Source organism: Hyperolius riggenbachi, chromosome 7 (assembly GCF_040937935.1).
Source record: "Hyperolius riggenbachi isolate aHypRig1 chromosome 7, aHypRig1.pri, whole genome shotgun sequence".
NCBI classification, from domain to species: Eukaryota; Metazoa; Chordata; class Amphibia; order Anura; family Hyperoliidae; genus Hyperolius; species Hyperolius riggenbachi.
The window spans coordinates 20321546-20465724 of NC_090652.1; the positions used below are offsets into that span (position 1 = coordinate 20321546).

A 144179-nucleotide genomic window follows, 5' to 3' on the forward strand; every position below is an offset into this window, starting at 1 on the left:
AAGTAAGTAAAAACATGGGGTGTATTGTAATACAGAAAAATGTATATACCAAATATAAACGCACTGGCTCAAAATTCAGACTTGGTAGACAAAGTAATTACAGTGACAAATGTTACATGATGAATAAAACATATAACACATTTCAGGGAAAGATTAGTTAGGCTCTTGTAGGCTTGTTAGCCTGCTCCTGGCTGATAGTTATTGCTAAAATAGCACCCCTCAACAGCTCTTTTGAGAGCTAATGTTCTCCTACCTAACTACTGTGGCACCTAAAGACAAAAAAAGACAAACATTTATATAGCGCTTTTCTCCTGGCGGACTCAAAGCGCCAGAGCTGCAGCCACTAGAACGCGCTCTATAGGCAGTAGCAGTGTTAGGGAGACTTGCCTAAGGCCTCCTACTGAATAGGTGCTGGCTTACTGATCAGGCAGAGCCGAGATTTGAACCCTGGTCACCCATGTCAGAGGCAGAGCCCTTAACCATTACACTATCCAGCCACCTACTTACCTATACGGGGACACCTACCTATGCCTACCAACCTACCTATACTAGGGCACCTACCTATGCCTACCTACCTATACTGGGACACCTACCTATGCCTACCTACCTATACTGGGACTCCTACCTATGCCTAGCTAACTACTGGGGCATCTACCTATGCCTATCTACCTATACTAGGACACCTACCTATGCCTAGCTAACTACTGGAGCACCTTCCTATGCCCATCTACCTATACTGGGGCATCTACCTATGCCTACCTACCTATACTGGGACTCCTACCTATGTCTAGCTAACTACTGGGACACCTACCTATGCCTATCTACCTATACTTGGACTACTACCTATGCCTAGCTAACTACTGGGGCACCTACCTATGCCTACCTACCTATACTGGGACACCTACCTATGCCTACCTACCTATACTGTGACTCCTACCTATGCCTAGCTAACTACTGGGGCACCTACCTATGCCTATCTACCTATACTGGGACACCTACCTATGCCTACCTACCTATACTGTGACTCCTACCTATGCCTAGCTAACTACTGGGACACCTACCTATGCCTACCTACCTATACTGGGACTCCTACCTATGCCTAGTTAACTACTGGGGCACCTACCTATGCCTATCTACCTATACTGGGACACCTACCTATGCCTACCTAACGATACTGGGGCTCCTACCTATGCCTACCTACATACAAGAAGATAATAAGGTGGTTGCTTCATTGTGGACAGACCAATTTGATCAGCTGGACAGTCACTGTTGTTCTATCATTGAGCTACCACAGCCCGGCGACCATATGGGCTTGAACACCTCCATGGCCTGCACTCACGCCATGGTGCGCACCAGTCCAGCAAGGCCGTCACTACACAAATAGCTGTTTGCGGTGCGTTACACAGTGAGTTTGGTGTGTCAGTGTGAAGCAGTACTCTAATTACACTCCCTGATTGATGTATACACATGCGAGGTGTTTGAAAGCACTTTAGGCCTGCAATTTAGCATTTAATGTGATTTCTGCCCTTAAAACGCTGCTTTGCGTCAAATCCAGATTTTTCCCCTTGACTTTTGGCGTCTATCCCACCCATCCATGCCCCCCCTCCAGGTGTTAGACCCCTTGAAACATCTTTTCCGTCACTTTTTTGGCCAGCATAAATGTTTCTAGTTTTCAAAGTTCGCATCCCCATTGAAGTCTATTGCGATTCGCGAAAGTTCACGCGAACCAAACCTTTTGTGGAAGTTCGCGAAGAGAAAATCGGTGGTTCGGGCCATCTCTAATAGGTAGCTGCCCCCAGTATAGGTTAGCTAGATAGGTATCAGCAATATAGGTTAGATAGGTAGCTGCCCCCAGTATAGGTTAGATAGGTAGGTACCCCCAGTATAGGTTAGATAGGTAGGTACCCCCAGTATAGGTTAGATAGGTAGGTACCCCCAGTATAGGCTAGATAGGTAGCTGCCCCCAGTATCGGCTAGATAGGTAGGTACCCTCCTCCCCCCCCCATCATGGAGGAAGGAGTCAGCTGTGGGGAGAGCGACCCGACATCTCCCTCCCTTCCTTTCCCGGGCCGCCCTCTGTGCTCCCCCTCCGATGCAGAGTAAAGCGCAGCAAGGAGCAACAATGTAGAAAGCAACTCACCTGCCTGTGTTGCAATCGCTGGTCACTATCCGCTGGTCTCCTCCTCTGCATACCCACTTATACACACTATACTTCCTGCTAAATAGGTACCCCCAAACAGGAAGTCTAGTGTGTATAAGCGGCTATGCAGAGGAGGAGACCAGCGGCTAGTGAACGGCGATTAGAACTCAGGCAGGTGAGTTGCTCTCTACATTGCTTCCTGTTGCTCTCTACATTGCTTCCTGCTGAGGGGGAGCACGGAGGGTGGTCCCGGAGAGGAAGGGAGGGAGAGGTCGGGCCGCTCTCCCCACAGCTGCAGCTTCCCCTCCATCACTGCGCCCTCCCCACCTCCCTCAGGGCGGCTGCACGGCCCTACAATACAGGCCTGATCCTGAATCTATGGAAGGAGTTAATAAGCCAGAGGTAGAGAATATAACCTTGTGAGACAATCATAACCATAAAGAAAAAGTAACATTAATAAGCAGATATAAGATGGAACTGTGCCCCATTGTAGAATGGAATCTCCACTTTCACACATATCATACTTGATCAGATAATGACTCAGATACTTCCAGCTAGTTGTTATGCCTGGTACATACACACCATGCAATTTCCCGTCAGATAGACGGGTCCAAACGATGATTTCTGACAGGTCCTATCTGATCTGATTTCTGATCATTTTTCTGATGCATTTTTTGTAGAAGTTTTTGGAAAGTTTAATTGGAAAAACGATCTGAAATCAGATCGGATCTGTTGGAAATTATCAATTCGATCCGTCTATCTGAAGGAAATTGCATGGTGTGACCCAGGCATAACACCTATAGGATATAGTCTTCCCAGTGAGTAAATCCTGGTACACACTTTCAATTATGATTGGCCAATCACTAACTAACCTTACCAACATGCACTATGGGAGCCAACAGATATTGGATTAAATGAGCAGATAGTGTAGGTAAACAATCACACTACATATAGCTAGGTTCACACTTGGGGTCTGTTAACGTATCTGTGGCTCTGTTTTTCAGGCCGGATCAAAACTGGAGCCACAGATACCAGTGTTAAAGATAGCAGTTCGCTTCACCCATAAAAAAACTGATCTGTCTGCATTCAGGGGACCTGTTTTTAAAAACTGAACGGACGGTCCGGATTTCCAACATTTTCAAGGACCCCCACTAGCTGGAGGGAGAGCGGGGATGGGGGACCCAGGTGAGGGGGGGAACGACCGCCCTCCCCGCTGCCGTTTCCATGTACTGGAAACGTCCCCTGTGGCTTTACCATAGCCTCCGTTTTGTTTAGAAAAAAAGGATCAGTTTAAAGGGGAACTGAAGAGAGAGGTATATGGAGGCTGTCATGTTTATTTCCTTTTAGACAATACCAGTTGCCTGTCAGTCCTGCTGATCCTCTGCCTCTAATACTATTAGCCATAGCCCCTGAACAAGCATGCAGCAGATCAGGTGTTTCAGTGGTTCAGACTTATAAGTCTGATCTGACAAGACTAGCTGCATGCTTGTTTCTGGTTTTAATCAGATACTACTGCAGAGAAATAGACCAGCAGGGCTGCCAGGCAACTGGTATTGATTAAAAGGAAATAAACATGACAGCCTCCATATACCTCTCTCTTCAGTTCCCCTTTAAAACTGATTTGATCCTGAACGGACAAGTGTGGACCTAGCCATAGGTGGTATAACTGGTCAGTTATTGGCCAATCATAATTGAAAGTGTGTACCAGGCTACTAAACATGTCAAATGTTCCATCGTTTTGCCAGGATTGGCCTGCTTGGTGGTAGTAGTTTTCAGATCATCAAATCTTTATATTTGTGATCTGTGTATATAACTTTCTATTTGGCTACTAATTACCATAGTTTCTGTGTACAGATCACAAATATGATTTGATGATCTGAAAACTACTAACACCAAGCTGGCCAATCATGAATCCACAGTTATGGTTACTAATGCACTTAAGGGGCCCATACACTGGTCGATTTCAGCCATTGATCGATCGATTCTATAGAATCGATTGTTCCGGGTTCGGCGACAGCCGCTGACAGGCTGGGAACGCGATTCTCCGCGTTCCCAGCCGCTATATCACCCTCTATGTTGCTATAGCATATAACATATACGCTTTTGCTGCATAGAGGGTGATATAGCGACTGGGAACGCGGAGAATCACTCGCGTTCCCAGCCTGTCAGCGGCTGTCGCCGAACCTGGAAGTAGCCACCGGCGGGGACAGGAGGATCGGAGCGAGGCTGCGAGGGCACCATACAGCTTCAGGGGGCTGAGGGATGCCCCAGGTGAGTAAAAATCATTTTTTATTTTTGACTTAAGTATCCCTTTAAGCAACTCCTTTTCTTATGATACACTGCTCCTGAGGAAGTGGTTATCTTTAACCACGACACGTGTGGAGCGTCTGGCCCTCATCTGAATGCTGCTATCAAGTCCAGGACCCTCCAGTATCGGTATATGTATGCTACAACCCCATAAATAACTTTTGACTTGCATTACTGATCCCTTTATGCACTGTTCATGCACTTTTACCTGAACACTCATGTTCTTTGAGCATTATATCTATCCTTATTTCTTAGCACTTTGGTCACTATAGGGCTTATTACTGTAGCATGTCATTTTCAGGTCTTGACCCGGGTCTGGGATTGCCTTACATTGGGCTCAAACATTGAACCCAATTTTTGACAATTTAAGCAGTTACAGGGCTGATTGTTTACATAGGTGGTGAGACACTTCTTATTGATCATTGGTCCGCAATTGATGTATTGTGGTGAGTTGCTGCTTGTTAGCGGTAACTTTTTAAATTATTTTATGTGTTCTTTGCATGGTGTCCAATAAAGATTGTTTACATTTGGAATGGTGGTGCAGCCTGTATTTACAAGACCTATTTTTTCTTTTTTATGGTTAAGATATGATGCTTTTTGTCCTGGTAGCTGCACACCAGTACTATTGAGGAGTGCGGATTATTTCTATTGCATATCAATCCCAGTCACACAGTGACCAATTGGGCAAAGTTTGAGAACCCTTCCATTAACTGTGTAAGAATGGCTGCAGTTTACATTTTCCCAGTGAATGTTGTATTTGTCTCCGTCCACTTTTTGGTTATGAGAATAAAAAGTATCCTATATGTTATTCCAGGTAATGTACTATGTGTGTGCCAAATATCATTCAAATTCCTTCAGCCATTTTTGCTTGATCAAGTAACAAACATCCGCACTTCCCCTTTTATAATATTAGTAGGATATGCTGCATTTTATATATGAACTGCATTTTCTATATGGGCTAATGTGCTTCATTTTCTGTATGGGCTAATGTGCTGCAATTCATATATAGGCTGCTGTTTCTATATGGGTTAACCTGCTTATTTTCTATATGGGCTAACATGCTGCATTTTATTAATGGACTGCATTTTGTATATGGGCCAATGTGCTGCATTTTATATATGGACTGCATTTTCCATATGGGCTAACGTGCTGCATTTTCCATATGGGCTAACGTGCTGCATTTTCTATTTGGGCTAACGTGCTGCATTTTCTATTTGGGCTAACGTGCTGCATTTTCTATATGGGCTAAAGTGCTGCATTTTCTACATGGGCTAACGTGCTGCATTTTATTAAGCACCTTAGCGGTATGGACGAGCTCAACTCGTCCATTACCGCCAGAGGGTGCCGCTCAGGCCCTGCTGGGCCGATTTGAATCAAATAAAAAGCACTTTGCCAGCCGCGTGTGCTGCCCGATCGCCGCCGCTCTGCGGCGATCCGCCGCGAGCAGCGGCGAAAGAGGGTCCCCCCAGCCGCCCGAGCCCTGCGCAGCCGGAACAAATAGTTCCGGCTAGCGCTAAGGGCTGGATCGGAGGCGGCTGACGTCAGGCCGTCGGCTGACGTCCATGACGTCACTCCGCTCGTCGCCATGGCGACGAGGAAAGCCAAACAAGGAAGACTGCTCATTGCAGCCTTCCTTGTTAATTCTGATCGCCGGAGGCGATCGGAATTATGCTCCAGGAGCGCCCTCTAGTGGGCTTTCATGCAGCCAACTTTCAGTTGGCTGCATGAAATAGGTTTTTTTTAATTTAAAAAAAACCCTCCCGCAGCCGCCCTGGTGATCTTAATAGAACGCCAGGGTGGTTAATGGACTGCATTTTCTACATCGGCTAACAAGCTGCATTTTCTACATCGGCTAACAAGCTGCATTTTCTATATGGGCTAAACATGCTGCATTTTCCATATGGGCCAATGTGATGCATTTTTTATATGGACTGCATTCGGAGCAGTGCTTTTCAGCGCTGCTAGATTTGGGCGCAGCCGGCGCCACCATAGACTATTATAGGAATCACATCACACAGCGCTCAGTGAGTAACGTTGGGGCCGTCAAAAGACGGAGCTGAAGTTGCTTAAAAAACACAATAATTCGGCCTCCAGCAATCGCTGGAAGCCAAATTATATCATCCCCCCCCCTATCCATGGCGGCCTGGAGGGGGAATAGTAATTAACATGGCCCAGACTTGTGCAGAAGCAGGATCAGCCATGTACTGGCTGTGTCCTGCGCCCAAGTCTACCGGCGCAGATTTCACATGTATGCACTGCATTTTCTATACTGGCTAACGTGCTGCATTTTCTGATATGTGAGATGGGCCCCTGTATTGGGGGAGGGGGGTGGTTAGAAGCTGTGCCCCCACAGCTCTGGAACCCCCTGCAGTCACTGGGGCTGCTCCCTGTGGTTACACCTCTGGTGAACAGTGTGTCCTTTAGCCTTTGCCATAAACAAACACTAGTAACAGAGTATGGTATAGATATTGTGGGGACTGCTTGAGTGTCCTGAACAGAACTGCACAACACTTATAAAGCATATACAGTATATTAGAATCTTGCTGCTTAAATACATTGTTCAAGTAGTCTGAAATGTGTGTCCAGGTGCCCCAAATGTTCCTGGCATTCCCTTCAGCCATTGCACACTTTAGATCAGCATTGTCTGACAGTTATCTTCTATTGTTCTTCCTACACCTCCAGCTCACCCCTTTTCCCTTTCCCTTTCCGTACAACTGAACAGGCTGCTCAGCAGATAGCCCGCTAGCCTGTATGTACAGAAATCATTCCTAAATTACCACAAAACAAGTGCGCTTACCAGATTCTATCAGACCTTAATTACAGGGTCTGAAACAGGGCATCATACGACCAGCGGCCAGTATCTTCCCAGCTGGTCTTCTAATTACTGGGCTAAGATGTCCACGCTCACTCAAATAGTAGTACCCACGGTGGTTGCATGCAAAGAATATATGAGAACTCATCTAAGCGTATCTCTCTTAAAAGCATTTATTTCAGTAAAACACCCAATAAAGCATTTATTTCAATAAAACTCTACCCGACCGGTTTCACTGTTAAGTTTCATCAGGGGCTAAAAGAGCAAACGGCTGAAACGGCATATTTATACCTTCTAAAACTCATGCCGGTCGGGTGAGGCGGACATTTGGCTGAACGGCGTCCTGTGAGTTTATATGCTGTATATCGTTTTGGGTCCCTGTCACAAAGGCCCTGATGTGAGTGATTGTTAATGTTTTTTATTGAAAGTTTTATTGAAATAAATGCTTTTAAGAGAGATACGCTTAGATGAGTTCTCATATATTCTTTGCATGCAACCACCGTGGGTACTACTATTTGAGTAGTGTGGACATCTTAGCCCAGTAATTAGAAGACTAGCTGGGAAGATACTGGCCGCTGGTCGTATGATGCCCTGTTTCAGACCCTGTAATTAAGGTCTGATAGAATCTGGTAAGCGCACTTGTTTTGTGGTGCAATATTGGTGGAGGAATTTTGAGACTAGCGCTGAAGTTATACATCTTATTTATTGGAAGGACACTGAACTGGAGTGTTTTGAACTGTGGTAGCTTATCTCAATGAGAATGTTCTAACTGTTCAGAGTTTATTTATATGATTGCGCTGATATAGTTTATATATTCCTAAATTACCACCTTGAACTAATGTTTTTATGTGAATGGAGTAATTCATATTTTAAAATCAATCAACATTTATAACAGTATTTAACAGTATTTATAAATTAAATGTACTGTTTCCATAACTCCACAGGCCTTTGTCGAATAAGTTCTTGATCGGTGGGATCAAGGAGGATTGAGAAGACTCTGAACTCTCCAGAGGCTTCCCACTACTGAGGTAAGTATTCAATTATCTTTTTTCGCTTCAGGTACCCTTGAAAGGATACATGAGGTGACATGATGAGATACAGTGACTTGCAAAAGTATTTGGCCCCCTTGAAGTTTTCCACATTTTGTCACATTACTGCCACAAACATGAATCAATTTTATTGGAATTTCACATGAAAGACCAATACAAAGTACTGTACACGTGAGAAGTGGAATGAAAATCATATATGATTCCAAACATTTTTTACAAAAAAATAACTGCAAAGTGGGGTGCGGGTGTAATTATTCAGCCCCTTTTGGTCTGAGTGCAGTCAGTTGCCCATAGACATTGCCTGATGAGTGCTAATGACTAAATAGAGTGCACCTGTGTGTAATCTAATGTCAGTACAAATACAGCTGCTCTGTGACGGCCTTAGAGGTTGTCTAAGAGCATATTGGGAGCAACAACACCATGAAGTCCAAAGAACACACCAGGCAGGTCAGGGATAAAGTTATTGAGAAATTTAAAGCAGGCTTAGGCTACAAAATGTTTTCCTATGCCTTGAACATCCCACGGAGCACTGTTCAAGCGATCATTCAGAAATGGAAGGCGTATGGCACAACTGTAAACCTACCAAGACAAGGCCGTCCACCTAAACTCACAGGCCAAACAAGGAGAGCGCTGATCAGAAATGCAATCAAGAGGCCCATGGTGACTCTAGACGAGCTGCAGAGATCTACAGCTCAGGTGGGGGAATCTGTCCATAGGACAACTATTAGTCGTGCATTGCACAAAGTTGGCCTTTATGGAAGAGTGGCAAGAAGAAAGCCATTGTTAACAGAAAGCATAAGAAGTCCCGTTTGCAGTTTGCCACAAGCCATGTAGGGGACACAACAAACATGTGGAAGAAGGTGCTCTGGTCAAATGAGACCCAAATGGAACTTTTTCTCCAAAATGCAAAACGCTATGTGTGGCGGAAAACTAACACTGCACATCACTCAGAACACACCATCCCCACTGTCAAATATGATGGTGGCAGCATCATGCTCGGGGGGGGTGCTTCTCTTCAGCAGGGGCAGGGAAGCTGGTCAGAGTTGATGGGAAGATGGATGGAGCCAAATACAGGGAAATCATGGAAGAAAACCTCTTGGAGACTGCAAAAGACTTGAGACTGGGGCGGAGGTTCAGCTTCCAGCAGGAAAACGACCCTAAACATAAAGCCAGGGCAACAATGGAATGGTTTAAAACAAAACATATCCATGTGTTAGAATGGCCCAGTCAAAGTCCAGATCTAAATCCAATCGAGAATCTGTAGCAAGATCTGAAAACTGCTGTTCACAAACGCTGTCCATCTAATCTGACTGAGCTGGAGCTGTTTTGCAAAGAAGAATGGGCAAGGATTTCAGTCTATAGATGTGCAAAGCTGGTAGAGACATATCCTAAAAGACTGGTAGTTGTAATTGCAGCAAAAGGTGGTTCTACAAAGTATTGACTCAGGGGGGCTGAATAATTATGCACACCCCACTTTGCAGTTATTTATTTGTAAAAAATGTTTGGAATCATGTATGATTTTCATTCCACTTCTCACGTGTACACCACTTTGTAATGGTCTTTCATGTGGAATTCCAATAAAATGTATTCATGTTTGTGGCAGTAATGTGGCAAAATGTGGAAAGCTTCAAGGGGGCCAAATACTTTTGCAAGCCACTGTAGACATGTCTATGTACAGCGCCAAACATACAAATAACTATGCTGTGTTCCTTTTTTTCTTTCCCTGCCTGAAAGAGTTAAACATCAGGAATGCAAGTGACTGGCTTGGGACTGGATGGGACCACAGCGTAACCCTCAGTGATAAGGAATTACAGCCATAATACAGAAAATGGCTTCTGAGAGCAGAAAATAGATTAAAAAGGGTCAACAGTTCATAGACTTTAGCTCTGGCATACTTCAATGAAGGGTTATTGAGCAGAGACAATGAAACAGTAAAAACTTAAAAAGTAGATTTAAATATAAAATAAAACTTCTGCCGCTGAGGGAGTGATCAGATACTCACTTTGCCCATGCGCTGCAGCTACAAACTTCTTCTTGTTCTTGTGTTCCATCTCACATTAAGAGTGCTTCCTAGGGGACGCTCTTGCTGTGAGATGGAACACAAGAACAGGAAGAAGATTGTAGCTGCAGCGCATGGAGCATGGCCAAAGTGAGTATCTAATGACTGCTGAGCAGCTGCTGCTGCGTCCCCCCTGATCCTGACTACCTATACAGAGGCATCTAATACTGACTATCTATACAGAGGCATCTATTACTGACTATCTATACAGAGGCATCTATTACTGACTATCTATACTGAGGCATCTAATCCTGGCTATCTATACAGAGGCATCTAATCCTGACTATCTATACAGCGGCATCTAATCCTGACTATCTATACAGCGGCATCTAATACTGACTATCTATATAGCGGCATCTAATACTGACTACCTATACAGAGGCATCTAATACTGACTATCTATACAGCGGCATCTAATACTGACTATTTATACAGAGGCATCTAATCCTGACTATCTATACCACGCGGGCCAAATTTGGCCCGCAGCGCCAGAAAACTTGGCCCGTAAGTGCTTTCCTGATTTTACATTGATTTTGGCCCGTGGCCATGCTCCCGGCTCCGCCCCCTCCCACAGTAAGTTTGCAATGCCCTCCTTCCTTGTATGAGTGATAGAGCGTGATTACGCTCAAACACTCGCTTGCTCCGCCTAACTAATGACATGAGGGGTTTTACTTCCTGGCCGCCGCTCCATTACCTCCTGGAGTCGGCGACCCGTCCTGCACAGAAGTCCGCTCCCCTGATGCTCTTCGCATGCCCGGCGCCATGGCATGCAGCAGTGATGTGAACACAGCAGGGTGGCTCCCCCAGTAACATCGCGTATACAGGAAGTACTTCCTGTATACGCGCCTTCTATGTCGGAGCCGCTCTGCTGTGTTCACATCACTGCTGCATGCCATGGCGCTGGGCATGCGAAGAGCATCAGGGGAGTGGACTTCTGTGCAGGACGGACCGCCGACTCCAGGAGGTAATGGAGCGGCGGCCAGGGAAAAAGGGGCGGCAGGCTGGCTACCTGCAGGGGACAGCTACCTATCTAATCTATACTGGGGGACAGCTACCTAATCTATACAGGGGGAAAGCTACCTATCTAATCTATACTGTGTACAGCTGCCTATCTAATCTATACTGGGGGACAGCTACCTATCTAATCTATACTGGGGGACAGCTACCTATCTAATCTATACTGGGGGACAGCTACCTATCTAATCTATACTGGGGGACAGCTACCTATCTAACCTATACTAGGGGGCAGCTACCTAGCTAATCTATACTGGGGGACAGCTACCTATCTAATCTATACTGGGGGACAGCTACCTACCTAATCTATACAGGGGGAAAGCTACCTATCTAATCTATACTGGGGGACAGCTACCTATCTAATCTATACTGGGGGACAGCTACCTATCTAATCTATACTGTGTACAGCTGCTTATCTAATCTATACTGGGGGACAGCTACCTATCTAATCTATACTGTGTACAGCTGCCTATCTAATCTATACTGGGGGACAGCTACCTATCTAATCTATACTGGGGGACAGCTACCTATCTAATCTATACTGGGGGACAGCTACCTATCTAATCTATACTGGGGGACAGCTACCTATCTAATCTATACTGGGGGACAGCTACCTATCTAATCTATACTGGGGGACAGCTACCTATCTAATCTATACAGGGGACAGCTACCTATCTACTCTATACTGGGGACAGCTACCTATCTAATCTATACTGGGGGACAGCTACCTATCTAATCTATACTGGGGGACAGCTGCCTATCTAATCTATACTGGGGGACAGCTACCTATCTAATCTATACTGGGGGACAGCTACCTATCTAATCTATACTGGGGGACAGCTACCTATCTAATCTATACTGGGGGACAGCTACCTATCTAATCTATACTGGGGGACAGCTACCTATCTAATCTATACTGGGGGACAGCTGCCTATCTAATCTATACTGGGGGACAGCTACCTATCTAATCTATACAGGGGACAGCTACCTATCTAATCTATACTGGGGGACAGCTACCTATCTAATCTATACTGGGGGACAGCTGCCTATCTAATCTATACTGGGGGACAGCTACCTATCTAATCTATACTGGGGGACAGCTACCTATCTAATCTATGCTGGGGGACAGCTGCCTATCTAATCTATACTAGGGGACAGCTACCTATCTAATCTATACTGGGGGACAGCTACCTAATCTATACAGGGGGAAAGCTACCTATCTAATCTATACTGTGTACAGCTGCCTATCTAATCTATACTGGGGGACAGCTACCTATCTAATCTATACTGGGGGACAGCTACCTATCTAATCTATACTGGGGGACAGCTACCTATCTAATCTATACTGGGGGACAGCTACCTATCTAATCTATACTGGGGGACAGCTACCTATCTAATCTATACTGGGGGACAGCTACCTATCTAATCTATACAGGGGACAGCTACCTATCTACTCTATACTGGGGACAGCTACCTATCTAATCTATACTGGGGGACAGCTACCTATCTAATCTATACTGGGGGACAGCTGCCTATCTAATCTATACTGGGGACAGCTACCTATCTAATCTATACAGGGGACAGCTACCTATCTAATCTATACTGGGGGACAGCTACCTATCTAATCTATACTGGGGGACAGTTACCTATCTAATCTATACTGGGGGACAGCTACCTATCTAATCTATACTGGGGGACAGCTACCTATCTAATCTATACTGGGGGACAGCTACCTATCTAATCTATACTGGGGACAGCTGCCTATCTAATCTATACTGGCGACAGCTGCCTATCTAATCTATACTGGGGGACAGCTGCCTATCTATCTAATCTATACTGGGGACAGCTGCCTATCTAATCTATACTGGGGACAGCTACCTATCTAATCTATACTGGGGGACAGCTGCCTATCTAATCTATACAGGGGACAGATACCTATCTAATCTATACTGGGGACAGCTACCTATCTAATCTATACTGGGGACAGCTACCTATCTAATGCTGGATACACACCATGAGTTTCCGCGTCGCACGCGGCCGTCGATACGCGTGGATTCGATTATTTCCGAACGAATTTCGATGATTTTTAGGTCGAATGCCATGTAAAGTATGGCAAATCGACCTAACGATCCATCGAAGCTTGAATCGGACATGTCGGAAATAATCGAATCGATGCGTATCGACGGCCGCATCGAACGCGGAAACGCATGGTGTGTATCCAGCATAACCTATACAGGGGGCAGCTGCCTATCTAATCTATACTGGGGACAGCTACCTAGCTAATCTATACTGGGGACAGCTACCTATCTAATCTGTACAGGGGACAGCTGCCTATCTAGTCTATACAGGGGACAACTGCCTATCTAATCTATACTGGGGACAGCTACCTATCTAGTCTGTACAGGGGACAGCTGCCTATCTAGTCTATACAGGGGACAACTGCCTATCTAATCTATACTGGGGACAGCTACCTATCTAGTCTGTACAGGGGACAGCTGCCTATCTAATCTATACTGGGGACAGCTACCTATCTAATCTATACTGGAGGCAGCTACCTAGCTAATCTATGCTGGGGACAGCTGCCTATGTAATCTATACAGGGGACGGCTGCCTATCTAATCTATACTGGGGGACAGCTACCTAGCTAATCTATACAGGGGACAGCTGCCTATCTAATCTATACTGGGGGACAGCTACCTAGCTAATCTATACTGGGGACAGCTACCTATCTAATCTATAAATGGGACAGCTGCCTATCTAATCTATACAGGGGACATCTGCCTATCTAATCTATACTGGGGACAGCTACCTATCGAATCTACTGGGGACAGCTACCTATCTAATCTATAAAGGGGACAGCTGCCTATCTAATCTATACTGGGGACAGCTACCTATCTAATCTATACAGGGGACAGCTGCCTATCTAATCTATACAGGGGACAGCTGCCTATCTAATCTATACAGGGGACAGCCGCCTATCTAATCTATACAGGGGACAGCCGCCTATCTAATCTATACAGGGGACAGCTGCCTATCTAATCTATACTGGAGGCAGCTACCTAGCTAACTTATACTGGGGACAGCTGCATATGTAATCTATACAGGGGACAACTGCCTATCTAATCTATACTGGGGGACAGCTACCTAGCTAATCTATACTGGGGACAGCTACCTATCTAATCTATACAGGGGACAGCTACCTATCTAATCTATACTGGGGACAGCTGCCTATCTAATCTATACAGGGGACAGCTGCCTATCTAATCTATACAGGGGACAGCTGCCTATCTAATCTATACAGGGGACAGCTGCCTATCTTAATCTATACTGGAGGCAGCTACCTAGCTAATCTATGCTGGGGACAGCTGCCTATGTAATCTATACAGGGGACGGCTGCCTATCTAATCTATACTGGGGGACAGCTACCTAGCTAATCTATACTGGGGACAGCTACCTATCTAATCTATAAATGGGACAGCTGCCTATCTAATCTATACTGGGGACATCTGCCTATCTAATCTATACTGGGGACAGCTACCTATCTAATCTACTGGGGACAGCTACCTATCTAATCTATACAGGGGTCAGCTGCCTATCTAATCTATAAAGGGGACAGCTGCCTATCTAATCTATAAAGGGGACAGCTGCCTATCTAATCTATACTGGGGACATCTGCCTATCTAATCTATACTGGGGACAGCTACCTATCTAATCTACTGGGGACAGCTACCTATCTAATCTATACAGGGGTCAGCTGCCTATCTAATCTATAAAGGGGACAGCTGCCTATCTAATCTATAAAGGGGACAGCTGCCTATCTAATCTATACTGGGGACAGCTACCTATTTAATCTATACAGGGGGCAGCTACCTATCTAATCTATATTGGGGACAGCTACCTATCTAATCTATACAGGGGACAGCTGCCTATCTAATCTATAAAGGGGACAGCTGCCTATCTAATCTATACAAGGGACATCTGCCTATCTAATCTATACTGGGGACAGCTACCTATCTAATTTATACAGGGGACAGCTACCTATCTAATCTATACAGGGGACAGCTACCTATCTAATCTATACATGGGGCAGCTACCTATCTAATCTATACAGGGGAGAGCTGCCTATCTAATCTATACAGGGGACAGCTGCCTATCTAATCTATACGGGGGGACAGCTGCCTATCTAATCTATACGGGGGGACAGCTACCTAATCTATACAGGCGACAGCTACCTATCTAATCTGTACTGGGGACAGCTACCTATCTAATCTATACAGGGGACAGCTGCCTATCTAATCTATACTGGGGGCAGCTACCTAGCTAATCTATACTGGGGGCAGCTACCTAGCTAATCTATACTGGGGACAGCTGCCTATCTAATCTATACAGGGGACAGCTGCCTATCTAATCTATACTGGGGAACAGCTACCTATCTAATCTATACAGGGGACAGCTGCTTATCTAATCTATACAGGGGACAGCTACCTATCTAATCTACTGGGGACAGCTGCCTATCTAATCTATACAGGAGTCAGCTGCCTATCTAATCTATACAGGGGACAGCTACCTATCTAATCTATACAGGGGACAGCTGCCTATCTAATTTATACAGAGGACAGCTACCTATCTAATCTATACAGGGGACAGCTGCCTATCTAATCTATACAGGGGACCGCTGCCTATCTAATTTATACAGAGGACAGCTACCTAGCTAATCTATACTGGGGACAGCTACCTATCTAGTCTGTACAGGGGACAGCTGCCTATCTAATGTATACAGGGGACAGCTACCTATCTAATCTATACTGGGGGGAAGCTACCTAGCTAATCTATACAGGGGACAGCTATCTATCTAATCTATACAGGGGACAGCTACCTATCTAACCTATACAGAGGTCAGCTACCTATCTAATCTATACTGGGGACAGCTGCCTATCTAACCTATACAGGGGGCAGCTACCTATCTAATCTATACTGGGGACAGCTACCTATCTAATCTATACTGGGGACAGCTACCTAGCTAACTTATACTGGGGAAACCTACCTAGCTAATCTATACTGGACACACCTACCTATCTTATCTATACTGGGGAAACCTACCTAGCTAATCTATACTGGAGGTTCTACCTACCTAGCTAATCTGTATTGGGGACAACTACCTAGATATCCTATACTGGGTGCACCTATGCGTGACTAACCTATACTGAGTGCACCTATACTGAGCCACCTACCTGACTAACCCATACTGGGGGCACCTACTTAGCTAACCTATACTGGGGGCACCTATATCTACCTGAACTGGGAGTACTTACCTGGCTAACCAATACATGGGGCACCTATGCCTGAATAAACTATACTGGGGGCACCTATACCTGGCTTCCTATACACTCCAGCTGTACCTGGCTACCTACCTATACTGAGGGTGTTTTTTTTTTCTTTTTGTTTCACCATAGCTATAACATGCGGTACACTGTCAGGTTTGTGCGATCATTACAAATGGGAAAGGGGGGGGGGGGGGGTAAATATGACTGTTGGCCCTCGACCTGGTCTAAGTTTTAAATTTCCGCCCTCCGTCTATTTGAGTTTGACACTCCTGATCTATACAGAGGCATCTAATCCTGACTATCTATACAGAGGCATCTAATCCTGACTTTCTATACAGAGGCATCTAATCCGGACTATCTATACAGAGGCATCTAATCCTGGCTACCTATACAGAGGCATCTAATACTGATTATCTAAACAGAGGCATCGAATCCTGGCTACCTATATAGAGGCATCTAATCCGGACTACCTATACAGAGGCATCTAATCCTGGCTACCTATACAGAGGCATCTAATCCTGGCTACCTATACAGAGGCATCTAATCCTGACTACCTATACAGAGGCATCTAATCCTGGCTACCTATACAGAGTCCTGACTTTCTATACAGAGGCATCTAATCCTGACTACCTATACAGAGGCATCAAATCCTAGCTACCTATACAGAGCCATCTAATCTGGGCTATTTGTACAGAAGCATCTAATCCTGGCTATTTATAAAGAGGCATCTAATCCTGACTATCTATACAGAGCCATCTAATCCTTGCTACCTATACAGAGCCATCTAATCCTTGCTACCTATACAGAGGCATCTAATCCTGACTATACAGAGGCATCTAATCCTGGCTACCTATACAGAGGCATCTAATCTGGGCTATTTGTACAGAAGCATCTAATCCTGGCTACTTATAAAGAGGCATCTAATCCTGACTATCTATACAGAGCCATCTAATACTTGCTACCTATACAGAGCCATCTAATCCTGGCTACCTATACAGAGGCATCTAATCCTGACTATACAGAGGCATCTAATCCTGGCTACCTATACAGAGGCATCTAATCCAGACTATCTATACAGAGGCATCTAATCCGGACTATCTATACAGAGGCATCTAATCCTGACTATATATATAGAAGCATCTAATCCTGGCTACCTATACAGAGGCATCTAATCCTGGCTATCTATACAGAGGCATCTAATCCTGGCTATCTATACAGAGCCATCTAATACTTGCTACCTATACAGAGCCATCTAATCCTGGCTACCTATACAGAGGCATCTAATCCTGACTATACAGAGGCATCTAATCCTGGCTACCTATACAGAGGCATCTAATCCAGACTACCTATACAGAGGCATCTAATCCTGACTATATATATAGAAGCATCTAATCCTGGCTACCTATACAGAGGCATCTAATCCTGACTATACAGAGGCATCTAATCCTGGCTACCTATACAGAGACATCTAATCCAGACTATCTATACAGAGGCATCTAATCCTGACTACCTATACAGAGGCATCTAATCCTGGCTACCTATACAGAGGCATCTAATCCTAGCTCCCTATACTGAGGCATCTAATCCTGGCTACCTATACAGAGGCACCTAATCCTGACGATCTATACAGAGGCATCTAATCCTAGCTCCCTATACAGAGGCATCTAATCTGGACTCCCTATACAGTGGCATCTAATCCTGGCTACCTATACAGAGGCATCTAATCCTGACTATCTATACAGAGGCATCTAATCCTGGCTACCTATACAGAGGCATCTAATCCTGACTATCTATACAGAGGCATCTAATCCTAGCTCCCTATACAGAGGCATCTAATCCTTGCTACCTATACAAAGGCACCTAATCCTGACTATATATACAGAGGCATCTAATCCTGGCTACCTATACAGAGGCATCTAATCCGGACTATCTATACAGAGGCATCTAATCCTGGCTACCTATACAGAGGCATCTAATCCTGACTACCTATACAGAGACATCTAATCCTGGCTACCTATACAGAGGCATCTAATCCGGACTATCTATACAGAGGCATATAATCCTGGCTATCTATACTGGGGCATCTAATCCTGACTATCTATACTGAGGCATCTAATCCTGGCTATCTATACTGGGGCATCTAATCCTGACTATCTATACTGAGGCATCTAATCCTGGCTACCTATACAGAGGCATCTAATCCTGACTATCTATACTGAGGCATCTAATCCTGGCTATCTATACTGGGGCATCTAATCCTGACTATCTATACTGAGGCATCTAATCCTGAATATCTATACAGAGGCATCTAATCCGGACTATCTATACAGAGGCATCTAATCCTGACTATCTATACAGAGGCATCTAATCCTGGCTACCTATACAGAGGCATCTAATACTGATTATCTAAACAGAGGCATCGAATCCTGGCTACCTATATAGAGGCATCTAATCCGGACTATCTATACAGAGGCATCTAATCTGGGCTATTTGTACAGAAGCATCTAATCCTGGCTACTTATAAAGAGGCATCTAATCCTGACTATCTATACAGAGGCATCTAATCCTGACTACCTATACAGAGGCATCTAATCCTGGCTATCTATACAGAGACATCTAATCCGGACTCCCTATACAGAGCCATCTAATCCTTGCTACCTATACAGAGGCATCTAATCCTAGCTCCCTATACAGAGGCATCTAATCCTTGCTACCTATACAGAGCCATCTAATCCTGGCTACCTATACAGAGGCATCTAATCCTGACTATCTATACAGAGGCATCTAATCCTGGCTACCTATACAGAGGCATCTAATCCTAGCTCCCTATACAGAGGCATCTAATCTGGACTCCCTATACAGAGGCATCTAATCCTGACTATACAGAGGCATCTAATCTCGGCTACCTATACAGAGCCATCTAATCCTGGCTACCTATACAGAGCCATCTAATCCTGGCTACCTATACAGAGGCATCTAATCCTTGCTACCTATACAGAGACATCTAATCCTGGCTACCTATACAGAGGCATCTAATCCTGACTATACAGAGACATCTAATCTTGGCTATCTATACAGAGGCATCTAATCCTGGCTACCTATACAGAGGCATCTAATCCTGGCTACCTATACAGAGGCATCTAATCCAGACTATCTATACAGAGGCAGAGGACTGTCTATACAGAGCGGTTGTCCAGCGGATGGGTGAGCGACTTCTGCTTTACAACGGTAGCTTCATTTGTCTCTGGGCCGCAATGTCTTGTGCTTACACATGCTGCATCGCTTGCTTTTGTACACGCTTCATGGTGGCATATTCCATACTCAGTTCTGATTCAACAACTGCGATTGAGTTGTGATCTGGACACCACAAGTTTTTGCACCGTGTGCCACCAACCCTAGTAACGCCTCTGATACCAGGCATGGGCAAACTTGGCCCTCCAGCTGTTAAGGGAACTTCAAATCCCACAATGCATTGCAGAAGTGTGCCAGACACAGTCATGACTCATAAAGGCAAATGCATTGTGGGACTTGTAGTTCCTTAACAGCTGGAGAGCCAAGTTTGCCCATGCCTGATCTATACAGAGGCATCTAATCCTGACTATATATACTGAGGTACCTATTGCTAACTATCTATACAGAAGCATCTAATCCTGGCTACCTGTGCAGAGGCATCTAATCTGGGCTATCTGTACAGAGGCATCTAATCCTGGCTACCTATACAGAGGCATCTAATCCTGACTATCTATACAGAGGCATCTAATCCTTATCCTGGCTACCTATACAGAGGCATCTAATCCAGACTATCTATACTGAGGCATCTAATCCTGGCTACCTATACAGAGGCATCTAATCCAGACTATATATACAGAGGCATCTAATCCAGACTATCTATACTGAGGCATCTAATCCTGGCTATCTATACTGAGGCATCTAATCCTGACTACCTATACAGAGGCATCTAATCCTGACTATATATACAGAGGCATCTAATCCAGACTATCTATACAGAGGCATCTAATCCTGACTATCTATACAGAGGCATCTAATCCTGGCTATCTATACTGAGGCATCTAATCCTGACTACCTATACAGAGGCATCTAATCCTGACTATATATACAGAGGCATCTAATCCAGACTATCTATACAGAGGCATCTAATCCTGACTATATATACAGAGGCATCTAATCCAGACTATCTATACTGAGGCATCTAATCCTGACTATCTATACAGAGGCATCTAATCCTGACTACCTATACAGAGGCATCTAATCCGGACTACCTATACAGAGGCATCTAATCCTGGCTACCTATACAGAGACATCTAATCCGGACTACCTATACAGAGGCATCTAATCCTGACTACCTATACAGAAGCATCTAATTCTGACTATCTATACAGTGGCATCTAATCCTGGCTACCTATACAGAGGCATCTAATCCTGGCTACCTATACAAAGGCACCTAATCCTGACTATCTATACAGAGACATCTAATCCGGACTCCCTATAGAGAGGCATCTAATCTTGGCTACCTATCCAGAGGCATCTAATCCTGACTACCTATACAGAAGCATCTAATCCTGAATATCTATACAGAGGCATCTAATCCTGGCTACCTATACAGAGGCACCTAATCCTGACTACCTATACAGAGGCACCTAATCCTGGCTACCTATACAGAGGCATCTAATCCTGGCTACCTATACAGAGGCATCTAATCCTAGCTCCCTATTGTCGGGCGTTTTGTCAATGTTTGTATAACTTGTTTAAAAATAAATATAAAATCAAAAATGTAAATGTAATGCTCCTGGGAAAATAGGAGGAGCTAAAATACAAACATACGCCTAACTGTGTGAGCTTGTTTTCCGAGGTTTTACAGTACTGGTTTAAACATGCAAATAAATGTGGACCAATTTATAAAAATATCAATTTAATATCGAATAAATATTACAATATCAAAACAATATAATATTGCACTTTTGATATAAAACAAAACTCATAAGGTCATTCTTATAATAAGCAATGAGCTGGATAATAATTTCAGTAAAACATCAAAATGTTATTATACTTATTCACCAATACAAAAGGCTTAAACCAATTAGCAGTCAACTCAAATACAGTGCAGAGTTATGACTCATCAAATATGGCCGTCGGCCCTGTTACTCAATTTACCACAGGGTCTCTGGAGACAAAATGGATGAATTGAACGACAACAAAATGGCTGTTATCAAAATCAAAATGGCTGCTATCAAAAACAAAATGGTGGCTATCAAAAACAAAATGGTGGCTATCAAAAATCAAAATTGCGCAGTCCAAAATCAAAAATGCGCTATCCAAAATAAACTGGCTGATGTCAGCTATACCATTCAATATAACAAATTTAGGATGACTCAGTGGATCTGACGACTGGGCGTTGCCCCACAATCGCTATGCAATCAACTATAAATGACAGGAATTTTCCCACTGTCTATACTTTAACCTCCGCTGGCCTGTGATACTACACAGAGCAAGCGGGTAAAATACATATAATTTTGGAATAAGATATCTATTGAGTCGTCCTAAATTTGGCTAGGTGTGGCTTGCACATGCTGCGGCAAAGTATCAAAATATCTAGAGGAGGTAGCTTGAAAGGTCAAGTTTTTTTATCCAAGACTGAGTTAAACAGCCAGTTATCAATGAACATATGGTAGAACTTAGGTGAGTTGTTTCCAACTTGCAACTTTGGAAAAGCTCACCCCTTTTTAAAATATCAACCAATGAAATTCAATCAATACATCATATGTTCAGATATTCTGCGCTGTAATAAGCCGTCTAACTAACAAGAAAATCAGAACTGGGTTCAAGTATAGTCACCAAGATGGCCTCTGGGCGTGTTCCTCTTAGGCGTGGCTGTGTTCAGATGGCATGAATCCTCTATGTCCTGGTCTGCTCAGATCTCCTGATGGTCTGATCCTCCTTCATTGAATGACCCCTCTCATCTTATTCCCCTCACTACCTCTGGTCCTGCCCAGGAGATTAAATCTTCTAGCCTATCACTGGGCAGTGGGAGTGACCAATGGGAGCTTTCTGTGACTAATCTTTAACCCCAGTGTAATACTGGCTTTCACCCTTTGTAGGTGCTGTTGGCTAACTAATCACAGACTTACTGGGATATTTGGCAAACTAAAAACAAAAATCATGTTTTATTATAACCCAACAGTGAATAAATCAATGTTATAATTCCTCTATGGATAGCTGACCTTGCTGGAATCACTGGTTATTATTTATTATACAGTGACCTTTTCTACCATATTTAAGATAGATTGGATTTGATCCAAGAATCATTGGCATGCTTAAAACCACCATGGACCTCTCCTTTATAACATATTGTGCTTGTTAGCAGAGTTTTATATCTCTAACATCATTGTTTAATATACAACACTGGTAACCATATAACATTTCTATACCATTCTGGATATATTCATTCAGGGAATCTTTATATTAACACGTATACATTTTCAATAACATTTTCATATTGTTACTGGTTTGCCCAGCTATAAGAAAAATAAAGGTATTTCCTAAGCCTTGTGTTTGTGTCTGGACTTTGGAAACACAAATATTGCATAGAAACCTTGCATGGGTTTTGGTTTCACATTCAATGTAGCCAGGTTTGAGCCATTGTATACAGAAACTGGTTCATTTACCGACAAAAGCTAGTTAAGGCCTGGTCTGTCTCTTTCATTGTTCTAAGACTCCTCTTGTTTGCTGTCTTGTCAAGTGTTTTGGCCATGCAAGATAACTGTGTTACCTATTGCAAATAGCACCTCAGCTGACTGCCTGTTGTTCAACATCTGACCTTCCTTTAGAGACACATACAAGTCAGCTTTGTAGGGCAATATTACATCACCATGTTAAAATAATCTATACATTTCTAAATAATCAATGCACCTATATTAATCAAAATCACCATACATTAGAAAGTCTTTGTCTTCTGTAACCTAAGAGAAGGAAATTATTAGGTCTATGTGTATCTGATCATACACAGTTCAGTTTATTGGAAAAATGATATCCCGCCATATGGAAATCTCGACACATCCCCCTTTTCTTTTGGAATGTTCCAGGGTGTGACCATTTCAAAAGAACAACAAGGATTATTAAACGTTTTACGTTTTCTTCATTCCTGTGGGAACGCGTTGTGAATAACCTTTGTTTTGTACTGGTAATCCAAGTATGAAAGGGAAAAATGGACTTTAAACATTGTCTTCATCACATTGAAGTTCATGTTTCACGCTTCAAGACAAATAGACTTGGCAAATGATACTCCGGCTGCAAACAAACAGGTTTCTTCTTGCTGCAAAGGTAGCAAACAGCGACTGTAACAGCGATGAACTGCTTTGGCCTTTGGTTCAAACAAAAGGATTTTCCGGATCTGCTTCAAGATTTGAATAACTCACTCCTGTGAGTATCTGGTGTGGAACAGGTATCAGACTTGCATCTCCATCAAATGGACCTCGGATACATCAGCTCGTCATTCAACGACACATCGCGGGTTTAGGCTCATCTGGACCCTCTAGGATAGGAACATCTATCTGGTCATGATGAACTCCGCTGTATCCGGTAACATCACGGATGCTGGATCTGGCACCACACTTGGCTCGGCATTCTTCCCCAAGATTAGGACTGCGTAAAGGATGGCAATCGTCAGGTGGGACATCTTTGCGCCGGATTGGAATCTTTGTGTCCATATGGATTCTAGTGGAGATTAACACATCATTAGGTATACCTGTCAGGAGAAAAATAATTTATTAGCATACATTTCCAGATTGCTCAATTCTCCGTAGCTGTGAGCTAGGGTGACATATACGCAACTGATTAATATGCACCCATTTTTCAACAAAATCATCCCCCTTAGGGATCTTAACCTTATACACTACAGGGGACAACTTATCGGTGATTGGATATGGACCTTTCCATGAAGGGAGGAATTTCTTTTCCTTTACCTGGTCTCTGGCAAAATTATACAGATACACCTTATCGTCAACCTGATACTCCTTTTGTGTAGTTTTGAGGTCATAGTACGTTTTTGTACTGACTGCGGCTTTTTCGATGTTTCTTTGAGCAAATGCAAAGGCATGCTGGAGGTGCTTCCGTAAGTTCTCCACATATTGATGTGCAGTAGTTGCATTCATCAAGTTGTGATCTGTGGTTTTGTAAAGCAAATGCTGGGGTAACACCATCTTTCTACCTGTGAGCATCTCAAATGGCGAAAGTTTGGTTGCTGCGCTTGGAGTAGCTCTAATAGCCATAAGAACTAGTGGCAGCTTGACATCCCAGTCTTTACCTGATTCGCTAACAAATTTTTTCAGGATATTTACAATAGATTGATTGTAACGCTCCACTCCACCACTAGAGGCTGGTCGGTAAGCTATGTGTAGCTTCCGTTTTATCCCTAGGATTTCCCACATTTTGGTCATTACTTCACTGGTGAAGTGACTTCCGCGATCGGATTCGATGCGCTGTGGAAGACCAAATCGGGAAAATATGTGGTTAATGAGCAGTGATGCGCACACACTGGAACTGCATGTTTTACTCGGTAGACATTCTACCCATTTAGTGAACAGACATGTTACGGTTAACATATACCGGTTTCCTTTTGAGGACGTTGTTACTGGACCAATGAAATCGATCTGGATGTCTGACCATGGCATAGCTATGCCTCTTTTCATCAGCGGTGCCCTGTGAGTGGGACCTTGTGGCTGGAATTGAGGGCATATCAAGCACCCTTGACAATATGTCCTGACATCCTGTAACATGTGTGGCCAGTAAGCGTAGTCTCTTAATAACTCATACGTTATTTTCTCTCCTCGATGACCAGCTGTCGGGGCATCATGAGCATGTTGCAACATCAAACCCCGATATGCTGCGGGTACTACCCATTGTGTAATACCATTTTTCGAGGTTCGTATTAGCAATCCATCCTGTAATGAAAATTGTGACACACCTTTCATCAGAATGCGTAATTCTTCGTTGTCACTGCAGTCTTCCACGGTGATGGGATAATCATGTGGACTTCCAATATGTTTATAAAACAAACCAATAATGGGATCCCCCTTTTGGCTCGCAATGAGATCCTCATTAGGAGAATCTTGACTCCACATTGCTACACTGGGTTGAGACTCCTTTTGGGCCTGCCCCCTAGTAGTGACATTTACTTCGATAGTTCCCATGAGGTCATTGATATCGAAGATTTCACCATCAATGGCTGCTTTCTTAGCGAGGGAATCTGCTAAATCGTTCCCATCTTTATCAGCGCCAGGATGTTTCGAATGACCCCTTACCTTTTTCCAGTAAATGGTAAGACCGTGGGTATTAACCAGTTCATCAATTTTACAAAACAATTTACCATGTTTGACTGGCTTTTTGTTACTCCTTGTCATGCTAGTCCTTTTCCAACTGGGAAAATATTCCACAAAACTGTTCCGAACATACTCAGAATCTGTTATCAAAACAAATTCCTTAAGGTCATGTTCGATAGCCATTTGTATAGCTTTATACACGGCAGCGAGTTCTGCGACCTGGCTACTTTTGGGACCAATTTTGTATCCCGCAGATATCTCTGGAAATATGTTATTCCATATGATACCGATACCTGCAACCAGCATCTTTTCATCTCCTTCTGTGTGAAAAGAACAGCCGTCAACATATGCACATGGTAGTGATTTGCAGTACTCCTCTTCATAGGATTTATATGGAGATAGAGATTGCTCTTCCAGAAAATCGTTTTCTGGTGGCTCATCTTTATGTTCCACATGAGTACAATCATGGAGTTCAGCTAATCCTTGAGCAACTGGATTTTTAGTATCCTGTTTATATTTGATTTCCAGTGGCCATCCCATTAGGGACATTGTCCATGCCGTTATCCTACTGTTTGACAGGTTACCTTCTTTTATTTGGTTACTTTGCAAATATTGTAGTGATTGGTGTGCAGTTTCTACAATGATCTTTTCCCCTTGAATAAAACTTCTGAAATATTGCAAAGCCCACACAGTTGCTAATAATGCCTTCTCACAATTATTAAATTTGATTTCAACTGGTGATAGTGATTTGCTGGCATAAGCAATTATTTTATTCAGTCTTTCTTGCTTTTGGAAAAGAACTGCACTTACACTCTTGTCGGTAAAACCTGTTTCAACATAGAAGGGTTTACCACCTTCTGGATAAGCAAGGCATGGGGCCTGTATGAGTTTTGTTTTAAGCTCAGATACAGCTTGTTCATGGCACTCATTCCATTCCCATTGTACTCCTTTCTTTAGCAGCTGCAATAGCGGCTTTGTAATCTCAGCATAGTTATCTATGAACTTGCGAGAATAATTCATCATCCCCAGGAATGATCTCAGTTCCTTGAGATTTGTAGGGGACCTCGTATTTTTGATTGCTTCCACTTTCTTTTTCTGTGGATTGATTCCTTCTGCAGTAATTTCATGTCCTAGGAAATTTACCTTAGATCGGCACCATTGAGCTTTCTGTAGGGAAAGTTTAATACCTGCTTCTCTTAGTTGATTTAATACATATCTCAACTCTGAAATATGTTCCTCAAAGACTGTACTTTTGATAAGGATATCATCGACATAAGTTAGTGTACCTCGTTCTGCTGCATCAGGCATTGCTTTGTGCATAAACACAGCAAATTCGTGGCCTGCGTTGATGTATCCGAAAGGCGTCCGGGTCCACGCAAATTGTCTATTACCGAATGTGAACGCCAGTTTGTATTGATCCCTTTCATCCACTTTAATTGTCCAATATCCTTGTGCGCAGTCAAGGGCTGTGAATATTTTAGACCCTTGGATTTGCGCCAAGCATTGGTCAATGTATGGTACAGGCCAACCCGACATGTAGACACGTTTGTTTAACTGTCTCAAGTCTGAGCATAGACGGAACTGACCATTCGGTTTGAGAACTCCGAGTACTGGATGATTGAAGGAACTGTGTACTGGGCGGATAATACCTTTCTTTTCCAGGTTCTTAACAATTTCCGATAATGACTCGTAGGCTGCTAGCGGAAGTCGATATTGTTTGATAAACACAGGGGGTGCATCTGGATCAGTCAGGATTCTCGTAACATGCAGGTTAGTCTCCCCACAGTCATAAGAGTCCTTGGCAAACATCTCCTGGAAATCCCAGAATAGTTGCCTTAGCTGCTGTCGTTCTGATTCATTAGAACATCCATCAGCTATAGAGAGTTGTTCTTCCACCCGTTCATGAAATTCTGGGAAAATCTCAGGTTGACCTACCTCATAAGCTTCTTCAAGCCTATTAGTTAGGTCGTTTGGGGTGTAACATGCTTGATCCTTACCCTGCTGGAGTGTTTGATACTCACTTTCATTGATCTCATGGTTAAAAATCAATGATGTTTCCTCGACATGACATGTACCTTCCTCAGGACTGAAAGGATAAACAGAGTGTATGCTGAACAATCCTTCAGGTGTTGAGAAATATTGTTGGTCCACTATTTGTTCTTCTGTCAAATATTCATCAGGTATTAATCCAATGACTTCATTTTGGAATCCAAAAGTATAATATTCTGAGTCAATGGCTAAGCCGATCATTGTATCCTCCTGTAACGTGATACTATGAGGGCTCATGTTTTGCATGACCATATATAATGGTTCCTGATGAATATTTATTAGGGGAATTGGTTTTACCTTCAACCCCAATTGTTGCATCCGATTGGATAAACAAATCAATGCGTCTGCATTTCTCATCTTTTGCCCCTTCTTTACTTGAATGGGTAAAAGAAATGATTTGCAACCTTCAGGGATTTTTACTTTTTCAGCGACAGTGATATCCACTGCATATGGTATCCGCTGTCCCCATCTCAGTGCTTGTTCTCTATCCTGGAATTCCTCTGGGTTTCCGGATAATTTGGACCACAGAACATCATTAACCAGATCAACCTGTATGGCAAATCGGTGAATAATGTCGTTTCCTAAGTACATTTGGTACTGTGGTTCCTTTAACACACTGAAGACGTGTTTTGCAGATTTGTTTCCTAGAGACACAGATAAGATGCATTTTGCAATTACATTATGACTCTGGTTATCGTTATCCAGATCGTGGATCCATTCCTGTGTAGAGATAAATTTGATTACCTGAGGGTCGGTAACCTGCTTCAACAGTCCTAGGCTTATGTAGCTGGCCTCAGATTTGAGGTCCAACTTGGCATATTTTACCCGAGCAATATCATCTACCTGCACGGGAACCAGCACAGTATCATTGATTTTCTCGATTTCAACCAATGCCTGTGTATGCTTGGTTATGCCTGCCACTTCCTGGTTTCCCCCTTTAAAGGAAATAGTTAACACATCCTCTTCAAGGACTATCTTTTCAATCTTATCCTTTCGGATATTTATGATGTGAAAAGCAGTGTTAGCATTTTCCTCGGGTTTACCGTTTTTCAGGATCGTGACTTCTGGTATCTGACTGTTCCGGAAATGGATTTCAACAGAGTTAGGCCTTTCCTCAATCGTATGGCAGCTGCGTTGCGACTGTGCATTGCTGGAGCGCTCAAAATCAATTGGAGTATTGACTTGAGCCCATATTGCTTCATTTATGAAGTCAATTATGGAATTTAGTCGTTTGAGCAGATCGATTCCAATGATCAATCTATCATATGGAAGATCAACAATCAAAGTCGGATGTTTAATGATCTTTTTACCGATCTTATATGTCAGCCAGGATGTGCCTTTTACTTGTAAACTATTACCACCAACGCTTATTAGCGCACCGTCAAAGGCTTTTAATCTTGGCTTCCTTTGTGATGAATCCAAGATCTGCTGGTAATAGTTAAAAGAGAGAATAGTAACCTGGGAACCGGTATCCAGTAAACCTGGGATCGGTCCGATACATCCATCTTGTAGATGGGTATCGATAAAATACCGGCCATCTACCTGTTCAAGATTGCAAAGAAAATTGGAATGTTTTTCCATTTGTTGCTTCAGAGAATGATTTCTCTGCAGTGCCAGGGTATTAGGCACTTGTTCCTCCTGATTCTGCCTGCAAGGCATTTGGGTTCCCATGGATTCTACCAATGGGACAATCTGAACAGAGGGTACTTCACGCTCTGGCTCAAATGACATAATATCACACATTTGTGGTGAAATATCAAGCACATTAGACTTCCCTTCCTCGACCTGGGGTAGGTCGGTACATTGCACATCATTTTCATTAACCGTATTGAGTACTGCCATATCCATCTCCGTGCAGTGATTTATCTCAGTTTCCTTTAGTTGGCAGAGCTGGGCCCTGCCTTCCCAGCTAAAAAATCCTCATGCTGTCTTCCTGCAGATCCCTGAGCCAACTTACCCATCATGTCACTGAGTTTGTTCACTTGATCAACAAGCTGATCAAACCTATTAGGTCGGCGAGGGTTCTGGTTCCTGGGATCATATCTGTTCCCTGCGGGTGATCCACTCCTAGGTGAGTTAGGTGGTGATCTACCCCTAGGTGAATTAGGTGGGTGCTGTCTCCTTTCCCACTGCTGCCTGGGTCGGTTATCCCATTGTCTATATCTTTGGGGACGTCTGTACCCCTGGGGTTCTCTATATCCCTGGTAACCTCTATACCTTTGACTACCCTGGTTTCCTTGGTAACCCTGGTATCCTTGATACCTGCGATTGAACCGAGGACGGTAGACCTGGTTCTCAGAACCTGAGCTATCCCTATCTGACCCTTTAGGATTTTGTGGTCTGTTTTGATTAGGGTTTTGTTGCTGTCTTTGGCCCTGCTGGATAGGTACTTTTGCAGGAGGTATTTTCTTCTGCTGGGATTCAAGGTTTAGGTCCGCTTTCACTTTGGTTTCTTCTACTCTGTGCTCTGGGTACTTTCTGGTGTTCCTCCCGCTTACGTTGGAACTCCCACTGATGTTGAACAGCAGTGTCGCTGAGGTAACCATTTTCTCTAGGGAGTTTCCGAAGTCTAACTCATTGGCCATGCTTAACTTTATTTGGGTAGGCAATGCATCATAATATGCCTGTTTAAAATCAAGAGACTCCCAGTTAGGATTCCGATATGCCAAACTGTAAGAGTTTTTTAGCACAGAAAGGAATTCTCGGGGGCTCTGATCGGGTCGACAAGTAAGTCGATACACATCTCGTTTTGCTTCTGAGATAGTGCGATACGGCCCAAACTCCAGCTTCACTTCGTGTGAAACTGCTTGCCATCTAATGATACCTCGCTCCTTAAATGAGGTGAAATAGTGGCGGTATCTGTCATCAAAAACCCATGGGAGAAATCTGATTTTGTCTGCTTCAGACAGATTTAAAGAGTCCATAGTGGATTCATACAACTCCATGTGGGATGCTATTTGCGCTGAACCCTTTTTAGTGAACTTTGGCACAGCGGTGTTTAAGAATTTTATGATGCTGGCCGAGCTCTGTTTTTCTTGGGGGTACTGATTATTTCCCCTATTTGACTCCCCCCTATACGTACCTTTCCCCCTTCTTGGGATAGGGCTGGATTCTCGCTTTCTCTCATCAGCCTCCAATTCATCTGAATCAATATCAGCAAGGGAGTCGTGACCTTTATGGGAATCATCATGCCTAGGGGCCCTCATTTGCATATCTCTCTCTGGAGAGGAATCCAAATGTTGATCTTTAGGGACCCTTGTACTGTCATCGATTATGGTATTCATAGTCTTACATACCGTCTCCATACGATCCAACATGCCTTGCCATTTTAGGTCATATGGAGTGAGTATTGGCGGGCAAGGGCTGGATGATCTATCGAGTCTACCTGCCTGTTGGATTTTGAAGTACTGCTGTTGTAGTTCTTCAAAATCCTGTTTAAGTCTGCGATGCGCTTCACGATTCCGTTCGGCGTCTCTTTCCAGACTTTTGATCGCTACCTCCCTGTCTGAAATATTAATCATTAATTGGTCTCTATCAGCCCTTATAATTTGAAGATCTGATTCCACATCCCGTAACTGGGAGTTCAATGATTGGACGTCTCCCTCTGTTCCTTGCAATTGGGATCTCAATTGTACAATCTCTTTTTTTCTAGACTGTGCAAGGATATCTACCTCTAATAACCCATATAGAACAGAGGGTAGGGCGCCTAACAACCTCTTCTTCAGTTCGGAATCCGAGGTTATTGTGGTCATACATGAAAGATAATGATCCACCAGACCCTTAGATTGAAATATATGATCAGCTTCCTGTTTCATACTTTTCCTCATTCTGCTTATCCATTCATCTACTTCCTCATTATATTTCAGTTGTATAAATATAAATTCCACAATTTTTCGGAACGTCTGTTCCAAATGCAGTTCTGAATCACTACCTGTAGCACTCATGATTCAATAGCCAATGCAATAAAACCAGCTCAATAAAACGTTTTTACACTGTTTAAACCAGTAATGGAAAGTAAACGGATCTCGCTGGGGCCTCCAATTCTTATGTCGGGCGTTTTGTCAATGTTTGTATAACTTGTTTAAAAATAAATATAAAATCAAAAATGTAAATGTAATGCTCCTGGGAAAATAGGAGGAGCTAAAATACAAACATACGCCTAACTGTGTGAGCTTGTTTTCCGAGGTTTTACAGTACTGGTTTAAACATGCAAATAAATGTGGACCAATTTATAAAAATATCAATTTAATATCGAATAAATATTACAATATCAAAACAATATAATATTGCACTTTTGATATAAAACAAAACTCATAAGGTCATTCTTATAATAAGCAATGAGCTGGATAATAATTTCAGTAAAACATCAAAATGTTATTATACTTATTCACCAATACAAAAGGCTTAAACCAATTAGCAGTCAACTCAAATACAGTGCAGAGTTATGACTCATCAAATATGGCCGTCGGCCCTGTTACTCAATTTACCACAGGGTCTCTGGAGACAAAATGGATGAATTGAACGACAACAAAATGGCTGTTATCAAAATCAAAATGGCTGCTATCAAAAACAAAATGGTGGCTATCAAAAACAAAATGGTGGCTATCAAAAATCAAAATTGCGCAGTCCAAAATCAAAAATGCGCTATCCAAAATAAACTGGCTGATGTCAGCTATACCATTCAATATAACAAATTTAGGATGACTCAGTGGATCTGACGACTGGGCGTTGCCCCACAATCGCTATGCAATCAACTATAAATGACAGGAATTTTCCCACTGTCTATACTTTAACCTCCGCTGGCCTGTGATACTACACAGAGCAAGCGGGTAAAATACATATAATTTTGGAATAAGATATCTATTGAGTCGTCCTAAATTTGGCTAGGTGTGGCTTGCACATGCTGCGGCAAAGTATCAAAATATCTAGAGGAGGTAGCTTGAAAGGTCAAGTTTTTTTATCCAAGACTGAGTTAAACAGCCAGTTATCAATGAACATATGGTAGAACTTAGGTGAGTTGTTTCCAACTTGCAACTTTGGAAAAGCTCACCCCTTTTTAAAATATCAACCAATGAAATTCAATCAATACATCATATGTTCAGATATTCTGCGCTGTAATAAGCCGTCTAACTAACAAGAAAATCAGAACTGGGTTCAAGTATAGTCACCAAGATGGCCTCTGGGCGTGTTCCTCTTAGGCGTGGCTGTGTTCAGATGGCATGAATCCTCTATGTCCTGGTCTGCTCAGATCTCCTGATGGTCTGATCCTCCTTCATTGAATGACCCCTCTCATCTTATTCCCCTCACTACCTCTGGTCCTGCCCAGGAGATTAAATCTTCTAGCCTATCACTGGGCAGTGGGAGTGACCAATGGGAGCTTTCTGTGACTAATCTTTAACCCCAGTGTAATACTGGCTTTCACCCTTTGTAGGTGCTGTTGGCTAACTAATCACAGACTTACTGGGATATTTGGCAAACTAAAAACAAAAATCATGTTTTATTATAACCCAACAGTGAATAAATCAATGTTATAATTCCTCTATGGATAGCTGACCTTGCTGGAATCACTGGTTATTATTTATTATACAGTGACCTTTTCTACCATATTTAAGATAGATTGGATTTGATCCAAGAATCATTGGCATGCTTAAAACCACCATGGACCTCTCCTTTATAACATATTGTGCTTGTTAGCAGAGTTTTATATCTCTAACATCATTGTTTAATATACAACACTGGTAACCATATAACATTTCTATACCATTCTGGATATATTCATTCAGGGAATCTTTATATTAACACGTATACATTTTCAATAACATTTTCATATTGTTACTGGTTTGCCCAGCTATAAGAAAAATAAAGGTATTTCCTAAGCCTTGTGTTTGTGTCTGGACTTTGGAAACACAAATATTGCATAGAAACCTTGCATGGGTTTTGGTTTCACATTCAATGTAGCCAGGTTTGAGCCATTGTATACAGAAACTGGTTCATTTACCGACAAAAGCTAGTTAAGGCCTGGTCTGTCTCTTTCATTGTTCTAAGACTCCTCTTGTTTGCTGTCTTGTCAAGTGTTTTGGCCATGCAAGATAACTGTGTTACCTATTGCAAATAGCACCTCAGCTGACTGCCTGTTGTTCAACATCTGACCTTCCTTTAGAGACACATACAAGTCAGCTTTGTAGGGCAATATTACATCACCATGTTAAAATAATCTATACATTTCTAAATAATCAATGCACCTATATTAATCAAAATCACCATACATTAGAAAGTCTTTGTCTTCTGTAACCTAAGAGAAGGAAATTATTAGGTCTATGTGTATCTGATCATACACAGTTCAGTTTATTGGAAAAATGATATCCCGCCATATGGAAATCTCGACACTATACAGAGGCATCTAATCCTTGCTACCTATACAGAGGCATCTAATCCGCACTCCCTATACAGAGGCATCTAATCCTAGCTACCTATACAGAGGCATCTAATCCTAGCTCCCTATACAGAGGCATCTAATCCTTGCTACCTATACAGAGCCATCTAATCCTTGCTACCTATACAGAGGCATCTAATCCGGACTACCTATACAGAGCCATCTAATCCTAGCTACCTATACAGAGGCATCTAATCCTAGCTCCCTATACAGAGGCATCTAATCCTTGCTACCTATACAGAGCCATCTAATCCTGGCTACCTATACAGAGGCACCGAATCCAGACTATCTATACAGAGGCATCTAATCCTGGCTACCTATACAGAGGCACCGAATCCAGACTATCTATACAGAGGCATCTATTACTGACTATCTATACTGAGGCATCTAATCCTTGCTACCTATACAGAGCCATCTAATCCTTGCTACCTATACAGAGGCATCTAATCCGGACTACCTATACAGAGCCATCTAATCCTAGCTACCTATACAGAGGCATCTAATCCTAGCTCCCTATACAGAGGCATTGTTACAATCTGCATCTGCTGGTAGATTCCTGTATGTACTACCTCTGCTTCACCAGCAGATGTCACCAGCCTCTATGAATTTACAACCTGAACTTTCCTCTGCCCACCAGCAGAGGGTGGACTCTCTGGATATCTCTCCACGGACAGGGAGGAGGCCTGGACTATCACATGGCCTTTCAGCATGGTATTTAGGCCACACCTGAACACTCAGAACTTGCTAGCTCTTTGTTCCTGATCCTAGCCATCCTGCCCTGAGTTCCCTGTTCCTGGTGTTAGTTCCTTGATTCCCTGCTGTATTGATCTCCCGTGTTTTGACCTTGTGCCTTGTATACCGACTACTCTTTGCCTAGCGATTACTGTACTGTTTGATCTCCTGTGTATGACCTTGCTTGCCTGACTATCCGTGTGTCTCCTCCTCGATTGTTATCCTGCATATATATATATCTATTGTGCTTATTATTTGGATCCAGGGTCCGTGTGCACACAGTTCTATACACTGGACCTACTCTGCATAACTCGCTTATGCAGAGAGGTCCTTGTATAAACCCTGATTTTCATACCTTTCTGTATGCTTATTGTTGTATCTACCTGTATTATTGGTTGCAGTGCATGTATGTGTATAGAATACATTGCCTGCTAGTCTATGCTGATTGTTTTCATGCATGAGGTTAATGCACAGCATTATTCTATTTAATAATAAATTCTTATTATTCATTTAATCCTGGTTTGTCAGTCTTTTCCTAAACCGTGACATCTCTGCCTGGTTGCGGGTTTGTGCGTTGTTTCTGTTTGCTCCAGGTGCAGCGCACAAACTCCATGCAAATCGTAACAGAAGAGCTAGCCAGAACAATTTGTCACTGGGAAAAGGTCTGAGATCCTGTTTCTCCAGCCATGATTGACATGGATTTAAAGCACCTGTCTGAATATGCTATTCTAGCAAGAGACAAAAGGAAACTTTGCTATTATACGTTTGCAGACGATTCATATGAGGATCTGCAGCAGTTGATTTCATGGGTTCAGTCTGTGAGTAATGAAAGAACCTTTCCTTATGATTTAAAAGACTTTTTGTCGGTTTTGCATGAATGTTGTTCTGAAGCCCAACAAAATTCAGTTGCTTATTCCACAATACATGTTCCGGGTAATTTATCAGGCCCCATTAATTGTCCTGCTGCCCCTTTGAATCAAGCCAAATCCTGGCCAGTAATTAACCAGATTCAATCAATTAAGCCCACTCATGATCCTGCTACTTCCATTAATACTGGAATCTCATTTGTTTCAGCTATGGAAGTTGACTGGACTATTCAGCACAATAACTTCTACTCCTTGCTAGCAGAGGAAGACCAATATGAGTGTTATAAGGAATTGTCAGCATATTCCCGTGAAGAGTTAATGCAAATTGTTATGCATGTTAAATCTTTTATGCAGCAGGGCAACTCTGCAGAATCTGAGATGCAAGCATTGTTGCAGATTCTGCAAACCCTAATTGCAGTAAGAGATCCTTCTACCTCCTGGACTCAAGTTAGATCCCTGCCTGTCTATTGCAATAACTCCTCCTCAGTAATAAACCAAACCAAGCCAATTAAAACTAATCATATTCCTGTCACTTCCAAACAGACAGTTCAGTCCTGCAATTATGCTCAGGGTAATCTGCAAGCTCCCATTAAGAGTGATTGGGATCCCCCATTCAGTAGATGGGAAATTAATGCACTGAATGATGAATTAAAGTATGATTGGGAATCATTTAATGAATTCTATTCCACAAAAGAAAAGACATTTTTGGATGCATGTATAAAATCTGCAACTTCTCTGATGAACCTGAATGTCTGCAAGTCTGACCGTATACTTCCCTTGATTGATGAATGGAAAAAGATTTTGCATAAAAAAGACCCTTCTGAGTTTTCTGGTAGTCAGTTTGTGCAGCATTCAGCAGCCAATGTTAACCCTGTCAGTTCCAGCAATAAGTTTACCAGCTTTGATCCAGTATTCCATCCTGAACAGATTGATCAGATGTTTGGTTACCTTAAGAGTGACTGGGATCGATTTCTTGAGTTCTATCTAGAAAAAGGGGATTCATATACATTTGCATGCATGCGGGCTGTCCAGTCTATGGTTGTTCACAAGACTTGTAAATATGAATCAGGTTCTGGTTTAGTAATCGCTTGGCAAAGAATTTTGTCTCATTCTTATGATTTTCAGAGCACACCACCTGTTAATTCTGCCCCAGGCATCAAAGGAAAGACATGCTCTCTGTCCTCAGTAACCTGTTCCATGGACTTGGAATTGCCTGTATCCAAAAATCATAAAAAAACTGCTCCTTTACAAACTGCGATTAGATCCACTCCATGGTCATTCCAGCTACCTACATCATACCTGCCCTGTTCTTCTGCACATCAGGACTTTGCTAAGCTCACCCCTACTTCTAGACTGAGTCAAAAATCTTAAGTTTAAACGGAAATATTTTCCTACAGCCTCCATCCTTCCAGTTACCACCGCAAAGACTCCAACAGCTATGTTGCCGTTTTCCGCAGATCTACAAACTGTATCTTTACCGAAACATAATCCATCTTCACTCCAGCCTGCTGTTCCTGTTATGTCAGTTACCTCAGCCCTGCCTGTGCCAGTCTCCTCAGCCCTGCCTGTGCCAGTCTCCTCAGCCCTGCCTGTGCCAGTCTCCTCAGCCCTGCCTGTGCCAGTCTCCTCAGCCCTGCCTGTGCCAGTCTCCTCAGCCCTGCCTGTGCCAGTCTCCTCAGCCCTGCCTGTGTCTGTCAGCTCAGCAGTACCAGTGTCCGTCAGTCCAATGTTTTCCCTTTCAGAAGATTTGGCAGTGTCCTTGTCGGTCGGCCTGGCAGTGTCCCTGTTGGTCAGTTTGGCAGTGACCCAGTCAGACAGCTTGGCAGAACCTCTGTCAGTTGGTCCGGCAGTGGGTCCTCCAGACGTCTCAGCAAGTCTCCTGCCAGCCGCTCCGGCAAAGTCTCAGTCTGCTGTTCCAGCAGAATCATACTCCACAGCTCAGCCAAAGGCCCAGCCAGGTGCTCGATCAGTTGGTCTGCAGGTTGCTCGATCTGAGGTTCAGCTAATTGCTCTGCCAAAGGTCTTGTCAGCTATGCAGCCAGTGGTCCAGCCAGTCGCTCAGCCAAAGGTCCAGCTTTCTCGAGTCTCTGCTGATGCCCTTTGCCCTTCAGCTTCTGCTAGAGCACAGACTTATGCTGAAGTTCAACCCGCACAGATGTCTGACACTCAGGCACCACAGACCTCTGTTACTGCCCTGTTTCCACAGACTCCTGCTGAGATCATGCTTCCTCAATGTTCTGCTGAAAGAGGGCTCCCACAGTCTTCTGCTGAGGCTAAGCGCACACTCATCTCTGCTGATGGCTCGTCCTCAAAGACATTTTCTGGTACTCAATTCCCACAGATCCCTCCAGATACCCTGCATTTACAAACTGTTATCCAGTCTGCTGCTTTGCCTGCTCTATTGGAAAATGACTTTCAGTTTATCCATCCTGATGGCCTCCAGTCCGCTGTTCCTGCTCCTGATAACCTACAGTCTGCAGTTCCTGCTCCTGTGGCCTCCAAGTCTGCAGTTCCTGCTCCTGTGGCCTCCAAGTGTGCAGTTCCTGCTCCTGTGGCCTCCAAGTCTGCAGTTCCTGCTCCTGTTGCCTCCAAGTCTGCAGTACCTGCTCCTGTTGCCTCCAAGTCTGCAGTACCTGCTCCTGTTGCCTCCAAGTCTGCAGTACCTGCTCCTGTTGCCTCCAAGTCTGCAGTTCCTGCTCCTGTTGCCTCCAAGTCTGCAGTTCTTGCTCCTGTTGCCTCCAAGTCTGCAGTTCCTGCTCCTGTTGCCTCCAAGTCTGCAGTTCCTGCTCCTGTTGCCTCCAAGTCTGCAGTTCCTGCTCCTGTTGCCTCCAAGTCTGCAGTTCCTGCTCCTGTTGCCTCCAAGTCTGCAGTTCCTGCTCCTGTTGCCTCCAAGTCTGCAGTTCCTGCTCCTGTTGCCTCCAAGTCTGCAGTTCCTGCTCCTGTTGCCTCCAAGTCTGCAGTTCCTGCTCCTGTTGCCTCCAAGTCTGCAGTTCCTGCTCCTGTTGCCTCCAAGTCTGCAGTTCCTGCTCCTGTTGCCTCCAAGTCTGCAGTTCCTGCTCCTGTTGCCTCCAAGTCTGCAGTTCCTGCTCCTGTTGCCTCCAAGTCTGCAGTTCCTGCTCCTGTTGCCTCCAAGTCAGCAGTTCCTGCTCCTGTTGCCTCCAAGTCAGCAGTTCCTGCTCCTGTTGCCTCCAAGTCAGCAGTTCCTGCTCCTGTTGCCTCCAAGTCTGCAGTTCCTGCTCCTGTTGCCTCCAAGTCTGCAGTTCCTGCTCCTGTTGCCTCCAAGTCTGCAGTTCCTGCTCCTGTTGCCTCCAAGTCTGCAGTTCCTGCCGAGGCCCTCCCGTCTGTTGCTCCTGCCGAGGCCCTCCCGTCTGCTGCTCCTGCCGATGCCCTCCCGTCTGCTGCTCCTGCTGATGCCCTCCCGTCTGCTGCTCCTGCTGATGCCCTCCCGTCTGCTGCTCCTGCTGATGCCTCTCCTGATGAGATCCTGTCTGGTGCCTCTCCTGGTGGTATCCTGCTCTTCCTCCTGTTCATGGCCATTATGCATCCCTTCCTGATGGCATCCAGTTTTCTGTTTTATTTGATGACCTCAGATGCCTTGCTCCTATGGATGTCCAAGCTATGGCTCTTCCTGGTGTCCTTCAGTTTTCTGTGTCACCCAAAGGTCTTCAGAGTGACTTGCAACATGTCCTATTGCCTCTGGGTCCTTTTGTCCAGTCAGCCTGGTAATACCCGGGTTGTGGCCTCATTTACTGACCAATTTATGGCCTGCCTCTTTGCCAGTATTTTCTGGGACCCAGGTGGGCATAAGTCCAAATGGAGCATCCGGAGGCTGCTCCTTGAGGGGGGGGGGGGGGGGGGTAATGTTACAATCTGCATCTGCTGGTAGATTCCTGTATGTACTACCTCTGCTTCACCAGCAGATGTCACCAGCCTCTATGGATTTACAACCTGAACTTTCCTCTGCCCACCAGCAGAGGGTGGACTCTCTGGATATCTCTCCACGGACAGGGTGGAGGCCTGGACTATCACATGGCCTTTCAGCATGGTATTTAGGCCACACCTGAACACTCAGAACTTGCTAGCTCTTTGTTCCTGATCCTAGCCATCCTGACCTGAGTTCCCTGTTCCTGGTGTTAGTTCCTTGATTCCCTGCTGTATTGATCTCCCGTGTTTTGACCTTGTGCCTTGTATACCGACTACTCTTTGCCTAGCGATTACTGTACTGTTTGATCTCCTGTGTATGACCTTGCTTGCCTGACTATCCGTGTGTCTCCTCCTCGATTGTTATCCTGTATATATATATATATATATATATATATATATATATATATATATATATATATATATATATATATATATATATATATATATATATATATATATATATATATATATATATATATATATATATATATATATATATATATTGTGCTTATTATTTGGATCCAGGGTCCGTGTGCACACAGTTCTATACACTGGACCTACTCTGCATAACTCGCTTATGCAGAGAGGTCCTTGTATAAACCCTGATTTTCATACCTTTCTGTATGCTTATTGTTTGTATCTACCTGTATTATTGGTTGCAGTGCATGTATGTGTATAGAATACATTGCCTGCTAGTCTATGCTGATTGTTTTCATGCATGAGGTTAATGCACAGCATTATTCTATTATTTAATAATAAATTCTTATTATTCATTTAATCCTGGTTTGTCAGTCTTTTCCTAAACCGTGACATCTCTGCCTGGTTGCGGGATTGTGCGTTGTTTCTGTTTGCTCCAGGTGCAGCGCACAAACTCCATGCAAATCGTAACAGGCATCTAATCCTTGCTACCTATACAGAGCCATCTAATCCTGGCTACCTATACAGAGGCACCGAATCCAGACTATCTATACAGAGGCATCTATTACTGACTACCTATACAGAGGCATCTAATCCTGGCTACCTATACAGAGGCATCTAATCCTGGCTCCCTATACAGAGGCATCTAATCCTTGCTACCTATACAGAGGCATCTAATCCTTGCTACCTTTACAGAGGCATCTAATCCGGACTCCCCATACAGAGGCATCTAATCCTAGCTACCTATACAGAGGCATCTAATCCTAGCTTCCTATACAGAGGCATCTAATCCTTGCTACCTATACAGAGCCATCTAATCCTTGCTACCTATACAGAGGCATCTAATCCGGACTACCTATACAGAGCCATCTAATCCTGGCTCCCTATACAGAGGCATCTAATCCTAGCTCCCTATACAGAGGCATCTAATCCTAGCTCCCTATACAGGGGCATCTAATCCTTGCTACCTATACAGAGCCATCTAATCCTGGCTACCTATACAGAGGCACCGAATCCAGACTATCTATACAGAGGCATCTATTACTGACTATCTATACAGAGGCATCTATTACTGACTATCTATACAGAGGCATCTATTACTGACTATCTATACAGAGGCATCTAATCCAGACTATCTATACTGAAGCATCTAATCCAGACTATCTATACAGAGGCATCTAATCCTGGCTACCTATAGAGGCATCTAATCCTGGCTACCTATACAGAGGCATCTAATCCTGGCTACCTATACAGAGGCATCTAATCCTGGCTACCTATACAGAGGCACCTAATCCTGGCTACCTATACAGAGGCACCTAATCCTGGCTACCTATACAGAGGCACCTAATCCTGGCTACCTATACAGAGGCACCTAATCCTGGCTACCTATACAGAGGCATCTAATCCTGACTACCTATACAGAGGCATCTAATCCTGGCTACCTATACAGAGGCATCTAATCCAGACTATCTATACAGAGGCATCTAATCCTGGCTACCTATACAGAGGCATCTAATCCTGGCTACCTATACAGAGGCATCTAATCCTGGCTACCTATACAGAGGCACCTAATCCTGGCTACCTATACAGAGGCACCTAATCCTGGCTACCTATACAGAGGCATCTAATCCTGGCTACCTATACAGAGGCATCTAATCCTGGCTACCTATACAGAGGCATCTAATCCTGACTACCTATACAGAGGCATCTAATCCTGGCTACCTATACAGAGGCATCTAATCCAGACTATCTATACAGAGGCAGAGGACTATCTATACAGAGCGGTTGTCCAGCGGATGGGTGAGCGACTTCTGCTTTACAACGGTAGCTTCATTTGTCTCTGGGCCGCAATGTCTTGTGCTTACACATGCTGCATCGCTTGCTTTTGTACACGCTTCATGGTGGCATATTCCATACTCAGTTCTGATTCAACAACTGCGATTGAGTTGTGATCTGGACACCACAAGTTTTCGCACCGGGTGCCACCAACCCTAGTAACGCCTCTTATACCAGGCATGGGCAAACTTGGCCCTCCAGCTGTTAAGGGAACTTCAAATCCCACAATGCATTGCAGAAGTGTGCCAGACACAGTCATGACTCATAAAGGCAACTGCATTGTGGGACTTGTAGTTCCTTAACAGCTGGAGGGCCAAGTTTGCCCATGCCTGATCTATACAGAGGCATCTAATCCTAACTATATATACTGAGGTACCTATTGCTAACTATCTATACAGAAGCATCTAATCCTGGCTATGTATACTGAGGTACCTATTCCTAAGGGCCCATTTCCACTATCGCGAATTCACATGTGTTTGCCGCAAGCCAATTCGCATAGCCAATACAAGTGGATGGGACTGTTTCCACTTGTCAGGATTTCTGAGCATTTTCGTCCGCGTCAAAAATTTGCGTGGCAAAGCCATCAGAATTTGCATACCGCTATACGGGTGTATGCGAATTTCCATGCAAAATCGCACGCAAATTCACATGAAATCAATTGAAAAGCACACAGGCACTGCCATGGGTAAATTCGCATACAGCGTCATTCATGCGAATTTGCATTAAAATTTGCATACAACCGCATGCGAATTTTTTCACACCGCACAAGTGGAAATGGGCCTGACTATTTATACAGAGGCATCTAATCCTGACTATCTATACTGAGGCATCTAATCCTGGCTACCTATACAGAGGCACCTAATCCTGACTATCTATACAGAGGCATCTAATCCTGGCTACCTATACAGAGGCACCTAATCCTGACTATCTATACAGAGGCATCTAATCCTGGCTACCTATACTGAGGCACCTATCCCTGGCTATCTATACAGAGGCATCTAATCCTGGCTACCTATACAGAGGCACCTAATCCTGGCTACCTATACAGAGGCACCTAATCCTGGCTACCTATACAGAGGCATCTAATCCTGACTATCTATACTGAGGCATCTAATCCTGGCTACCTATACAGAGGCACCTAATCCTGACTATCTATACTGAGGCATCTAATCCTGACTACCTATACAGAGGCATCTAATCCTGACTTCCTATACAGAGGCATCTAATCCTGGCTATCTATACTGAGGCATCTAATCCTGGCTATCTATACTGAGGCATCTAATCCTGACTATCTATACTGAGGCACCTATCCCTGGCTATCTATACTGAGGCATCTAATCCTGGCTATCTATACTGAGGCATCTAATCCTGACTATCTATACAGAGGCATCTAATCCTGACTATCTATACTGAGGCACCCATCCCTGACTATCTATACAGAGGCATCCAATCCTGGCTACCTATACAGAGGCATCCAATCCTGGCTACCTATACAGAGGCACCTAATCCTGACTATCTATACAGAGGCATCTAATCCTGACTATCTATACTGAGGCATCTAATCCTGGCTATCTATACTGAGGCACCCATCCCTGGCTATCTATACTGAGGCATCTAATCCTGACTATCTATACAGAGGCATCTAATCCTGGCTACCTATACAGAGGCATCCAATCCTGGCTACCTATACAGAGGCATCCAATCCTGGCTACCTATACAGAGGCATCTAATCCTGGCTACCTATACAGAGGCATCTAATCCTGGCTACCTATACAGAGGCATCTAATCCTGGCTACCTATACAGAGGCATCTAATCCTGGCTACCTATACAGAGGCATCTAATCCTGGCTACCTATACAGAGGCATCTAATCCTGGCTATCTATACTGAGACATCTAATCCTGACTATCTATACAGAGGCATCTAATCCTGGCTATCTATACTGAGGCATCTAATCCTGGCTATCTATACTAAGTTACCTATTCCTGACTAGCTATACAGAGGCATCTAATCCTAGCTATGTATACGGAGGCACCCATTCCTGACTATCTATACAGAGGCATCTAATCCTGGCTATGTATACTGAGTTACCTATTCTTGGCTACCTATACAGAGGCATCTAATCCTGGCTACCTATACAGAGGCGTTTCCTTCCGGGTACCACGTGACAATGACGTCCATGCCACCTGCATCAGCGTGTAGCTGCATATGGAGGTCCACCGTGTGTCATCCACCCAGTGCTCACAGCGGATGGGTAAGAGACTTCTGCTTTACAACAATAGCTCTGTTTGTCTCTGGGCCGCAATGTCTTGTGCTTACACATGCTGCATCGCTTGCTTTTGTACACGCTTCATGGTGGCATATACCATACTCAAGAGTTCTAACTGATTCAACAACTGCGATTGAGTTGTGATCTGGACACTCTGCTGGAATAGTGTGGACACTGCTGGAATTATTGCGTTGGGAATTGTTTGAGGAATTAAAGTATCAGTTTAAGGCGCAAAGCATCATTGTTTTTGCATCATGAATTGTGCTTGATGCTATTAACATTCAAATGAATATCTGGGGATTGCGACCAAGGATACCTGCTCTCTGAACTGTTGCTCAAACCTAGTAGGTGAAGTCCAGCGGACCATTCCTGGCACTGCCATGGCATGCAGGTCCCAAGGTAGTGACCAAAAATAACAATACAGGACGACTTCCGAGGCCCTGCTGTATGACACTGATAGACTGTACTACCTTTAACGAGAATCTGTTATGGAGGGCAAGTCTGCCATCCATTCAAGTGAAAGGTATGCACTGATTGCAAACAGCTGTTTGTGTAGTGACGGCCGTGCTGGACTGGTGCGCACCATGACAAGAGTGCAGGTGATGGTGGCTTTCCAGCCCATATGGTCGCGGGGCTGAGGTAGCTGTAATGACAGAACAGTGACTGTCCAGCTGATCAAATTTGGTCTGTCCACAATGAAGCAACGACCTTATTGTCGTTGGTGTGCCACCCCTCGAGACACTCCTATAGCTGGCGGTCATTGCTTCATTGTGATATGCAAGCCCCTTCACCGCGGCAAGGTAATGAGCACGAAGGGGAATGGGCACATGTTCATGCCTTTTGTTTTTTTGTTGCAGCTGCAGTGCAGCCAGAAAAATTAGGCAGGCATGAACACGCACCAGAAAAAGTATTCCAGCGGCCGCTGCTAGCAGCAGCCTTAAAAATTCAGGAATCCGCCTGGAGTCCTGGACCCTGTTGGTGGTGGCGGAGAAGGCAGTCAAGCGGCCTGTGGGCAGAGGTGCTGTGGGGGGAGTGACTTAGTCTTGGGGCAGGCAGTCACACGGCGTGCAGGCAGAGATGCTGTGTGTGGGGACTGACTTAGTCTTCGGGCGGACAGTAGTGCTCCAGCATCCATGCCTCATTCATTTTGATAAAGGTGAGGTACTGAACACCTTTGTGACTTAGGTGACTTCTCTTCTCAGTGACAATGCCTCCAGCTGCGCTGAAGGTCCTTTCTGACAGAATGCTTGAGGCAGGGCAAGACAGAAGTTGGATGGCAAATTGGGACAGCTCTGGCCACAGGCCGAGCCTGTGCACCCAGTAGTCCAAGGGTTCTCCGCTGCTCACAGTGTCTACATCCACACCTAAGGCCAGGTAGTCGGCTACCTTCCGGTCCAGGCGTTGGTGGAGGGTGGATCCGGAAGGGCTAAGGCAAGGCGTTGGACTAAAGAATGTCCGCATGTCCAACATCACCATGAGATCGCTGGAGCGCCCTGTCCTTGCCTGCGTGGACATGGGAGGAGGATTACTGGCAGTGGTACCCTTATTGCGTTGTGCTGTGACATCACCCTTAAAGGGACTCCGAGCAGTGCAGAAACTATGGAAAGATGCATATCATTTTAAAGCTCTCTTTCTTCTCTTTCCAATGATATACAAACCACCGCTCTACACCTTTTAGTTTTCGCTATTTTCGCGATCGAAATTTCCGTGGCCGCGACTTTGATTGCGAAAATAGAGAAAAGTAAAAGGCGTAGGGTGACGATTTAGGTGTCGCCAGAAAGAGGAGAAAGAGAGCTTTAAAATGATATCCATCTTTCCATAGTTACATTGTATTACACAGGGCGACTTTTTCTCAAAGTCAGCAGCTCCATTCAGCAGAAAAAGTCGCCCTGTGTAATACAATGTAACTATGGAAAGATGGATATCATTTTAAAGCTCTCTTTCTCCTCTTTCTGGCGACACCTAAATTGTCACCCTACGCCTTTTAGTTTTCTCTATTTTCGTGATCGAAGTCGCGGCCGCGGCAATTTCGAGCGCGAAAATGGCGAAAACTAAAAGGCGTAGGGTGGCGGTTTATATATCATTGGAAAGAGGAGAAAGAGAGCTTTAAAATGATATGCATCTTTCCATAGTTTATGCACTGCTCGGAGTCCCTTGTAAAGCATAGTTGCCAGCTTGTTCTGCATGTGCTGCATCCTTTCTGCCTTCAGGTGAGTTGGTAACATGTCCGCCACTTTGTGCCTGTACCGAGGGTCTAGTAGTGTGGCCACCCAGTACAGCTCATTCCCCTTGAGGTTTTTTTATACGGGGGTCCATCAATAGGCTGGACAGCATGAAAGACGCCATCTGCACAAAGTTGGATCCAGACGTACTATCCATCTCCTCTTGCTCTTCCTCAGTTACATCAGGTAAGTCCTCCTCCTCCTGGAACCTTGCAGAGGGACAGAGGAGAGAGAGTTGTGTGAAACGTCACCCCGGGATACCGTAGAAGTGGTAACACCTTTGGACTTATATAAAGTCCTCCTCCTCCCCCCAGCCACGAACAATACCACGGGAACGTCGAGCAGCACAAGCCCCCTGCGACTCCTGCTGCGGTTGTTCTTCTGCCGACACCTCCTCCTCCTCCAAAGAAACACCTTCCTCATCATCCGAGTCTGACTCCACAACCCCCTGTGGACGGTTGAAGCCTATGACAGCTGATCACGGGGATTGGCTGGAGGGGGGGGGGGGGGGGTTACAGTATAAGAAAATAAACACTTATTTTTATTTAAAAAAACACACAAATAAATAAACATTCATTGGGGGGGGGGGCGATCAAACAACACCAACAGAAAGATCTGTTGGTAGGGAGAAAAAAAGAGGGGGGGGGGGATCACTTGTGTGTTGTGTCGAGTGGCCCTGCAGCTTGGCCTTAAAGCTGCAGTGGACAATTTAATGCAAAATGGCCTGGTCTTTAGTGGGGTTTAACACTGAGGTCCTCAAGTGGTTAACAATATGTCTGTGAAAGCGGAGAGTAGACCAACTGCAGATTTATTGCAGACTTTGTATCAGATGTAACAAATGTTTGTTTTTTCTTTAAAGGTTATTTTGCTGCTGCTTATCTTTTACAGCATTTGGTAAATTCTGAGTTCAAGTCTGCTTTAAGTATTACCTCCTGGTGGTGGGGCCCGACTTGTTAGATGTTCTCAGCTTGGGGCAGCATGTTGGCGTAGTGGTTAGCGCTCTCGCCTTGCAGTGCTGAGTCCCGAGTTCAAATCCCAGCCAGGTCAACATCTGCAAGGAGTTTGTATCTTCTCCTTGTGTCTGTGTGGGTTTTCTCTGCGCACTCCGGTTTCGTCCCACATCCCAAAAACATACAGATAAGTTAATTGTCTTCCCTCTAAATTGGGCGTAGACTACGATACATACACTACACAATATATACATAGACCTAGTTACCAGGCAGCAGCAGCAAGCGGTTACCAGGCAGCAGCAGCAGCAAGCAGTTACCAGGCAGCAGCAAGCAGCTACCAGGCAGCAGCAGCAAGCAGTTGTGAGAGTTTGAGAGGCATTTCACTGCTTATCTACTGACATAATGTTACAGAGGTAAAGCAAACCTTGTCATGTATGAGCGATCTCGCATAATTGAGAAGCCCGTTGTATGTGCTGAGTGTGGGAAATGTTAGAGGTAAAGCAAAACTTGTCATACATGAGCGATCTCACATAATTGAGAAGCCTGTTGTATGTGCTGAGTGTGGGAAATGTTATGGCCCATACTCACGGGCTACAATTGTCGCCGCAACACGCGTGTTGCAGCGACAGGTCGCCCGTGAGTATGGGCCGTCGCACAGGCGCGCACCCCGAACTGTCGCCCGTCGCTGAAGTCGGCAGGCGATTGAAAGTTTCAATCGCCTGGCGACAGTCGCCGCCGCACCTCCGCCGCAACTGTCGCTAGTCCGCGTGAGTACGCGGACTAGCGACAGCAACCTCCATTGAGGTATGCGGAGCTTCCGGCGGGGGGAGGAGGAACGTCGGCGACAGCTTCCGTCGCGCTGCTGGTCCCTCTTCCGCATGTGTACGCGGAGGGACCTGGCGAGGAGCTGTCACCGGCCTGTCGCCCACACGCTCACGTGTGCTGGCGACAGGCCACTTTTGCTGCCCGTGAGTATGGGCCATTAGAGGTAAAGCAAACCTTGTTATGCATGAGCGATCTCGCATAATTGAGAAGCCCTATTTATGTCATGAGTGTGGGAAATGTTTGAGGTAAAGCAAACCTAGTCATACATGAGAGAGAGCACATATACCAGGCTTCTCAATTGTGTGCGGAGTGTGGGAAATGTTTCAGAGGTAAAGCAAATCTTGTCATATATGAGTGATCTTAAACGATTGAAAAGCTCTATTTATGTGATGAGTGAGGGAAATGTTTTGGAGGTAAAGAAAATCTTGTCATATATGAGAGATCTCACAATGACAGACATGACACTCGACTCATACTCATTGCAAATTTCTAACAAGTGGAGATTTATGCCAAAATATTTCCAACACTCATCACATAAATAGAGATTTCAATAGTGTGAGCTCACACATGTATAAGGTTTGCTTTACCTCCAAAACCTTTCCCACACTCGGCACATAAACTCTCAGTAGTGTGTGATCATTCAGGTATGACAGTTTGTGTAACCCCTAAAACATTTCCCACACTCATGACATAAATATGGTGTCTCAATTGTGTGACATCTCACATGTATGACAAGGTGTGCTTAACCTCTAAAGCAAACCTTGTCTTACACAAGAGATCTCACACAATTGAGAAGCCTGCTGTATGTGCTGAGTGTGTGGGAAATGTTTTTGAGATAAAGCAACCCTTGCCCATACATGAGTGATCTTACACCACTGAGTGTCCCTATTTATGTCCTGAGTGTTGGAAATATGTCAGAGAAAAAGCAAACCTTGTCATACATGAGTGATCTTAAACTTTTGAAAACCTCTATTTATGTGATGAGTTATAGAAATGTTTTGGAGGTAAAGAAATATCATATATGATGGATATCACAATGACGGGCACGATACTCTACCCATGCTCAAATCAAATGTCTGATAAGCAGAGAGTTATGCCCAAAACATTTCCCACACTCGGCACATAAATAGAGCTTTTCAGTAGTGTGTGCGCTCTCTTATTTGACAAGGTTTGCTTTACCTCTAAAACATTTCCCACACTCAGCACATAAACAGGGCCTCTCAGTAGTATACGATCACTCAGGTATGACAAGGTTTGCTTAACCTCTAAAACATTTCCCACACTCGGCACATAAATAGGGCCTTTCAGCAGTGTGAGATACTTGTATATGACAAGATTTGCTTTACCTTCAGAACATTCCCACACAGCATAATATGTGATCATGTCAGAGATAGCCTGATAGCAAGTGGTACAGGATAATGAGAATGCACATAGGGGCTTCTAAGTAGTGTGAGAGCAGCAGCTCGCCAGCAGCCTAGCGCTGTACTGAGCAGCAATTCCATCAACTTAGTCACATTTCTGGAACAGTAACCCATCACCACTCCTGTCCTGAAATAGTGCTTTTACATATAAAGTCACCCAATCAGTGTAACCCCTTACCTCCCAGCACAGCTATTCCAACCCCTCTGCACACTTTTCATGTAGATATTTGTTCAGTGCAGACACGTCTGATGAACAATTCTCCAGTTGATTAACCACTTTACCCCCGCGCGTACGTATTTCTCCGCCCCTTTTTCCATCCTTTAAAAACCAGGGACGGATAAACACGTACTTTCCGCGTTCCCGACGCTGCCCGCGCTCCCGCTCGTAAACACGCCGCCCGCCGCTAGTAAACACGCCGCCGCCCGCTCGCCCAGAGATCAATGAACGGGAAAATCCATTCCCGTTCGTTGATCTAAGCCCCGCAATGATCAGCTGCTCTCCTATGGGCAGCGCGATCATTGTGAGAAAAAACTCACGTGTCCAGCCTCCTTATTCTTCCTCCAAGCTTCCGGAAGGAAGCTTGGAGGTCGCATTAAAACAAAAAGTTACTGTGGCCATCTTGTGGCCAAATAGTAAACTACACCCTACACATTTTTCACATACAAATAAATGACTTTTACACATAAAATTAACTCATTACCTCCCACACTCCCCATTTTTTTTTTTTTGTAATTAAAAAAAAATTAAAAAATTTACAATTAAAAAAAATACATAAATAGTTACCTTAGGGACTGAACTTTTTAAATATTTATGTCAAGAGGGTATAACACTGTTACTTTATAAACTATGGGCTTGTAATTAGGGATGGACGCAAAACTGAAAAAAATGCACCTTTATTTCCAAATAAAATATTGGCGCCAAACATTGTGATAGGGACATAATTTAAATGGTTTTATAACCGGGACAAAAGGGCAAATACGTTTCATGGGTTTTAATTACAGTAGCATGCATTATTTAAAAACTATAATGGCCGCAAACTGAAAAATAATTATTTTTTTCCCCACATTTTTCCTATTTTCCCATTAAAACACATTTAGAAAAAAATAATTCTTGGCATAATGTCCCACCTAAAGAAAGCCTAATTGGTGGCGAAAAAAACAAGATATAGTTCATTTAATTGCGATAAGTAATAATAAAGTTATAGACGAATGAATGGAAGGAGCGCTGAAAGGTGAAAATTGCTCTGGTGCTCAGGGGGTAAAACCCCTCAGTGGTGAAGTGGTTAACATCTATATGTCTTTTTGTTTCCCCCAGGCTGTGTATAAGAGAGATGACCCTGAACCTCTCGGGAAGGATTGGCACATTGGGTCACATGCAGCATCGGGAGCAGTACAGAGAATGCAGCAGCCTGGTGCCTGGAGATCTGGTATGTTTCCACTGCGTACCGCTCTGCATTAGTGGGAGAGAGGTATGGGGGGGGGGGATAGTGTCACACTAAGACCCCCGATTACTGGAATGCATAAGCAACCAGTATTACACATATCCGGCCTCAGGCAATCCCCACCTGTACAGCATAATAGAGGCTCTGCTGTATCTGTATAAGCAGAGTATCCGCTTTTAGTGCTATATTACACCATCTGTGTTCCCATCCGAATAGCAGATTCCTTAGCAAAATAGAAATTGCGGCAGATATTTTTCACCAGAGCATTTCTTTTATTTAAATCCAAATCGTGCCTTTGCTGCATTTTTCCATGTTTCAGCTCATTTAGAATTAGGGGAACAAAAATTTCAAACACAAAAAAATAAAATAAAAAAGCATGCTAATGCAATTGTGATTTTGGTGTAAAAGGGCCCTTACTGTGTATACTGGAGGTGTCAAGCCAGTATTCGAATACAAGGCAAATGCATATTATTGATCTGAGATACTATACTAAACTATTATTGCCTGAAACGGTTGATTGATTTGGAAGGATCGGTGTACAGAGACGCTGCTTGGCACCTGGGGGAGCAGCCTGCTTCACTCTTTACAGAGGAGGATAAAGCCCTGTGCACACGAGGCATGTCCCCGAAGCTGTGCAGATATGTTGCTAGCCTGTGCTCTGTTGCTATGTGGGGGGGAGGGCCAATAGAGAAGCTCTTGAATGACATCATATGACAGCCAGGTGAGTCGGTAGCACAATGCTTTTGACCAGTGATCGGCTGAAATGATTTACTGCACTGATCACTGGAGGGGATGCGGAGGCCACTAGCCTGTTTGCTTAGACCAACATAAATTATCTTGGGTGACCAAATCTGAAGTGAGTGTAGCTTAAGGCTGCATTGTATACAACCTGTCCTACTTCCCTATATAGCTGCAGTGAGAAATGGGACTGGTTGCTATGGCAGCACAAATACTTCCCACATGAGGTGCTGGGCTACCTCTCTCTCTCTCTCCCTCTCTCTCCCCCCCTCTCTCTCTCTCCTTCTCTCTCTCTCTCTCTCTCTCTCTCTCTCTCTCTCTCTCTCTCTCTCTCTCTCTCTCTCTCAGCGCTATGACCAGGGAAGGGGGAGGCACTATCCTCTGGGTGCAGAGCCCTGAGTGCATTTCCCCCTCCGCCCGGCTGTATACAGAGTATATGGAGTGAGTTGGGATTGTTACCTGTCTGTCTGCTGGGACCCCTCTTCATCCTGTTGCGCAGTCACAATGTCCCCTCTCTATGGCATCCTCTCATTATGTGCGCCACTGGTGGAGTACAAAAAGGGGATGCTGTGACTGTGCGACAGAGTGTAGAGGGTAGGGGTGATCAATTAAATGCAAATATTTCTAAGTTTATGTAAATATATGCAGCTTCAAAATGGACCAATCAGTTTAAACCTGGATTTAAAATGATTGGTCCATTTTCAAACTGCATATATTTGCATAACAATTAGCATCAACTTGGAAATATTTGCATCTCATTGATCATCCCTAGCTGGAGGGAACCTAGCAGCACCCAGAGAGCTAACTGTTCCGGATTGCTCCACATATTCTGCATATGGGGGGGCTGCCTAATACTGGGGATACATCTGACTATACTGGGGAGGGGGCTACCTAATGCTGGAGCACAGCGGACTATACTAGTCTCTAGTGCTGGATAACATTCTCAGCCCTGAACTGAAGCTGATGCCCACTAGAAATGATCAATGAGATGCAAATAACACAAGTTGATTTTTATGTTCATTTCTAAACAAATCTCTGCAGCCTGAAAATGGAACACGCACACCTCAACTACCCACCACAACCCCCCACACACCTACACACACCTACACACACCTACACACACCTACACACACCTACACACACACACACACACACACACACACCCTACACACCCTACACACCCTACACACACACACACACACACACACACACACACACACACACACACACACCCTACATACACACACCCTACATACCCTACACACACACACACACACACACACACCCTACACACCCTACACACACACCCTACATACCCTACACACACACACACACACACACCCTACACACCCTACACACACACCCTACATACCCTACACACACACACACACACACACCCCCTACAGACACACACCCTACATACACACACCCTACACACACACACCCTACATACCCTACACACACACACTCACACCCTACACACACACACACTACACACACACCACACACACACCACACACACACCTACACACACACGCTACACACACACACCTACACACACACCCTACACACCACACCACACACACACCTACACACACACACACACCCTACATACACACACCCGACACACACACCCTGCATACACACACCCTACACACACACACCCTACATACCCTACACACACACACTCACACCCTACACACACACACCCTACACACACACCACACACACACCCTACACACCACACTACACACACACACCTACACACCACACACACTTACACACACCCTACACACACACACACACCTACACACACACCCTACACACCTACACACACACACACTACACACCTACACACACACTACACACACACACACACACACCTACACACACACACACACACACACACACACCCTACACACACACCACACACACACCCTACACACCACACTACACACACACACCTACACACCACACACACTTACACACACACACACACACCCTACACACACACACACACACACCCTACACACCTACACACACACACACTACACACCTACACACACACTACACACACCCACACACCTACACACACCCACACACACACACACACACCTACACACACACACACACACACACCCTACACACACACCACACACACACCCTACACACCACACTACACACACACACCTACACACCACACACACTTACACACACACACACCCTACACACACACACACACACACACCCTACACACACACACCTACACACACACCCTACACACCTACACACACACACACACACTACACACCTACACACACACTACACACACCCACACACCCACCCACACACCCACACACCTACACACACACACACACACACACCCTACATACCCTACACACACCCTACATACCCTACACACACACACACACACACACCCTACATACACACACCCGACACACACACCCTACATACACACACCCTACACACACACCCTACTTACCCTACACACACCACACACACACCTACACACACACCCTACACACCTACACACACACACACACACACGCTACACACACACCTACACACACACCCTACACACACACACCACACACACACCCTACACACCACACTACACACACACACACCTACACACCACACACACCTACACACACACACACCCTACACACACACACACACACACACACACACACACCCTACACACACACACCTACACACACACCCTACACACCTACACACACACACACACACTACACACCTACACACACCCTACACACACACACACCCTACACACACACACACCCTACACACACACACACACACACACACACCCTACACACACACACACACACACACACACACCCTACACACACACGCTACACACACCCTACACACCTACACACACTCACCACACACACCCTACACACCACACCACACCACACACACACACCTACACACCACACACAGCCTACACACACACACACACACACACACACACACACCCCAGCACAGGATCACACAGCTCCGGCATAGCAGCCTAGTGGAGAGCAGAGAAATGGTAGCAGCACAGGATCACACAGCTCCGGCATAGCAGCCTAGTGGAGAGCAGAGAAATGGTAGCAGCACAGGATCACACAGCTCCAGCATAGCAGCCTAGTGGAGAGCAAAGAAATAGTAGCAGCACAGGATCAATCACAGCTCCGGCATAGCAGCCTAGTGGAGAGCAGAGAAATGGTAGCAGCACAGGATCACACAGCTCCGGCATAGCAGCCTAGTGGAGAGCAAAGAAATAGTAGCAGCACAGGATCAATCACAGCTCCGGCATAGCAGCCTAGTGGAGAGCAGAGAAATGGTAGCAGCACAGGATCACACAGCTCCAGCATAGCAGCCTAGTGGAGAGCAGAGAAATGGCAGCAGCACAGGATCACACAGCTCCGGCATAGCAGCCTAGTGGAGAGCAGAGAACTAGCAGCACAGGATCACACAGCTCCGGCATAGCAGCTTAGTGGAGAGCAGAGAAATGGTAGCAGCACAGGATCAATCACAGCTCCGGCATAGCAGCCTAGTGGAGAGCAGAGAAATGGTAGCAGCACAGGATCACACAGCTCCGGCATAGCAGCCTAGTGGAGAGCAGAGAAATGGTAGCAGCACTGGATCAGTCACAGCTCCGACATAGCAGCCTAGTGGAGAGCAGAGAAATGGCAGCAGCACAGGATCACACAGCTCCGGCATAGCAGCCTAGGGGAGAGCAGAGAAATGGTAGCAGCACAGGATCAATCACAGCTCCGGCATAGCAGCCTAGTGGAGAGCAGAGAAATGGTAGCAGCACAGGATCACACAGCTCCGACATAGCAGCCTAGTAGAGAGCAGAGAAATGGTAGCAGCACAGGATCACACAGCTCCAGCATAGCAGCCTAGTGGGGAGCAGAGAAATGGTAGCAGCACAGGATCACACAGCTCCGGCATAGCAGCTTAGTGGAGAGCAGAGAAATGGTAGCAGCACAGGATCACACAGCTCCGGCATAGCAGCCTAGTGGAGAGCAGAGAAATGGTAGCAGCACAGGATCACACAGCTCCGGCATAGCAGCCTAGTGGAGAGCAGAGAAATAGTAGCAGCACAGGGTCAGTCACAGCTCCAGCATAGCAGCCTAGTGGAGAGCAGAGAAATGGCAGCAGCACAGGATCACACAGCTCCGGCATAGCAGCCTAGTGGAGAGCAGAGAAATAGTAGCAGCACAGGGTCAGTCACAGCTCCAGCATAGCAGCCTAGTGGAAAGCAGAGAAATGGTAGCAGCACAGGATCACACAGCTCTGGCATAGCAGCCTAGTGGAGAGCAGAGAAATTGCAGCAGCACAGGGTCAGTCACAGCTCCGGCAAAGCAGCCTAGTGGAGAGCAGAGAAATAGTAGCAGCACAGGGTCACACAGCTCCGGCATAGCAGCCTAGTGGAGAGCAGAGAAATGGTAGCAGCAGCACAGGATCACACAGCTCCGGCATAGCAGCCTAGTGGAGAGCAGAGAAATGGTAGCAGCACAGGATCACACAGCTCCGGCATAGCAGCTTAGTGGAGAGCAGAGAAATGGCAGCAGCACAGGGTCACACAGCTCCGGCATAGCAGCCTAGTGGAGAGCAGAGAAATGGTAGCAGCACAGGATCACACAGCTCCAGCATAGCAGCCTAGTGGAGAGCAGAGAAATAGTAGCAGCACAGGATCTCACAGCTCCGGCATAGCAGCCTAGTGGAGAGCAGAGAAATGGTAGCAGCACAGGATCACACAGCTCCGGCATAGCAGCCTAGGGGAGAGCAGAGAAATGGTAGCAGCACAGGATCACACAGCTCCGACATAGCAGCCTAGTAGAGAGCAGAGAAATGGTAGCAGCACAGGATCACACAGCTCCAGCATAGCAGCCTAGTGGGGAGCAGAGAAATGGTTGCAGCACAGGATCACACAGCTCCGGCATAGCAGCTTAGTGGAGAGCAGAGAAATGGTAGCAGCACAGGATCACACAGCTCCGGCATAGCAGCCTAGTGGAGAGCAGAGAAATGGTAGCAGCACAGGATCACACAGCTCCGGCATAGCAGCCTAGTGGAGAGCAGAGAAATAGTAGCAGCACTGGATCAGTCACAGCTCCGACATAGCAGCCTAGTGGAGAGCAGAGAAATGGCAGCAGCACAGGATCACACAGCTCCGGCATAGCAGCCTAGGGGAGAGCAGAGAAATGGTAGCAGCACAGGATCAATCACAGCTCCGGCATAGCAGCCTAGTGGAGAGCAGAGAAATGGTAGCAGCACAGGATCACACAGCTCCGACATAGCAGCCTAGTAGAGAGCAGAGAAATGGTAGCAGCACAGGATCACACAGCTCCAGCATAGCAGCCTAGTGGGGAGCAGAGAAATGGTAGCAGCACAGGATCACACAGCTCCGGCATAGCAGCTTAGTGGAGAGCAGAGAAATGGTAGCAGCACAGGATCACACAGCTCCGGCATAGCAGCCTAGTGGAGAGCAGAGAAATGGTAGCAGCACAGGATCACACAGCTCTGGCATAGCAGCCTAGTGGAGAGCAGAGAAATAGTAGCAGCACAGGGTCAGTCACAGCTCCAGCATAGCAGCCTAGTGGAGAGCAGAGAAATGGCAGCAGCACAGGATCACACAGCTCCGGCATAGCAGCCTAGTGGAAAGCAGAGAAATGGTAGCAGCACAGGATCACACAGCTCTGGCATAGCAGCCTAGTGGAGAGCAGAGAAATGGCAGCAGCACAGGGTCAGTCACAGCTCCGGCAAAGCAGCCTAGTGGAGAGCAGAGAAATAGTAGCAGCACAGGATCACACAGCTCCGGCATAGCAGCCTAGTGGAGAGCAGAGAAATGGTAGCAGCACAGGATCACACAGCTCCGGCATAGCAGCTTAGTGGAGAGCAGAGAAATGGCAGCAGCACAGGGTCACACAGCTCCGGCATAGCAGCCTAGTGGAGAGCAGAGAAATGGTAGCAGCACAGGATCACACAGCTCCGGCATAGCAGCCTAGTGGAGAGCAGAGAAATAGTAGCAGCACAGGATCAGTCACAGCTCCGGCATAGCAGCCTAGTGGGGAGCAGAGAAATGGTAGCAGCACTGGATCAGTCACAGCTCCGGCATAGCAGCCTAGTGGGGAGCAGAGAAATGGCAGCAGCACTGGATCACACAGCTCCGGCATAGCAGCCTAGTGGAGAGCAGAGAAATGGTAGCAGCACAGGATCACACAGCTCCGACATAGCAGCCTAGTGGAGAGCAGAGAAATGGTAGCAGCACTGGATCAGTCACAGCTCCGGCATAGCAGCCTAGTGGAGAGCAGAGAAATGGTAGCAGCACAGGGTCACACAGCTCCAGCATAGCAGCCTAGTGGAGAGCAGAGAAATAGTAGCAGCACAGGATCTCACAGCTCCGGCATAGCAGCCTAGTGGAGAGCAGAGAAATGGTAGCAGCACAGGATCTCACAGCTCCGGCATAGCAGCCTAGTGGAGAGCAGAGAAATGGTAGCAGCACTGGATCTCACAGCTCCGGCATAGCAGCCTAGTGGAGAGCAGAGAAATGGTAGCAGCACTGGATCTCACAGCTCCGGCATAGCAGCCTAGTGGAGAGCAGAGAAATGGCCGCAGCACCGGATCACACAGCTCCAGCATAGCAGCTTAGTGGAGAGCAGAGAAATGGTAGCAGCACAGGATCACACAGCTCCGGCATAGCAGCCTAGTGGGGAGCAGAGAAATAGTAGCAGCACAGGATCAATCACAGCTCCGGCATAGCAGCCTAGTGGAGAGCAGAGAAATGGCAGCAGCACAGGATCACACAGCTCCGGCATAGCAGCCTAGTGGAGAGCAGAGAACTAGCAGCACAGGATCACACAGCTCCGGCATAGCAGCTTAGTGGAGAGCAGAGAAATGGTAGCAGCACAGGATCAATCACAGCTCCGGCATATCAGCCTAGTGGAGAGCAGAGAAATGGTAGCAGCACAGGATCACACAGCTCCGGCATAGCAGCCTAGTGGAGAGCAGAGAAATGGTAGCAGCACTGGATCAGTCACAGCTCCAACATAGCAGCCTAGTGGAGAGCAGAGAAATGGTAGCAGCACAGGATCACACAGCTCCGGCATAGCAGCCTAGGGGAGAGCAGAGAAATGGTAGCAGCACAGGATCAATCACAGCTCCGGCATAGCAGCTTAGTGGAGAGCAGAGAAATAGTAGTAGCACAGGATCACACAGCTCCGGCATAGCAGCCTAGTGGAGAGCAGAGAAATGGTAGCAGCACAGGATCACACAGCTCCTGCATAGCAGCCTAGTGGAGAGCAGAGAAATGGTAGCAGCACAGGATCAGTCACAGCTCCGGCATAGCAGCCTAGTGGAGAGCAGAGAAATGGTAGCAGCACAGGGTCACACAGCTCCAGCATAGCAGCCTAGTGGAGAGCAGAGAAATAGTAGCAGCACAGGATCACACAGCTCCGGCATAGCAGCCTAGTGGAGAGCAGAGAAATGGCAGCAGCACAGGATCACACAGCTCCAGCATAGCAGCTTAGTGGAGAGCAGAGAAATGGTAGCAGCACAGGATCACACAGCTCCGGCATAGCAGCCTAGTGGAGAGCAGAGAAATGGCAGCAGCACAGGATCACACAGCTCCAGCATAGCAGCTTAGTGGAGAGCAGAGAAATGGTAGCAGCACAGGATCACACAGCTCCGGCATAGCAGCCTAGTGGAGAGCAGAGAAATGGCAGCAGCACAGGATCACACAGCTCCAGCATAGCAGCTTAGTGGAGAGCAGAGAAATGGTAGCAGCACAGGATCACACAGCTCCGGCATAGCAGCCTAGTGGAGAGCAGAGAAATGGCAGCAGCACAGGGTCACACAGCTCCGACATAGCAGCCTAGTGGAGAGCAGAGAAATGGCAGCAGCACTGGATCAGTCACAGCTCCGACATAGCAGCCTATTGGAAAGCAGAGAAATGGCAGCAGCACAGGGTCAGTCACAGCTCCGACATAGCAGCTTAGTGGAGAGCAGAGAAATGGTAGCAGCACAGGATCACACAGCTCCGGCATAGCAGCCTAGTGGAGAGCAGAGAAATGGCAGCAGCACAGGGTCACACAGCTCCGACATAGCAGCCTAGTGGAGAGCAGAGAAATGGCAGCAGCACTGGATCAGTCACAGCTCCGACATAGCAGCCTATTGGAAGGCAGAGAAATGGCAGCAGCACTGGATCAGTCACAGCTCCGACATAGCAGCCTAGTGGGGAGCAGAGAAATGGCAGCAGCACTGGATCAGTCACAGCTCCGGCATAGCAGCCTAGTGGAGAGCAGAGAAATGGTAGCAGCACAGGATCACACAGCTCCTGCATAGCAGCCTAGTGGAGAGCAGAGAAATGGTAGCAGCACAGGATCAGTCACAGCTCCGGCATAGCAGCCTAGTGGAGAGCAGAGAAATGGTAGCAGCACAGGGTCACACAGCTCCGGCATAGCAGCCTAGTGGAGAGCAGAGAAATGGCAGCAGCACAGGATCACACAGCTCCAGCATAGCAGCTTAGTGGAGAGCAGAGAAATGGTAGCAGCACAGGATCACACAGCTCCGGCATAGCAGCCTAGTGGAGAGCAGAGAAATGGCAGCAGCACAGGATCACACAGCTCCGGCATAGCAGCCTAGCGGGGAGCAGAGAAATGGTAGCAGCACAGGGTCACACAGCTCCGGCATAGCAGCCTAGTGGGGAGCAGAGAAATGGTAGCAGCACAGGATCACACAGCTCCGGCATAGCAGCCTAGTGGAGAGCAGAGAAATGGTAGCAGCACTGGATCAGTCACAGCTCCGGCATAGCAGCCTACTGGAGAGCAGAGAAATGGTAGCAGCACTGGATCACACAGCTCCGGCATAGCAGCCTAGTGGAGAGCAGAGAAATGGTAGCAGCACAGGATCACACAGCTCCGACATAGCAGCCTAGTGGGGAGCAGAGAAATGGTAGCAGCACTGGATCACACAGCTCCTGCATAGCAGCCTAGTGGAGAGCAGAGAAATGGCAGCAGCACAGGATCACACAGCTCCGGCATAGCAGCCTAGTGGAGAGCAGAGAAATGGCAGCAGCACAGGATCACACAGCTCCTGCATAGCAGCCTAGTGGAGAGCAGAGAAATGGCAGAAAATATCAGTGTGAAAAGCAGTCTGTTTCTTACTGAAAAAGCATGGCAAAGTTTTTTTCCCACAATTGTGTTTGCAATTCTTGTTCAGGGAGTGATGATCACTCCCTGAATCAGAATTGTGGCAAAATAGCTGTGATCTTATAAGGAAAAAAGGGGCATGACTAAAGGAATTTAGAAAAAAAAAACCTTCTAGCACTACGCACCAGTAGTAAGGACTCTTTCACACCAGAGCCCTCTTTTGGCGTTTTAACGCAAAGTCTATACTTTGCGTTAACCAAGGTAAAAGGAAAGTCCATAGACTTTCCTTTTACCTTTCACACCCGACGCTGCGTTTCGATATGTTGCGGTACGACGCGTCCCGGCGCATTTTATCGTCGGGAATCGGCGTTTCCCCTTCGGGTTAATTAACTACTACCGGCGCTACTCAGCGTCGCACCGGAGTTTCCCGACGACACGCCGCAACGCGCGCAGGAGCCGTTCTCCTGCACGCTTTCAGTGTGTAACCGGCCTAAACATGATTCCCCCCATACTGCATGAAGCACTTATACTACTCGACACTGATCAAATAAGAGCATTTCTTCTCTTTTGCTTATCTCTTCTTCTCCTCATAACACACGCTCTTTTTTTCCGTCGATTGGTTTAAAAACAATATATTATAGTCCCTCTTTAAAGAGGAACTGTAACGGCAAAACGTCCCCTGGGGGGTACTCACCTCGGGTGGGGGAAGCCTCCGGATCCTAATGAGGCTTCCCACGCCGTCCTCTGTCCCACGGGGGTCTCGCTGCAGCCCTCCGTGCAGCGGTGACGCAATATTTACCTTCCCGGCTCCTGCGCAAGGCCCTCTGGTGGCTGTCGGCTCCGAAGTAGGCGGAAATACCCGATCGCCGTCGGGCCTGCTCTACTGCGCAGGCGCAAGTCTCCGCCACCTGCGCAGTAGAGCGGACCCGGCGGAGATCGGGTATTTCCGTCTATTTCCGAGCCGAAAGCAGCCACAGCGCCCCCGCTGGAGCCAGCAAAGGTAAATATTGAAGTCACAGTCGGGCCTGTCGCCGGCTGTTCGGAGGGCTGCAGCGAGACCCCCGTGGGACAGAGGACGGGGGAAGCCTCATTAGGATCCGGAGGCTTCCCCCACCCGAGGTGAGTACCCCCCAGGGGATCTTTTTGAAGTTACAGAGTCTCTTTAAGGCTATTTTCACACTTTTCTGGTTTTCAGGGTGCACAACACAACCTGCAACACTTTCTGTTCCTGTGAGGAGTGGGTGGCTTTCCCAAGTGGAGTGCTGCATGCACTGGCTTCCCCCCCCCACCCTGGGGAAAAGTTGCGGAGAGCATGTGGGGCGTTACGTGTGCTGTTCCCTCCCCCTCCACCCCCCCACCTGGGGTGAATTTGTGGTTGACGTTCCCAGGCAGTGGGAGTGCTTAGGGCACTGCCTGTAGTGTTTCCCTTTTCAGAGGCCTGGAGCGCCCTCCAGGTAAGGTAGCTCCCAAGTCACATAGCAAGCATGTTTTCCAGAGTTTGGGTAACGCTGGAGGGGTTGGGAGAGGGCATGAGACAGCCTGCACACACAGTGCACTGCCAACATGTAATTGCCTTTGTAGGAAGACGTAGTGTTGTCGGGTTCAGCCCTTGCTATTTCTGGTACTGGAGATGATCGCACATCCTGTCTGAGGGGCAGAGAAAGCTGCTCCCTGCCTCCCTGCACGCTGGATGAGATAATGAGGTCACGAAAGTGAAAGTGGGCCAGTGCGGCCCACAGGAGTGGCAGTTTTTGAGGCTTGATCCACTCAGCCCCCCGGATCAAGTAGCCTACCCTTTTTTTTTTTTATTGAGCCCACCTCGGGCTCTTTTTAACCACTTCACCCCAAAGGGCTTTTTACCCTAACGGACGAGCGATTTTTCACCTTTCAATACTCATCCCTTTCATTTGCCAATAGCTTAATCACTACTAATCACAATGAAATGATCTATACCTTGTTTTTTTCACCACCAATTGGGCTTTTTGGGGTTGATATTTGTTTTCAGTAATTACTTTATTTTCTATGCAATTTAAAGGGAAAAACAAGGAAAAAAATGAAAAATACACTATTTCTCCAATTTCATCCCCTATAGTTTTAACCACTTCCGGATTCTCGGTGCGTATATATACGCCCCTGAATCCTGAAGTGTATTCCATGGAAACGGCCGCTCGTATGTCTCCGTGAACACCCTGCGAGCCGATCGGCGGCTCGCAGGGTAAATGTAAACACACGGGGAAGACCTTCCCCGGTGTTTACATGTATAAGGCGCTGCTGCGCAGCAGCGCCGTAGAGGAGATCGGTGATCCCCGGCCTCTGATTGGCCGGGGATCGCCGGCATCTGATAGGCTAAAGCCTATCCCATCAGGCGCAGGACGGAAATCCGTCCTGCGCCGCTCACAGGGGGAGGGAGAGGGAGGGAAGGGGAAGGAGGCCAGGAAGCGATGCGGAGGGGGGCTTTGAAGAGGCCCCCCCCCCCGCAAGCGCAAGCAGCCGGCGGCGATCAGACCCCCCCCAGCAGGACATCCCCCTAGTGGGGAAAAATGGGGGGGAAGTCTGATCGGCCTGGCTGCTATCTGATCTGTGCTGTGGGCTGGAGAGCCCACGCAGCACAGATCAGCACAAAATTTAATGGTATAGAAGTGGTTAATATAAACACTGCTACTGTGCATAACACCCAGACATTTTATCTGTCTATTTGTCCTGGTTATCACAAGATTTTATGTCCCTAGTACAAAGTATGGTGACAATATAGTTTTTGGGAAATAAAGGGTTTTTTTTGCACAATTTTAATGTGCATGGAATGCATGGAATGCACACGCAGGGCGGCAGCAGCACTTGTAGACTTATAAAAACGTCCTGCTAGAGCCTCTTAATGGCTCCAGGACATTTTTATAAGTCAGCTTGTCATTAAGTGGTTAAAATGGACCTGTTCTCTTGCACAGAACAGATGGAAAATAGAAATGCACGCTATATACAGTGTTTAGAGAGTTTAGCCTGTCTAATTACCACTCATCTGTGACTAAGCACAAGTTGCAATTTGATCTCTCAGCTGTGTCAGCTCAGGAATCTCCTCTGCCATGGCAGAGCAGCTAATTGATGCACAGGATGTTCACAATATGTTTGCTTCCATGAAAGCAGGCAGTAGACACATAGCTGATTTATTGCAGGATTTGTATTCTGCTGTAGGGATGGCCCTGCTTTGGAGAACTGATGGAGAAGCATGTGATCAGTTTGATGAGCTGATAGATTTGTAAGGTTCTGATTTGCTGGTCCTGATCATGTGTTAAACCAGGAAGTCATCACAGCAAATCAGAACCTTACAATCTATCAGCTGATCAAACTGATCACATGCTTCTCCATGAGTTCTCCTAAGCAGGACCATCCCTAATCTGCTGTAACAAATATTTTTTTCTTTAAAGTTTACTATGCTGTTGCTTACCTTTTTAGAGCAGAGAGGACGTTCTGAGTTCAGGTCTGCTTTAAGCAGTACCAATTGACTGGCTATGCTTTGCTTCTTATACTTTTAGCCATAGACCCTGAACAAGCATGCGGCAGATCAGGCGTTTCTGACATTGTCAGATCTGACAAGATTAGCAGCATGCTTGTTTCTGGTGTTATTCAGACACTACTGCAGCCTAGTAAATCAGCAGGGCTGCCAGGCAACTGGTGTTGCTTAAAAGGAAATAAATATAGAAGCCTCCATATCCCTCTCGCTTCAGTTGTTCTTTAACCTCCTTAGCGGTAACCCCGTGTGTGACACGGGGTAAGCCGCCGGAGGGTGCCGCTCAGGCCCTGCTGGGCCGATTTACATAATTTTTTTTTTTTTGCTGGACGCAGCTAGCACTTTGCTAACTGCGCCAGCACACTGATCGCCGCTGGCCTGCGTCCTTAGTGCCAGGCAGCGCCGAGGGGTGGATCGGGACTCCCAATGACGTCCTGACGTCGGTGACGTCATCCCGCCCCGTCGCCATGGTGACGGGGGAAGCCCTCCAGGAAATCCCGTTCTTTGAACGAGATTTCCTGATCGGAGATCGCCGAAGGCGATCGAAGCGGGCGGGGGGATGCCGCTGAGCAGCGGCTATCATGTAGCGGGCCCTGGGCTCGCTACATGATTTAAAAAAAATTAAAAAAACTGCTGCGCTGCACCCTGGCGGAATTTTTCATACCGCCAGGGGGGTTAAAGCATCTTGAAAACAAGCATTAATAAGGGCTCAGACACACTATATAAGCGCTTTTCTGAGCGCTTGTGATTGATCAGCGCTTTAAAAAAAAAATCGCTCCCATTCATTTGCATAAAAATCACTGCGATCGCATACGTTTTTACATGTCCGCGATTGTATGTGATCGCAGTCTTATTTATGTGATTTTGCTGCAAGTGAAAGGGAGCGAGTTTTTTTTTAATGTATTTTTTTTTTTTGCGCTCAAAGCGCTGATCAAATGCAAACGCTCAGAAAAGCGCTGAAGTGGCGGATTGTCTTTGATGCAGATATGTTGGTGTTGAAAAGGCCTCTGTTTCCGCTCTTCCTGTTAGGAGGCATGCGTACACCTCCACGCTCTTTGTATTGCGGATACCCTTTTCGTTTGCGTTCCATACATTTAATAGGATAATAATAGGGAGCCATATTTCCTACACATATACTGCCTTTGAGGGTTTTTTTATATAATGTACTGAATATTTTACTCAGTACTGTGTAATTGTATGTAAGTACCGTAACAAGGTGTATGCACGTTATTCACTTGAAACTTGAGTTTCCTTCACAGCACTTTTCATTGTTGATTCTTAAAGCACTATCACAAAAAAAGTGTAAAATCCATTTTTCTCCTATGTTGCTGTTAGAAATTTGCCAGATCTGACAGGTTTTTGGCTAATCCATCTCATCATGGGGGATTCTCAGTATTTAATTTATTCTTTACTAATGCACTCCCTGGAAAGGATCTATATAAAGATCCCGGCTGCCCCCACCCACCTGTTTACACACTGTTTTGGCAGTTGGACTGAGCAACTGCCAGTCACTAAGCACTTTTTAAAAATAAAGAAAATCCAGAGAATCCCCCATGAGGAGATGGGCTAATCCAAAACCTGTCAGCTCTGTCAGTTTTCTAACATATGAGAAAAGTAATTTATAGCACATTTTACCTTGGGTGAAATGTGCTTTTTATGTCTTTTCATGCATTTCAAATTTTACTTTTTTTTGTGTGATTATTGTTGTTATGTAGGAATGTACAGATTTAGGAAGGGTGTTTGATGTAAACACTACTTGTTTTAAGATGTTTTCTCTGGTGTTTTTTTTTTGTTTTGTTTTTAATAGTCTAGCTATTTGTACAAGGCAAAGTTACCCCCTAAGAGTGGTTTTGTATTGAGTCTTTTTCTGAGCTTATGAGGAAAGATTGTTAGGTCTTTATTGCTGCATTCTCATTGGGTCACTGCTCATGATTGGCATTCAGTAATGACACTACCATAAATGAGGGGAAATATCTTCAACTGGGACACAGGTAACAATAAAAACTGACTGCTACTGTATCTCGTCCAACAGAGTGTAGGTGGTGCAGAGTAGTGTGCAGGTGTTAGAAGGGGGCGGAGTGTAGGATGTGGGCAGGACCAGGATTCCAGCACTAGAGGCGGATATTTCAAAGTGCCCTCAATATTAGTTGGCCTTCCCAGTATAGATAGCCAGATGTTGCACCCAATATTGGGTAGCCTCCCCCCACCCAGTATAGCCAGATATGCACCCAAGTATGAGGTAGGTTCCCATCCACCAGTAGAGATAGGCAGATCCGCCCCTAATACTGGTGGCACACCTGACTATCTAATACTGGGGATGGGATGCTAACTAATATCAGGTAGCCATTCCTCCCACCCTGCTCTTGCCCAATGAAAAGTCCCGAGTGGAACATGCTAGAGAAATGTATCACCTATCGGCTCCAAGATCTCTTCTCAGCCGCATCCCTTCTCTGACTCCTACGTCAGGGAGTAAAGTGTAGGACATATTCTGTATAATGTAGGAGGGTGTATGGAGCATACAATTCAGGGAGTGAAGTGTAGATTGTGCCATGTTCAGTGTAAGGTGGAGGGTATATGGTGTGTAGAATTATGGCACATAAGATTTAGGATGGAGTGTATAGAATTTGAGATGTAGAGTCTGGCCTGTAGTATGTACAGTGTAGGATGCAGGGATTTGTGGTACTGAATGTGAGGTGTAGAGTCTGGCCTGTAGTATGTACAGTGTAGGATGCAGGGATTTGCGGTACTGAATGTAAAGAATATGAGGTGTAGAGTCTGGCCTGCAGTATGTACAGTGTAGGATGCAGGGATTTGTGGTACTGAATGTAATGAATGTGAGGTGTAGAGTCTGGCCTGCAGTATGTACAGTGTAGGATGCAGGGATTTGCGGTACTGAATGTAAAGAATGTGAGGTGTAGAGTCTGGCCTGTAGTATGTACAGTGTAGGATGCAGGGATTTGTGGTACTGAATGTGAGGTGTAGAGTCTGGCCTGCAGTATGTACAGTGTAGGATGCAGGGATTTGTGGTACTGAATGTGAGGTGTAGAGTCTGGCCTGCAGTATGTACAGTGTAGGATGCAGGGATTTGTGGTACTGAATGTAAAGAATGTAAGGTGTAGAGTCTGGCCTGCAGTAAGTACAGTGTAGGATGCAGGGATTTGTGGTACTGAATGTAAAGAATGTGAGGTGTAGAGTCTGGCCTGTAGTATGTACAGTGTAGGATGCAGGGATTTGTGGTACTTAATGTAAAGAATGTGAGGTGTAGAGTCTGGCCTGCAGTATGTACAGTGTAGGATGCAGGGATTTGTGGTACTGAATGTAAAGAATGTGAGGTGTAGAGTCTGGCCTGCAGTATGTACAGTGTAGGATGCAGGGATTTGTGGTACTGAATGTAATGAATGTGAGGTGTAGAGTCTGGCCTGCAGTATGTACAGTGTAGGATGCAGGGATTTGCGGTACTGAATGTAAAGAATGTGAGGTGTAGAGTCTGGCCTGCAGTATGTACAGTGTAGGATGCAGGGATTTGCAGTACTGAATGTAAAGAATGTGAGGTGTAGAGTCTGGCCTGCAGTATGTACAGTGTAGGATGCAGGGATTTGTGGTACTGAATGTAAAGAATGTGAGGTGTAGAGTCTGGCCTGCAGTATGTACAGTGTAGGATGCAGGGATTTGTGGTACTGAATGTAAAGAATGTGAGGTGTAGAGTCTGGTCTGCAGTATGTACAGTGTAGGATGCAGGGATTTGAGGTACTGAATGTAAAGAATGTGAGGTGTAGAGTCTGGCCTGCAGTATGTACAGTGTAGGATGCAGGGATTTGCGGTACTGAATGTAAAGAATGTGAGGTGTAGAGTCTGGCCTGCAGTATGTACAGTGTAGGATGCAGGGATTTGCAGTACTGAATGTAAAGAATGTGAGGTGTAGAGTCTGGCCTGCAGTATGTACAGTGTAGGATGCAGGGATTTGCGGTACTGAATGTAAAGAATGTGAGGTGTAGAGTCTGGCCTGCAGTATGTACAGTGTAGGATGCAGGGATTTGTGGTACTGAATGTAAAGAATGTGAGGTGTAGAGTCTGGCCTGCAGTATGTACAGTGTAGGATGCAGGGATTTGTGGTACTGAATGTAAAGAATGTGAGGTGTAGAGTCTGGCCTGCAGTATGTACAGTGTAGGATGCAGGGATTTGCAGTACTGAATGTAAAGAATGTGAGGTGTAGAGTCTGGCCTGCAGTATGTACAGTGTAGGATGCAGGGATTTGTGGTACTGAATGTAAAGAATGTGAGGTGTAGAGTCTGGCCTGCAGTATGTACAGTGTAGGATGCAGGGATTTGTGGTACTGAATGTAAAGAATGTGAGGTGTAGAGTCTGGCCTGCAGTATGTACAGTGTAGGATGCAGGGATTTGTGGTACTGAATGTAAAGAATGTGAGGTGTAGAGTCTGGCCTGCAGTATGTACAGTGTAGGATGCAGGGATTTGCAGTACTGAATGTAAAGAATGTGAGGTGTAGAGTCTGGCCTGCAGTATGTACAGTGTAGGATGCAGGGATTTGCGGTACTGAATGTAAAGAATGTGAGGTGTAGAGTCTGGCCTGCAGTATGTACAGTGTAGGATGCAGGGATTTGTGGTACTGAATGTAAAGAATGTGAGGTGTAGAGTCTGGCCTGCAGTATGTACAGTGTAGGATGCAGGGATTTGTGGTACTGAATGTAAAGAATGTGAGGTGTAGAGTCTGGCCTGCAGTATGTACAGTGTAGGATGCAGGGATTTGCGGTACTGAATGTAAAGAATGTGAGGTGTAGAGTCTGGCCTGCAGTATGTACAGTGTAGGATGCAGGGATTTGTGGTACTGAATGTAAAGAATGTGAGGTGTAGCGTCTGGCCTGTAGTATGTACAGTGTAGGATGCAGGGATTTGTGGTACTGAATGTAAAGAATGTGAGGTGTAGAGTCTGGCCTGCAGTATGTACAGTGTAGGATGCAGGGATTTGCGGTACTGAATGTAAAGAATGTGAGGTGTAGAGTCTGGCCTGCAGTATGTACAGTGTAGGATGCAGGGATTTGCGGTACTGAATGTAAAGAATGTGAGGTGTCGAGTCTGGCCTGCAGTATGTACAGTGTAGGATGCAGGGATTTGCAGTACTGAATGTAAAGAATGTGAGGTGTAGAGTCTGGCCTGCAGTATGTACAGTGTAGGATGCAGGGATTTGTGGTACTGAATGTAAAGAATGTGAGGTGTAGAGTCTGGCCTGCAGTATGTACAGTGTAGGATGCAGGGATTTGTGGTACTGAATGTAAAGAATGTGAGGTGTAGAGTCTGGCCTGCAGTATGTACAGTGTAGGATGCAGGGATTTGTGGTACTGAATGTAAAGAATGTGAGGTGTAGAGTCTGGTCTGCAGTATGTACAGTGTAGGATGCAGGGATTTGAGGTACTGAATGTGGGGTGTAGCGTCTGGCCTGCAGTATGTACAGTGTAGGATGCAGGGATTTGCGGTACTGAATGTAAAGAATGTGAGGTGTAGAGTCTGGCCTGCAGTATGTACAGTGTAGGATGCAGGGATTTGCGGTACTGAATGTAAAGAATGTGAGGTGTAGAGTCTGGCCTGCAGTATGTACAGTGTAGGATGCAGGGATTTGCGGTACTGAATGTAAAGAATGTGAGGTGTAGAGTCTGGCCTGCAGTATGTACAGTGTAGGATGCAGGGATTTGTGGTACTGAATGTAAAGAATGTGAGGTGTAGAGTCTGGTCTGCAGTATGTACAGTGTAGGATGCAGGGATTTGTGGTAAAGAATGTGAGGTGTAGAGTCTGGCCTGTAGTATGTACAGTGTAGGATGCAGGGATTTGCGGTACTGAATGTAAAGAATGTGAGGTGTAGAGTCTGGCCTGCAGTATGTACAGTGTAGGATGCAGAGATTTGTGGTACTGAATGTAATGAATGTGAGGTGTAGAGTCTGGCCTGCAGTATGTACAGTGTAGGATGCAGGGATTTGTGGTAAAGAATGTGAGGTGTAGAGTCTGGCCTGCAGTATGTACAGTGTAGGATGCAGAGATTTGTGGTACTGAATGTAAAGAATGTGAGGTGTAGAGTCTGGCCTGCAGTATGTACAGTGTAGGATGCAGGGATTTGTGGTACTGAATGTAAAGAATGTGAGGTGTAGAGTCTGGTCTGCAGTATGTACAGTGTAGGATGCAGGGATTTGTGGTAAAGAATGTGAGGTGTAGAGTCTGGCCTGTAGTATGTACAGTGTAGGATGCAGGGATTTGCGGTACTGAATGTAAAGAATGTGAGGTGTAGAGTCTGGCCTGCAGTATGTACAGTGTAGGATGCAGAGATTTGTGGTACTGAATGTAATGAATGTGAGGTGTAGAGTCTGGCCTGCAGTATGTACAGTGTAGGATGCAGGGATTTGTGGTAAAGAATGTGAGGTGTAGAATCTGGCCTGCAGTATGTACAGTGTAGGATGCAGGGATTTGAGGTACTGAATGTGGGGTGTAGCGTCTGGCCTGCAGTATGTACAGTGTAGGATGCAGGGATTTGTGGTACTGAATGTGGGGTGTAGCGTCTGGCCTGCAGTATGTACAGTGTAGGATGCAGGGATTTGCGGTACTGAATGTAAAGAATGTGAGGTGTAGAGTCTGGCCTGTAGTATGTACAGTGTAGGATGCAGGGATTTGAGGTACTGAATGTGGGGTGTAGCGTCTGGCCTGCAGTATGTACAGTGTAGGATGCAGGGATTTGCGGTACTGAATGTAAAGAATGTGAGGTGTAGAGTCTGGCCTGTAGTATGTACAGTGTAGGATGCAGGGATTTGCGGTACTGAATGTGGGGTGTAGCGTCTGGCCTGCAGTATGTACAGTGTAGGATGCAGGGATTTGCGGTACTGAATGTAAAGAATGTGAGGTGTAGAGTCTGGCCTGTAGTATGTACAGTGTAGGATGCAGGGATTTGAGGTACTGAATGTGGGGTGTAGCGTCTGGCCTGCAGTATGTACAGTGTAGGATGCAGGGATTTGTGGTAAAGAATGTGAGGTGTAGAGTCTGGCCTGTAGTATGTACAGTGTAGGATGCAGGGATTTGCGGTACTGAATGTAAAGAATGTGAGGTGTAGAGTCTGGCCTGCAGTATGTACAGTGTAGGATGCAGAGATTTGTGGTACTGAATGTAATGAATGTGAGGTGTAGAGTCTGGCCTGCAGTATGTACAGTGTAGGATGCAGGGATTTGAGGTACTGAATGTGGGGTGTAGCGTCTGGCCTGCAGTATGTACAGTGTAGGATGCAGGGATTTGAGGTACTGAATGTGGGGTGTAGCGTCTGGCCTGCAGTATGTACAGTGTAGGATGCAGGGATTTGCGGTACTGAATGTAAAGAATGTGAGGTGTAGAGTCTGGCCTGTAGTATGTACAGTGTAGGATGCAGGGATTTGCGGTACTGAATGTAAAGAATGTGAGGTGTAGAGTCTGGCCTGCAGTATGTACAGTGTAGGATGCAGGGATTTGTGGTACTGAATGTAAAGAATGTGAGGTGTAGAGTCTGGCCTGCAGTATGTACAGTGTAGGATGCAGGGATTTGCGGTACTGAATGTGAGGTGTAGAGTCTGGCCTGCAGTATGTACAGTGTAGGATGCAGGGATTTGCGGTACTGAATGTAAACCATGTGAGGTGTAGAGTCTGGCCTGCAGTATGTACAGTGTAGGATGCAGGGATTTGCGGTACTGAATGTGAGGTGTAGAGTCTGGCCTGCAGTATGTACAGTGTAGGATGCAGGGATTTGCGGTACTGAATGTGAGGTGTAGAGTCTGGCCTGCAGTATGTACAGTGTAGGATGCAGGGATTTGCGGTACTGAATGTGAGGTGTAGAGTCTGGCCTGCAGTATGTACAGTGTAGGATGCAGGGATTTGCGGTACTGAATGTAAAGAATGTAAGGTGTAGAGTCTGGCCTGCAGTAAGTACAGTGTGGGATGCAGGGATTTGTGGTACTGAATGTAAAGAATGTGAGGTGTAGAGTCTGGCCTGCAGTATGTACAGTGTAGGATGCAGGGATTTGCGGTACTGAATGTAAAGTATGTGAGGTGTAGAGTCTGGCCTGCAGTAAGTACAGTGTGGGATGCAGGGATTTGCGGTACTGAATGTAATGAATGTGAGGTGTAGAGTCTGGCCTGCAGTATGTACAGTGTAGGATGCAGGGATTTGTGGTACTGAATGTAATGAATGTGAGGTGTAGAGTCTGGCCTGTAGTATGTACAGTGTAGGATGCAGGGATTTGCGGTACTGAATGTAAAGAATGTGAGGTGTAGAGTCTGGCCTGCAGTATGTACAGTGTAGGATGCAGAGATTTGTGGTACTGAATGTAAAGAATGTGAGGTGTAGAGTCTGGCCTGCAGTATGTACAGTGTAGGATGCAGGGATTTGTGGTACTGAATGTGAGGTGTAGAGTCTGGCCTGCAGTATGTACAGTGTAGGATGCAGGGATTTGTGGTACTGAATGTAAAGAATGTGAGGTGTAGAGTCTGGCCTGCAGTATGTACAGTGTAGGATGCAGGGATTTGCGGTACTGAATGTAAAGAATGTGAGGTGTAGAGTCTGGCCTGCAGTATGTACAGTGTAGGATGCAGGGATTTGTGGTACTGAATGTAAAGAATGTGGGGTGTAGCGTCTGGCCTGCAGTATGTACAGTGTAGGATGCAGGGATTTGTGGTACTGAATGTAAAGAATGTGAGGTGTAGAGTCTGGCCTGCAGTATGTACAGTGTAGGATGCAGGGATTTGTGGTACTGAATGTGAGGTGTAGAGTCTGGCCTGCAGTATGTACAGTGTAGGATGCAGGGATTTGTGGTACTGAATGTGAGGTGTAGAGTCTGGCCTGCAGTATGTACAGTGTAGGATGCAGGGATTTGTGGTACTGAATGTAATGAATGTGAGGTGTAGAGTCTGGCCTGCAATATGTACAGTGTAGGATGCAGGGATTTGCGGTACTGAATGTAAAGAATGTGAGGTGTAGAGTCTGGCCTGCAGTATGTACAGTGTAGGATGCAGGGATTTGTGGTACTGAATGTAAAGAATGTGAGGTGTAGAGTCTGGCCTGCAGTATGTACAGTGTAGGATGCAGGGATTTGTGGTACTGAATGTAAAGAATGTGAGGTGTAGAGTCTGGCCTGCAGTATGTACAGTGTAGGATGCAGGGATTTGCGGTACTGAATGTAAAGAATGTGAGGTGTAGAGTCTGGCCTGTAGTATGTACAGTGTAGGATGCAGGGATTTGCGGTACTGAATGTAAAGAATGTGAGGTGTAGAGTCTGGCCTGCAGTATGTACAGTGTAGGATGCAGGGATTTGTGGTACTGAATGTAAAGAATGTGAGGTGTAGAATCTGGCCTGCAGTATGTACAGTGTAGGATGCAGGGATTTGTAGTACTGAATGTAAAGAATGTGAGGTGTAGAGTCTGGCCTGCAGTATGTACAGTGTAGGATGCAGGGATTTGTGGTACTGAATGTAAAGAATGTGGGGTGTAGAGTCTGGCCTGCAGTATGTACAGTGTAGGATGCAGGGATTTGCGGTACTGAATGTAAAGAATGTGAGGTGTAGAGTCTGGCCTGCAGTATGTACAGTGTAGGATGCAGGGATTTGAGGTACTGAATGTGGGGTGTAGCGTCTGGCCTGCAGTATGTACAGTGTAGGATGCAGGGATTTGAGGTACTGAATGTGAGGTGTAGAATCTGGCCTGCAGTATGTACAGTGTAGGATGCAGGGATTTGTGGTACTGAATGTAAAGAATGTGAGGTGTAGAGTCTGGCCTGTAGTATGTACAGTGTAGGATGCAGGGATTTGTGGTACTGAATGTAAAGAATGTGAGGTGTAGAGTCTGGCCTGCAGTATGTACAGTGTAGGATGCAGGGATTTGCGGTACTGAATGTAAAGAATGTGAGGTGTAGAGTCTGGCCTGCAGTATGTACAGTGTAGGATGCAGGGATTTGTGGTACTGAATGTAAAGAATGTGAGGTGTAGAGTCTGGCCTGCAGTATGTACAGTGTAGGATGCAGGGATTTGTGGTACTGAATGTGAGGTGTAGAGTCTGGCCTGCAGTATGTACAGTGTAGGATGCAGGGATTTGAGGTACTGAATGTGAGGTGTAGAATCTGGCCTGCAGTATGTACAGTGTAGGATGCAGGGATTTGAGGTACTGAATGTGGGGTGTAGCGTCTGGCCTGCAGTATGTACAGTGTAGGATGCAGGGATTTGCGGTACTGAATGTAAAGAATGTGAGGTGTAGAATCTTGCCTGCAGTATGTACAGTGTAGGATGCAGGGATTTGTGGTACTGAATGTAGAGTGTAAAGTGTAGGATGCCAGGACAGAGATGTTATATGGGTGTGGAATGTAGAGGTCCGTGTGTAAGGCTGGTTTGGTGTATAGAGTGGAGTGTAGGTTGTAGTGTGCAGGGAGTAGAATACAGTTGGGGACAGGAAGGTGACATGTTCCTGACTGCTTGTCTGCTATATCCTCCTCCTTCATGTCCTCTCGTTTCCTAAAACTTAATATGAGTAAAACGGAACTAATAATTTTTCCACCGTCTCTGGCCACCTCTCTGCCTGAAGTAACTATAAATGTTAATAACACTCCCATAACTTCAGTTCCCAAAGCTCGGTGCTTGGGGGTAATATTCAACTCTTCTCTCTCTTTTATTCCTCATCTTAACTCCATAACCAGCTCCTGCCATCTCCAACTCACAAATATATCTCGCATCCGTCCCTTTCTCACTCAAGACGCAACCAAAATGTTAATACATGCTCTAATATCTCCCCTGGACTACTGCAACGTACTACTTTGTGGACTACCTTCTAACAGACTGGCCCCACTCCAGTCGGTACTGAACTCAGCTGCTCGTCTCATTCATCTCTCCTCTCGCTCTTCCTCTGCTGCTCCTCTCTGTCAAGCTCTTCACTGGCTGCCAATTAACCAGAGGATCCAGTTCAAACTCCTTCCTAACCCTAACCTACAAAGCTCTCCACAATCTCTCTCCCCAGTACATATCATCACTCGTTTCCAGATACAAACCCAATCACAATCTCAGATCTGCACACGATCTTCTGTTGTCCTCCTCTAGAATCACCTCCTCACATTTCCGCTTATAAGATTTTGCACGAGCTTCACCCCTTCTCTGGAATCCCCTCCCGCAACACATCCGTCACTCGCCAACCTTTGTTATTTTTAAACGCTCTCTAAAAACTCATTTGTTCCGACAAGCATATGCGCTACCTTAAGCCACTTCCCTTTGTCCTAAGACCAAATTGCACCCCTACTAGGTATCCTAAAACACGCTGCCTTTATATATTTTATTGTATACTACCCCTCCTCTTGTTCCCCCCATTCCCTTTAGATTGTAAGCTCACAAGGGCAGGGCTCTCTCCCCCTTTTGTGTCTTGGAAATCATTATACATTTTATTCATCATGTTACTTTTATCACTGTCATAACCACTTCTGTATTTTGTATTCTGTATGCTGTATAATTTTTTGTATTTTGTCACTAATTATGTATCTTGTATATTAGTGTACACCATTGTCTGTATTATGTACCCCATGTTTGTTTCTTATTTTGTACAGCGCCACGGAATATGTTGGCGCTTTATAAATCAATAATAATAATAATACTGTGAGGGTTGGGTAGGTATGTCACTGGTAATTAGAAAAGGTCAAATGCAAGGTATAGGGATAGCTGAGGGTAGAGAGACATCGTGTAGGAAGTGGTCAGGGGAGGGAATGTGAAGGGACAGCTGAGGACTACTGGGGAGTAGGGATGGGGAATGAGATGACCTGGAAGGGCGCTTTATGCCAAATTTCTGCAATTTTCCCTTTACTGTTGTTAGTAGTGCCGATGTTGTGTTTTGTGTCAGCCACTTACCCTGCTAATTATGAACTACCAGCTCACCAAGGTAAGTGTATTACTTATAACACAGCTAGTACAGAACTTTTAAGCAGGGGTCATGCTTGAAAAACGCTGCAACGTTTTGCCCCATACCAAAAATGCATGCGGAAACGCATGTAAAGAGTCTATGGTACAGCTGCATTTTTTTTTTCCAGAGGTGTCTGCAATTGTGCATAGTGGTTAAAAAATAAAATTCCCCTTAAAGGGAAGGTTCAGGGAGGGGATTAAAAAAAATAAAAATAAATTTCCACTTACCTGGGGCTTCCTCCAGCCCGTGGCAGGCAGGAGGTGCCCTCACCGCCGCTCCGCAGGCTCCCGGTGGTCTCCGGTGCCCGACCTGGCCGGCTGCCAGGTCGGGCTCTTCTGCGCTCCATTTCCTGGGACTTCTGTGTCCCACGCCGGCGCGCTGACGTCATCGGACGTCCGCCGGGCTGTACTGCGCATGCGCAGTAGTTCTGCGCATGCGCAGTACAGCCCGGCGGACGTCCGATGACGTCAGCGCGTCGGCGTGGGACGCAGAAGTCCCAGGAAATGGAGCGCAGAAGAACCCGACCTGGCAGCCGGCCTGGCCAGGTCGGGTCGGGCACCGGAGACCACCGGGAGCCTGCGGAGCGGCGGCGAGGGCACCTCCTGCCTGCCACGGGCTGGAGGAAGCCCCAGGTAAGTGGAAATTTATTTTTATTTTTTTAATCCCCTCCCTGAACCTTCCCTTTAACCTTCCCAGCGTTCAATTTCCCCAGGATTTCTGTGCAAACAGTGATAACATTTATTTTTAAAACTTTTTTTTTCCTGTAACTTGCCAAAATGTGTCAAGCAATGGTCTAGTATGCAGTGCAGGAGAGTATTGATGTGTATGCATGTTTATACTGTTCACAGCATGTTTTTTTGAACGGACATTTCTGTCCATACCGCTAGGGAGGTTAAGGCATGCTTTGAGGTGAGAAGGATATGGAGGCTGCCATATGTATTTCTTTGTAAACAATGCCAGTTGCCTGGCAGACCTGTTGATCTTCTGGCATAAGTAGTGCGAGTCAAAGTCCTGGAACAAGAATATGGCTAATTCAGTATAACCTGAGTCTGCCGAGTCCTAGTACCTAATCTGCTGCATGCTTGTTCAGAGTCTATGGCTAAAGTATCAGACACAGAATCAGGAAGTCTGCAAGGCAACTGGCATTGTTTTAAAAGGAAATCAATGTGGCAGTCTCCATAACCCTCTCACCTCGGGTTCCCTTTAAAACGCACTCCAAAATGCTTGTGGGGAATTGTCTATGATTTCCGCAGATGCAAGTGTGATCCCTTCTTTACTGCAGCTAATAAATCAAGCCTGAACACCAGGAACTCACTGACAGCACACTTTGTTGCTGGGGAAGGAATCTGAGTGAGGAGTCAGGACACGGCAGAAGCTTTACAGGATCTTCTCAAAAAATTAGCATATTGTGATAAAGTTCATTATTTTCTGTAATGTACTGATAAACATTAGACTTTCATATATTTTAGATTCAAATACACACAACTGAAGTAGTTCAAGCCTTTTATTGTTTTAATATTGATGATTTTGGAATACAGCTCATGAAGACCCAAAATTCCTATCTCAAAAAATTAGCATATTTCATCCGACCAATAAAAGAAAAGTGTTTTTAAAACAAAAAAAGTCAACCTTCAAATAATTGTGTTCAGTTATGCACTCAATACTTGGTCGGGAATCCTTTTGCAGAAATGACTGCTTCAATGCGGCGTGGCATGGAGACAATCAGCCTGTAGCACTGCTTAGGTGTTATGGAGGCCCAGGATGCTTCGATAGCGGTCTTAAGCTCATCCAGAGTGTTGGGTCTTGCGTCTCTCAACTTTCTCTTCACAATATCCCACAGATTCTCTATGGGGTTCAGGTCAGAAGAGTTGGCAGGCCAATTGAGCACAGTAATACCATGGTCAGTAAACCATTTACCAGTGGTTTTGGCACTGTGAGCAGGTGCCAGGTCGTGCTAAAAAAATAAATCTTCATCTCCATAAAGCTTTTCAGCAGATGGAAGCATGAAGTGCTCCAAAATCTCCTGATAGCTAGCTGCATTGACCCTGCCCTTGATAAAACACAGTGGACTAACACCAGCAGCTGACATGGCACCCCAGACCATCACTGACTGTGGGTACTTGACACTGGACTTCAGGCATTTTGGCATTTCCCTCTCCCCAGTCTTCCTCCAGACTCTGGCACCTTGATTTCTGAATGACATGTAAAAGTTACTTTCATCCGAAAAAAGTACTTTGGACCACTGAGCAACAGTCCAGTGCTGCTTCTCTGTAGCCCAGGTCAGGCGCTTCTGCCGCTGTTTCTGGTTCAAAAGTGGGTTCATGCTTCCATCTGCTGAAAAGCTTTATGGAGATGAAGATTTCATTTTTCAGCACGACCTGGCACCCGCTCACAGTGCCACAACCACTGGTAAATGGTTTACTGACCATGGTATTACTGTGCTCAATTGGCCTGCCAACTCTCCTGACCTGAACCCCATAGAGAATCTGTGGGATATTGTGAAGAGAAAGTTGAGAGACACAAGACCCAACACTCTGGATGAGCTTAAGGCCACTATCGAAGCATCCTGGGCCTCCATAACACCTGAGCAGTGCCACAGGCTGATTGCCTCCATGCCACGCCGCATTGAAGCAGTCATTTCTGCATAAGTATTCCCGATCAAGTATTGAGTGCATAACTGAACATAATTATTTGAAGGTTGACTTTTTTTGTTTTAAAAACACTTTTCTTTTATTGGTCGGATGAAATATGCTAATTTTTTGAGATAGGAATTTGGGGTTTTCATGAGCTGTATGCCAAAATCATCAATAGTAAAACAATAAAAGGCTTGAACTACTTCAGTTGTGTGTATTTGAATCTAAAATATATGAAAGTCTAATGTTTATCAGTACATTACAGAAAATAATGAACTTTATCACAATATGCTAATTTTTTGAGAAGATCCTGTAGAGCTTCTAGAAAGCACTAGTTCGCACGGACATTCGAACCACACGGTTCTTGTGAAAGTATTATACACACTGCAATTACAATTGAAGTAAGGAGACTTGAAGGAGTAAATGTGAGTTTATTGCTAGCTGTATCATTGAACATTATTTCCCAGATCTCAGAAACAAAGTGCAGTTTATGAAATCCTGCAGTTACTGACTATTACAGTCATTACTATGCAGCCATCCATCAAGGCTGAAGGTGATGGGGAGCAGTTTGCTCAGAGATGGGGATTATCAGGAGGATCCAAAATACTGCAAACATTCTTTTTACATTCTAGGTGTCTGTTCCTCCTTTTTGTTCATTTTCCTTTCATGGCATTCCAGCTAATTTCTTACAAGCAAAGCGTTGTACAATTACAGTACAGAGTTCAGCTCCTGCCATTATAGCCAAAGATGGATCCTCCACAAGGCAAGCCTAAGCAGCTGCCTAGGGCCTGGAGAGAGTCTAGGGGCTTGGTGGATGTTAGCCCCCAGCAAAGCTTACTAAAAAAGCCAGGTGATCATCAGCAGGAGGCAAAAAAAAATGCTATCTCGTCTAGCTAGGACTCCAGTTCATCGTAATCCTTTTCTGATTATAGTGGATCCAATTAATGCTATACTTATACCATAAGGTTGAATAATAACCATGCCAAATTATCAGCTGTAAAACATTCGTTTTTTTTTTTTTCTTTATTACTCATTTAACCTTTTCGGGACCGGCCACCTACCCCCCCTTAAGGACCAGTCATTTTGCGCGGGAAGGGGGTGCGCGCGTTTGGGGGGGTCAGGCGGCCGGATCCCGTGTGTGGCTGGCTAGAGTGGTGTCCCCCATGGTGGCCTGTGCCTCCCCCTTCTGCCCGCAGCCTTCACTTACCTTCCAGGCTCCAGCAATGAGCCGCACGGGACCCTCTTCTCCGGCCGGCATCTCCGTTCTGTCTGACGAGCAGTTCCGGGTCGCGGCTTGATGACGTCAGATGAAGCGGAGATGCCGGCCAGAGCGGAGGGGGCGCCGATCGTCGCTGGAACGGCAGGGAGGTGAGTGGATCCTCTTCTTTCCCCCCCTGCCGCCGCAGCTGTCAAACAGATCACTACGATCCGACGGCGATCGTAGTGATCGTGTGATCAGCAGCCATACGCGATGGCTGCTGATCACTCGGGGGAGATGTCGGCTGTCATATGACAGCTTAATCTCCCCCTCCGGGTGCGCACGATCCCGTCGGGAGCGGAAATTGCGGGCCGGCGTAGATCCTACGCCGCATCAGGCTAGAACAGCCACAAGTGCGGCGTAGGATCTCATTCACATGGTCCCGAAAAGGTTAAGTGACTCTGACTTGGTCCTGAGCAGCACAAGCAGAGCCTGAGAAAATAAACTCCACGTTCAGACGTTATCTTCATTGAAAACTACATCACAAAATCTATTTTTGTTCCAGAGATAAGCTCAGGAGAGCAATATGCAAATTAGAACTAACACTGTCAGGAGGAAGTACCTCCCCTTTTTAAGCCTCTCAACTAGTTAAATCAATCGATTGGCTTGCACTGATCAATAGGGAAGTTCAGCACACCCTACGCTTAGGCTTTGTTTACGTTATATAACCGCCAGAGCTGTCGCAAGCGCTGAGCAATTTTTATAGGGTTTTTTTGAAGCGTTTTTCTAAGTGCTTTCTGAGCGATTTTTTTTTTTTACTTCCTGACGAAGTGAACTATGACCCGGAAATTAATAAATGGAATGTATTCCTGAAAGTGCTCGGGAAATCGCAATTCGAACAGTTTGCAAGCACTTTGCGAGTCAATAGAAAGTATAGGGAAATCGCAAACGCTCAGAAAATGGTACAGGAGCCGCATTTGCGACTGGATAGAAAGGTTATTGCTTATGTGAGAACACTCACATAAGCGACTGTTGCACAGCGATTTAAAAAAATCTGCTATTGCTTAAAAAAAAAAAAAAAAAAAAAAAAAAGCGAAGTCGCTCGTAGTGTGAACAAGTCCTTAGATTTTGTTGTTGTTGTATTACGTCTCTGGAACTACTGAGAATGCCACAGTACGTAATCTGTGATGATGCAGTTTATCACATGACTCAAAGTTTCTATTATCTTGGTGAGCCTCAAGGTTTCTTTATCTCCAACTCTGATGCAGCAGCTATAAAAAAAGATATCCCAGTCCTGTTATTTTAAACATAAGTAGCAGAACTCAAGAATGGTGCCCTGCAGCAGCTTGCCGATAGGAGTCTGTTTAGTCCCCTCCAGGGCGCTAGAGGTCACTGTCGCATAACAGACTGCTCATTCATAATAAGAGAGCCTATCTGTTGTCCAAAAAGAAGGCCCTCTAGTGCCTGGAGAAAGTAGCAGCTGACTGTTTTTATCATCAAGGCTTGCTGCTGCTGCTGCATCCTTTTCTCTGCAGTTCCACCGTTTTAGGCTTTTAACCACTTAAGTACCAGCGGTCTCTGCCCCCTTAAGGACCAGAGACCGCTGGTACCAGAAATGGCAAAACACCAACAAATCGCCGCAAATACCCGCTGCAACTGCCGTCCACGCCGCATGCTACGAACCTCAGGCCACCCACGCTGCAGTCTCTATGATGGCAGAGTGTTATGAGCCGGTCAGGAGCCGCTTTCGTTGGCTCCTGACCCTGTCTATCAATGTAAGCCAATGGGAGTTGCTTACGCTGATAGACAGGGCCAGAAGCCAATGAGATCTGCCCCTGTCCAGCTCACAGAGCTCTGCCTTCATAGAGATGGCAGGGTGAGTGAGCTGCGGCGGGGAGACAGCAGGAATGCGTGGCGGTGGTGAGTTGAAATCTACACCCTGGCAGCCAGATCAGCATCAAAACAGTGCGTAGATTTCAACTAGCGATGTCCTAAAGTAGTTAAAATAAGCAGCAAAAACCAAAGTTGTGGTCAGTCCAGTTATCGCATTATTTCTATCAAAACCACATTTTCAAAAACAGAACATAACGCCAACAGATTAAAGATTCCATATAGATTAAAATGGAAGAGTCTGACTTCCCTAGTTACAATTCCCTCTCATTCTGGAATTCCATTAACCACCCTGGCGTTCTATTAAGATCGCCAGGGCGGCTGCGGGAGGGTTTTTTTGAAATAAAAAAAAACTATTTCATGCAGCCAACTGAAAGTTGGCTGCATGAAAGTCCACTAGAGGGCGCTCCGGAGGCGTTCTTCTGATCGCCTCTGGCGGCCAAAAGTAACACGGAAGGCCGCAATGAGCGGCCTTCCGTGTTTTGCTTACTTCGTCGCCATGGCGACGAGCGGAGTGACGTCATGGACGTCAGCCGAAGTCCTGACGTCAGCCGCCTCCGATCCAGCCCTTAGCGCTGGCCGGAACTATTTGTTCCGGCTGCGCAGGGCTGAGGCGGCTGGGGGGACCCTCTTTCGCCACTGCTCGCAGCGGATCGCCGCAGAGCGGCGGCGATCAGGCAGCACACGCGGCTGGCAAAGTGCCGGCTGCGTGTGCTGCTCTTTATTTCATCAAAATCGGCCCAGCAGGGCCTGAGCGGCACCCTCTGGCGGTAATGGACGAGCTGAGCTCGTCCATACCGCTAAGGTGGTTAATTATTTTAACACATAAGATCCAACAAAGCCATGATTAGTATCTAATCTGTAGAATTCCGTTGTAACTATGCGACTGGTCAATTACTTGTAAAATCAAGTTTATAACAGGGAAGATTGCCATCATTTGTATAGAGAAGTCACTCCCATTTACAAAAAATGAAAAAAAAACAAACAAAAAACCTTAAAGAAAACCTGTACTGAAAAAAAGTTCCCCTGGGGGGTACTCCCCTCAGTAGGGGGAAGCCTCTGCACCCTATCGAGGCTTCCCTCGTCCTCCTGTGTCCCACTGCAGTGCCAAATCCGACAGCCTGTGCAATATTTACCTTTCCGGGCTCCAGCGGGGGTGCTGTTGTGGCTCTTCTACCGGAGACAGGCAAAAATAGCCGATCTCCGTCGGGTCCGCTCTACTGCGCAGGTGCAGGATACTAGCGCCTGCGCAGTACAGCGGTCCATCGGAGATCGGCTATTTTCGCCTATCTCCGTGGGAAGAACGGATACTGCGCCTGCGCTGGAGCCACGGCGGTAAATATTTACATCGCCGCCGCTCCAGGAGGATTTTCTCTGCCGCCGTGGGACCGAGGAGGACGGGGGAAGCCTCAATAGGATCCGGAGGCTTCCCCCACCCGAGGTGAGTGCCCTCCAGGGGAGTTTTTTTTTCATTACAGATTTTCTTTAAAGGGAACCTGAAGTGAGAGGAATATGGAGGCTGCCATATTTATTTCCTTAGGTGTTGCCCGGCAGTCCTGCTGATCCCTTTGGCTGCAGTAATGTCTGAATCACACACCTGAAACAAGCATGCGGCTAATCTTGTCTGATTTTTCTCAGAAACACCTGATCTGCTGCATGCTTGTTCAGGGTCTATGGGTTAAAGTATTAGAGACAGAGGATCAGCAGAAAGCCATGAAACTGGTATTGCCTAAAAGAAAATAAATATGGCAGCCTCCCATATACCATCTAGCTTCAGCTTAAGTGAGATATACTGGCTGTGAGACCAATGCTAATACATCTGTAATTTGCACTGGTATGTTAGACATAACAGATTTTCATAGCAGCTGTACCATCACCCGGGTTGTGGGGGGTGAAAGGACAGTAGGACGGCAGTCACAGAAATGACACTGCATGTAAAACTACCATTTCAACTCTGTCATAGTGAAAGTACAAATTGTTTTATGCTATAGTTCTACAGATATCTCTGGTGATAGTTTCAGACAACAGAATACAGGGTGCATAGCTGCTGAATGAGCAGGTCAGAAAAGTGTTCCCCCTACACTAGTTTTACCTGGACATCATGTCATTTTGTTTCCATAAACCCCATGAGCAGAGAGAGGAGCCTAAGCAGGGTTGTAGTTTCATAATGCATCACTTCTGCTCAGTAGTAAATATGCAAAATATTCCCTAATGTCCCTGTACGCTAGACACAAGTCCAGAGTGGCTGATGTGAAGTGTACCTGTTATTTTACACAATCATTCTAATCCAACTTGCAAACAAAAGCTGTTTCAGGCTAAATTGGCCTTCATCAGTGCAAGGGATGGATTACAACAGATACAACTTGGAACCCAGTCTTTAAAGTGCCCCCGAGGTGAGTTATATGGAGGCTGCCATATGTATTTCCTTTTAAAGGGACCCTGAACAATTTTAAAAATGACAATTTCCACTTACCTGGGGCTTCCTCCAGCCCACCATAGGCCGCGGGGTCCCCCTGCATCCTCCTGGCTCCTCTTGCGGTCCTGCTGGCAGCTCAGTTATTCAGCAACTTCCTCCTGAAAGTCGCCAGTCTTCTTCCTGGCCGGCACAGGTCATCAAGTCGCCCGGCGTGAGAGTCCTGTGCATGTGTGGTTCAGAATTAGAGAGCTGCGCATGCGCAGGAATCTCACGCCGGCCAACTTGGTGACGCGTGCTCGGCCAGGAAGAAGACTGGCGACTTTCAGGAGGAAGTCGCTGATTTATGGAGCCGCCAGTGGGACTGGGAGAGGAGCCAGGAAGACGTTGGGGGACCTCAGGGGCCTATGGTGGGCTGGAGGAAGCCCCATGTAAGTGAAAAATCATCATTTTTAAACCTGTTCAGGTTCCCTTTAAGCAATGCCAGTTGCCTGGCACCCCTGCTGATCCTCTGCCTCTAATACTTTTTAGCAAATCTGGTGTTTGACAATATTGTACAATCTGACAAGATTAGCTCCATGCTGGTTTCTGGTGTTATTCAGACACTATTGAAGCCAAATAGACCAGCAGGGCCGCCGGCAACTGGTATTGTTTGACCTGGATGCTGCCAGATTTATTTCCTGTTATTCTCACCTCGATTTCACTTTAAAGAGACTCCGTAACAAAAATTGCATCCTGTTTTTTATCATCCTACAAGTTCCAAAAGCTATTCTAATGTGTTCTGGCTTACTGCAGCACTTTATACTATCACTGTCTCTGTAATAAATCAATGTATCTTTCCCATGTCAGACTTGTCGGCCTGTGTCTGGAAGGCTGCCAAGTTCTTCAGTGTTGTGGTTCTGCTATGAATTCCCCCTTCCAGGCCCCTCTCTGCACACTGTGTGTTATTTAGATTAGAGCAGCTTCTCTCTTCTCTCTTATCTTTTACAAGCTGGATAAATCGTCCTCTGAGCTGGCTGGGCTTTCACATACTGAGGAATTACAAACAAGGGCAGAGCTGTTTGCAGGAAGAAAAGAGCAGCCTGAAACTTCAGTGCATGGGGGAAAGAAACACATAAATGATCTCTTGAGATTCAAAAGGAATGCTGTATACAGCCTGCTTGTGTATGGAAGTATTTTTCTATGTGTGGACATACTGTACATCAACCTACTTCCTGTTTTGGTGGCCATTTTGTTTGTTTACAAACAAACGTTTTAAAACTGTTTTTAACCACTTTTAATGCGGCGAGGAGCGGCGAAATTGTGACAGAGGGTAATAGGAGATGTCCCCTAACGCACTGGTATGTTTACTTTGAAGCGATTTTAACAATACAGATTCTCTTTAAGCACTGCATAGTCTTCAAACAGCCTTAGAAGTTGGCCTTCATCACTGCGAGTACTGCCAGCTGATTGGTTGAGGCTGCTGGTTACTGGAGTTCCAGATAACTAGGATAGCTGTATATGCTTGGTAAAGAGGTTTTTAGTCTCTTACAAAATCCCCAATAAATGAAGTCATTTGGCTGCTGGCAATAGCCGGTTTCTGAATTACGTGTTCAGAAATTGCGACAACTCCGAATGACATTAACACCAGAAGTTTCAGCGGGCACAGGGTGAGGCGTCTTTCCATATCACCCTGCTCCGAAAGTTGGCCCTGGCCATTTTCAATGTACTCTAAAATCCTAGTACTTGTGGTACGCCATGACTTTACTCTGCGTCTCCTAAATAGTCCCATATTTTACAATCTCATGCTTAGGGGGCCAGCCAGGGGTTGTCATTTTTTTTTAACCATAAATGCCCATACCAAATGCAGGCAACAACTAGCAATGCCGCTAAAACTACATATAAGTTCAATTCCCGCATGCAGGTGTGCTTTAACATAATGCTTTTATATTGAATGTTATTACCAGCCCTTTAGAATATTCTCTCTGTGTGATGAGACATTAACTTGTTACCTCTCGTACAGCTTGTATTGTATCAGCTGGGAACCATATTTACTGCAAATCACGGGGGACGTTAAAAAAACAAAACGTAAACAACCAGAGCAGCAGCAGGGAAAAATAGCCCGGCTGCATACAAATATACTGCATATGTATTTCAACTGATGCAAAAACAAAAAATAGTAATAATTCAGCCTTCAGGATAGGCAGAAAATAAAACGTTAGATAATTAGGAGCAAAGCAAGTACCGTTAATTACGATAGAAAAAAAATATATTGTTTTTGAAAATCCTCAGAATGCCGTAATCTGTGCGAATGGCAGCATTGTCTATAAATAGAATTTTACTTTTGTAGAAAACAAGTCATTTTTCTTGTGTCTGCAGGTCGCCTGTTGTAAGTGTTTTTTCTATAAAAGTGAAACGGTCGGACGCAATCGATGGCCACAGTAAAGAGTCGCTGGGAGTCTCCGGTCGGTCATGGTAGGCACTTTTTCTGTGCAGAAATTCCAGCCGTGGTTTGACAACAGTGCCACGCCCAGCAGCGGGAAGAGGGCGGAGCCAGCGACTGCCGCGCAGCATCTACAGAGCCATGAAGTTGACGAACTACAGGAGTTTGCGGCGGTTGCTCTGAGGTAGGAATGTGCTCCTCAGCTCCAGAACGTTGTTGCGGTTTTCTCCGGAGACCTGAAAGACCTAAAGAGGAAGGGGAGAAGTCAGATGATATTTTAAAATATTACCATTATTTTTAATATTAGATGTACATGAACTAATGTAAAGCACTTGCTTAAAATCGTCGGTGTTTTCTGCAATGCGATAACGCGCATAACGCTTCCCAATGTGCAATCGCAGTGCACTGGTAGCATTGTGCGATTTTCTGCGGTGGGGGAAAAGCCTGACACTATTGCTTTGTCTGCAATGGGGAAATAGCAAGCGTTGTGCGATACAGTCAGCTGTTCTCAGCTGGCTGCCGGCCAAGAATGTGGATTCAGCCGTGAGAAAATGCTGCCATTTTCCTGCGGCCTCAAGTGTGACCATTCCCTTAGTTTTCCATGTAACTCCAAGCCTGGGACCCACTTGCAGCGTTTTTGTTTTGAAAACCACACTCTCATTCACTTGAATGAGAGTCGTGGCACAGTTGGCGGAAAGGATTTTTTGAAAACAAAAACGCTGCAAGTGGGTGCCAGGCCTTAGGCTTTGCTTATAGTGGTGTGATGCAAAAGCTGCATTGTAGCGTGGAATGTCACCCTTCAAAGCAACACCTATGAGACATTCAAAGTGCAAAAGATACTATTGGGTAAGGTCCTTTATATCGTGAAGGATCAAAACACAGTCCTTTTTAAGGGCAGTCCACCTTGCCCACCATGACTAATGTATTGCTTTAGAGAAGGACTCATATAGTTAATGCAATCTCAAGATCACCGGAAATTCCTTATAAAAAAGCTTTATTGACACATATACAAAACGGGTTCCCACGCTTCAGTGTCTTCTTCGCAGTTGGGAAGGTTTTGTGTACGCCTGGTATGTTCAGGCGCCCCCAGTATATTATTATTTGATTCCTATTTGGTTTTCCTCGTCTGATTGAGCCATACAGAGCTGGGTATCTTGGCCTGATGAAGGGCATATTTATTGTTATAAAAGCCCGAAACGAACGTGTGTCGTTGCCTTGAATAATACAAATACCCATAAAGCTACAATCATTTTCCAAGTCAAATTAGATATCGTTCCTATTTTTGGCTCTATGAGGACCCACTGTTTGATATTCAAGAACTGCATTTTTATACATTTTCTATTTTTGGATATACCTGTTTTGTATATGTGTCAATAAAGCTTTTTTTATAAGGAATTTCCGGTGATCTTGAGATTGCATCAATTATAGGAGTCCTTCTCTAAAGCAATACATTAGACATTCAAGTGCGTCAGACTTTTCCATTGCGTTGCATTCCTACTTTTACAGGGAAAGAAACGCAACACTCGCTGTCCACCGAGCAGAACGCTTGTTCATCTTTCTAATATGTGAACATCTGAACTTCACAGTTGAAAAACTCAAAGCTAACCCATTGTTCTATCCAATGGAAAAATGATTCTTGATGAAGGTAAAGGATGCATTGTTGCTGTATACTCTGAAGACCACTTGTGTGTTATATTTTACTTTGAAATGTTATCAGATCTGATTGCTATAAATATTGTAATCACATCTATACTTAAGATTCTTAATATTGTGTTTATAATTACAGTATAAAAATACATTAATACACAGTATACAGACTGGAATCATTCTCTTCATTTCATAGAGGAATAATATCAATTAAATTATCCGTTTAGGTCTTCTGTGGGTACCATGAGGATTACCTCGCCGCCTCTGGGAGAGTTATGCTACGTACAGACATGCGATAACGATCGTTCGTAAGCAACGACGAACGATCAATTAAGGAGAGAAATGAAAAGGTCGTTAGTAAAGAGGTGTTGAAAGTGGGAAACGATCAGATCGTTTCCGAACGAACGATGCGGAAGTGACGAACGTATGATACAGCGCATCTAGTATGCTAAACGTTATTCAGATCAATGAACCCGGAACGAACGTCATTGTTAATGGCCAGTAGGAAAGAGGAAGTTGCGTACATATATATATATATAATATATAGTATATACACACACAGGGAGAGAGAGATATAGATAGATATATCTCTATCTATGTCAACATATATCTATATATCTCTATACATCTATCTACATCTATATATATATATATATATATATATATCTATATACATCTCTCTGTCTCTCTCTCTCTCTCTGTCTGCGCATGTACGGTACTTAACGAACGATCGTTTTTGTAACGATCAGCATACACACGTACTTTTGCTAACGATCGTCGTTACAAAAAATCCGCCAGGACGGATTTCCAGTTTGCAACGACTTCAGTCGCTGATCGTTACCCTTAACGATCGTTAGCGGTTATTTTGTAACGATCGTCGTTATAAACGATCGTTAGTCGTTCGTTACCAACGACTTTAGTCGCATGTCTGTATGCCCCTTCTGGATGAATAATGAGATGCAAATTTCTCCTTGCATTCAATTTTCATGTAAACTATATGCAGCTTGACATTAAACCAGTCAGAATAATTTCCTGTCAATTTGTATTGGTCCAAGTTCAAGCTGCATAACATGTACATGAAATTTGAATGCAAGGAGAAATTCTCATTGATCATCCCCTAGACTGCAGTGTTCCCTAACCCTGTCCTCAATGCCCACCAACAGTGCATGTTTTGTGGAAAGCCGCAGAGGTAGTTAATCAGCTCTGCTGAGACACTAATTACCCCACCTGTGCATGTTTGTGGTTTCCTGCAGTGCATTGCAGGAGTCTGACAGCCACAATCATGACTCATTAAGGCAACTGCATTGTGGGACTTGTAGTTCCTTAACAGCTGGTGAGCCAAGTTTGCAGATCACTACTCTAGAGCAGGGCTTTTCAACCCTGTCCTCAAGTACCACTGCGGCCTAGTGCACACCAGAGCGGTTCGGTTGCGTTTTTAGGAACACTTGCGGCGGAGGAAACGCTTGGATAATGTATTTCAATGGGCTGGTGCACACCAGAGCGGGTCACTTTTAGCTGAAACGCAAACTCCCGGACTGCAGCATTTTTGGGATTTCGGAGGCGTTTCTGCCTCCAATGTTAACTATAGGAAAAAACGCTTGATAAAACGCCAGATCAGAGCGGTTTTCCAGGCGTTTTAGTTACAGTAGCTGTTCAGTACAGCTTTACTGTAACAATATCTGTAATCTGCTACACGAAACCGCAAAACGCTTCATAATAAGAAAAAACGCTAGCATTTTGCGGATCTGCTAGCGGTTTTTGGTGTGCACTAGGCCTACCAATGCATGTTTTGCAGAAAACCACACACACATTCACAGGTGAGGTAATTAGTGTCTCAGCAGAGCTGATTAACTACCTCTATGGATTTCCACGAAACATGCACTGTTGGTGGTACTTGAGGACAGGGTTGAAAAGCCCTGCTCTGTGACTGATTCAGCAGGATGCTATGTAGCCCTCTTTGGGACAATACAATCCCTCCAGGTATGCATAATTAATCTATACGCACCCCCAGAATCCCCCCTACCCCCCCTTAGAGAGATCCTGAAATTACTAGACGAATACCCTAACACCTCAGTTATCTGGGCAGGTGACTTTAACATAGCCTTAAACGCTACACTAGATAGATCACATGCCACACCATCCTTAAGGGCTCGTTTCCACCATAGCGAATCCGCATGCGGCGTCGACATGCGGATTCGCTTGGTACATTGAAGTGGCCGGGGCTGTTTCCATATGTGCGGCGATCGGGAGCGATTTGGCGGCGGGCCAAATCTGCACGACGGGACCCACAGAATTCGCCTGCGTCGGGAATCCATGCGAATCGCCGCTAATGTATTTAATAGGAAAAACGCATGCGTTTTTTACATGCGTTTTTACCCGCGATTCGCGTGCAATTTCGCACCTTTTCAATGTTATTTTGCCCTGGCAGAGTCACGGTTAATTTCGCATGGCACCGTGCCATGCGAAATCGCATGCGAAATCGCGGGTAAAAACGCATGCGGAAACGCATTCGCATGCGTTTTTACAAGCGTCGGGATGCCGGCGAAATCGCGTCACAACAGTGGAAACGGACCCTAAAACAGAAGCAACAATCTACACTACTAAATAAACTCCTAACCTCAGCTCACCTCATAGACATATAGAGAGAATACAATCCCCTTGCGCGAGGTTATACCTTTTACTCCCCCTCTCACCACACCTACTCCAGAATAGACATGATACTTTTGTCAGCCCCTCTAATACCTAACTTAACCTTCTCGAGACATGTCATTAGCGCATGGTTGGATCACGATATTGTTTGGACAGCCTGCGCCTCTCTTACCACCCCCTTAACTCGCCCCCCATGGAGATAAAACGAAAGCCTACTGGCGGATGGTGAAACAGTACTTGATCTAGAAGAGCGTCTCAGTGAATATTTCATAATTAATGATACCACTGATATCAGACCAGATATACTATGGCTAGCTCACAAACCCACAATAAGAGGACAGATAATCAAAATAGCCTCTCAAAGTAAAAAATCTATAACTGAAAAACAACGTACTCTAGAACACAAACTAACTCAACTACGCTTAGCTCATGCACTCCAACCCTCTAGATATCTCCAGAATCAAATAGAGACCACTCAATCGCAAATAAATATCATACTATCAAACCGCACTGAGAAAGCGATTCGTTGGACGAGATCAAAAATATACGCTCAATACAATAAGCCAAGCACATGGCTTGCCAGAAAATTACGCCAGACCCAATCCCTTAATAAAGTTCACCAAATTAGAACTAAATCAGGAGCAGTCACCTCTGACCCATTAAAAATACACAAAGAATTTGCAGAATACTACCAATCCCTATATGCGGCTAAGGAAAATAATGACCCATTAACTCACCCCTCTGAATTTTTAAATGACCTAAGAACCCCATACCTCCGCCCGGAAAAAGCTCTAGCTCTAAATTTGCCAATTTCAGAACTGGAAGTCCAAATAGCTATTAAACACCTGAAACAAGGTAAGGCTCCTGGGCCAGATGGCTTCTCGGCCATATACTATAAAAAATTTAAGAAAATTCTAACCCCCTATCTTGTCAAACTATTCAATGCCACCCTGGACGGCAAACCGCTTGCCCCCGAATTTTTACAATCCACTATTGCAGTGATCCCTAAGCCGAAAAGGGACCCTCTGGATATTAAAAATTACAGGCCTATCTCATTACTCAACCTAGACTATAAGCTATTCACATCAATTCTAGTCTTGAGATTGAATAGAGTGTTGGGCCCACTAATCGACAGAGACCAAGTGGGGTTCATCCCACAACGACAGGCCTCTGACAATGTCAGAAAGGTCGTGGACCTTCTCCATGTCGCTGCCTCCAATAAGCTTCCTTTGGCTCTGGTCTCGCTCGACATGGAGAAGGCCTTTGACACAATCGACTGGCCATATATGCTACAGGCTCTCCAAAAAGCGGGTATAGGAGGCTCCTTCCTTCAGGCCATTCAAACCCTGTACTCCACCCCCTCAGCCCAACTAAAGCTCCCCTCCAACATACCAACCACAATTCCCATTCAAAGAGGGACGCGACAAGGCTGTCCCCTATCGCCTGCCATCTTCGCTCTGACTATAGAACCGCTGGCAGCCAAGATACGAGCCACAACCGACATCCAAGGTATATCAGTCGCTGGAACGGAATATAAAGCCAATCTGTTCGCAGACGACCTGCTCCTTACTTTGACATCTCCTCATACATCCTTGCCTAACTTAATTGACCTAATGAAAAGATTTGGCAAGGTCTCTGGCCTCTCCCTTAACATTACCAAATCTGAAGTGCTTTTTGCCAATTTAACCAAAACACAGGCTACTGCTATTACTTCCACCCTAGGCCTCTCACTCCAAAACAAATATATTACCTACCTTGGAGTTAAAATTTCTACCAACCCCAAAGAACTTTTCAACCTAAATTATAAACCAATGCTGGCCTCACTAAAGCAAGATCTACTAAAGTGGAATTCGCCCACCTTATCCTGGACTGGCAGAATCCAGGCGATCAGAATGACCCTGCTCCCCCGTCTACTTTACCTGTTCAGAACACTACCAGTCCTAGTTACCAAAACCTCCCTCAAAGATTTGCAACTCTCCATTTTCAAGTTTATAACAAACAATAAACGAGCTAGGATAAACCAAAAAATAATGTATATGAACAGAGACAGAGGTGGAATGGGAGTACCAGATCTATTTAGTTACTATCGAGCCTCGCAGATAGCACAAATAGCCCAGATACACGCTGATCACAACCCTCCCCTATGGGCCGAAATAGAAAATGGCCTACTACAACCAGTCACATTTCCTGCTCTCCAATGGTCGCCACGCATATCCCCAACCAGATACCAAAAAATCTCCCCACTAACAGCACACTCTTTAACGATCTGGAATAGACTTAAACTCCAAAAAGGATTGCAGTCAGAGATCCCCCTCCAGATGCCTCTGATAGGCAACCCTAACTTCCCTCCTGGTCTAGAGCAAGGGGCATTCAAATGGTGGACAGAAAAAGGGTATGTTGCTGTCAAAAACTTCTTAGTAAACGACAAATCACCCACTTGGGAGCAATTTAAAAACACTACCTCTTTCCCACCCTCTGAATACTTCCACGCTATACAAATCTTCCACTTTATAAAATCAACATGCCCCAAAAACACAATATTCCCCCCCAGGACCACCTATGAAGCCTGGTGTGCTCTACATTCTTTAGAAGGAGGCCTTATTTCATATATCTACTCCCAGCTCTCACAACCAGTAGAACTCACAAAAACCCGTACAATGCTACAATGGGAGAGAGATTTAGGTATCACGCTAACCCTTAAACGCTGGTCCAAATGCTGCTTAACCCTCACAAAAGGCAGCAACTATTTCTCTCATATTGAGACCAACTACAAAATATTACACAGAACCTATATAACCCCCACCAAAATGCATGCAATCTCACAGACTAACACCCATCTATGTTTCAGAGGGTGTGGCTTGCCAGGGACTATTGATCATATATGGTGGTTCTGCCCCATTGTAAAAAGATACTGGGTCCAAGTTACTTCTATCCTAAGCACAGCCCTAGAAAGATCTCTCTCACCAGATCCCCTACTCCTACTATTGGGAGACAAACCCCCTGGTTGGAGTTTTCCCCAACATAGGCTCTCTCAGCATATAGCCAAGGCCGCAAGAATGCACATAGCACGCCAATGGAGGCAACCAACACTGTCAATGGACCTTACAGATCATATTATTAGCGATATCCTAATTTCAGAACGGACCTTAGCTATAATCAATGACAATACAGATGCCTTTACCAGAATCTGGCAGCCCTGGCTTTCTTGCTCCCACACGTTGGGTCTTCGATCCTGTGCCCTTTCTTTCTGAGTATCACTCTGCAACACCGCAGAAAGACCTGTATATACCCCCAAATACAACTGTAAACCAAACGACTGTCTGTAACCAACCGTGTTTATCTGCGTACCAATATCAATGCTTCGACTAAAATGTACCACTACTTTTCTATCCTGTTTATGTAATGTAATGCCCTATGTTAAGGGCTTTTTGAACTGCGATTTTGCAATCATTTATATATTTCAATAAAAACTTTTGAAACTAAAAGCCCTGCTCTAGAGCATGTACAGCTGTACCGATATCTCACTAAAAGATCTGTGGTGCCAGATCATCTCATGCGAGCACACAGCTCCTCTCTTGATCCTACCCACTGTCCCAGCAAGCCCCAAGGTGTCCTCATCCTTCCTCTATAGTATCCCAGGGTGTCTGTAAAGAGTTGTCACTATAACAATAGTACATAGATCTTAGACCAGGCAAAGCTGTAGATCAGTGTTTCTCAAACCTGTCCTCATGACTCCCCCACGGTGCATGTTTTACAGGCAACCTCACCTATACACAGGTGGGGTGATCAGTGTCTCCGCTAGGTGGGTTCCATGTAGCTGAGACACTAATTGTGCCACCTGTGCATAGGTGAGGTTGTCTGTAAAACATGCACCATTGGAGAGTCACAGAGAATGATCAACCTCTATCCTTCCTGGTGACACTAGAGGCTCATACACACATCAGACTATAGTCTTTGGAAAATGAAAGATCACAGACCAATCTTACCACCCTTCATGTAGTATGAGAGTCATACTCTACACAGTCTTTTCTATGGAGCTGAACTCCCCATCAGATGGAAATATTTGCAAGATGCTGCACACAAAGATGCTGCACACATTCAAAAGATCATTATCTGCAAAAGATCTGTTTCTGCAAAAGATCCATTCCCGCAAAATGCATTCATAGTCTATGATATCTGCAGATCTCAATACACGCCTTGTTTAACAGACATTCATCTGCAGATCAGATCCACCAGGATGGATCTTCAGATCTGCAGATGATTGTCTGTTAAACAACATGTGCATGAGGATCTGCAGATATCATAGACTATGAATGCATTTTGCAGGAACGGATCTTTTGCAGATACTGATCTTTTGAATGTGTACAGCATCTTTCTGTTCAGCATCTTGCAAAGATTTCTATCTGATGGGGAGTTCATCTCAATAGAATAGACTGTGTAGGTATGGCTCTCATACTACATGGAAGGGGGTAAAATTGGTCTGTGATCTTTCATTTTCTAGAGACTACGGTCTGATGTGTGTATGCACCTTAAGGGCTAGTTCACAGTGCAGTTGCAGAATAATTCTGCATGTTAATTAATTGCCCATACAATTCTATGTGCCTGTTCACGTCTCTGCGCTGTAACAGATCTTGTTATCCTAACTGGCTGCATGCAGGCCTTGTATTTAAGTTTATGTCCAGTCCCCATTGCAGTTCAGTCATAACAGGTGCATTATGCAACTGACCACTGTGAATGCAAAAGGTTTGTACGCACCATCTCTGTGGCAGACAAGACACCCGGGTACACGACTAAACTAAGGATATGAAAACTACTTTTCCACCACCGTAGTACCCCAATACTCATTATACAGGTGGTAAAATGACATGTAAATCTGTTCTGCAGCTTCCATATCCATGTTTTTCTCTACAAGTGGACAATAAACCCCACTGAAAACATCTAAAGATGAAGTGATGGTGAACAGAAGCTTCAATGGCTTCTACTGAAGACACCAATAAAAAACAAACCTAAGCAACAAGTATTTTTTGATGCTTTGACAAACAGATGTATTTGCCTTGTTGTCAATGTGGCGATAGGTACAACACCAGCAACAAATGAGGGGTAAGTGAGAAATGCTGAGAACAACAAAGAAGCAATGGTCTATCACAAACATACAAGTGGCCAAAAGTCAAACAGAAACAGAGATTATCATCAACACCAAAAGTGTTAGGGCTCGTTTCCACTATAGCGAATCCGCATGCGGGCTCTGCATGCAGATTCGCATAGTCAATGTAAGTGGATGGGGCTGTTTCCACTTGTGCGGCGGCGGGAGCGTTTTTTGGTGCGGCAGAAATCTGCACGGCAGAGCCGTCAGATTTCGCGTGCGGGAGGAATACGGGCGAATCGCCGCTAATGCATTTAATAGGGAAATCGCATGCGGCTTTGTCATGCGGATTTCCCTGCGATTTCGCATGGTTTGCTATGGAGCTTTACTCAGGCAGTGACATGGTTAAATTCGCCTGGCTCCTTGCCATGCGAAATCGCGGCTAAATCCGCATGCGGAAACGCAGCCGCATGCGATTTCTTCTGCGGTGGAATCCAGGCGATTCCGCACCGCAACAGTGGAAACGAGCCCTAACTGAAGCATTTCTAGAGATGAAGAAGCATCTCCAGTGAGGAATCAGGATTTTTAATAAAGATCTGCTGTTAAAGGACAACTGAAGTGAGAAGTATATGGAGGCTACCATATGTATTTCCTTTTAAGCAATACCAGCTGCCTGGCTATCCTGCTGATCCTCTGCCTCTAATACTAGAACAAGCATGCAGCAGATCAGGTGTTTGACATTATTGTCAGATCTGACAAGATTGGCTGCAGTAGTGTCTGAATAACAACACCAGAAAAAATAGCATGCAGCTAAATAGACCAGCAGGACTGCCAGGCAACTGGTGTTGTTTAAAAGGAAATAAATAGGTGCTGCGCAGCAGTACAATGCACTTGCGTACTGCTGCATGCATTCTGCCCGCAAGCGCAGAGCTTAGCTATTCACTGTTAAAAATGGGATCAGCAGCGGGTAGCAGCGCAGGTGGCAGGCAATCACACCCGTTGCGTTCCGATCACACGGCCATCTGCGCTACATAGATGTGAACGAGGCCTAACATTGATGTGCTGATAAAAAGCGGACAAAAGCACACTAACTGGAAATGAGGCCTTAACCTTTATAAAAAAAAAAAAATAAAGAAGCTGCTGTCCTCGGGCAACACACTTCAAAGGAAGCAGGGGAACCAAAGAAGGGGCTGCTACTGGAACAGGATGAGCTCGCTGGAAGCTTTCTTTATTTATGAAGTATTATTTTGATTTGAAGTGCTGGAATATAGTTTTTCTGGGAATAATTACTAATCTGACTGCTGACTCTAAAATCTCTGCATGTAAACCCCTATCATCCAGCACCAACAGGGATTAGCTGATGCCAGATAAGTAGTTTCCGGTTCCTTGACAGTCATGGTCCTGCTACGGCTCCAGTAATCCGGTGACTTCGGCTGAAGGTGCGCACCCACGCGCCATCAAGCCGGTTGCCGTAAGAGACCTGCGCATGCGCAGTTCACTAAAGACTGAACCATGCATGTGCAGGACTTACGGTGACCAGCGTGATGAGGAATACGGTGCACACATTCAGCTGAAGTCGCCGGATTACCAGGACCATGGAAGGGACCAAGAAAACGCCAGGGGACCTTGCGGGCTATGGGGGGTTGGAGGAAGCCCCAGGTACGTCCGGATTTCATTTTTTCCTTACTGCTCAGGGTCCCTTTAATGTAACGGAGGTCTATTACTGTATAAAGAAGTATAAAAGTCATTTATGCATCCTGCAAGGCCAGGATATGTTTCTGGTTAACCGAGTTATGGATAATGGGGGTTTTACTGTACCTTGCAACTAAACTTAGATACCATAGATTTTTCCTCATTTTGGCCTGGTGCACACCAAAAACCGCTAGCAGATCCGCAAAATCCTAGCAGATTTTGAAACGCTTTTTCTTCTTTTTCTGTAGCGTTTCAGCTAGCGTTTTGCGGTTTTGTGAAGCGTTTTTGGTGTAGTAGATTTCATATATTGTTACAGTAAAGCTGTTACTGAACAGCTACTGTAACAAAAAACGCCTGGCAAACCGCTCTGAAGTGCCGTTCTTCAGAGCGGTTTGCGTTTTTCCTATACTTAACATTGAGGCAGAAACGCCTTCGCAATCAAAAATCTGCAGCAGCCCGGGAGTATGCGTTTCTGCAAAACGCCTCCCGCTCTGGTGTGCACCAGCCCATTGAAATACATTACCCTAGCGGATCCGCACCCGCAAGCGGATCGCAAACCGCAGCCGAACCGCTCTTGTGTGCACTAAGCCATACTGTCCCACTGACATTCGGAACACCATTGTGTCCATGCACAGAGCATGGGAGACCGTAATAAAAATTAGACGGAGGTTATAACATTTATAGCTGTCTTTGCCTCTGCTGCATAGACTGTCCCTGTTACACTTGTAAGCATCAGGCATGATATCTGCCAACAGGGACACAGACAGTAATAACTTTCCTATAGAGCTTCAAACCCTTCCCTCATTCAAAACTACTATGTAACCTTTTTCAAAAGCTAAAGGATGAGTGTGCACATATGTACTAAACCATCCCCAGATGAAGTCTCTACAAATAACATAATAATGCAATACTGAACTTCCCCAGTTACCTACAGTTTACTAGAACCTCCACTGCAGCCTGTACACTGCACACTAGTGATAATATCTGTGTACCTTACCAGATTCTCCATGCCTCTTCCAGCAATCCCCACTACTGCCCAACACTTTGGGCTCTATTCTCAATGACTTCCCGCATGCGTTAAAGTACATGCAGGAAGTTTGCGACCAAAACATCGGCAAGTTCACATTCACAAAGGTTTCCGCATGTTTTCTCTGAATGCGGAAAAAGTGCGGGATTCATGCGGAAAAATTTCCGCAAAAGTCGGTATTTTCTGGAAAAAAAATAAATTCTCAAAACTGTCCAGGCGCATCATTTCGTCATTATTTACCGATTTTTTTTTATCACCTACAAGTAGTAGGTGATATATTCTGCATCCCATTGACTTTAATGAAGTCTGGAGGCTTATGGGCTGTGCTTGCTGGACTTTAACATATTTTTTTTTAAACACTTTTTCATGCGCCCTTTTTACCGCATGTTTTCCGCACGTTTAATGGCTGTTTACGCGTCTTTTTACCGCATGCGGAAAACATGCGGAAAATATTAGTGAATGTGGAAAAAATGCGGAGTTTACCGCTGGCGGAAATTTTTCTGTAAAATTTTGCGGTATTTTTTCATCTTTGTGAATAGAGCCCAATGTAAAAGCTGTACTCACATCTGAGATCTGTAGTTCTGCCTTATCAGTGCTTCCTGCACATCACTTCCTGTTCTTGTCTGAGTGCAGGAAGCAGGAGGGGCAATGGCCGGGAAAAAGCAATCATATCTGATCTACTAGTCATGTAACAACCCATACACAGCGGATGGGTATATAACACAAAGTCAGAGTAGCCGCAGGGTTCTCAGATCTTCTCTGTGGAGGAATCAGTAATATATTTTAATTGGAATTATGAGCAAGGAATAATCTGAGGCTGCTTTATCACAATATCAAAAGCAGACTCGCCATTCCAGCTGTAGGCTTGTTGTCATGGAGAAAGTTGTGCATGTTATACAATGCTGACAGAGGGGAATCCTAGAACCATTCTGATTATGAGCCACAGCTGATCAAGCTCTTCCACCCCGTTACACATGATTTCACCTGCATTATTGGACAATGTGGAATCTGTATTTTGGCCTAGTACACACCAGAGCGGTTCGGTCGCGTTTTCAGATCCGATTGCGGATGTGGAAATGCTAGGGTAATGTATTTCAATGGGCTGGTGCACACCAGAGCGGGAGGCGTTTTGCAGAAACGCATACTCCCGGGCTGCTACAGATTTTGGATTGCGGAGGCGTTTCTGCCTCATTGTAAAGTATAGGAAAAACGCAAACCGCTCTGAAAAATGCTACATCAGAGCGGTTTGCCAGGCGGTTTTTGTTACAGAAGCTGTTCAGTAACAGCTTTACTGTAACAATATCTGTAATCTGCTGTAGGGTTGTCGCGATATACCGGTATCGCGATATATCGCGGTTTCAATGTGCATGGTTATCATTTTGTCAAAATACCGGTTTTTCCACTTCCGCATTTGCCGCCTGTCACCACTCAGCGAGTCGGCTCTCAGGCGCCGGATATGACGCGCGTCCAGTGGTGATGCGGCTGCTGGAACGCAGAGACTTCCTCCCAGGCTCCCACCAGCGGCGCCCTATGCAGAGCACTTCTCCTGAGTAGTCCTGTGCTGGCGTCATCAATGACGCTCGTTCCCGCCCAGCGTCTCTGCACTCTAAGTGAATGAAGCACTGAGGACTGCTGCTGCTGACAAGTGAGTATTTGTCCCCTGACTCCCTTCTCACTCCCTCTGGCTCTCCAACTAATTCTAGCTACATGTATCCCTATGCTGCGGCCACCTACCACTAGCTACACCTATCCCTGGCTACCTATGCTGCGGCCACCTACCACTGGCTACACCTATCCCTGGCTACCTATGCTGCGGCCACCTACCACTGGCTACACCTATCCCTGGCTACCTATGCTGCGGCCACCTACCACTAGCTACACCTATCCCTGGCTCCTATGCTGTGAGCACCTACCACTGGCTACACCTATCCCTGGCTACCTATGCTGCGGCCACCTACCACTGGCTACACTTATCCCTGGCTACCTATGCTGCGGCCACCTACCACTGGCTACACCTATCCCTGGCTACCTATGCTGCGCTACCTACCACTGGCTACACTATCCCTGGCTACCTATGCTGCGCCACCTACCACTGGCTACACCTATCCCTGGCTACCTATGCTGCGCCACCTACCACTGGCTACACCTATCCCTGGCTACCTATGCTGCGCCACCTACCACTGGCTACACCTAATCCCTGGCTACCTATGCTGCGCTACCTACCACTGGCTACACCTATCCCTGGCTACCTAATGCTGCGCCACCTACCACTGGCTACACCTATCTCTGGCTACCTGTGCTGCGCCACCTACCACTGGCTACACCTATTTCTGGCTACCTATGCTGCGCCACCTACCACTGGCTACACCTAATCCCTGGCTACCTAATGCTGCGCCACCTACCACTGGCTACACCTATCTCTGGCTACCTATGCTGCGCCACCTACCACTGGCTACACCTAATCCCTGGCTACCTATGCTGCGCTACCTACCACTGGCTACACCTATCCCTGGCTACCTGTGCTGCACCACCTACCACTGGCTACACCTATCCCTGGCTACCTATGCTGCGCCACCTACCACTGGCTACACCTAATCCCTGGCTACCTATGCTGCGCCACCTACCACTGGCTACACCTATCTCTGGCTACCTATGCTGCGCCACCTACCACTGGCTACACCTATCCCTGGCTACCTGTGCTGCGCCACCTACCACTGGCTACACCTATCTCTGGCTACCTATGCTGCGCCACCTACCACTGGCTACACCTAATCCCTGGCTACCTATGCTGCGCTACCTACCACTGGCTACACCTATCCCTGGCTACCTATGCTGCACCACCTACCACTGGCTACACCTAATCCCTGGCTACCTATGCTGCGCCACCTACCACTGGCTACACCTATCTCTGGCTACCTATGCTGCGCCACCTACCACTGGCTACACCTATCTCTGGCTACCTGTGCTGCGCCACCTACCACTGGCTACACCTATCTCTGGCTACCTATGCTGCGCCACCTACCACTGGCTACACCTAATCCCTGGCTACCTATGCTGCGCTACCTACCACTGGCTACACCTATCCCTGGCTACCTATGCTGCGCCATCTACCACTGGCTATACCTAATCCCTGGCTACCTATGCTGCGCCACCTACCACTGGCTACACCTAATCCCTGGCTACACCTATCTCTGGCTACCTGTGCTGCGCCACCTACCACTGGCTACACCTATTTCTGGCTACCTATGCTGCGCTACCTACCACTGGCTACACCTATCCCTGGCTACCTATGCTGCGCCACCTACCACTGGCTACACCTATTTCTGGCTACCTACCACTGGCTACACCTACCACTGGCTACACCTATTTCTGGCTACCTACCACTGGCTACACCTATCCCTGTCTACCTATGCTGCGCCACCTACCACTGGCTACACCTATCTCTGGCTACCTGTGCTGCGCCACCTACTACTGGCTACACCTATTTCTGGCTACCTATGCTGCGCCACCTACCACTGGCTACACCCATCCCTGGCTACCTATGCTGCGGCCACCTACCACTGGCTACACCTATCTCTGGCTACCTATGCTGCGCCACCTACCACTGGCTACACCCATCCCTGGCTACCTATGCTGCGAGCACCTACCACTGGCTACACCTATCCCTGGCTACCTATGTTGCGCCACCTACACTGGCTACACCTATCCCTGGCTACCTATGCTGCGCCACCTACCACTGGCTACACCTATCCCTGGCTACCTATGCTGCGGCCACCTACCACTGGCTACACCAATCCCTGGCTACCTATGCTGCGCCACCTGCCACTGGCTACACCTATCCCTGGCTGCCTATGCTGCGCCACCTACCACTGGCTACACCTATCCCTGGCTACCTAATGCTGCGCCACCTACCACTGGCTACACCAATCCCTGGCTACCTGTGCTGCGGCTACATACCACTGACTACACCTATCCCTGGATACCTATGCTGCGGCCACCTACCATTAGCTACACCTATCCCTGGCTACCTGTGCTGCGGCCACCTACCACTGGCTACACCTATCTCTGGCTACCTATGCTGCGGCACCTACCACTGGCTACACCTATACCTGGCTACCTATGCTGCGCCACCTACCACTGGCTACACCTATCCCTGGCTACCTATGCTGAGCCACCTACCACTGGCTACACCAATCCCTGGCTACCTGTGCTGCGGCCACCTACCACTGGCTACACCTATCCCTGGCTACCTATGCTGCGGCCACCTACCATTAGCTACACCTATCCCTGGCTACCTACTACACTGCGGCCACCTACCACTGGCTACACCTACCACTGGCTACCTGTGCTGCGGCCACCTACCACTGGCTACCTATGCTGTGGCCACCTACCACTGGCTACACCTATCCCTGGCTACCTGTGCTGTGGTTATCTACCACTGGCTACACCTATCCCTGGATACCTATGCTGCAGCCACCTATTACTGGCGGGTGGGGGCACATTATTTAACCAGCTGAGCGGTCTGGACGAGCTCAGCTCGTCCAACACCGCCAGCGGCTGCCGCTCAGGCCCTGCTGGGCCGATTTTGATGAAATAAAAAGCAGCACACGCAGCCGGCACTTTGCCAGCCGCGTGTGCTGCCTGATCGCCGCCGCTCTGCGGCGATTCGCCGCGAGCAGCGGCGAAAGAGGGCCCCCCTAGCCGCCTGAGCCCTGCGCAGCCGGAACAAAAAGTTCCGGCCAGCGCTAAGGGCTGGATCGGAGGCGGCTGACGTCAGGACGTCGGCTGACGTCGATGACGTCACTCCGCTCGTCGCTATGGCGACGATATAAGCAAAACAAGGAAGGCCGCTCATTGCGGCCTTCCTTGTTTATTCTGGGCGCCGGAGGCGATCGGAAGATCGCCTCCGGAGCGCCCTCTAGTGGGCTTTCATGCAGCCAACTTTCAGTTGGCTGCATGAAATAGTTTTTTTTTTATTTAAAAAAAACCCTCCCGCAGCCACCCTGGCGATTTAATCAGAACGCCAGGGTGGTTAATGTAAGGGGGTGGGGCCCAGGTCCAAATAATTGTTTAATACCTAATACCGTCATACCGTGGTATTTTTTTTGACGGTTATCATACCGTGGAATTTCATACTGTTGCAACCCTAATCTGCTGTACCAAAAACCGCAGCACAAAACCGCACAAAAACATAAGAAAAAACGCTAGCGTTTTGCGGATCTGCGTGCGGTTTTTGGTGTGCACCAGGCCTTTGTGTGCATTTCTATCTTTGCAACACTAGTAGAAAAATTTTTACACTCACCCCCAGATCCACAAAGGTCTTCACAGCATTTTTTACAAGACACAAGGTGGCGCTCTCAGCTAGGAGGAAAAGAGAGAATAGAATAAATAAAATATGTGTCAAGATGGGTTACAGACACAAAGCCAACATGAAATGCTAGGGACACACTTCCTATCAGATCGAGAGGTCGCACCGATTATACCAGACTTATCCGATCTGCTCCAGATCAATTACAGGATCTATTTTATGTAGTAATGATCTGAAAAATCATTCCTGTTATCAATGGTGAGTAGTTTGGGCATGTACACCACATAATGTAGCTCCCCTTCAGATTACCTGTCGCTCTAACAGGAAATTGTATTGTGTGCACCCAGCATTACACACAGGAGTCTAATCCTGGGAAAAGAGGTGAGTGGACTCACCTGGAAAACCCACGCGTAGCGCCCAAAAACGGGCGTGGTTAAGCATGATGTGGGCGTGGTCATGGGTGGGGCCAAATATACATGACCTTAGCAGTGGTGTAAAAGGTCTGCCGGGGAAGTTTGAGCTCTGCCGTAGTGTATCCCCCCAAAATAGATGTAATCTGACAGCATTTCACCAAAAAGACACATAATCTGGTAGAAGTTCCTCAAAAATACAGATAATATGGCAGTGGTTCCCCCAAAATAGACAATGTGGCAGCAGCAGTTCCCCCAACATACACATAATTTGGAAGCAGTTCCCCAAAATATGCAAAACCTGGCAGCGGATCACCCAAAATGCACGTAACACCCAAAATACATATAATCTGGCAGCAGCAGTCCCCCAAACATACACAATCTGGCAGCAGTTCCCCAAAATACGCTGAATCTGGCAGCAGCCGTTCCCCTAACATACACATAATCTGGCAGCTGTTCCCCAAAATACATAACAGCGATTCCACAAAAATGCAGATAATCTGACAGCAGTTCCCCCAAAATAGGTACCCCTGCATAGGTAGCCATGTCTATAGGTGTCCCCAGTATAAGTAGCCATGAGTATAGTAGTCCCCAGTATATGTAGCCAGAGGTATATGTGCCCAGTATATGTAGTCAGGGGTATATGTCCCAGTATATGTAGCCAGGGGTATATGTCCCCAGTATATGTAGCCAGGGGTATATGTCCCCAGTATATGTAGCCAGGGGGTATATGTCCCCAGTATATGTAGCCAGGGGGTATATGTCCCCAGTATATGTAGCCAGGGGGTATATGTCCCCAGTATATGTAGCCAGGGGTATATGTGCCCAGTATATGTAGTCAGGGGTATATGTGCCCAGTATATGTAGCCAGGGGTATATGTGCCCAGTATATGTAGCCAGGGGTATATGTCCCCAGTATATGTAGCCAGGGGGTATATGTCCCCAGTATATGTAGCCAGAGGTATATGTGCCCAGTATATGTAGTCAGGGGTATATGTCCCAGTATATGTAGTCAGGGGTATATATGTCCCAGTATATGTAGCCAGGGGTATATGTCCCCAGTATATGTAGCCAGGGGGTATATGTCCCCAGTATATGTAGCCAGGGGTATATGTGCCCAGTATATGTAGCCAGGGGTATATGTGCCCAGTATATGTAGCCAGGGGTATATGTGCCCAGTATATGTAGCCAGGGGTATATGTCCCCAGTATATGTAGCCAGGGGGTATATGTCCCCAGTATATGTAGCCAGAGGTATATGTGCCCAGTATATGTAGCCAGGGGTATATGTCCCAGTATATGTAGTCAGGGGTATATGTCCCAGTATATGTAGTCAGGGGTATATGTCCCAGTATATGTAGCCAGGGGTATATGTCCCCAGTATATGTAGCCAGGGGGTATATGTCCCCAGTATATGTAGCCAGGGGGTATATGTCCCCAGTATATGTAGCCAGGGGGTATATGTCCCCAGTATATGTAGCCAGGGGTATGTGTGCCCAGTATATGTAGCCAGGGGTATATGTGCCCAGTATATGTAGCCAGGGGTATATGTGCCCAGTATATGTAGCCAGGGGTATATGTGCCCAGTATATGTAGCCAGGGGGTATATGTGCCCAGTATATGTAACCAGGGGTATATGTCCCCAGTATATGTAGTCAGGGGTATGTGTCCCCAGTATATGTAGCCAGGGGTATGTGTCCCCAGTATATGTAGCCAGGGGGTATGTGTCCCCAGTATATGTAGCCAGGGGGTATGTGTCCCCAGTATATGTAGCCAGGGGTATATGTGCCCAGTATATGTAGCCAGGGGTATATGTGCCCAGTATACAGTGGGTTGCAAAAGTATTTGGCCCCCTTGAAGTTTTCCACATTTTGTCACATTACTGCCACAAACATGCATCAATTTTATTGGAATTCCACATGAAAGACCAATACAAAGTGGTGTATATGTGAGAAGTGGATCGAAAATCATACAACTGTCACGATCTGTGACGATAGGTGGACGCAGAGAGTGTCTGATTACCGGTAATCTGCAGTATCACCGACACACAGACGTATATCTGATTATGGGTGAGCTGCAGTCTCACCGACAATCCGATATATAAACTAACCTCTGCCCACTCAAGGTATATAGTGATTGGTGCAACAGTAATAGGCACTACGCAGTGGCGAGACACACTGCTAGCGACAACTTCCGTCCAGCGGCAAGGGCCCGCTGGAGGAGGATAGTGAAACAAGCAAAATTCGGCAACAGAGTATCAATAAAGCAAGGTACAGAATCAGGAGGCTAGGACGGAGTCTAATAACGAGCCGAGGTTCGGCAACAGGAGATCGGAATATCAAGGTACAGTATCACAGATCAGAGGCGAAAACGAGAGGTATAGCAAGGTCGGCAACAGGAGATCAGATTGGCAGAAGTACAAGAGGATTAGGCAAGAGCAAGGTCAAGAACGAGCAAAAAGGTCAAAGGCACAGATAAATCACAATGGTATGTTTCTTCCAGTACTTATATATTGGCAGTACCAATATATAAGTATACTGTGGATCCGAGAGCTAACACAGGTGTGATCGCTACAGCGGACACAGAATACTGACAGTCTGCTGCTTAAATGCAGACTGTCACTTCAGCAAACTCCACCCCCCCCGATGATGTCAGGAAGGAGGCGGCAACTGTCCCGGCAGCCTGCTCATGTGATTTTCCTCCTCAGGGCATAAAGGGCGTGACGCTCCGTGCGTGCGCGCGTTGCCCTGCCCTGCTGAGACATGCTCCTGGTGGTACGCTGAGCGGAGGAGGATGCCGCCGGGACAGACCGGAAGTTCGGGGTCCCGATGACGTCAGCCGCGAGCGCGGCGTTCGCACTACCGCTGGTGGTGGGGGTGAGTCCATGCCTGACAACATCATTCCAAACATTTTTTACAAATAACTGCAAAGTGGGGGGTATGCGTAATTATTCAGACCCGAGTCAATACTTTGTAGAACCACCTTTTGCTGCAATTACAGCTGCCAGTCTTTTAGGGTATGTCTCTACAAGCTTTGCACATCTAGAGACTGAAATCCTTGCCTATTCTTCTTTGCAAAACAGCTCCAGATCAGTCAGATTAGATGGACAGCGTTTGTGAACAGCAGTTTTCAGATCTTGCCACAGATTCTCGTTTGGATTTAGATCTGGACTTTGACTGGGCCATTCTAACACATAGCTATGTTTTGTTTTAAACCATTCCATTGTTGCTCTGGCTTTGTTTAGGGTCGTTGTCCTGCTGGAAGGTGAACCTCCGCCCCAGTCTCAAGTCTTTTGCAGACTCCAAGAGGTTTTCTTCCAAGATTGCCCTGTATTTGGCTCCATCCATCTTCCCATGAACTCTGACCAGCTTCCCTGTCCCTGCTGAAGAGAAGCACCCCCAGAGCATGACCGGGCCACAGCAACTCCAACACAGCAGGTCTTGCAAGGTGTTCCTGGTATCCACTGGTCGATGCCTATAAAAAGTGGTCCAAGGAAAGACAGCTGGTCAACGGATAACATGCCATGGCTGCCCAGGGCTTGACAAGGTTTGTGGGGAAATGAAGCTAGCCCCTGTGGCCTTATCCCACCACTGCAGCACGGACTGCTGGAAAACGTATAACTGGTCATGAGCCAACAGTATCCTGACATTGCAGCTTGCTGAATATGGGGCTGCCTATGAGGAAGATCCCAGTAGACCACTGAAAGCACCTACCATGGGCACATGAGTCAGAACTGGACCATAGAGCAATGGAAGATGGTGACTTGGTCTTTGGTTTTGAAATTCCAACAGAACATCTGTGGGATATGCTGGGAAAACAAGATCCATCCATGCAGACCCCACCTCACACCTTTACAAGCTAGGATATGCAGCTAATTTTAACTTTTTGCCGACTGCTCCACGTCAATTGGCGTGAACGCAGCGGCAGCCCCAGGACCGCTCAACGCCAATTGGCATGACGTCCTGGGGGCGGAAATTGCAGGGGATCACATGCGCCGATGAGATCGCCGCTAGGAGACTGCTAGATGGCAAAACCACCATTTACATGTTGCAGCGCTGCGATGTACGGCAGCGCTGTCCCCCTATGAGGCTCAGGAGCGATCCGCTGTCATAGGCTGAAGCTTATAACAGCCAATCGCTGCCACTGGCTGGCGGAGGAAGGGTGGGGGGTAAAAAAATAGGAAAATTTATAAAAAAAAATGTATAAACAAATAAAAAAATAAATAAACATGCTGGCAGCGATCAGAGCCCACCAACAGAAATCTTTGTTAGTGGGCAGAAAAGGCGGGGGCAGGTGAAAATCACTTGTGAGCTGAGTTGTCCGGCCCTGCAGCAAGGCCTTAAAGCTGCAGTGGCCTAATTTGTAAAACATAGCCTGGTCACTAGAGGGGGGTGTAAGCCTACAGTCCTTAAGTGGTTTAACACACTTAAAGCGGACCTGCACTCAGAACTTCCTCTCTGCTCTAAAAGATAATCAACAACATAATAACCTTTAAAGAAAAACAATTCTTTATTACAGCTTACGGAGGTCCTACAATAAATCTGCAGTGTGTCTACTTCATGCTTTTAAGGAAGCGGAGAAAGGGTTAACATCCCGTGTTTACATATTAGCGGTGTCTGTGGAGATTGATGAATTCCTGGGCTGACACAGCTGAGAGATGAAATTACACTTGTGATCACTTGATTGAGGGGAAATTAGGCGGGCTCTTTTCTCTAATAACACTCAGGGGGCATTCTTCTCTGTTTTCCTTCTGCCCTGCGTAAGAGTGCAGTTCCACTTTAAGTATATTGACACTTTAAAGTGAGGAAGAGGAAAGTCTCTGAATCCTATAGAGGCTTCCCGGATCCTCTTGGCTCCAGCCGCAGCTCGCCGGGACCCTCCTTAACATTTGGGCTGCCCTCCTCTTCTAGCTTGAGTGTGGCCGTACTGCAACAATAGGCGCAGTACACCCCCGCTTATGCCTGAAGAGGTGCGCAGGCCTGATGTTCCTACCATAAAGCCCTCTTCCGAGAGCCTGCGTTTGGCAACAGGGGACTGGAGGATGCAATGGGAAGCCTCTACAGCAGGAGTGTCCAAACTTTTGAGGCCTAGGGCCATATCGCTGTTCTTGAGAGTGCTAGGGGGCCAAACTAGCAAAATTAAACTCATTTTTGCTGATTGCTGCTACGTACACCCCTGCATGCGGCACCGCAGCTACAGCCTGTGGGCCACATGGAATTAACAACTGCAAAGAGCTTTGGGAGACACCAGAAATGGCTCGGCGGGCCATATGTGGACCCCGGGTCAGAATTTGCAAATGATTGCTCTATAGGATCCAGAGGATTCACCCTTCTTAGGTAAGTATGCGCTATTGCTTCGGGTACACTTTAAGGTCACGTTGTGCTTTTCATGAAAGCTGGAGGAGCAATTAATACAAGTATTAAGCTGTTACAATATAAAAGAACTGCTGTGATTTTTATCACTCAACCAAGTGACGGCTGATTGGATCCTGGCCTTTTGTCTGTTTGAATCTCACTATTCACACAGATAATAGCGGCTTCAGGCCTGATCTACCCTCTCTGGCATTAAAAACATCCTCTTCTTAGCCAGAGTGGTGTGCTTTGTTTAAGGACGTGTTTAACCACTTGACCACTGCGGGGTGTTTCCCCTTTAGGGCCAGAGAAATTTTCACCTTTCAGCGCTCCTCCCTTTCTTTCACCAATAACTTAATCACTACTTATCACAACAAATCATCTACTTATCACAACAACTGCCTAATAGCGGCTTCAGGCCTGATCTACCCTCTCTGGCATTAAAAACATCCTCTTCTTAGCCAGAGTGGAGTGCTTTGTTTAAGGACGTGTTTAACCACTTGACCACTGCGGGGTGTTTCCCCTTTAGGGCCAGAGAAATTTTCACCTTTCAGCGCTCCTCCCTTTCTTTCACCAATAACTTAATCACTACTTATCACAACAAATCATCTACATCTTGAGTGGTACATTATGCTAAGAATTATTTTATTCTAAATGCATTTTAATGGGAATAATAATAAAAAAGTGGAAAATAAATATTTCAGTTTTCGGCCATTCTAGTCATAAAATAAAACGTTCTACTGTAGATAAAAGCCACACATTTTATTTGCCCATTTGTCACGGTTATTGCAACATTTAAAATATTTCCCTATTTCCATTTGCCGGGCTGTCCTGCTGGTCATCTGCCTCTAATATTTTTAGTCATAGACCCTGAACAAGCATGCAGATCAGGTCTTTCTGACTGGATTATCCACATGCTTGTTGCAGGTGTGTGATTCAGACACTACTGCAGCAAAAGGGATCAGCAGGACTGCCAGGCAACTAGTATTGTTTAACTACCTAACAACCACATCACGCCAATGGGCGTGACCGTGGCGACAGCCCCAGGACCGCCTAACGCCATTTCCTGGGGCCGGCTACTGCAGGAGATCGCGCGCGTGGATGCGGGTGCATCTCCGCTTGGAAGGCAGAGCTCCGCCCAGCCTTCAGTCCTCGAGCAGCGCTGCAGTGGGGACAGCCGTGTGAAACGACTGTCCCTCTGTGGGACACAGGAGCGATGGGCAGTTATAGGCTGAAGCCTATCACAGCCAATCGCTGTAATAGGCTGGCCGGGGGAGGGAGGGAAGGTTGGAAAAATTAAAGAAAAATACACCTTTTTATTAAAAATAAATATTTGTCAAAAAAAATAAACATCTGAGGGGCGATCAGACCCCACCAACAGAGCTCTGTTGGTGGGGAGAAAAAGGGGGTGGGCGGAATCACTTGTGTGCTGTGCTGTGTTGTGTGGCCTTGAAGCGAGCACTTAAAGCTGCAGTGGCCCTTTTAGTAAGAAATGGCCTGGTCTTTAGGGGGGGTTAGCACTGTGGTCCTCAAGTGGTTAAAGTGGACCTGAACTCTTGAACAGGACAGAAATAAAACAGAGAAATGCACCCTGTATGTGTTTAGAGAGGTAAGCTTGTCTAATTCTCCCTCATCTGTGTCTAATCACAACTATAATTTGATCTCTCCCCTGGGTCAGCTGACTGTCACTGCAGATAAGGTCATTTGAAAGCACAGAATGTTAACAATATTTCCGCTTCCATGAAAGCAGGAAGTAGAAACACTGAAGATTTATTGTAGAATTTGTATCAGCTGTGACAAAGAAACACAAGGGGGGAACGAGGAGCCCAAATATTGATAAAACAAATTTGTTGTCATTTGTAAGTGCTGAGTGGATCTGTCAAAAAAAAAAATCTGTCTTATCAGTCTGCCGACAGACTGTACACACATCCTGCTGTCGGCAGAACGTCCGCCCAGCGGGAAGGTCTGACGGACTCGTGTTACAATAGTACGTGTGTACACACCTCAAAGAGACTCTGAAGTCTCAAAAAAAAAACCACGTATTTTTATTTAATAAATATGTTTGATATTTTAGCCCTAACTAAATCCCCCCGAACTCCCCGGGGGGCAATCCGGGAAGCGCTTCCATGTGAGGCAGGGCTATGAGCTGCAGCCCTGCCTCACACGCGTCAGTCAGCGGCGGATCGCTGCCTCTCCCCCTCCCCTCTCAGCCTTCCTTCACTGAGGGGCGGGGGAGAGGCGGAGATCAGCCGCTGACAGACGCGTGTGAGGCAGGGGTATGAGCTGCAGCTCTGCCTCACACGCGTCTGTCAGCGGCGGATCGCTGCCTTTCCCCCTCCCCTCTCAGTCTTCCTTCACTGAGGGGCGGGGGAGAGGCGGAGATCTGCCGCTGACAGACGCGTGTGAGGCAGGGCTGCAGCTCATACCCCTGCCTCACATGGAAGCTAATGCTGGCAACCCATGACCAAGAAAGACGTGGATTTTGCAGGGGAGAGGGAGGGCGCGTTAGGGGGATTTAGATAGTTTAAAGCGGCGGGGATGAGGCGGTTTAGTTAGGGCTAAGGTATTCATCATAATTCTTAAATAAAAATATGTTTTTTTAGAGACTTCAGAGTCTCTTTAAGGGGCCAGTGAGTGTCTCCTCTTAACCAAATAGCCGTGATTATGCTTCTATGCATACCCACGGCGTCTGATAAGGGTGCCTGTAAAGCTGACCTGAACTCAGAACTTCCTCTATGCTCTAAACGATGTACAACAGCATAACTTTTAAAGAAAAACATTTCTTTGTTACAGCTGATACACATCCTGCAATAAATCTGTTTCTACTTCCTGCTTTCATGGAAGCAGACCTGTAATTATCCTGTGCTTTCCAATGATCTTATCTGCCGTGGCAGTCAGGTGACACAGGGGATAGATCAAATTACAACTTGTGATTAGACACAACTGAGGGGTAATAAGTCAGGCTAAACTCTCTAAATACATACAGGGTGCATTCTATATAATAAACCCTAACCGCCCTTGCGTCATTCTCCTCCTGTCCGTGTTTTCTGGCTACTGCGCATGTGTAGCCGACAGGAGGAGAAGGACAGGGGGGCGGGCGGCTTATTCAGAAAGAGCCAAGCGCCCGTCTGTAAATAGGCCTTATGCCTAGTTTCTATATGTTTTTCTTCCGTCAAGTGCAAGAGTTCAGGTCCACTTTAAAGGGAACATGACAGTGGTGGGGGAAAAAAAGTCATACATACCTGGAGCCTCCTCCAGCCCCTTTGCTATCCTCCTGGCCTGCCTCAATCTGCCGCTATGGCCTTTGCACATGCGCGGCTCGTCCACGTTCCCGCTCCCCATCGTGCTCCCGTCACCAGGAGCATACAGTGCCTGCGCAGTACTACAGTACAGGTGCAGAACGCTCCTGGAGTTAGGAGTGCGATGGCAGTGAATGCAAAGCTGAACTTCAGAGGACCCTAGCAGCAGATCGAGGTGTCCCGGGAGGACAGTGAGGAAGCCTCGGGTATGTATGAATCTTTCCCCCTCCCCAGTATCGGGTACACTTTAAACATGTTTTCCGCATGCAAAAAATAACTGACAGCAGAGTGCAGCACTGTGTGTGTTTTTGCTATCAATTACATTAGCAGCTATAAAAAAAAAAAAAAAGCGCATGTTATTCCACATGCAAGCACACATGGAGTTTTATACATACCTGGGGCTTCCTCCAGCCTCCTCCATGCAGATCGTTTTTTTTTTTTTTAGCTCACAACTGTCCTTTTAAAGAGAATCTGAAGTCTACTAAAAACAAGGTTTTTACTATAAAAACCTCTTTAACCTAATTGCCCTTCCTAAAACGCTGCATCCCCGCGGCTGAAAACGCCATAAATCAGCCCAAATTACCTTAGGGACATCGCGGGGCTCCCTCCGCATAGAGGAAGAGCTTTCAGCTGCAGCTCTGCCTCCATGCGCGTCCATCAGCGCGGATCACCGCCTCGGCGGAGATATGCGCGGATTGACGCGCATGGAGGCAGAGCTGCAGCTGAAAGCTCTGCTTCCTTAGGGCAGCAACATCCACGACCTAGAAAGTCATGGATTTTGCCATAAGGGATTAGGGGTGATTTATGGCGTTTTCAGGCGCGCACAAGCTTGTGCTGACTTATGCAATAAAATTAAAAACTGCGTTGTGATGATGGTGTGCTGACCTAAATTCATTTGCAACTATTGATATTTGGGTGACATGGCTTAGCACCCAGGTTCAGCACCCAACACTCGGGCAAGGTGTGCCACTCCAGAAATGTTTGTGCACCATTCCAGTGCTGGGTCCCTCTTTGGTCCAATGTTTCTTCACTGTGCAACCATGGCCGTGAGTATGTCTGTACTGGGCATGTGCAAAAAAGGATCGATCATGCATGCCGAGTAGAACTGATGCTGAGAATACATGGTTAGATAGTTGCGCCGGTGTAATGCCGATTTATGCTTCCTATCGAGACATGCTGCAATCCGATCTGGGCATGTGCACCAGCACTTGAGCTCAGTTTGCCTGATATCCTTCCGCCGGCTTGTCGATACTAACTACTACTAAGCATCCCATGGGAGCAGGTTAGGAGAGGTTGTAGGTTAGTGTTAGGAGTAGAAAAGGGAGGTTAGCGTTAGGAGAACAAATGGGAGGGTTAGTGTTAGGATAGGAGAGGGGGTAGAGTTAGGGTTACGAGTGGAGAAGGGTGAGTAAGTTAGGCAGACCTGTATCATATCCCGATAAAATTGCATATTTAGACACCTTGACTAATCGATTGACGCTACCAGATTAGCCCAGGTAGTACATTTCAACAAAGTAGGACAACTCGGCACTACACCGGATTGAGCCGCTGGCTCGATCCCGGCGCATCCCTGCTTGTCCCCGCCGGCGCCTGGATTGATCCCCGCTCGTCCCCTCGGGCGCTCCTTCCGCTCGTTTTCTGCCCATTGTCACATGCCCAGTACAAATGTGCTCACCCACGGCCGCCCTAACCCTCCTGCTATACGTTTGATAGTGAATGTAAGCTGATTCGACAGGTAGGTTATTTCGTCGGTACACCGCCCTTGTGCACTGAACAAGCCAGAAGGGGACCCAGGTCACCACATACTCGGGCTGTAAAGCAGCAGAAGGTATTCCCAGCAGGCACATCTGCTCCTCCAGGCAACGTGATATCTCCTCTCTTATCTGCACAGGAGAGGCTGCACTGAAGAGTAGTGTTGTCCGGATCATGAACGATTCGGATCTTTGATCCGAATCTATTTTATGAGTCGATCATCCGAATCATCAAAATGAGTGATTCGGATCGCAAAAGGGGCGGAGCCAGGAGCGACACGCCCCCTCTCAGCGGGCAGCGGGGTCCTGGAAGCAGGGATCGCTCTGTTGTATGGGAGCCAGCCTTGCAGGGAGACAGGTAGATGAGAGAGAGGGGACATGGGTGCCACTGCCAGATATGTGTAGAGCACACATACTGGCTATAACGTGCTGCTCATTACAGGCTGTCTGTTCCGTAGTGCTGCACAGTGATCACATGGGAAACTTTTGGCTCAGCACAGCTCAGTGACTTTGCAGACAGTGTGATTGAAAGGCAATATAATCCTCCTGCACTCGGCACTAAACAGCTGCACTTCACTTCTGGGAATGCTTTCTTTCACTGTGCGACCTTTTCTTTCAGAGTACACAGATGAGCATATAGGTGAAATATATGTAAAGCACATGACTTCAGCATGTGGGTATTACGTGCAAACATTTCTGCTCTCTGCTCGTCCCTCCTCCCTTCTCTGTCCACTCCCTGCCCTCTGTCCATCTTCTCCCCTTCTCTGTGTGTCCACCCCCCTCCCCTTCTCCTGTCCACAGACCTGTCCTGCTGTTCATTTCACCCCCGAATGCTTCCAGTAGTAAAATGATCCGAGATTCGGATCAAAGATCCGGATCTCTTCAATGATCCGATTCGAATCATCCGGATCATTGAAAAGATCCGAACTTCCCATCTCTACCCCCCTCTCCTTCTCCTGTCCACAGACCTGTCCTGCTGTTCATTTCACCCCCGAATGCTTCCGGTAGTAAAATGATCCGAGATTCGGATCAAAGATCCGGATCTCTTCAATGATCCGATTCGAATCATCCGGATCATTGAAAAGATCCGAACTTCCCATCTCTACTGAAGAGCCCTCTCCACTGTCCAGTGAAGGGGTTACTATGCTATCCCGGTGGTAGAGAGGGGAGAGAGCATCCTAAACTGTGCAGGGAGATGTCGCCCTGCGGCCTCCGTCCAGCCGCTGCAGGCTTCCATCAGCTCAGCAAACTCTCTCCTGTGCATGCCAGTCACTCACATCACATCCTCATGTTACACACACTTGTCGTTCACTTCTCTCTGGCTGCTTGCAGGAGATTGTCTCATGTGGGGGCGGGGCCAAGACGGAGGGAAAAAGAAACTGGCGACATCATTGGCCAGGGGGGGGGGGGCAAAGGCTGAGGCTAAGCTGCGCTGATTGGTTTAGCAGAGCTGAGGGGCGGGACTCTTGTCTGCAGGCTCAGCAGGAAACACATATTTATGGACATTGCAGCGATTAGTACTGAAATCCCGGACACAGAAAAGTAACACTATTTATAGAATGTTTGATAATTAACATGGTTGGCAATGTGTTGTGGGCGGGGTTTGGTGCTTACATCATCATCATCTAGCTCAGCCTGCAGCTATCCTTATGGGCTGAGGCTGAGCCTGTCACACGAAACCACATCGCCCCCTGGCCAATCACTGGCAGGGGGCGTGGATTTGATGTGAAAAGGTGGGAGGTTTGAGTAGTACTTCTGTAGTGTGCATGGGGATCAGCTGATAGTCTGGCGTGTAGTGCTCACAGCCTGCCTGTCATCCTATGCGTCCTCCAACAGCAGCAGCCAGCCTCATGCCTCCTCCAGCAGCAGAAGCCAGCCTCATGCCTCCTCCAGCAGCAGAAGCCAGCCTCATGCCTCCTCCTCCAGCAGCAGCAGCAGCAGCAGAAGCCAGCCTCATGCCTCCTCCTCCAGCAGCAGCAGCAGAAGCCAGCCTCATGCCTCCTGCAGCAGCAGCAGCCAGCCTCATGCCTCCTGCAGCAGCAGCAGCCAGCCTCATGCCTCCTGCAGCAGCAGAAGCCAGCCTCATGCCTCCTCCAGCAGCAGAAGCCAGCCTCATGCCTCCTCCAGCAGCAGCAGAAGCCAGCCTCATGCCTCCTCCAGCAGCAGCAGAAGCCAGCCTCATGCATCCTCCAGCAGCAACAGCAGCAGCAGCCAGCCTCATGCCTCCTCCAGCAGCAGCAGCCAGCCTCATGCCTCCTCCAGCAGCAGCAGCAGAAGCCCGCCTCATGCCTCCTCCAGCAGCAGCAGCAGAAGCCAGCCTCATGCCTCCTCCAGCAGCAACAGCAGCAGAAGCCAGCCTCATGCCTCCTCCAGCAGCAGCAGCAGCAGAAGCCAGCCTCATGCCTCCTCCAGCAGCAGCAGCAGCAGAAGCCTGCCTCATGCCTCCTCCAGCAGCAGCAGCAGAAGCCAGCCTCATGCCTCCTCCAGCAGCAGCAGCAGAAGCCAGCCTCATGCCTCCTCCAGCAGCAGCAGCAGCAGAAGCCAGCCTCATGCTTCCTCCAGCAGCAGTAGCAGCAGAAGCCAGCCTCATGCCTCCTCCAGCAGTAGCAGCAGAAGCCAGCCTCATGCCTCCTCCAGCAGCAGCAGCAGAAGCCAGCCTCATGCCTCCTCCAGCAGCAGAAGCCAGCCTCATGCCTCCTCCAGCAGCAGCAGCAGAAGCCAGCCTCATGCCTCCTCCAGCAGCAGTAGAAGCCAGCCTCGTGCCTCCTCCAGCAGCAGCAGAAGCCGGCCTCGTGCCTCCTGCAGCAGAAGCCGGCCTCGTGCCTCCTGCAGCAGAAGCCGGCCTCGTGCCTCCTGCAGCAGAAGCCGGCCTCGTGCCTCCTGCAGCAGAAGCCGGCCTCGTGCCTCCTGCAGCAGAAGCCGGCCTCGTGCCTCCTGCAGCAGAAGCCGGCCTCGTGCCTCCTGCAGCAGAAGCCGGCCTCGTGCCTCCTGCAGCAGAAGCCGGCCTCGTGCCTCCTGCAGCAGAAGCCGGCCTCGTGCCTCCTGCAGCAGAAGCCGGCCTCGTGCCTCCTGCAGCAGAAGCCGGCCTCGTGCCTCCAGCAGCTGAAGCCAGCCTCGTGCCTCCTGCAGCAGCAGCAGCTGAAGCCGGCCTCGTGCCTCTTCCAGCAGCTGAAGCCGGCCTCGTGTCTCCTCCTCCACCATGTACAGCAGCTGAAGCCGGCCTCGTGCCCCAGTTGTCCTCACGGTAAGTAGCTGAGCTCACCCACTTGCTTTTAAAGGGAAACTTAAAAAGGGATATGAATGTTTCCTTTTAAACAATACCAGTTGCCTGGCAGTACTACTGATCTCTTTGACTGCAGTAGTGGCTTAATCACACCAGAAACAAGCATGCAGCTAATCCAGTCTGACTTCAGTCAGAACACCTGATCTGCATGGTTGTTGAGGGGCTGTGGCTTAAGGCTCATACACACATCACACTATGGTATTTGGAAAATGAAAGATCACAGACCAATCTTACCACCCTTCATGTAGTATGAGAGCCATACTCTACTCAGTCTTTTCTATGGAGCTGAACTCCACATCAGAAAAAAATCTTTGCAAGATGCTGCACACACAGATGCTGTACAGACACAAAAGATCAGTATCTGCAAAAGATCTGTTCCTGACAAAAATCCATTCCTGCAAATTGCAATGATAGTCTGAGATCTGCAGATCATCATACACACATGATTTAACTGACATTCATCTGCAGATCAAGCAATCATCCGCAGATCTGAAAATCCATCCTGGTGGATCTGATCTGCAGATGAATGTCAGTTAAATCATGTGTGTATGATGATCTGCAGATCTCATAGACTATCATTGCAATTTGGAGGAAAGGATTCTTGGCAGGAACAGATCTTTTGCAGATACTGATCTTTTGTGGCTGTACAGCATCTGTGTGTGCAGCATCTTGCAAAGATTTCTATCTGATGGGGAGTTCAGCTCCATAGAAAAGACTGTGTAGAGTATGGCTCTCATACTACATGAAGGGTGGTAAGATTGGTCTGTGATCTTTCATTTTCAAAAGACTATAGTCTGATGTGTGTATGTGGCCTTACAGTATTGGATACCCAGGATCATCAGGAGAGTTAGGCAACTGGTAGTATTTTAAAAGAAAAAATCTATATCCTTCTCAGTTTAGGTTCCCTTTAAACAATACCAGTTTCTTGGCTATCCTACTTACCATCTGCCTGTAATCTTTTTAGCTATTGACCCTGAACAAGCATGCAGCATATCAGGTGCTTCTGACATTGTCACTTCTGACAAGATTATCTGATGTTTGTTTCTGGTGTGATTCAGTCACTACTGCAACCAAATCAGCTGTATAGCAAAACAAATGATATTGCTTAAGGGAAATTACGTTTTGCAGCCCCCATATCTCTTGTTGCAGCCTACAGGCCCCCTGGAGGAAGTACTCAGGTAAGCATAAATGCTTGTAGTTCTTTGCTTTCCTTTAGGCCTCTTTCAGACAGCAGAGGCACTAACAGGTGCCCAGCTGGTGCTGGAGAGCAGCTGACAGGCAGTGAATGAAACGCCTGTCTGAAAGAGGCCTCAAGCAGCTGCAGGCCCAGTCTGTAACAGCCAGCCATCCTGCAGCACACAGGTCACCCAGCATAGCATCCCCAGGTCAGCTGGTCACTCGGCTGGCACAATACAGTCAGCATCACCAGGCTGTTAAAGGGAACCAGAGACGTTGGGGGGGGGAGCTTTTATACATACCTGGGGCTTCCTCCCGCCCCATACGCACGGATCCCTCCCACGCCGCCGTCCTCTGCTGCCTGGATCTGCCGGTACCGGGTCCCATCATTGCTGCGAGTCGGCCAATTGTCCGCATCACACGGGGCTCCCTCCATATACGTACGCATGAGGCTGCTTACTGCGCAGCCTTATGTGTACGGGTATGGAGGGAGCCCCTGTGATGCGGACAATTGGCCGCGTCCACCGGAAGTGACGGGACCCGGTACCGCCGATACAGGAAGCGGAGGATGGCGGCGTGGGAGCGATCCGTGCGTATGGGGCTGGAAGAAGCCCCAGGGATGTATAAAAGCCTGTTCTATTTTTTTAACAACATTCCTCTCTGGTTCCCTTTAGGCTGCTTACACACCAAGACGTTACAGGCGCACGTTAGTGCGCCTTTAACGCTCCCCCAACGCACAGCAATGTAACACAAGTGGGCTGTTCACACAGCCCACGTTGCGTTACATGTAACGCTGCACGTTCGGTGCAAAGTGCAGCATGCTACGGCGTTGGAGCGGCTATAGCCGCGTTAGACTGTTTGCACATGCGCAGTGGGGGGCGGAGAGGAGGCGGGGAGAGCCAGCTACAGTAGCCGCGCACATGGCTACTTAATATTCACTGCACTGGCGGGCGCTGATTGGCCGGCGGGACCACGTGATGCGGAGTGTCTCGCTCCGCATCACGTGGTCCCGCTGGCCAATCAGCGCCACTCTGGGAGACATTATAGGAATCGAGCCGCCGAACGCGGCTCACTCTACCGTCGGCTTTTGCAGCACCATACGTTGTGTTAGGTGCACGTTATGCGACCTTAACGTGGCACCTAACACAACGTCTTGGTGTGCAAGAAGCCTTAGGGCTCGTTTCCACTATAGCGAATCCTCATGCGGGCATACTTAATGTTAGTGGATGGGGCTGTTTCCACGTGTGCGGCGGCGTTTTTCGGTGCGGGGAAAATCTGCACGACAGAGTCGTGCAGATTCGCGTGCGGCAGGAATGCGGGCGAATCGCCGCTAATGTATTCAATAGGGAAATCGCATGCGGCTTTGTCATGCGGATTTCCCCGCGATTTCGCATGCGATTTCGCATGAAAGCCAATGGAACTTAACACAGGCAGTGACATGGTTAAATTCGCATGGCTCCTTGCCATGCGAAATCGCGGGTAAATCTGCATGCGGAAACGCAGCCGCATGCGATTTCTTCAGCGGTGGAATCCAGGCGATTCCGCACCGCTACAGTGGAAACGAGCCCTTATGCCAGCAGAGCATCCCCACCAGCCAACCCAGCTCACATGACTGCCAGGCCAGCCCAGCACCCAGGCCAACACAGGAACTCTGCCTATTATTGTAAAATTCTGGCCGTTTATGGTATTTGTGTGGGAACACAACTGCTGCTCTTTTGTGGTAACGTGCTGCAGAGGGGCTCCTGATCTCCCAGGACCCTAACAACTCCCCTGGTCAATGAAATGGTAACCATTCCCTGATGCCAATTTTATGCTAATTGTATGCAATGTTTGCTGCTTAGGATTGGAACAATAAAATCCAGCCAGTTTGTTGTAGAGCCCCTGACTAGAGGCTCATACGCATCAGATTATAGTCTTTGGAAAATGAAAGATCACAGACCAATCTTACCCCCTTCCATGTAGTATGAGAACCATACTCTACACAGTCTTTTCTATGGAGCTGAACTCCACATCAAAAAAAAAATCTTTGCAAGATGCTGCACACACAGATGCTGTACAGACACAAAAGATCAGTACCTGCAAAAGATCTGTTCCTGCCAAAAAATCCATTCCTGCAAATTGCAATGATAGTCTATGAGATCTGCAGATCATCATACACACATGATTTAACTGACATTCATCTGCAGATCAAGCAATCATCCGCAGATCTGAAAATCCATCCTGGTGGATCTGATCTGCAGATGAATGTCAGTTAAATAATGTGTGTATGATGATCTGCAGATCTCATAGACTATCATTGCAATTTGCAGGAATGGATTTTTGGCAGGAACAGATCTTTTGCAGCTACAGATCTTTTGAGTGTGTGCAGCATGTTTGTGTGCAGCATCTTGCAAAGATATTTTTCTGATGGGGAGTTCAGCTCCATAGAAAAGACTGTGTAGAGTATGGCTCTCATACTACATGGAAGGGGGTAAGATTGGTCTGTGATCTTTCATTTTTCAAAGACTATGGTCTGATGTCTGTATGTGGCCTTAGGGATCAATGATCAGCAAATCATTCCCAGCTGGTGCAGGATTATGCAAGTTTTACACACAAATGTATGACGCTTGAAAATGGCTCATCACCTTGGCAGAATTAATTTGTCCATTTCCAAGCTGCATATATTTGCATATAAAATTGCATGATTCTGCATTAACTTGGTAGTATTTGCATCTCATTGCCCATCCCTACTACTGCATTGTGGGAGTTCCTGCCCCCTGCACACTGGTGGGTGGGCTCCTTAGCTCAGCCTGGAAGCTGTTTTCTGACCACAGATCATCAGCCTGGTGTGAAGTGCATTCCTGAAGGCTTGGGTGTAAGGCCACATACACACATCAGACCATAGTCTTTGGAAAATGAAAGATCACAGACCAATCTTACCACCCTTCATGTAGTATAAGAGCCATACTCTACACAGTCTTTTCTATTGAGCTGAACTCCACATCAGGAAAAAATCTTTGCAAGATGCTGCACACACAGATGCTGTACAAACACAAAAGATCAGTATCTGCAAAAGATCTGTTCCTGCCAAAAATCCATTCCTGCAAATTGCAATGATAGTCTATGAGATCTGCAGATCATCATACACACATGATTTAACTGACATTCATCTGCAGATCCGCAGATCTGAAAATCCATCCTGGTGGATCTGATCAGCAGATGAATGTCAGTTAAATCATGTGTGTATGATGATCTGCAGATCTCATAGACTATCATTGCAATTTGCAGGAATGGATTTTTGGCAGGAACAGATCTTTTGCAGATACTGATCTTTTGTGTCTGTACAGCATCTGTGTCTGCAGCATCTTGCAAAGATTTTTTTATGATGTGGAGTTCAGCTCCATAGAAAAGACTGTGTAGAGTATGGCTCTCATACTACATGAAGGGTGGTAAGATTGGTCTGTGATCTTTCATTTTCAAAAGACTATGGTCTGATGTGTGTATGTGGCCTTAGGGATCATGATAAGCAAATCATTCCCAGCTGGTGCAGGATTATGCAAGTTTTACACACAAATGTATGACGCTTGAAAATGGCCCATCACCTTGGCAGAATTAATTTGTCCATTTCCAAGCTGCATATATTTGCATATAAAATTGCATGATTCTGCATTAACTTGGTAGTATTTGCATCTCATTGCCCATCCCTACTACTGCATTGTGGGAGTTCCTGCACACTGGTGGGTGGGCTCCTTAGCTCAGCCTGGAAGCTGTTTTCTGACCACAGACCATCAGCCTGGTGTGAAGTGCATTCCTGAAGGCTTGGGTGTAAGTTCTTGGGATTGTTTTGGAGGGGGTAGGTTATCAAGAATACATGGTGGATAACCACAGGTCAGTATTAGGTGTGTGTATAGATATGTAATCCGCTTTCTATTGGTTGTAGATGTTCCAGGCTTGCATAGGGATGAGCGGGCAAAATTCTGTAACTTGATTTTGTAAGGTGAATGTGGTTTTTTTTTTTAATTTTTTGTTTTTGTTTTTTTTTATATTTTTTTCTCCTCTCGCATTGAAGTCTATGGGGTGGGGCTGATTGTTGTGATTGCAATACATTTACTCATTAGACACCAAATTTGGTCTGTATATCAAGGGTAACCGAGGGAGCATGTTGAAACTTTTATTTTTTGTGTTTGTAATGGCCACTCTGTAATGCACCATGTGACATTTGCAGTGTGTTGTGGTATAATAATGTGTGGCAGCATAACCCATGGCGCAAAATGCATGCTGTGACAGTGACGCCTACTTTTCATTGCCTGTATGTGACGCAGCGTGGGGGTCCTGTGTGGCACTGCTTTTCTGTTTGCTGTAGCAATGGGAACACAATATCAGATGTGAACTAGCATGAAAGACTTTTACATGAAAGGTGTACATAATTAAAGAGAACATGAAGTAAGGATTATTAAGAAAAATATATACATTGTGTTGTTTTTTTGTTTTTTTTAATACCAGTTGCTTGGCAGAGCTGCTAATTAGGAGTGGTCATTCAGATGTAAATTATTTTGAGTTGATGTAGTTTGTTTTTTGTTTTACGCCCTGTAATATCTATATTTGTTATTAACCCTTTAATGACTGTCGCCTGTAGGGATGAGTCGTTATTGCTAAGGCAATATTTTTGAGGCCCAGTGCTCTACAGATGCATTGCTTTGCCATTACCTAGTGATGCATCTGTACAGCACTGGGGCCCCTGACCTGTCGCCCTAGCAATGGCATCTGATCACTACTGACATACAGGCTGGGGGTAATGGTTTGCAGCATGCCCAGCTTATAGTGAAATAAGGTATCATTGTAATCAGGTAAGGGTCAAACTGTGGCATTTGTCATGTGGAAACTGAAAAAGTGTTTTCTCTGCCAAATTGTACCATTATTGGTCACCTTTTAAAGATTTGCTCATCCTCACTTAAGTTAGATAGCCAATGTTCCCATGTTGAATTTTTTTTTCTTTTTTTGTCTCATAGTTACACCCCATCCAATTGGGGTAGGAATGTTTCCAGTGCACAATTTGACATGTATTTTGGTTTGGTTGGGGGAAAGCCAGGGTAAGTATAGATTTGTTCTATTTGTCAGTCTCTGGTACAATTTAAGGACAGGGGCACACTTGTCTTTCAGTTTTTCCTGTGTTGTTTTTTCTGCATGCCATGTGTGTGGTTTTTTTTTTTTTTTTTTTTTTTTTTTTTTTTTTATGCAGGATTTTTTTTTCTCCCTCACAGCCACTAATGTAATTGTTAAAAAAAAGTTCAGAATCGTACTGCAGCTTTTCTTTTTTTTTTTTTTAATTTTTTTTTTTCGCTGCTTGCGAAAAATGCATTGTGTGCTATCCATTGATTACCAAGTTCCTCAGAAGTCTTTCAGAAAACATGCATGAAAACACTAAGTCATTGTGACAGATACATTTTACACTGAAGCATACTTTTTTAACTGCACCAAATGTCACACTGCATGTAATGTGCAATGGAGCGTCCCCTCCATTGCTATTATGTTTTTTAACATGATACACAAGGCGAGTCTTAAAGGACAGCTGAAGCAACACAACACACAACACACAACACACAACACACAACACACAACACACAACACGTTTGGGTATTATAGCTAAGAAAATAAACAGCAAGGCCTGGAGGCCCCTTGCAGGACCCGTCCCGCGGTCCGCTGCGTCGGGGCCCCAGGCCTCCGGCCTGGAGGCCCCTTGCAGGACCCGTCCCGCGGTCCGCTGCGTCGGGGCCCCAGGCCTCCGGCCTGGAGGCCCCTTGCAGGACCCGTCCCGCGGTCCGCTGCGTCGGGGCCCCAGGCCTCCGGCCTGGAGGCCCCTTGCAGGACCCGTCCCGCGGTCCGCTGCGTCGGGGCCCCAGGCCTCCGGCCTGGAGGCCCCTTGCAGGACCCGTCCCGCGGTCCGCTGCGTCGGGGCCCCAGGCCTCCGGCCTGGAGGCCCCTTGCAGGACCCGTCCCGCGGTCCGCTGCGTCGGGGCCCCAGGCCTCCGGCCTGGAGGCCCCTTGCAGGACCCGTCCCGCGGTCCGCTGCGTCGGGGCCCCAGGCCTCCGGCCTGGAGGCCCCTTGCAGGACCCGTCCCGCGGTCCGCTGCGTCGGGGCCCCAGGCCTCCGGCCTGGAGGCCCCTTGCAGGACCCGTCCCGCGGTCCGCTGCGTCGGGGCCCCAGGCCTCCGGCCTGGAGGCCCCTTGCAGGACCCGTCCCGCGGTCCGCTGCGTCGGGGCCCCAGGCCTCCGGCCTGGAGGCCCCTTGCAGGACCCGTCCCGCGGTCCGCTGCGTCGGGGCCCCAGGCCTCCGGCCTGGAGGCCCCTTGCAGGACCCGTCCCGCGGTCCGCTGCGTCGGGGCCCCAGGCCTCCGGCCTGGAGGCCCCTTGCAGGACCCGTCCCGCGGTCCGCTGCGTCGGGGCCCCAGGCCTCCGGCCTGGAGGCCCCTTGCAGGACCCGTCCCGCGGTCCGCTGCGTCGGGGCCCCAGGCCTCCGGCCTGGAGGCCCCTTGCAGGACCCGTCCCGCGGTCCGCTGCGTCGGGGCCCCAGGCCTCCGGCCTGGAGGCCCCTTGCAGGACCCGTCCCGCGGTCCGCTGCGTCGGGGCCCCAGGCCTCCGGCCTGGAGGCCCCTTGCAGGACCCGTCCCGCGGTCCGCTGCGTCGGGGCCCCAGGCCTCCGGCCTGGAGGCCCCTTGCAGGACCCGTCCCGCGGTCCGCTGCGTCGGGGCCCCAGGCCTCCGGCCTGGAGGCCCCTTGCAGGACCCGTCCCGCGGTCCGCTGCGTCGGGGCCCCAGGCCTCCGGCCTGGAGGCCCCTTGCAGGACCCGTCCCGCGGTCCGCTGCGTCGGGGCCCCAGGCCTCCGGCCTGGAGGCCCCTTGCAGGACCCGTCCCGCGGTCCGCTGCGTCGGGGCCCCAGGCCTCCGCATTTCGAGCAGGTTTTTAAGCATTCTAAAAGAATGTGAACACCTGCAGTTTGCTTTCTGAACTCTTGGAGTGCTGTAGAGTAGAGAGGCAGTCCATAAAAAAGGCTATTTTGTGCTGTGTGTCTCTTTAAACGAAACCTTTGCTTCCCAGTCTCCACTGCTTGTCACCATTGGTTCTCACCTCTCAATCTCTTAGTTCTACAAATCGTCTCTAACAATGCTCCAGCGGGCCAGAGTCCGTCACATTGTTGTGACAGTTAGTACGGCACGGTCATATTAGCAAATTAGTAGTAATTACAGCCTGACTCACTGAACCGCATGGCAGCAGCGGCCAGCTCTGTAAGGGCTAGTTCACTATGGGACTGGGAGCAGAAATCGTGAATCAATTTTTGTGGTTCATTTTTACTGTAATGTGAGTCCCATTCAATAGAATGATAATCACAGCTCCCCTGTGTTGATGTGATGCCTATGAGAGACCTATCAGAGACCATCAAAAGAAAGGCCTATTCGTGTGAAGAAATGGATGTAAGATTCATTTGTTAAGTTGTATGGCCCTGTAGTGAGCTGTTAAAGCTGCAGAGTGCAGAATTGTGAAAAATTGCCTGGTCACGAGGGGGGTTAAAGCCTGTGGTCCTCAACTGGTTAAAGCATTTGCAACAGCTGTTGTTGTTGTTATTATTATTTATATAGTGCCGACATATTACGCAGCACTGTACAGTGTGTATATGTATGTATGTATGTATGTATGTATATGTGTGTGTGTGTGATGATCCGCTCAGCTGGCTGCACAGGCAGACAGCTGTTTGTCCATTCCTCTAGTCTGTGGGCTGCAGGTCTCTGGAACAGAGACCTGTCTTTCCATTGCAAGTTCTGGTCTGTTCTCTTGCTGGGGAATTTGCATACATTCGTTATGCAAATCCCCTACCTGCCTTCTTTGATGACTGGCACTATAAGAGCTTTATGTTTCCCAGAAGGCTTTGCTGGTCATTTCCTTTCCATGGTCTGTTCCTGATGGACACTGCTGGAGTGTCAGCCATTGCTATCTAGTATAGTTAATTCCTGGGGGTTGCTTTAGGCTCCCCTTCTAGCCCAGTCAGGTTGTATTATCTGTATTGCCTGTTCTGTCTTGTCTTGCCTGTTGCCATTATCCTGTCCCAAAGGTGGTGGACAGGAAATGGTTCTGATCTCTGTTCTTGGAGTATAGCTGGTGCAGCGGTTGCTACCAGCTATCTCTTCTGTTCTGTCTCCTGGGATCACGCTAGCTACTTTTTGCTAGCGCTGGGGATCCTTCTGTTCTGTCTTCTGGGATCGCGCTAGCTTCTTTTCGCTAGCGCTGGGGATCTTTCTGTTCTGTCTTCTGGGATCGCGCTAGCTACTTTTCGCTAGCGCTGGGGATCCTATCTCTCGCTTGTCCCTGTTTTTGTGTGTCTGTCTTGTCTGCTACGCTTGCTGGAGGCTCGGTGAGGTAACCGTTAAGCAAGCGCTCGCGTCCTCTGTTTCATGTTTGTCTGTCGATGGTTAGTTAGGCGTGCTTGTCTCTATTGTGCTTATCACGTGGAGACCGCGCATAACCGCGTGCACTGTTGCGAATGAGTGCGGTGTTCGCGGTTAGCTAGCGTTTGTTGTTTTCCGTATCTCCTTATTGTATTATTTGCTGTGCCTTTGCTACCCTCGTATTCTATTCTGATCTGCCTTGTGTCACGTCTGGCGATCGCACCTCTCGCGATCGCGTTCCTATTTCATATCTGCTGTTTGTGCGCGGTCGCGGGGTGGCGACTGGATTGGCGCACACACATACAACCTGTCCCTTTGCTTAATCTCATTCGCAATCGCCTCTCTTGCGATTGCGTTCTGCGCTTCGTACAATTCCTGTCTGGCACTTGTGGAGGTACAGAGGATTGGTTCCTCTGCACTCCCCAGCGCCATCTGCCGACAGGAATTTCCCTCTACAGGTGCGTAGCAACTTTTGCTGGGTGCCTGCAAATATACGCTTGTGGAGGATTTCCGCTGTGTCAGCGCACGCGTTGTGCACTGATCACGGAGAAAGTTCCACAATCGTTACAGAATGACCAGCAAAGCCTTCTGGGAAACATAAAGCTCTTATAGTGCCAGTCATCAAAAAGGGAAGGTAGGGGATTTGCATAACGAATGTATGCAAATTCCCCAGCAAGAGAACAGACCAGAAACTTGCAATGGAAAGACAGGTCTCTGTTCCAGAGACCTGCAGCCCACAGACTAGAGGAATGGACAAACAGCTGTCTGCCTGTGCAGCCAGCTGAGCGGATCATCACAATATGTGTGTATATGTATAGTCTTGTCGCTAGCTGTCCCTCAAAGGAGCTCACAATCTAATCCCTACCATTGCATATGTCTATATTGTGTAGTGTAAGTACTGTAGTCTAGGGCCAATTTTTTTAGCGGGAGCCAATTAACTTATCTGTAGGTTTTTGGAATGTGGGAGGAAACCGGAGTGCCCGGAGGAAACCCACGCAGACACGGAGAGAACATACAAACTCTTTGCAGATAGTGCCCTGGCTGGGATTCAAACCAGGGGCCCAGCGCTGCAAGGCGAGAGAGCTAACCACTACGCCACCGCGCTGCCCCCACTACGCCACCGTGTAATCTACTCAACAGGTGAAAACAGTGGCTCTCTGCAGTTGGTGTGTGGACAGTCATGGCTAACACAAAGGAGCTCAGTGAGGACCTGCAGCTGCACATTGTGGCTGCTCACAAGAGCTACAAAGCCATTTCTAAATGTTTTCAAGTTCCAGTGGCTACAGTGCAAAGTATTATTAAAAAATACAAGATGTTCCAGAAAATCTCAGAGGATGTGGTCGGAAGCCAAAAGTGACGCCTGTGCTGGCCAGGAGGATAGAATGGTGATAAACAATCCAAGGATCACCACCAAGGCCATCCTGGTCAATCTGGGCTCTGCTGGTGGCAATGTCTCAAGGCAGACAATCCAAAGGACACTGAATACTGCTGGGATCCACAGATGCAGACCAAGGAGGACGCCACTTCTCCTGCAGATAAGGCACAGAAAAGCTTGCTTGGCCTTTGCAAATGCTCATCTGGACAAAGATGAAGACTTCGGGTCTTCTGTGTTATGGTCAGATGAAACAAAAATTCAATCGTTCAGTCACCATTTGGTTCTTTCATTTAGCATCAAAAAGGAGAAGCCTTCAACACAAAGACCATCCCCACTGTTAAGCAAACATGGTGGTGGGAACCTAATGCTTTGGGGGTGTTGTTTAGCCAATGGACCAGGGAACCTAATCACAGTACACAGCACCATAAAAAGAGAAATGCATGAGAATTCACAACGACCATATCAGGCAGTCTGCAGAGAAACTTGGCTTTGGGCACCAGTGGGCATTTCAGTCCATGACAATGACCCAAAACACACAGCAAAAGTGGTGAAGAAATGATTAACAGATAACATTAATGTTTTGGAGTGGCCCAGCCAGAGTCCTGACTTGAATCCAATTGAGAATCTGTGTAGGGAGCTAAAGATCAGAATGATTGCAAGACCCTCCAACCTGAAAGATTTGGAGCTTATTGCTAAAGATGAAGGTCAATGGGCAAACATACCTGTGGAGACATGCAAAAGGCTGGTCTGCACTTATAGAAAATGTTTGCTGTAATAGTCAATGAAGGCTTTTCTATTGATTATTGAGAAGGGTATGAATAATTTTGGACTGGACAAATGTAAAGCTGAGATGTTTTTTCCACAACAAAGCTTCTTGTACATCGCCATCTTATCTTTTGGGAGACACCTATGTCCTTTCCTGTCAAAAAATGACTTGCTGGTTGAATGAAAGTAACTTTAAGTCAAAATTTGTCAGGGGTATGAATAATTATGGACAGCACTGTATGTATCCATGTTTATCCCATCATGTCACCTCCATTCAGGGACTATACCACTTTACTAACCAATACACTTAATAGAATGAAAGAGTCCTAAGGATTTAAATCTGCCTCCTTCTGAGAAAAGTGTGTAAGAATACTTACAGCCAATAAATTTCCCACATTGAACACAAGTGTCTTCTAAGCAGTGACTTACACAGCAAACATTTGCCACATTCAGTACATGAATGGTGCTTTTTACTAGTGTGAAATCTGTGTGTGAAGCTGGGATTTCAGAAAAAAAAAAACTCTTACCACACCCAGCACATGAATATGGCTTCTTGCCAGTGTGGGATCTCTTATGAACATGAAGAGCTGATTTTGAAACAAAGCATTTCCCACACTCAGCACATGGATAGGGCTTCTCAGCAGTGTGTGATCTGTGTGGGAAATGCTGTTTCAAAATCAGCTTTTGTTGTTCATTAGAGATTCTCCCCCCCCCCCATGCACGCACGCACTCACTCACTCGCGCACACACACACACACACACTCACACACACGCACTCACACTCTGTTTAGAAGCTCTATTCGTGTAGTGTGTGTGTGTGTGTGTCCAGTAATGTAGTGTGTGTGGGTAATGTTTTGCACAGAAATCACACACTAGTGGGAAGCCCTATCCATGTGCTCTTATATTTGGCAAGTTCTTATTTCTGTGCAAAACATTTCCCACACTCGGCACATGGATAGGACGTCTCACCAGTGTGTGATCTGAGTGTGTGACAAGGTCTGATTTTGGGGCAAAACATTTCCCATACTCACAACATGAATAGGGCTTTTTACCAGTGAGAGATTTCTTATGCATGAGAAAATTTGATTTACTCCCATAACATTTCCCACATTCATACATGAGACCTCCCACTTGTGAGAAGCCCTATCCATGTGCTGAGAAGAACTGATTTCTGTACAAAACCATTTCCCCCACTCAGCAGATGAATAAGTGATTCTCACCAGTGTGAGATCTCTCAGGCCTGACCAGAAGTGATTTATAAACAAAACATTTCCCACACTCAGCACATGAATGTGGTTTCTCACCAGTGTTAGTTATCTCTTGTTTGACAAGGTTTTCTTTATCATTAAAATATTTCCCACACTCTGAACATTTCCACAAAGAGTTAAAATTCAATAAAACTGCAACCACGGAAAAGTGCTTTAATTAACCATAAATGACTTGCCTTTCCTAACTTCCATTAGACTCGAGTATCCTCGGAAATGGTCCAGGCCATATCCTCTTGATATTTGACGAACAGAGCGCCACACATCTCAATACCATTCTCTGCTCTGGACTAAGTATAGCAAGCCCCAGAGCAATGACATTCTGAATGCTGCTGCAGAATGTCATTTTGCTGACTTTTAAAGACATCAAGGTGAAACAATTTTTTTTAATCTATCCTTCTCCCCTCCCCTCCCCCCAAAAAAAATCTCTTCTGCTCTCAGAAGCCATTTTCTGTCAGGAAAGTGGTTTATGGCTGTAATTCCTTAACAGTGAGGGTTATGCTATAGTCCGACCCGGTCCCAAGCCAGACAGAAACTGTCACTTGCATACCTGATTAACTCTTTCAGACAGAGAAAGTAAAAAAGGAACATAGCCCAGTTATTTGTGTGCTTGGTACTGTACATACACATGTCTATCTCATCATGTCACCTCGGGTGTCCTTTAAAAAAACATTTTATTCCTGCGATGGTGCTGTGCTCATACAGAGGTCATTTAGCTGTAACTAGCAACATAATGGAGGCTCAGGAAAGCCTAGTTCTGTGTGTTTAGGTGGGAGCCGTGGGCGCCTCTAGTGCAGAATCACCACGATGGCGGCAGACAGCACTGAGCGAGAGGAAGATGGCAGCCTGGAGATTGTATCGAGTGGTAACATCTTGGGATCTATTACGGAGCACAAAGAGGCACAAGACCTGATTGTGAACCTGCAGATGTCCTGTATGAGCTGGTGAGCAGAGAGGTGTGCGCACAGAGGTTTATAGGTGAGACAACCACTAGATCCATATGTGTGTGACTGCGGGACATAGTGAGTCCTGCTGATCCAGAATCTGGGGGTAGAGGTGGAGGGGGGAATGCTGGGGTAATAGATTGAACTCTGCGCTTGGGGATTAGGCAGGGGTAGGAGACGAGAAGCCTGTATGTCCCTTGTCTGAGTCTCACCATCTTCTCTTCTTGCATTATAGTTATTATGGACAATTATCAGGAGCAGCCCCACCTTCTGGATCCACATCTAGGTAAGTTATTTTCATCACAATAGACAATGGTGAGAAATGTTGCTGATGTTAATAACCGTGTGGAGCCAGTCGACACTTCACTTTGTAAACCGATCCCTTTGTGAACCTGTCGGGGGCCACTATATCAGGATCTTGGCTTCAAAGTGATAGGTTCAGATCAGGTTCATGGTCTCTGATCAGGGTCAGGGCTCCAGTCAATGGCTCAGATCAGTCATGCCGTTGAGTCGTGGGTTCAGATCAGGGTCATGGCTACCGAGTCGTGGGTTCAGATCAGGGTCATGGCTACCGAGTCGTGGGTTCAGATCAGGGTCATGGCTACCGAGTCGTGGGTTCAGATCAGGGTCATGGCTACCGAGTCGTGGGTTCAGATCAGGGTCATGGCTACCGAGTCGTGGGTTCAGATCAGGGTCATGGCTACCGAGTCGTGGGTTCAGATCAGGGTCATGGCTACCGAGTCGTGGGTTCAGAGCAGGGTCATGGCTACCGAGTCGTGGGTTCAGAGCAGGGTCATGGCTACCGAGTCGTGGGTTCAGAGTAGGGTCATGGCTACCGAGTTGTGGGTTCAGATCATAACGGCGTTTAAATTTTGAATCTATTTCTGACTCTGACGCCTATTATAATTTGCGTGTAATCAAAAGTAAACCAATTCAGGTATAAAGTTATTATTACTATTTAGTATGTATGTAGCTCCGACACCTTGCGCAGAACTGTACATTGTCTTGTCACTTAAAGAGACTCTGAAGCGAGTCTAAATCCGTGTTTTTAACTGATGTTTATGTTAAGCACTATAGCTAGTGCTAAAACGCTGCATCCCTGTGGCAAAATAAGGGGTTTATACCCCCCAATCCCCTTCTCTAATTGCGGGGAGCACTTCCTGCGTGAGGCAGAGCTTAGGGCTGTAGCTTCACACGTCAATCCCCACTGATTGCCGCCTCTCCCGCCCCTCTCAATCTTCCTTCACTGAGAGGGACTGAGGGGAGGTGGAGATCCGCGGGCTGATAGACGCGAATGGAGGCAGAGCTGCAGCTCAAAGCTCTGCCTCGAGGGGCAGCAAAATCCACGACCAGGAAAGTTGTGGCTTTTGCCCTGTGATTTGGGGGGTATAAACCCCTCGTTTTGCTGTGGGGATGCAGCCTTTTAGCACTAGCTATAGTGCTTAAAGGGACTCCGAGCAGTGCAGAAACTATGGAAAGATGCATATCATTTTAAAGCTCTCTTTCTCCTCTTTCCAATGATATATAAACCACCACCCTACGTCTTTTAGTTTTCGCTATTTTCGCGATTGAAATGGCCGCGATTTCGATCACGAAAATAGAGAAAACTAAAAGGCGTAGGGCAACGATTTAGGTGTCGTCAGAAAGAGGAGAAAGAGAGCTTTAAAATGATATCCATCAAGCCATAGTTATATTGTATTACACAGGACGACACTTTCCAGAGTGTCAGCAGCTCCATTCTGCTGAATGCAGCTGCTGACTTTGACAAAAAGTCGCCCTGTTTAATACAATATAACTATGGAAAGATGGATATCATTTTAAAGCTCTCTTTCTCCTCTTTCTGACGACACCTAAATCGTTGCCCTACGCCTTTTAGTTTTCTCTATTTTCGCGATCGAAGCCTCGGCAATTTCAATCGCGAAAATAGCAAACTAAAAGGCGTAGGGTGGCGGTTTATATATCATTGGAAAGAGGAGAAAGAGAGCTTTAAAATGATGTGCATCTTTCCATAGTTTCTGCACTGCTCGGAGTCCCTTTAACATAAATAGCAGTTTAAAAACGTGAATTTAGACTCTCTTCAGAGTCTCTTTAAAGAGGAACGTTAACCAAGGAATGAACTCCATTCCAGTCAGTAGCCGATACCCTCTTTCGTATGAGAAATCTTTGCCTTTTCTCTAATACATCAGTGGAGTGTGTATGGCTGATATTGTGGTGAAACCCCTCCCACAGTGTGATGTCAGGGCCATGGTCCTGACCGTTTGCTTTCTGAGAACCTCCTTCGCGGAATGTTCGGTTCGCGGAAAAGTTTGCGAACCGCAATAGACTTCAATGGGGAGGCGAACTTTGAAAAATAGAAAAAATTATGCTGGCCACAAAAGTGATGGAAAAGATGTTTCAAGGGGTCTAACACCTGGAGGGGGGCATGGCGGAGTGGGATACATGCCCAAAGTCCCGGGGAAAAATCTGGATGTGACGCAAAGCAGCGTTTTAAGGGCAGAAATCACATTGGGCTCGATTCACAAAGCGGTGATAACCCAGTTAAAGACTTTAGGCGTGATAACCATTTTTATCATGCTTAAACTCAGTTTAGGCATGATAAGTTTAGATCGCGCGCAAAGTCCCGCACGCAAAGCAGCGCCATTAAACTCTATGCAAAGTGCACCAGACTTTGCTAGCGCAAAACTTTTGATCAGCTGTGCACTGCTGTGCTTAACCCAGTTGGTGCTAAAACTTATCACACCTAAACTTATCATGCCTAAACTGAGTTTAGGTGTGATAAGGGGCTTTTCACCAGCGTGCTAATTGTTAGCACCGCTTTGTGAATCAGGCCCATTGAATGGTAAATTGCAGACCTAAAGTGCATTCAAACATCTTGCATTGGTATACATCAATCAGGGAGTTCTGCTTCACACTGACACACCAAACTCACTGGGTAACGCACCGCAAACAGCTGTATGCGTAGTGACGGCCGTGCTAGACTGGTGCGCACCGTGGCCAGAGTTTAGGCAGTGGCGTTTTTCAAGCCCATATGGTCGCCGGGCTGTGGTAGCTCAATGATAGAACAACAGTGACTGTCCAGCTGATCAAATTTGGTCTGACCACAATGAAGCAACGACCTTATCTTTTGTGTGCCACCCCCACCCGAGACACTCAAATAGCCGGCGGTCATTGCTTCATTGTGATACGCAAGCCCCTTCACCGTGGCAAGGTAATGATCACGAAGGGGGATAGGCACATGTACATGCCTTTTTTTTGTTGCAGCCGCCCGCAGTGCAGCCAGAAAAATTAGGCAGGCATGTACACGCACCAGAAAAATTAGTGTAGTGGCTGCTGCTAGCAGCGGCCTTAAAAATTCAGGAATCTGCCTAGAGTCCTGGACCCTGCTGGTGGTGGCGGAGAAGGCAAGCAGCCTGCAGGCAGAGATGCTGTGTGGGGTCTGACTTAGTCTTCTGTCGTGCAGTAGCCCTCCGTGATCCATTCCTCATTCATTTTGATAAAGGTCAGGTACTGAACACTGTTGTGATTTAGGCGACTGCTCTTCTCAGTGACTATGCCTCCAGCTGCACTGAAGGTCCTTTCTGACAGGACGCTTGCAGCAGGGCAAGAGAGAAGTTGTATGGCAAATTGGGACAGCTCTGGCCACAGGTCAAGCCTGCGCAACCAGTAGTCCAAGGGTTCATCGTCGCTTTTTGCAGTGTCTACATCCACACTCAAGGCCAGGTAGTTGGCTACCTGCCGATCCAGGCGTTGGTGGAGGGTGGATCCGGAAGGACTATGGCGAGGAGTTGGACTAAAGAATGTCCGCATGTCCGACATCACCCTGAGATCACTGGAGCGTCCTGTCCTTGCCTGCGTGGACTTGGGAGGAGGAGGGTTACTGCCAGTGGTACCTTGATTGCGTTGTGCAGCCACATCACCCTTAAATGCATTGTAAAGCATCATCGACAGCTTGTTCTGCAAGTGCTGCATCCTTTCCACCTTCTGTTGAGTTGGTAACAGGTCCGCCACGTGCCTGTACCGAGGGTCTAGTAGCGTGGCCACCCAGTACAGGTCATTTGCCTTGAGTTTTTTGATACGGGGGTCCCTCAACAGGCTGGACAACATGAAAGAGGACATCAGCTGGATGCAAACGTACTCTCCATCTCCTCTTGCTCTTCCTAAGTGACGGGACGCAACTCCTCTTCCTTCCCCCAGCCACGAACAATACCACGGGAACGTGGAGCAGCAGAAGCCCCCTGTGACGGCTGCCGCGGTTGTTCTTCTTCCGCCGCCTCTTCCTCCCCACCAGAAACACCTTCTTCATCACCATCATCAGAGTCTGACTCCTCTCCTTCCCAACACGACTCCTCTTCTTCCTCCTCCTCCTCCCCCCTCTGTGCTGCCGCAGGTGTTGTGGAAACATCGGGTTCGGATGTAAATCGCTACCCACGACTCCTGCTGCCGTAACTGTTCTCGTTCACGCTCCTCCACAGCTGTATCCACCACTCTACGCACGGCACGCTCCAGGAAGTAGGCGTAGGGGATCAAGTCGCTGATGGTGCCCTCAGCGCGACTCACCAGTTTGGTCACCTCCTCAAAGGGCTCCATGACCCTGCATGCATTTCGCATCAGTGTCCAGTTGTTGGGCCACAACATCCCCATCCTCCCAGATTGTGTCCTTGTACTGTAATGATACAGGTACTGGGTGACGGCTTTCTCCTGGTCTAGCAAGCGAGAGAACATCAGCAGGGTGGAATTCCAGCGAGTCGGGCTATCGCAAATCAGACGTCTCACCGGCAAGTTGTTTCTACGCTGAATGTCCGCAAAGCGTGCCATGGCCTTGTAAGAGCGCCTGAAATGCCCACACAACTTCCTGGCCTGCTTCAGGACTTCCTCTAAGCCTGGGTACTTGGACACAAATCTTTGCATGACCAGATTCAGCACATGTGCCATGCAGGGTATGTGTGTCAGCTTTCCCAAATTCAAAGCAGAAATGAGATTACTGTCGTCACACGCCACGTTGCCGATCTCAAGCTTGTGCGGGGTCAGCCATTGCTCCACCTGTTTAAGAGCAGCCAGGAGAGCTGCTCCAGTGTGACTCTCCGCTTTCAGGCAAGACGTCTAACACTGCGTGACACCGTCGTGGTAATAGCTGGCGAGCTAATAGTTCCGCCACGCCAGCTGTCAGACACCGGGCAAGAGGGTGACTGGCAGACATTTGCTTCTTACGCTCAAATACTTCCTTCACGGACAGCTGGGTACTGCTGTGGGCAGAGGAGAAGGAACCACTGAAAGGAAGAGGTGGTGTGGAAGAGGGTGGCTGTGAAGGTGCAAGGGAGAAAGCGGATGAAGACGATGCACCTGAAGTAGGAAGAGAAGGAGGGTGGCTTGTCTTTTGAGGGGTGCTGCTTTTCCTCAGGTGTTCTTGCCATAGCTGTTTGTGCCTTCTCTCAAGGTGCCTTAGTAAGGCACTTGTCCCTATGTGAGAGTTGGCCTTTCCACGGCTCAATTTTTGCTGGCAGAGACAACAGATGGCTTTGCTTCGATCTGAGACACACATGTTAAAAAATTTCCAAACCGCTGAACCCCCCTGGGGTGATGGCACTACGGTGGCATCAACAGCTGACCTTGAAGGGCATGTTGGCTGGGTGTCCATAGCTGGCGATACATGGCACCGGACACTGCCCCCAGCTGTTTCTGAGGACGAGCTCCCTCTGCTTCTATCATGGAGTCGTCTCCTCCTACTCCTCTCTGACTCCTCCTCTGAACTGTCCCCCTGGTCACCTCCTCTACCGGGAACATACGTGGCATCCGTATAATCATCATCATCCTCCTGCCCAGCTTCGCTTTCCTCAGACACCTCAACTGCACCAACTTTAGGTAGTTCATCATCCCCCTCCTCACACGTTACGTCCATACTATCGCCACCTAACTCAGACGTAAGAGGTGGTGTACCTGCGCCTTCTTCTTGTTGTTGCAGTAGTGGCTGTGAATCAGTGATTTCACCACCACCACCAAATAACTCCTGCGAAGTGTCAAATGCAGCAGATGTGGTGCTTGTTGTAGCGCTGGTGGCTGCGGGAGATGAGGTGTTCTGTGTTAAATACTCAACCACGTCCTCACAATTTTGGGAAGTAATGACACGTGCCTTCTTCTGAGCACTGTACTTTGGGGCAGGTCCGCACAATATCACAGCTACACCACCTCGCACAGACCTGCCGGTGCCTGGTGGCCTGCCTCTGGGTCTGCCTCTACCTCTTCCTCTACCTGGTTTGTCCATTTTGTCCATCTCGGGGGGGATGCTAGGTATATGCAGTGAGGTGGGTTTGCTCAACACAACAGGTAGTTGGATGCAGTGAGCTGGGTTCACTCAACACAAAGCTAGGTATATGCAGTGATGAGGTGGGTTATGTAAACACAACAGGTACTGGGTATATGCAGTACTGGGTAGTACAATGTGCAGCTCCCTGTCACACACACACAGGTAGTCCCTGAATGTGCTGGGCTGCTGGCAGTGGCACACACACTATGAATTAGCAACGCTGTGCATGCAACAAAAGTGTCAGTTTGACACACAGAAAAAATAGTACAGGATGAGCTCTGAAAAGAGCTGTTGAGGGGTGCTATAAAAGCAATAATCAGCCAGGAGAAAGCTAAGCAGCCAAGAACCTAACTAATCTGTCCCTAGAAGAACAAGTCTGCAGCAGCTGTCCCTAGTCTGTCTCTAGCAGGCACACGAGTGAGGCTAATGGCCGCCGGAGCCTGCCTTATATAAGGGGGGTGGGGCTCCAGGGCTTAGTGTAGCCTGAATGGCTACAATGTGCCTGCTGACTGTGATGCAGAGGGTCAAGTTGACCCTCATAGTGCATTATGGGGTGAATCAAACTTCTGCAAAAGTTCGCCTGGTGCAGGCGAACGCGAACCCCCAAACTTCGCCTGGAACCGTTCGCCGGCGAACCGTTCGCTACTACTCTACTCACAATCAAATGATTACCATAGCCCCATGTCTATATTGTGTAGCGTATGTATCCTAGTCTGTATGTTTGTGGGATGTGAGAGGAAACCGGAGTGCCCGGAGGAAACCCATATAGACACTGGGAGAACATAAAAACTCTGTCCTTTTGTTATAAGGTTACTAAATGCCAATAAGATGCAAATAATTCATAGATGCAGAATTACGCAAAGTTCTGGTTAGTTCATTTAAAATGCATATATTTGCATAATTATGCATAATCGCAGTTTTATTTGCATCTCATTAACCACTGACCCATCTATCGTCTTTCATTTGTGAGGGTTGCATTTTATCTGGAGTATTCACACTGGCAGGGATTACACACCTTGCATGGAACGTAGATTTACCATTTCCTGTATGGATGTGGAATTGAAGGAGGTTGGAAGTGCTGTGGGTAAAGAAATCTGAGTTGGGTGTTTTTTGTGTGTCTGCAGTCCTGCATAGCAGTGTGCTGATAGGTGCATTACTCATGTTTTACCACTAGGAGGCTCCAGAGCTCTCATCGGCTCAGTGCAGTGATAATAGTCCTGCTTTGTTTTGCAGAGTGGATGTTGGAGTTACTGCTGGAAATTATTATACAGGATAAATCCTCCTCGCCTGATCTCTTCCACCTGGCCTTCAAATTCCTCTCTATCATTTCTAAGGTAAGTCAGACAAACCCTGGCCTGGGAAAGCTCTCTGAAGGCCGGTGACACTGATATAGACTGTAGAGTATCGTACCATGTCAGCCATCAGTAAAAGCAAGAAGATTTGAATCGGGATGATTCTAATTACAGTGCGGCCCATAATTATTCATACCCCTGACAAATGTTGACTTAAAGTTACTTTTATTCAACCAGCAAGTCATTTTTTGATGCAAAATGATATAGATGTCTCCCAAAAGATAAGACAATGTACAAGAGGCATTGGTGTGTGTGTGTGTGTGTGTGTGGGGGGGGGGGGGGGGTGTAAGTTTCTCAGCTTTTATTCACATTTGAGCAAAAAGTGTCCAGTCCAAAATTATTCATACCCTTCTCAATAATCAATAGAAAAGCCTCCATTGGCTATTACAGCAATTAAACGCTTCCTATAATTGCAGACCAGCTTTTTGCATGTCTCCACAGGTATTTTTGCCCATTCATCTTTAGCAATTAGCTCCAAATCTTTCAGGTTGGAGGGTCTTTTTGCCATCACCCTGATCTTTAGCTCCCTCCACAGATTCTCAATTAGATTCAAGTCAAGACTGTGGCTGGTCCACTTCAAAATGTTAATGTTGTTGTCTGCTAACCATCTCTTCATCACTTTTGCTTTGTGTTTTGGGTCATTAAGTTTATCTGCAGACTGTCTGATGTTGTCGTTGAGAATCCTCATGTAATTGTTTTTTTCATGGTGCCGTTTACTGTGATTAGGTTCCCTGGTCCATTGGCTGAAAAACACCCCCAAAGCATTAGGTTCCCACCACCATGTTTGCCAGTGGGGATGGTGTTCTTTGGGTTGAAGGATTCTTTTGTTATGCCAAATGAAGGAAACATCATTGTGACCTAACAACAATTTTAATTTTTGTTTCATCTGACCATAACACAGAAGACCAGAAGTCTTTTCTTTGTCCAGATGAGCATTTGCAAAGGCCAAGCGAGCTTTTGTGTGCCTTATCTGGAGAAGTGGCGTCCTCCTTGGTCTGCATCTGTGGAACCCAGCAGTGTCTGGATTGTCTGCCTTGAGACATTGCTACCAGAAGTGCCCAGATTCCCCAGGATGGCTCTGGTGGTGATCCTTGGATCGTTTTTTGACCTCTCTCACTATCCTCCTGGACAGCACAGGTGTCACTTTTGGCTTCCGACCACGTCCTCTGAGATTTTCTACAGTGCAGAACATCTTTTTAATACTACTTTGCACTGTAGCCACTGGAACTTGAAAACCTTTAGAAATGGCCTTGTAGCTGCAGGTCCTCACTGAGCTCCTTTGTCTTAGCCATGACTGTCCACAAACCAACTGCAGAGAGCTGCTTTTTTTCACCTGTTGAGTTGATTAAAACAGCTGTTCCGAATTAATCAGGGTAATTAGGAAGCTTTAGAACAGCTTGGACTATTTGGAATGGTACTGAACTTTGGATTTCCCCACAGACTGTGACAGTTTGTAAAGGGTATGAATATTTTTGGACTGGACACTTTTTGCTTCAATGTAAATAAAAGCTGAGAATTTTTTATTTTTTTCCCCTCCACAATAATGCTTCTTGTACATCGTCTTATCTTTTGGGAGAAACCTATGTCATTTTCCAAAAGTAACTTTGTCAAAATTTGCCAGGGGTATGAATAATTATGGGCAGCACTGTATTGGCAGCCGATCGATGGCCCAGAGGGTTGCATTGGATCGAATGGTGCAACACTGCATTTTAATCGGATTTCAATAGATTTAATTCTGAAATCTATTGAAATTCGATTCCTACTGTGTGGCACACATCAGATACATTCCTGTCAGATTTGACCTGATAGGCATCTGACAGAAATCTATCTGATGGTCGAATCTGCTGCAATTCTATAGGTGTATGGCCACCTTTAGATATTGGCTGATCAGCCTTCTTCAGAATTTATTACAGGAACACAGTTATTATTTTACCTTAGCGGTATGGACGAGCTCAGCTCGTCCATTACCGCCAGAGGGTGCTGCTCAGGCCCTGCTGGGCCGATTTGGATGAAATAAAATGCAGCACACGCAGCCGGCACTTTGCCAGCCGCGTGTGCTGCCTGATCGCCGCCGCTCTGCGGCGATCCGCCGCGAGCAGCGGCGAAAGAGGGTCCCCCCCAGCCGCCTGAGCCCTGCGTAGCCGGAACAATTAGTTCCGGCCAGCGCTAAGGGCTGGATCGGAGGCGGCTGACGTCAGGACGTCGGCTGACGTCCATGACGTCACTCCGCTCGTCGCCATGACGACGAAGTAAGCAAAACACGGAAGGCCGCTCATTGCGGCCTTCCGTGTTACTTTTGGCCGCCGGAGGCGATCAGAAGAACGCCTCCGGAGCGCCCTCTAGTGGGCTTTCATGCAGCCAACTTTCAGTTGGCTGCATGAAATAGTTTTTTTTTTTTATTTAAAAAAAAACCCTCCCGCAGCCGCCCTGGCGATCTTAATAGAACGCCAGGGTGGTTAAGTTAGCCAATAAATGGTATCGTCCTCATTTATAACTGATGTAGACAGTAATTGAGATTTCTGGTGATTTGTTGCCCATACACCACTCAATGTTCCTGCTTGATCAACCATTCAATCATTTTATCGAATCAGAGGAGAATAGATTATTTTCCATTCTGCTTGATTGATGGAATTTGACCGATGTATTGTCAAAACAACTCAATCAGGCAAGATGGAAAATTATTGGTCGACCGCAATGGAATCTGCTAACGTTCACATGATTTCGATACACAAATTGAATTTTTGGTATTTGAGCAAGGAGGCAACACATGGTTCAGATTAATTAGTGAAGGAGACTCATATAAGATCTTGCTTGTAGTGTGTGGGGACCTAGTAAATCGACTTTCCATCAACCACGCTGTAGTTGATTACTTGATGGAAACTCGAGTAATGTATGGGTACCTTAAAGTGAACACGAGGTGAGTGATATGGAGGCACACCCAGTTGAAGCTCGCAGAGGGCGGGTGCGATGCGTCAGTGGGCGGGGCTACACCCAGTGGAAGTCTGGTGGAGCGCTCCCCTTACAGCATATGGCTTGTCTGTTGCCATTGTGGACCGTGTGAACACGGATGGATCTGCGGATCTCTCTTGGACTATAGAGACATTGCCAGACGCTATTTACCCCGTGTTACATACAGCAGGGCAACTTGTCCACAGGAGTGAAGTCCTGGATGTCCCAGGAGAAGATTTATGCGGCAACAATCCCTTGGGACCTGGTGAAGACAGTACCTGTATGGCTTGGTAGTAAACAGGCATTTTCGTGCAGCCACTCCACAGCAGATGTGCCTCTCTCTCGCTGTCGCCAGGAAGACACTGTGAGTGTGTGAATGCCGGTACCGGCAAGGGGAGTGAGTGTATGGTATGTGCTGTGTACTGGTTTAGGTGGAGCGCTCTACCTTTCATTTTAAATGGTTTTATATGTGTATTTTGGACGTTGTGATACTGAATTCCCAATAAAGTTTGCTTTTTGTATTTTTGTGTATGTATATTTGCATAGTACTTAAATGGTGTTTTGGTAGCCGTCATTCCTGCAAGCATTGCAGTGTGTGGGTGCATTACTTGTGGTTAAGCACATGCATTTTTGCTAATTTTCTAGAGTGATATGGAGGCTGCCATATTTCCTTTTAAAGGATACCAGAGCCCAACGTCCTGTTATTAAAAAACGTTGTTGTGTAGGTGGAAGGGTGTCGTACTTTACTCACCGCTCCCTCTGTTTCAAGCTGCGTGGCTCCAT

General features: G+C 46.6%; 2 long non-coding RNA genes across 2 annotated transcripts; one reads left to right on the forward strand and one right to left on the reverse strand.

The window, feature by feature from the left end:
• The first annotated feature begins 8244 nt into the window (after positions 1-8244).
• LOC137525407 (uncharacterized) lies at positions 8245-88291 on the forward strand. The gene is made up of 3 exons (XR_011022919.1): positions 8245-8287; positions 51299-51410; positions 87290-88291. It is a non-coding gene; the product is annotated as an uncharacterized lncRNA (long non-coding RNA).
• Positions 86838-115722, reverse strand: LOC137525406 (uncharacterized). The gene is made up of 3 exons (XR_011022918.1): positions 115625-115722; positions 104754-104812; positions 86838-87598 (listed from the first exon to the last, which is right to left on the reverse strand). It is a non-coding gene; the product is annotated as an uncharacterized lncRNA (long non-coding RNA).
• Between the last annotated feature and the right edge of the window lie 28457 nt (positions 115723-144179).